Genomic DNA, 128,834 nt, shown 5'->3' on the forward strand with positions numbered 1-128,834 from the left:
CAGCCCTGCGCTCGTGTGCGCCAGGCCGGGGAGGGGCGTGTCCAGCCGTGGCCGGAGGGCGCCCGTTTGACAGACGGGGGCTGACGTCCTGCCCAGCCCATGCGCTGGTGGAGGCAGGCGCGGGCCGGCAGAGCACAGCTCCTCCCACGCCCTGCGGGGGGGGCGCTCCCCCATGAGCCGTGCTGGCTCTCAGCCCAGCCAACACTGCTGGGGAGGTGGGGCCCCGGGTGCAGGGCCCCAGGGTGCAGGCCCCTTCACCAGCCCCGCAGCCATAGACAGGGCTGACCCACAACATTTTGGCACCTGCGGCGGGGAGCTCAAATGACGCCCCCAGGCCCCCTTCCTCCTGCCTGCCTGTGATGTCTCTTGTGCCCCCCTTCCTCCAGCGCCCCCCCATCTCTGTGCATCTGGGGCCGAGAGCACACGTCTGCACCCGCAGCACACGCAGTGTCCCACACTCGGCCCGAGTGGCGCCCCCCGCAGTCGGGCTCCGGAGGCGGCCGCCTCAGTTGGCCTCGTGGGAAGGCCAGCCCTGGCCGTAGACTCGTGACAAAGCCAGGCCCGGGCCCGTTCCCTGGGCGCCCACTACCCCAAACACCGCCTCCCAGCCGGGGTGCCTGCCCCAGCCCTGCCCCTCGGGGGATGGCTGCGTGGGCCAGGCCTGCAGGTCACAGAGCAGCGCTTGGTTCCAGCCCCGCAGGGACCCAGCTGGGGCCTTCCCACAGGCCCCTGCCACCCTCGAATCGGTCAGAGGGAGCCGGGCTGCGGCCGCACCTGCCCGGGGGTCTCCCAGGTGTCTCCGGCAAGCGGGTTTGGCCGTGTCAGGCAGCGCCGAGCGGCCGGGATCATGGAGGAGCCACGAGCGCCGTGGCTGCTCCGCCGCCGAAAGAGGAAGTGACTTACCCCTGCCCTGCCAGCCCCGGCACCATCCCCGCGCCAGCCACAAGCCCCTGCCCCGCTGCACATCCTACACTTGCGTGGGCGGGCCAGGTGCAGAGCTGCAGAAGCGCCCCAGGGCCATGTGACAGGAACCCTGCCCCCCACCCCTCATTTCCTCTGCTGCCTGCAAGGCCAGAGAGCAGGCGATGCCTGGCCCCGGACTGCAGCCCTGCTGAGGCAGAGCCCTGTGCCCTGGGGGCTTGGGCAACCTGCTGCCGGGAGGGGCGAGTGGCCTCGGCTGGGGACAGGAAGCCTCTAGCACCCGGCCCCTGTGTGTGAGAGGCAGGACGTAGCCTGCGCGGGCCCCGGGAACCAGCTGCCTCTGGAGGCCCCAGCTGCTGGGACCGGCTGGGACGGCTACCGAGCTGCTAACGTGAGTTCTCTGGGTGCCTGGGAAGGATGGGGGCAGGCGGGGCACCGGGCCATGCACTGAGCCCTGCCCATGCCCAGGGTGCATGGGACAAGGAGGGTAGAGCTTCCCTTCCCCGCAGGGATGAGCGCGGCGCCCGCCCGTACCCACAGCGCACACGGGAACCCGCTCCGAGCCCGCCCGTACCCACAGCGCACACGGGAACCCGCTCCGAGCCCCCCCGTACCCACAGCGCACACGGGAACCCGCTCCGAGCCCCCCCGTACCCACAGCGCACACGGGAACCCGCTCCGAGCCCCCCCGTACCCACAGCGCACACGGGAACCCGCTCCGAGCCCCCCCGTACCCACAGCGCACACGGGAACCCGCTCCGAGCCCCCCCGTACCCACAGCGCACACGGGAACCCGCTCCGAGCCCGCCTGTACCCACAGCGCACACGGGAACCCGCTCCGAGCCCCCCCGTACCCACAGCGCACACGGGAACCCGCTCCGAGCCCCCCCGTACCCACAGCGCACACGGAAACCCGCTCCGAGCCCCCCCGTACCCACAGCGCACACGGAAACCCGCTCCGAGCCCCCCCGTACCCACAGCGCACACGGGAACCCGCTCCGAGCCCGCCCGTACCCACAGCGCACACGGGAACCCGCTCCGAGCCCCCCCGTACCCACAGCGCACACGGGAACCCGCTCCGAGCCCGCCCGTACCCACAGCGCACACGGGAACCCGCTCCGAGCCCGCCCGTACCCACAGCGCACACGGGAACCCGCTCCGAGCCCCCCCGTACCCACAGCGCACACGGGAACCCGCTCCGAGCCCCCCCGTACCCACAGCGCACACGGGAACCCGCTCCGAGCCCCCCCGTACCCACAGCGCACACGGGAACCCGCTCCGAGCCCCCCCGTACCCACAGCGCACACGGGAACCCGCTCCGAGCCCGCCCGTACCCACAGCGCACACGGGAACCCGCTCCGAGCCCCCCCGTACCCACAGCGCACACGGGAACCCGCTCCGAGCCCCCCCGTACCCACAGCGCACACGGGAACCCGCTCCGAGCCCGCCCGTACCCACAGCGCACACGGGAACCCTCTCCGAGCCCGCCCGTACCCACAGCGCACACGGGAACCCGCTCCGAGCCCGCCCGTAACCACAGCGCACACGGGAACCCGCTCCGAGCCCCCCCGTACCCACAGCGCACACGGGAATCCGCTCCGAGCCCCCCCGTACCCACAGCGCACACGGGAACCCGCTCCGAGCCCGCCCGTACCCACAGCGCACACGGGAACCCGCTCCGAGCACCCCTGTACCCACAGCGCACACGGGAACCCGCTCCGAGCCCGCCCGTACCCACAGCGCACACGGGAACCCGCTCCGAGCCCGCCCGTACCCACAGCGCACACGGGAACCCGCTCCGAGCCCGCCCGTACCCACAGCGCACACGGGAACCCGCTCCGAGCCCCCCCGTACCCACAGCGCACACGGGAACCCGCTCTGAGCCCGCCTGTACCCACAGCGCACACGGAAACCCGCTCCGAGTCCCCCCGTACTCACAGCGCACACGGGAACCTGCTCCGAGCCCCCCCGTACCCACAGCGCACACGGGAACCCGCTCCGAGCCCGCCCGTACCCACAGCGCACACGGGAACCCGCTCTGAGTCCCCCCCGTACCCACAGCGCACACGGGAACCCGCTCCGAGCCCCCCCGTACTCACAGCGCACACGGGAACCCGCTCCGAGTCCCCCCGTACCCACAGCGCACACGGGAACCCGCTCCGAGCCCCCCCGTACCCACAGCGCACACGGGAACCCGCTCCGAGTCCCCCCGTACCCACAGCGCACACGGGAACCTGCTCCGAGCCCCCCCGTACCCACGGCGCACACGGGAACCCGCTCCGAGCCCGCCTGTACCCACAGCGCACACGGGAACCCGCTCCAAGCCCGCCTGTACCCACAGCGCACACGGAAACCCGCTCCGAGGCCGCCTGTACCCACAGCGCACACGGGAACCCGCTCCGAGCCCGCCCGTACCCACAGCGCACACGGGAACCCGCTCTGAGCCCCCCCCCCCGTACCCACAGCGCACACGGGAACCCGCTCCGAGCCCGCCCGTACCCACAGCGCACACGGGAACCCGCTCCGAGCCCCCCCGTACCCACAGCGCACACGGGAACCCGCTCCGAGCCCGCCCGTGCCCACGGCGCACACGGGAACCCGCTCCGCGCCCCCCCCGTGCCCACGGCGCACACGGGAACCCGCTCCGAGCCCGCCCGTGCCCACGGCGCACACGGGAACCCGCTCCGTGCCCCCCCCGTGCCCACGGCGCACACGGGAACCCGCTCCGAGCCCGCCCGTGCCCACGGCGCACACGGGAACCCGCTCCGAGCCCGCCCGTGCCCACAGCGCACACGGGAACCCGCTCCGAGCCCGCCCGTGCCCACGGCGCACACGGGAACCCGCTCCGAGCTCCCCCGTGCCCACGGCGCACACGGGAACCCGCTCCGAGCCCGCCCGTGCCCACGGCGCACACGGGAACCCGCTCCGAGCTCCCCCGTGCCCACGGCGCACACGGGAACCCGCTCCGAGCCCGCCCGTGCCCACAGCGCACACGGGAACCCGCTCCGAGCCCGCCCGTGCCCACGGCGCACACGGGAACCCGCTCCGAGCTCCCCCGTGCCCACGGCGCACACGGGAACCCGCTCCGAGCCCGCCCGTGCCCACGGCGCACACGGGAACCCGCTCCGAGCTCCCCCGTGCCCACGGCGCACACGGGAACCCGCTCCGAGCCCGCCCGTGCCCACGGCGCACACGGGAACCCGCTCCGAGCCCCCCCGTACCCACAGCGCACACGGGAACCCGCTCCGAGCCCCCCCGTACCCACAGCGCACACGGGAACCCGCTCCGAGCCCCCCCGTACCCACAGCGCACACGGGAACCCGCTCCGAGCCCCCCCGTACCCACAGCGCACACGGGAATCCGCTCCGAGCCCGCCTGTACTCACAGCGCACACGGGAACCCGCTCCGAGCCCCCCCGTACCCACAGCGCACACGGGAACCCGCTCCGAGCCCCCCCGTGCCCACGGCGCACACGGGAACCCGCTCCGAGCCCGCCCGTGCCCACGGCGCACACGGGAACCCGCTCCGAGCCCGCCCGTGCCCACGGCGCGCACGGGAACCTGCCCATGCCCACGGCGCACACGGGCACACGAATAGCGCAGAGCTCCCCCAGGCTCCTGGGCAGGGTTGGGTGCTTAGTTCCCTGTGTCTGTGGGGCAGGGGAGGGGGCTGAGCTCGCCGTGTCCGTGGCATGCCATGGACAGGCGCTGGCGCTGGCTGGGGGGAGGCAGGAGAGACGTCCTAGCCAACCCCCCCCAGAGGCCAGGCCAGCTGATGGCGGGTGCCGCCCAGGGGCAGGGTGGGGGGTGTCCAGGCCTGGGGCTGCCCTGCAGGGAGGGCCGTCGAGGGGAGCCCCAGAGGCCCCCAAACAGCCAGGACCTCGGCTGCTTCCATTTGGAGCCTTCATCCTGATCCCCATTTTGGAGGCTACCCTGGAGCGGGCCTGCCCGGCTCTCCGGAGCCCTGGGCCTGGCCCCACTGAGGCAGGCCTGGCCCGGGACCCACCCAGGGAGCTGCCGAGCCCTTTGCTGTGCCTGGAGCTGAGACCGAGCCCCCCTGTGCCCGCCAGGTGACCCCCCGGCAGAAGACTACGACTCCCAGCAGCCTTTGCGGTGCAGGTGCGGGAGGCATGTGAGCTGGCTGCCTGTTCTCCTGGGCTTGGCGCTTCCCCCGTGCAGGATCCCCAGGGCCCCAGCACCGGCCCAGGTAGGTGAGAGGCGCCGGAACAGCCTGTCTGAGCCCAGCCCGGCCTCAGGGGCTGGCCACGGGCTTTGGAGCAGCCAGGGGAGCTGGCCTGAGCCCAGAGCCTGGGGGGGCAGGGCTGCCCCCCAACTGGCACATTTCCCCCGGCAGGCTCAGCTCCTCCGCCCAGCTGTGCCCCCCCGGCCAGAGGGGAGCCCTGAGCTTCGGAGGGGGGATTGACTCAGGGAAGGGGGCACTTGCAAGGAGAGCTCCTGGGGCCGGAGCCCCCAGCCAGCTCTGCCTGGAGCAGTTCCCAGCACCGTGGGGCAGGGCTGTGGGGCATTTTGCCCTGGCGGGGAGCCGGGGGGCAGGGCTGCGGCGCCGGGGGGCCTGCTCTCCTGGGCGGGCCCACACAGCCTGGCGGGGAGCCGGGGGCAGGGCTGCGGCGCCGGGGGGCCTGCTCTCCTGGGCGGGCCCACACAGCCTGGCGGGGAGCCGGGGGGCAGGGCTGCGGCGCCGGGGAGCCTGCTCTCCTGGGCGGGCCCACACAGCCTGGCGGGGAGCCGGGGGGCAGGGCTGCGGCGCCGGGGGGCCTGCTGTCCTGGGCGGGCCCACACAGCCTGGCGGGGAGCCGGGGGGCAGGGCTGCGGCGCCGGGGGGCCTGCTCTCCTGGGCGGGCCCACACAGCCTGGCGGGGAGCCGGGGGCGCTAGGAATGGCCCCGGATCGGGCTGGAGCCGCCCAGCGGGCGCACAGAGGGGGTTCCCTGGCTAGGAATGGCCCCGGATCGGGCTGGAGCCGCCCAGCGGGCGCACAGAGGGGGTTCCCTGGCTAGGAATGGCCCCGGAACGGGCTGGAGCCGCCCAGCGGGCGCACAGAGGGGGTTCCCTGGCTAGGAATGGCCCCGGATCGGGCTGGAGCCGCCCAGCGGGCGCACAGAGGGGGTTCCCTGGCTAGGAATGGCCCCGGATCGGGCTGGAGCCGCCCAGCGGGCGCACAGAGGGGGTTCCCTGGCTAGGAATGGCCCCGGATCGGGCTGGAGCCGCCGAGCGGGCGCACAGAGGGGGTTCCCTGGCTAGGAATGGCCCCGGATCGGGCTGGAGCCGCCCAGCGGGCGCACAGAGGGGGTTCCCTGGCTAGGAATGGCCCCGGATCGGGCTGGAGCCGCCCAGCGGGCGCACAGAGGGGGTTCCCTGGCTAGGAATGGCCCCGGATCGGGCTGGAGCCGCCCAGCGGGCGCACAGAGGGGGTTCCCTGGCTAGGAATGGCCCCGGAACGGGCTGGAGCCGCCGAGCGGGCGCACAGAGGGGGTTCCCTGGCTAGGAATGGCCCCGGATCGGGCTGGAGCCGCCCAGCGGGCGCACAGAGGGGGTTCCCTGGCTAGGAATGGCCCCGGATCGGGCTGGAGCCGCCGAGCGGGCGCACAGAGGGGGTTCCCTGGCTAGGAATGGCCCCGGATCGGGCTGGAGCCGCCCAGCGGGCTCACAGAGGGGGTTCCCTGGCTAGGAATGGCCCCGGAACGGGCTGGAGCCGCCGAGCGGGCGCACAGAGGGGGTTCCCTGGCTAGGAATGGCCCCGGATCGGGCTGGAGCCGCCCAGCGGGCGCACAGAGGGGGTTCCCTGGCTAGGAATGGCCCCGGATCGGGCTGGAGCCGCCCAGCGGGCGCACAGAGGGGGTTCCCTGGCTAGGAATGGCCCCGGATCGGGCTGGAGCCGCCCAGCGGGCTCACAGAGGGGGTTCCCTGGCTAGGAATGGCCCCGGATCGGGCTGGAGCCGCCCAGCGGGCGCACAGAGGGGGTTCCCTGGCTAGGAATGGCCCCGGATCGGGCTGGAGCCGCCCAGCGGGCGCACAGAGGGGGTTCCCTGGCTAGGAATGGCCCCGGATCGGGCTGGAGCCGCCCAGCGGGCGCACAGAGGGGGTTCCCTGGCTAGGAATGGCCCCGGAACGGGCTGGAGCCGCCCAGCGGGCGCACAGAGGGGGTTCCCTGGCTAGGAATGGCCCCAGAACGGGCTGGAGCCGCCCAGCGGGCGCACAGAGGGGGTTCCCTGGCTAGGAATGGCCCCGGATCGGGCTGGAGCCGCCCAGCGGGCGCACAGAGGGGGTTCCCTGGCTAGGAATGGCCCCGGATCGGGCTGGAGCCGCCCAGCGGGCGCACAGAGGGGGTTCCCTGGCTAGGAATGGCCCCGGATCGGGCTGGAGCCGCCGAGCGGGCGCACAGAGGGGGTTCCCTGGCTAGGAATGGCCCCGGATCGGGCTGGAGCCGCCCAGCGGGCGCACAGAGGGGGTTCCCTGGCTAGGAATGGCCCCGGATCGGGCTGGAGCCGCCCAGCGGGCGCACAGAGGGGGTTCCCTGGCTAGGAATGGCCCCGGAACGGGCTGGAGCCGCCGAGCGGGCGCACAGAGGGGGTTCCCTGGCTAGGAATGGCCCCGGATCGGGCTGGAGCCGCCCAGCGGGCGCACAGAGGGGGTTCCCTGGCTAGGAATGGCCCCGGATCGGGCTGGAGCCGCCGAGCGGGCGCACAGAGGGGGTTCCCTGGCTAGGAATGGCCCCGGATCGGGCTGGAGCCGCCCAGCGGGCGCACAGAGGGGGTTCCCTGGCTAGGAATGGCCCCGGATCGGGCTGGAGCCGCCCAGCGGGCGCACAGAGGGGGTTCCCTGGCTAGGAATGGCCCCGGAACGGGCTGGAGCCGCCCAGCGGGCGCACAGAGGGGGTTCCCTGGCTAGGAATGGCCCCAGAACGGGCTGGAGCCGCCCAGCGGGCGCACAGAGGGGGTTCCCTGGCTAGGAATGGCCCCGGATCGGGCTGGAGCCGCCCAGCGGGCGCACAGAGGGGGTTCCCTGGCTAGGAATGGCCCCGGATCGGGCTGGAGCCGCCCAGCGGGCGCACAGAGGGGGTTCCCTGGCTAGGAATGGCCCCGGATCGGGCTGGAGCCGCCGAGCGGGCGCACAGAGGGGGTTCCCTGGCTAGGAATGGCCCCGGATCGGGCTGGAGCCGCCCAGCGGGCGCACAGAGGGGGTTCCCTGGCTAGGAATGGCCCCGGATCGGGCTGGAGCCGCCCAGCGGGCGCACAGAGGGGGTTCCCTGGCTAGGAATGGCCCCGGAACGGGCTGGAGCCGCCGAGCGGGCGCACAGAGGGGGTTCCCTGGCTAGGAATGGCCCCGGATCGGGCTGGAGCCGCCCAGCGGGCGCACAGAGGGGGTTCCCTGGCTAGGAATGGCCCCGGATCGGGCTGGAGCCGCCGAGCGGGCGCACAGAGGGGGTTCCCTGGCTAGGAATGGCCCCGGATCGGGCTGGAGCCGCCCAGCGGGCTCACAGAGGGGGTTCCCTGGCTAGGAATGGCCCCGGAACGGGCTGGAGCCGCCCAGCAGGCGCACAGAGGGGGTTCCCTGGCTAGGAATGGCCCCGGATCGGGCTGGAGCCGCCCAGCGGGCGCACAGAGGGGGTTCCCTGGCTAGGAATGGCCCCGGATCGGGCTGGAGCCGCCCAGCGGGCGCACAGAGGGGGTTCCCTGGCTAGGAATGGCCCCGGAACGGGCTGGAGCCGCCCAGCGGGCGCACAGAGGGGGTTCCCTGGCTAGGAATGGCCCCGGATCGGGCTGGAGCCGCCCAGCGGGCGCACAGAGGGGGTTCCCTGGCTAGGAATGGCCCCGGATCGGGCTGGAGCCGCCCAGCGGGCGCACAGAGGGGGTTCCCTGGCTAGGAATGGCCCCGGATCGGGCTGGAGCCGCCCAGCGGGCGCACAGAGGGGGTTCCCTGGCTAGGAATGGCCCCGGATCGGGCTGGAGCCGCCCAGCGGGCGCACAGAGGGGGTTCCCTGGCTAGGAATGGCCCCAGAACGGGCTGGAGCCGCCCAGCGGGCGCACAGAGGGGGTTCCCTGGCTAGGAATGGCCCCGGAACGGGCTGGAGCCGCCCAGCGGGCGCACAGAGGGGGTTCCCTGGCTAGGAGCGCCCCAGCTTCCCACGCTGGCAGGGGGCTCCTGGAGCCAGAGCGGCGCAGCCGGTCTGTGGGGACCATCGTGTCCCTCGCTCTCCAGCCAGAGCCCGGGGGCCCCGCCAGCCCTGCTCCTGCTCCTGCCCCAGGCCCACGGTGAGCGGGGTCCTAGCCGGGAGGGGCTGTCTCTGCTGGGGACGCAAGCGGCCCTGGGGGGGAGGGAGCAGGCGAGACCCAGCCCTGCCCCCCACGGCTCGTGGTGCCAGCCCCAGCCTCGGCCAGCCGGGGAGAGCCTCCTTGTGCAAGGCGGAACACGCCGGTGCTGCTTGCACAACTCTCGTGTCTGGGTTGCGCCAGCGCAGGGGGCGGCCGGGCACCTCGCAGACCAGGCCCCCGCTCTGCTTGCTGGGGTAGGGGCGCGTCAGGGCTCTGTGGGGCCAACGGCAGCCCCCGCTCCTGCCGGGGAGCCAGGGGTGGGGTGCCCTGCCCGCCCAGCCCAGGGCAACCCACATGCCCTGCCCCCGTTCCCCGGCAGGAGCACCGGTCGGGGGTGCAGGGTGCCCATTTTTTTAGGCCCCTGCCCGCGGACCCCATTGGCCCCGGCTAATCCCCCAGTAGCTGGGCGCTGGGGCGATGGCTGTGGGAATCACGGAGCACGGGCTGCCCCTACGCCCCGCGTGCAGCGCGAGGCCCCCTGGGCTTGGTCCAATCACTCTGAACGCGCCGGAAACCCAGCCCCAGCCAGCGGCGGCCCACGCTCCCGCCAGGCAGAGCGCCCTGAAGCCTTTGTGACAACGGGGCCCCAGGAGCAGGCGCCGGCGGGCTCCTTGGCCAGAGAGATTGACGGCGCCCCCCGGAGACAGGCCCCCGCTGCAGTCTCAGTCCTGCCCCTGGGGTGTTTCCCCCCCTCCTGGGGGCCCAGCAGCGTGTCCAGGGCGTTAGCCCCACACAAGGGCCACCTGGCTCCTTTTCAGACCTGTAGCATCTGCCGTCTCCCGGGGGCCAGAGGCCTCGCCAGCAGCTTGCCCCAGCACGTCTGTGATTCCTGGCCCCCTGGCTCCATTCCTTCTGCTTTCAAGGCCTCCTCCCGCCGGCCCGCCAGGGCCTCTTCGCACTGCAGAGATCTGGTAACCCCAGCTCCCGGTTTCCGATTTACCCTGCGCCGGGAGCTGCCACAGACACGCCCACCGCCCCACACTACTGACCCGGAGCCAGCGGCCGCGGGCCCAGCCCGTCCCATCCGCTGGGGAGCATCCGAGCGGCCAGGCTGGGTCAGACCAGCGATCCATCCAGCCAGGGTCCTGTCTGCACTGGGGCCAGAGCCGGGTGCCCCAGAGGGAGTGACCAGAACCAGGAATCCTCACGTGATCCCTCCCCGTCGCCCATCCCCAGACACACAGAGGCCAGGGACACGGCCCTGCCAACCGTGGCTAACAGCCATTGATGGAATGTATCTAGTTATTGTTTTAACCCTGTTTTAGTCTTGGCCTTCACAACCTCCACTGGCAAGGAGTTCCACAGGTTAACTGTGCACCCTGTGAAGAAAAACTTCCTTTGGTTGGTTTTAAACCTGCTGCCTGTTAATTTCATTTGGTGACCCCTAGATCTTATGTCATGGGAACAAGTAAATAACTTTTCCTTAGTCACTTTCTCCCCAGCAGCCATGTTCTATAGACCTCTGTCCTCTCCTCCTTAGTTTCCTCTTTCCAAGCTGAAAAGTTCCAGTCTCTTTCATCTCTCCTCAGAGCAACCTGCTTTGGCCCCTGGGATTCTGGGACTCAGCAGAGACCAGAGGTGTCCCAGCCAGACGGGGGCTGTTCAGTGCAGAAACCCGCCCAGGCTCCGGCTCGTCTGGCTCATGCCAGTGTGACGTTGGGGCGGGTGCTGGAGTGTGTAGGGAGGGTGTGACGTAGTGGGGGTACTTGCTGGGCTGTGGTGACCCCTGCTGTCTGGAGCAAGACCCAGCAGGGAAAACCTCGCTAGGCAGAGGTAATGCCAAACTTGTTGAACCAGTGGCCAGACACCCCCCATGGAGAGGAACAAAGGAAGGTGGAATGCGGCCTGACTGGGGGGTCAGGGCTGCAAGGGAATTTAGTTAGTTACTGTGGGAGAGCATGGAGGAGAGCCTAGGAGAAGGGGCTGGAGTTTAGGGGCCCAGTCTCCCCCATCTCAAGGGGGCCTGAGGCATCCTAGCCCAGCTCTGTGACCAGACTACATCTGTGCTGTGCTGTATCCTGGAGAGGCAATAAACTTCCTCTATTCCACCGGCTGGTGCAGTCTGTTTGTGCCATTTCGGGGTGCAGGAGACGGGGAACCCCCAACGCGCCGTCACACTGGTGTCAGAAGTGGGATGCACTGCACCCCGTGGATGGAGCTTCCAGCGGCAAGCGACAAGGCGCAGTAGAATCATAGAATCATAGAATCATAGGACTGGAAGGGACCTCGAGAGGTCATCGAGTCCAGCCCCCCGCCCTCAAGGCAGGATCAAGCTCCATCTACACCATCCCTGACAGATGTCTATCTAACCTGTTCTTAAATATCTCCAGAGAGGGAGATTCCACCACCTCCCTTGGCAATTTATTCCAATATTTGACCACCCTGACAGTTAGGAATTTTTTCCTAATGTCCAATCTAAACCTCCCCTGCTGCACTTTCAGCCCATTACTCCTTGTCCTGTCCTCAGAAACCAAGAGGAACAAATTTTCTCCTTCCTCCTTGTGACACCCTTTTAGATATTTGAAAACCGCTATCATGTCCCCCCTTAATCTTCTTTTTTCCAAACTAAACAAGCCCAGTTCATGAAGCCTGGCTTCATAGGTCATGTTCTCTAGACCTTTAATCATTCTTGTCGCTCTTCTCTGGACCCTTTCCAATTTCTCCACATCTTTCTTGAAATGTGGCGCCCAGAACTGGACACAGTACTCCAGCTGAGGCCTAACTAGTGCAGAGTAGAGCGGCAGAATGACTTCACGAGTTTTGCTTACAACACACCTGTTGATACAACCTAGAATCATATTTGCTTTTTTTGCAACAGCATCACACTGTTGGCTCATATTCAACTTGTGGTCCACTATGACCCCTAGATCCCTTTCCGCCATGCTCCTTCCTAGACAGTCGCTTCCCATCTTGTATGTATGGAACTGATTGTTCCTTCCTAAGTGGAGCACTTTGCATTTCTCTTTATTAAACCTCATCCTGTTTACCTCTGACCATTTCTCTAACTTGCTAAGGTCATTTTGAATTATGTCCCTATCCTCCAAAGAAGTTGCAACCCCACCCAGTTTGGTATCATCTGCAAACTTAAGAAGCAAGAGCCCTGGAGCCAGGCGTGCTGGAGACAGAGCGAAGCGGTTCCTGGGAATCGTGGGGCGCTGCAGCACTAGACTGGTGAGTCTGCACCGAGGGGCCCAGCGGGCAGATGGCCTACGCCCGACTCTTGAAGGCAGAGCTGGTGGGGCTGTGCAGAGAGAGGGGCTTGCCTGTGCAGAAAGCAACCAAGGCCCAGCTGATTGCCCAGCTGGAAGATAATGACCAGCCACAGGGCCAGGATCTTGTCCCCAGGGGAAGCAGCCAGACCCCCCCTGAGAGTGTGTCAGGCTCAGAGAGGGGGAGGAGCGCTGGAACCCAATGGAGAGATGAGACAGCATCTCCCGGGAGGCCTGCAAGCCGTAGCCCATCTAGGGCAGGGGCCAGCCCAGCAGAGCTGCGGCGGCTGGAGATCCAGCTGCGGATCAGGGAATTGGAAGTAGAGGACCGAGAGAAGGACCGCCAGGACCGAGAGAGGGAGCGCCAAGATCGAGAGAAGGAGCGCCAAGATCGAGAGAGGCAGCGGCAGCATGAGCTGGCCATGGCAGAGCGGAGAACCGGCGGGGCACCGGCTGCGCCAAGTGCGGAGGGGCCCCAGGGTCCCAGGACTGCCAGGTGCTTGGAGAGGCTCGTGGTGGCCCAACTGAAGGACATGGGTGACATAGACGGGTTCCTCAGCTCCTTTGAGAGGGCCTGTGGACTGCAACGGGTCCCCCCAGCTGACTGGCTGCAGGAGCTCATCCCCGCACTGAACCAGGAGGCGGCCGGAGTGCTCAGTCAGCTGGAGGACCTACAGCCAGGGGATTACAACCGAGTCAAGGAGGCCCTGCTGCACAAGTTCGGGCTGACCCCCGAGATGTACAGGAAGAAGTTCCGGGGGGTACAGAAAGGGCCACGGGAGACCTATGTGGACCTGGCCTCCCGCCTGGCGCAATACTGCTGCAAGTGGGTGTCTGGAGTCGGAGCCCAGACCGCAGAGGAGCTGCTCAAGCTGGTCATGATGGAGCCAGGGACTGACACTGCACCGCCGCACGTGGGCGAATCAGTGGGGTCCCCGCCGCCCAGCACCGTGACCAGCCAGGCACTGACACTGCACCGCCGCACGTGGGCGAATCAGTGGGGTCCCTGCCGCCCAGCACCGCGACCAGCCAGGCACTGACACTGCACCGCCGCACGTGGGCGAGTCAGTGGGGTCCCCGCCGCCCAGCACCGTGACCAGCCAGGCACTGACACTGCACCGCCGCACGTGGGCGAGTCAGTGGGGTCCCCGCCGCCCAGCACCGCGACCAGCCAGGGACTGACACTGCACCGCCGCACGTGGGCGAGTCAGTGGGGTCCCCGCCGCCCAGCACCATGACCAGCCAGGCACTGACACTGCACCGCCGCACGTGGGCGAGTCAGTGGGGTCCCCACCGCCCAGCACCATGACCAGCCAGGGACTGACACTGCACCGCCGCACGTGGGCGAGTCAGTGGGGTCCCCACCGCCCAGCACCGCGACCAGCCAGGCACTGACACTGCACCGCCGCACGTGGGCGAGTCAGTGGGGTCCCCACCGCCCAGCACCATGACCAGCCAGGGACTGACACTGCACCGCCGCACGTGGGCGAGTCAGTGGGGTCCCTGCCGCCCAGCACCGCGACCAGCCAGGCACTGACACTGCACCGCTGCACGTGGGCGAATCAGTGGGATCCCCACCGCCCAGCACCGCGACCAGCCAGGCACTGACACTGCACCGCCGCACGTGGGCGAGTCAGTGGGGTCCCCACCGCCCAGCACCATGACCAGCCAGGGACTGACACTGCACCGCCGCACGTGGGCGAGTCAGTGGGGTCCCTGCCGCCCAGCACCGCGACCAGCCAGGCACTGACACTGCACCGCCGCACGTGGGCGAGTCAGTGGGGTCCCCACCGCCCAGCACCATGACCAGCCAGGCACTGACACTGCACCGCCGCACGAGGGCGAATCAGTGGGGTCCCCACCGCCCAGCACCGCGACCAGCCAGGCACTGACACTGCACCGCCGCATGTGGGCGAATCAGTGGGGTCCCTGCCGCCCAGCCCCGCGACCAGCCAGGGACTGACACTGCACCGCCGCACGTGGGCGAATCAGTGGGGTCCCTGCCGCCCAGCACCGCGACCAGCCAGGCACTGACACTGCACCGCCACACGTGGGCGAATCAGTGGGGTCCCTGCCGCCCAGCACCGCGACCAGCCAGGGACTGACACTGCACCGCCACACGTGGGCGAATCAGTGGGGTCCCTGCCGCCCAGCACCATGACCAGCCAGGCACTGACACTGCACCGCCACACGTGGGCGAGTCAGTGGGGTCCCCGCCGCCCAGCACCGTGACCAGCCAGGCACTGACACTGCACCGCCGCACGTGGGCGAATCAGTGGGGTCCCTGCCGCCCAGCACCGCGACCAGCCAGGCACTGACACTGCACCGCCGCACGTGGGCGAGTCAGTGGGGTCCCCGCCCCCCAGCACCGTGACCAGCCAGGGACTGACACTGCACCGCCACACGTGGGCGAATCAGTGGGTTCCCCGCCACCCAGCACCACAACCAGCCAGGGACTGACACTGCACCGCTGCACGTGGGCGAGTCAGTGGGGTCCCCGCCACCCAACACCGCGACCAGCCAGGGACTGACACTGCACCGCCGCACGTGGGCGAGTCAGTGGGGTCCCTGCCGCCCAGCACCGCGAACAGCCAGGGACTGACACTGCACCGCCGCACGAGGGCGAATCAGTGGGGTCCCCGCCACCCAACACCGCGACCAGCCAGGGACTGACACTGCACCACCGCACGTGGGCGAGTCAGTGGGGTCCCCACCGCCCAACACCGTGACCAGCCAGGCACTGACACTGCACCGTCGCACGTGGGCGAGTCAGTGGGGTCCCCACCGCCCAGCACCGTGACCAGCCAGGCACTGACACTGCACCGCCGCACGTGGGCGAGTCAGTGGGGTCCCTGCCGCCCAGCACCGCGACCAGCCAGGCACTGACACTGCACCGCCGCACGTGGGCGAGTCAGTGGGGTCCCCTCCGCCCAGCACCGCGACCAGCCAGGCACTGACACTGCACCGCCGCACGTGGGCGAGTCAGTGGGGTCCCCACCGCCCAGCACCGTGACCAGCCAGGCACTGACACTGCACCGCCGCACGTGGGCGAGTCAGTGGGGTCCCTGCCGCCCAGCACCGCGACCAGCCAGAGACTGACACTGCACCGCCGCACGTGGGCGAGTCAGTGGGGTCCCTGCCGCCCAGCACCGCGACCAGCCAGGCACTGACACTGCACCGCCGCACGTGGGCGAGTCAGTGGGGTCCCCGCCACCCAGCACCGCGACCAGCCAGGCACTGACACTGCACCGCCGCACGTGGGCGAGTCAGTGGGGTCCCCTCCGCCCAGCACCGCGACCAGCCAGGCACTGACACTGCACCGCCGCACGAGGGCGAGTCAGTGGGGTCCCCACCGCCCAGCACCATGACCAGCCAGGGACTGACACTGCACCGCCGCACGTGGGCGAGTCAGTGGGGTCCCCTCCGTCCAGCACCGCGACCAGCCAGGCACTGACACTGCACCGCCACACGTGGGCGAATCAGTGGGGTCCCCTCCGCCCAGCCCCGTGACCAGCCAGGCACTGACACTGCACCGCCACACGTGGGCGAATCAGTGGGGTCCCTGCCGCCCAGCACCGTGACCAGCCAGGCACTGACACTGCACCGCCGCACGTGGGCGAATCAGTGGGGTCCCCTCCGCCCAGCACCGTGACCAGCCAGGCACTGACACTGCACCGCCGCACGTGGGCGAGTCAGTGGGGTCCCCGCCGCCCAGCACCGCGACCAGCCAGGCACTGACACTGCACCGCCGCACGTGGGCGAGTCAGTGGGGTCCCCTCCGCCCAGCACCCTGACCAGCCAGGCACTGACACTGCACCGCCGCATGTGGGCGAGTCAGTGGGGTCCCCTCCGCCCAGCACCGTGACCAGCCAGGCACTGACACTGCACCGCCACACGTGGGCGAGTCAGTGGGGTCCCCTCCGCCCAGCCCCGCGACCAGCCAGGCACTGACACTGCACCGCCGCACGTGGGCGAGTCAGTGGGGTCCCCGCCGCCCAGCACCGTGACCAGCCAGGCACTGACACTGCACCGCCGCACGTGGGCGAGTCAGTGGGGTCCCCGCCGCCCAGCACCGTGACCAGCCAGGGACTGACACTGCACCACCGCACGTGGGCGAGTCAGTGGTGTCCCCACCGCGCAGCACCGCGACCAGCCAGGCACTGACACTGCACCGCCACACGTGGGCGAGTCAGTGGGGTCCCCACCGCCCAGCACCGTGACCAGCCAGGCACTGACACTGCACCGCCGCACGTGGGCGAGTCAGTGGGGTCCCCGCCACCCAGCACCGCGACCAGCCAGGCACTGACACTGCACCGCCGCACGTGGGCGAGTCAGTGGGGTCCCTGCCGCCCAGCACCGCGACCAGCCAGGGACTGACACTGCACCGCCGCACGTGGGCGAGTCAGTGGGGTCCCCACCGCCCAGCCCCGCGACCAGCCAGGCACTGACACTGCACCGCCGCACGTGGGCGAGTCAGTGGGGTCCCCGCCGCCCAGCACCGCGACCAGCCAGGCACTGACACTGCACCGCCGCACGTGGGCGAGTCAGTGGGGTCCCCACCGCCCAGCCCCGCGACCAGCCAGGCACTGACACTGCACCGTCGCACGTGGGCGAGTCAGTGGGGTCCCCACCGCCCAGCCCCGCGACCAGCCAGGCACTGACACTGCACCGCCGCACGTGGGCGAGTCAGTGGGGGTCACACCTCACAGCGCAGGACCGCGGGGTACAGAGCACTCACTGCAGCGCCATACCTGGCCCAGTGCCAACGCGGAGCCTGAGCCGTGTCCCTGAGACCGGCCGGAGAGCCCTGTCTGGCTGCGGACGGGTTAGGGTCAGGGCTCCCCGCCGTGCCCCACAGCCAGGCACAGACTTTCCAGCTCCCCCAGGGTGCAGACTGTGGGGTGGGGCCTTCGGGGTACTGGGCTGGGGAGAGGGAGGCCCCACCCCGGGCATTGTGCTGGCAGGACAAAGGGGCTGCATTGGCCTGCTGCCTGGGCAGGACACAGGCTGCTTGTTCGGCTGCCAGATCAGAACTGGGGGTGGGAGAGGCGAGCAGCTCCCTCCCCTGGCCCTTCGGCTGGGGAGCAGCGCCTGCTACAGGCGAGGCCCCGTCCTGCGTCACCGCCCGGCGTGCCCCTCGCGCTGGCCCCAACGTGGGGCTCATCGCTTGTCGCTTGCCGTGGCCCGTGGGTGCTGCTGGCTCCGGCCGGGGGCTCTGGGCGGGGGGATTGCTGCTGGGTGAGGCCGGCACTGGATCCGCCGCGGTGCCTGGGTGGGTCTGGGTGCAGGGAGCCGGGGCGGCGAGGTCTCTGGCAGGCGGCTGAGGCTGCCGTCGCGCAGGGGGTGTGGGCGAGATCTCGTCTCCTCGCTGCTCTCGGCAGTTTCTCTCCAGCCGCCGGGTTTCCGCTGCCCTGGCTGCCGGGGGAAGGAAGCGGGTGTCCCAGGTGAGGGGCTCCGAGCCAGGGCCTGGCCGCTGAGCGGCCGTTGCGGGTGGGTGCTGCGGAGGGGGCAGGGGCTCAGCCCTGTGGTTAGTGACTCTGGGGCCCTCCTGACACGGGCCTGTCCCGAGAACCGGGCTGGAGCCGTGTGCCGGAGGGGGCAGGGAAGGGGAGCCGGGCAGGGGGCCTCAATGACCAGACAGGCGCGGCTGCACCGAGCCCCCAGCGGCCCCCGCCAAGCCTGCCTCAGCACCACGCGCTGCCTGGCACCCGAGGGAGCATCGTGTGGGCAGAGCAGCCGGCTCTCGGCTCTCCTCGCCCGGGGGCGCAGGCTGTCCCTGGGCCTGGCGCACCCAGCCTGCCCGCCACTGAGCCCCCCAGCCCGGGCAGCCCCCGCTGGCTCTGCGCTCCGAGCCGGCTGCTGCGTCATCCCACCTGCCCCTCGTCCCCTCCTCCCTCCCTCTTATCGGGGCCGTGCAGCCTGGGACTCGCCCGGGCAGGCTCTCCGCCGGCAGCAGGCCACGGCAGGCAGGGCAGCGCCAGGCTCTGGGCAGGGAGAACGGGGGGCCCGGCGCCACTAGGTGCCCATCACTGCCAGGGCGTCTCTGTCTCAGCAGCTCCGGGGCCGGGCCGATTGGGACATGCCAGGCGGGCGCTGCTGAGAGCCTGTGTCTGGAGAGCTGCCCTGCCGGGCCGAGAGCCGCCATGGCCCAGCCGTCCTTCACCCTGCAGGTCCCGGAGAACCAGGCAGCTGCCAGGTGAGCTGTGCCCCCGTTTGCCTGTCTGCTGCCTGTCCCGACCTGCGCCGCCCGTGCGCCCATCCCCCTGGCGTCTGGGCTCCGCTCTCGTCCCTCAGGCTCACAGCGCTAGCGCCTGCCGCGCCCCCAGGAACCTGCCCAACCCACCTTTGGCCTTCTGGTCTGTGGCGGGAGGGAGCCCCCAGCCTGAGGCACCCGCTGGCCCTTCCTGGGGAGCATCCTGGGGGAGAGGGGGCCGCAGCAGCCTCCGGGGGGCACGTTTCCCCTGACACACGAGGGGTTGCGGCAGGCCCCGAGCAGACACAGTCCTGAGGCTCTGTCGCCCGCCGCTGCTCGGGGCCCATGTGTCCCAGCTCCAGCCTCCGCCCACTGGCCACCAGGTGCTGCTGGAGCCTGGCATCTTCCGGAGCCTGGGAGCTGCCCGGGCAGTGGGTCGCAGGCCCGTGGGCCCGGTTACCCGCCCCCATCTCAGCACCCGTGTTCTCTGCAGCTTGTGCGATGAGGGTGCCGTGCACGAGGCCTTCCAGCAGCTGCTCCAGGAGCAGAGCATGGCGGAGCCGGCGATGGAGCTGGTGGACCTGACCCTCGGGGGCAGAGGTACCTGTCGGCTGAGTCGGGGGGGTCTAGCTCAGATATGGAGCCTCGTGTGTGCTCCTGAGACGTGTCTGGATTGGTGTTTGTCCGACGCTCCATCTCCCCAGGGGCACCGGGAGCTCACGGTCACAGTGGCAGGGGTGCTGGCGTCCCCCCGACCCTATCCTGACCCCCCAGGTCCGGAGCCGGCAGCGGAGCCCCCAGCTCACAGGGCCAGCGGCCGGGACCCCAGGCCCGGAGCCGGCAGCAGAGCCCCCAGCTCACAGGGCCAGCGGCCGGGACCCCAGGCCCGGAGCCGGCAGCCGAGGCCCCAGCTCACAGGGCCAGCAGCCGGGACCCCAGATCCGGAGGCAGCTGGGACCTGGATTTCTCCACAGCTACCTTGCAGGCTCGGCGCCCTCGCACCAGGCACAGCTGCTAGGGAGACCCCGTTCCTGGGGTGCCTCTGGCCAGTGCCACGGCAGGTGCTCCACAGGGGCCAGCCGCTCATTTGGGCCAGGTCCCAGGGTGCCGGCCTGAGCGGGGTGTCCGGGGAGCTGAGCGGAGGGCTTGGCTGGGGGCGCCCTGGGGCCCTGACAGACGTCGGTGCGTTTCCTTGTCTCCCAGGGAACCAGGCCTGGGAGGAGCTGGAGCCGAGAGGGCGGCACCCGGAGTTCTCTGAAGCCACGTTACGGATCCTGGCCAGCATGCCCAGCCGCACCATCGGTGAGTGGGAGGCCCTGGAAGCCAGCGCCCTGCCCCCAACCTGGGCTCCAGCCCTGCCCCCTCCTGTCCTGAGCCCCCCGCCCCCGGCCTGGGCTCCAGCCCCGCCCCCTCCTGTCCTGAGCCCCCCACCCCCAGCCTGGGCTCCAGCCCTGCCCCCTCCTGTCCTGAGCCCCCCACCCCCAGCCTGGGCTCCAGCCCTGCCCCCTCCTGTCCTGAGCCCCCCGCCCCCAACCTGGGCTCCAGCCCTGCCCCCTCCTGTCCTGAGCCCCCCGCCCCCAGCCTGGGCTCCAGCCCTGCCCCCTCCTGTCCTGAGCCCCCCACCCCCAGCCTGGGCTCCAGCCCCGCCCCCTCCTGTCCTGAGCCCCCCGCCCCCAGCCTGGGCTCCAGCCCCGCCCCCTCCTGTCCTGAGCCCCCCGCCCCCAGCCTGGGCTCCAGCCCTGCCCCCCTCCTGTCCTGAGCCCCCCACCCCCAGCCTGGGCTCCAGCCCTGCCCCCTCCTGTCCTGAGCCCCCCGCCCCCAGCCTGGGCTCCAGCCCTGCCCCCTCCTGTCCTGAGCCCCCCGCCCCCAGCCTGGGCTCCAGCCCTGCCCCCTCCTGTCCTGAGCCCCCCGCCCCCAGCCTGGGCTCCAGCCCTGCCCCCTCCTGTCCTGAGCCCCCCACTCCCAGCCTGGGCTCCAGCCCTGCCCCCTCCTGTCCTGAGCCCCCCACCCCCAGCCTGGGCTCCAGCCCTGCCCCCTCCTGTCCTGAGCCCCCCACCCCCAGCCTGGGCTCCAGCCCTGCCCCCCTCCTGTCCTGAGCCCCCCGCCCCCAGCCTGGGCTCCAGCCCTGCCCCCCTCCTGTCCTGAGCCCCCCGCCCCGAGCCTGGGCTCCAGCCCCGCCCCCTCCTGTCCTGAGCCCCCCGCCCCCAGCCTGGGCTCCAGCCCCGCCCCCTCCTGTCCTGAGCCCCCCGCCCCCAGCCTGGGCTCCAGCCCCACCCCCTCCTGTCCTGAGCCCCCGACCCCCAACCTGGGCTCCAGCCCTGCCCCCTCCTGTCCTGAGCCCCCCGCCCCCAGCCTGGGCTCCAGCCCTGCCCCCTCCTGTCCTGAGCCCCCCGCCCCCAACCTGGGCTCCAGCCCTGCCCCCTCCTGTCCTGAGCCCCCCACCCCCAGCCTGGGCTCCAGCCCTGCCCCCCTCCTGTCCTGAGCCCCCCACCCCCAGCCTGGGCTCCAGCCCTGCCCCCTCCTGTCCTGAGCCCCCCGCCCCCAGCCTGGGCTCCAGCCCCGCCCCCTCCTGTCCTGAGCCCCCCGCCCCCAGCCTGGGCTCCAGCCCTGCCCCCTCCTGTCCTGAGCCCCCCGCCCCCAGCCTGGGCTCCAGCCCTGCCCCCTCCTGTCCTGAGCCCCCCGCCCCCAGCCTGGGCTCCAGCCCCGCCCCCTCCTGTCCTGAGCCCCCCACCCCCAGCCTGGGCTCCAGCCCTGCCCCCCTCCTGTCCTGAGCCCCCCACCCCCAGCCTGGGCTCCAGCCCTGCCCCCCTCCTGTCCTGAGCCCCCGACCCCCAACCTGGGCTCCAGCCCTGCCCCCTCCTGTCCTGAGCCCCCCACCCCCAGCCTGGGCTCCAGCCCTGCCCCCTCCTGTCCTGAGCCCCCCGCCCCCAGCCTGGGCTCCAGCCCTGCCCCCTCCTGTCCTGAGCCCCCCACCCCCAGCCTGGGCTCCAGCCCTGCCCCCCTCCTGGCCTGAGCCCCCCACCCCCAGCCTGGGCTCCAGCCCTGCCCCCTCCTGTCCTGAGCCCCCCGCCCCCAGCCTGGGCTCCAGCCCTGCCCCCTCCTGTCCTGAGCCCCCCGCCCCCAGCCTGGGCTCTAGCCCTGCCCCCTCCTGTCCTGAGCCCCCCGCCCCCAGCCTGGGCTCCAGCCCTGCCCCCTCCTGGCCTGAGCCCCCCACCCCTGGCCTGGGCTCCAGCCCTGCCCCCCTCCTGGCCTGAGCCCCCCACTCCCAACCTGGGCTCCAGCCCTGCCCCCCTCCTGGCCTGAGCCCCCCACTCCCAACCTGGGCTCCAGCCCTGCCCCCCTCCTGGCCTGAGCCCCCCACTCCCAACCTGGGCTCCAGCCCTGCCCCCCTCCTGGCCTGAGCCCCCCACCCCTGGCCTGGGCTCCAGCCCTGCCCCCCTCCTGTCCTGAGCCCCCCACCCCCAACCTGGGCTCCAGCCCTGCCCCCTCCTGTCCTGAGCCCCCCACCCCCAGCCTGGGCTCCAGCCCTGCCCCCTCCTGGCCTGAGCCCCCCACCCCTGGCCTGGGCTCCAGCCCTGCCCCCCTCCTGGCCTGAGCCCCCCACCCCCAACCTGGGCTCCAGCCCTGCCCCCCTCCTGGCCTGAGCCCCCCACCCCCAACCTGGGCTCCAGCCCTGCCCCCCTCCTGGCCTGAGCCCCCCACCCCCAACCTGGGCTCCAGCCCTGCCCCCTCCTGTCCTGAGTCCCCCACCCCCAACCTGGGCTCCAGCCCTGCCCCCCTCCTGGCCTGAGCCCCCCACCCCCAGCCTGGGCTCCAGCCCTGCCCCCTCCTGTCCTGAGCCCCCCACCCCCAGCCTGGGCTCCAGCCCTGCCCCCTCCTGGCCTGAGCCCCCCCAGCCTTGCCTGAGCCCTGCCCCCGCCCCGAGCATGGCCTGGGAAGACCCTTCATGTCTGCATGGCCCAGGTGGAGGCTGGTTGGACCCTTCCCCTACTGGAGCAGCCTAAGGGCAGATCAGTGGTTCTGCCCCCCTGCCCCCGCCCCCATCAACAGTAGCCAACCCCATCTCAACCCCTCCTGTTTGCTGGGGGGCAGGAGAGGGGAGGGGCGGGGCCCAGGGGCGGTCACGGGGGAGGGGCGGGGCCCAGGGGCGCCCCCACTAGCCCCGGTGACGCGCCGGGCGGGCGTGTGTTGCAGGGTACAGCCAAGGCGCCGTTATCTCCCAGTGCTACAACCGCACGACCAAGCTGCGGCGCCGGAGCACCCGGCCCGCCCTGCACCAGGCCGCCCGCTCCGCCCGGCCCAGCCTGCGGCACTTCGACCTGGAGCTGGACGCCGGCGCCGTCGACCAGGACGGTGAGTCGCTGGTGCTGGCGTGCGAGCCCCTCGGGGGGGCAGGGCAGCCACGCCGAGCTGGGCCGTGGCCTGACGAGTCCTACCCCGTGGCATTCCCACCTCCCCCGGAGGGGCAGCCCAGGCACGTGTGGGGCTGCGTGTCCCCCCCCGCCCTCTCAGGGGCTCGGCGCTTGAGGTGCCCACGACGCTCTCCTGGGACGGGGCACCTGCGAGGGGTGTGCACTGACTGGAGCTGTTTGGGGGGCGCCCGGCTCTCGCGGGCAGTGTTGTGCCATCCGCACGCCCCTCCCGCCCCGGGCCCGGCTTTCCACGCGTCACGTCTGGGAGAACCTGACACGGCCGGGACCCAGCGCAATCTGGCCCCTGTGCGCGGGCACTGGCACCAAAACGTCGCTTGGGCCGCTGGCCTGGGGCTCCCCGGAGAGCTGCACGGCCTGTCTCCGGCCAGGGACCGTACTGCCCTGCCCTGCCCTGCCCTGCCCTGCCCTGCCCGGCCCGGCCCTGCCCTGCACCGTACTGCCCTGCCCTGCCCTGCCCGGCCCGGCCTGGCCCTGCCCTGCACCGTACTGCCCTGCCCTGCCCTGCACCATACTGCCCTGCCCTGCCCTGCCCTGCCTTGCCCTGCCCTGCCCGGCCCTGCACCGTACTGCCCTGCCCTTCCCTGCCCTGCCCTGCCCGGCCCTGCACCGTACTGCCCTGCCCTGCCCTGCCCTGCCCTGCCCTGCACCGTACTGCCCTGCCCTGCTGTGACGGCGCGTTGGGGGTTCCCCGTCTCCTGCACCCCGAAATGGCACAAACAGACTGCACCAGCCGGTGGAATAGAGGAAGTTTATTGCCTCTCCAGGATACAGCACAGCACAGATGTAGTCTGGCCACAGAGCTGGGCTAGGATGCCTCAGGCCCCCTTGAGATGGGGGAGACTGGGCCCCTAAACTCCAGCCCCTTCTCCTAGGCTCTCCTCCATGCTCTCCCACAGTAACTAACTAAATTCCCTTGCAGCCCTGCCCCCCAGTCAGGGCAGCATCCACCTTCCTTTGTTCCTCTCCATGGGGGGTGTCTGGCCACTGGTTCAACAAGTTTGGCCTTACCTCTGCCTAGCGAGGTTTTCCCTGCTGGGTCTTGCTCCAGACAGCAGGGGTCACCACAGCCCAGCCAGGTACCCCCACTACGTCACAGTTCTCCCCCCTCCGAGAGCGAACTGAGCAGGGTCACTCCGCTCGTGACCTAGGGAAGTTCGGGTCCTCTGCGTGGGAACCCGCCCTGGGGACATGGGTGCTCCCCTTGACTCGGGCCGGCCGCGGCGAGGCCCCACATGAGCTGGCTTCCCTCTGTCCACTCGCCGCCCCGCTCCAGGGCGACTGACGCAGGCCTGTCCTCGGGGGTCACACCCACCCTTCCGCTGGCCTTGATCTCTGGCCGGGGTCTCTTGGGCCGGGGCCATGAGCCCAGCGAGCCTTCTCTGGACAGCCAGGGCGGCTTCCACCCCCGATGCTCCATCCAGGGAGGTCTTCCCCTCCCATAGCTCTCTCAGCAAGCCCAGAGGGTCTATCTGGGGTTGAGACCCCCAAGCCGCTTTCCTCCTGTCCTGGGCCTTCCCGCCCCTCTGGCAGGAGTCACAGGACCGGCAGTACCGCTGCACGGCTGTAAAGATTCCCGGCCAATAGAAGTGCTGGAGCAGCCTCAGCCGGGTGCTCCGGATCCCCCGGTGGCCCCCAACGGGGGAATCGTGGGCCAAATACAGCAGCTTGAGGCGATACTTTCGGGGGACGACCAGCTGCCGCTGGACCCCCCATGCCCTCGCCTTCCTGGGGGGGAGCCACTCACGGAACAGGAGCCCACGCTCCCGCAGGAATCTCTCCTGGCCACCTCTCCCCCGGGGCTGAGCTGCACGGAGGCCAGCCTGGTCCCTCAGCCTCTGCAAGGAGGGGTCTGCCTGCACCTCAGCCTGGAATTCAGCTGCTGAGGCAGGGATCGGGACCTGTCCCCCACCTCTGCCTAGGTCCGGAGTCCCAGCCTGGCTGGACCCCGTGTCCACTGGGATGGGACCCTGAGGACGCTGCCAGGAGTCCTTCCCTGGACCCACGTTGTCAGCCCCCCGCTGGCTCTGGCTCCGGGTAGTGACTAGAGCCCGCTGGGATTCATGGGGCCACTCCTCTAGGTCATTCCCCATCAGCACCTCGGTGGGCAAGTGCGGGTGCACCCCCACTTCCTTGAGGCCCTCCTTGGCCCCCCATTTCAGATGCACCCTGGCTACAGGCACCTTAAACGGGGACCCGTCTATGCCCTTCAGGGTCAGCTGCGCGTGGGGTAGTATCCGCTCCTGGGCCACTATGTCGGATCGGGCCAGAGTCACCTCCGCCCCCGTGTCCCAGAAGCCCGTCACCTTCCTACCATCCACCTCCAGGGGTATGAGGCACTCGCTCCGCAGGGGCCGTCCTGCCCCCACCCGGTACACGGAGAAATCCGCCTCCTGAGAATCAGACCTCCCAGGGGAGGTGCACTGAGCATCCTTCCCCTCTCTCTGAGCTGAGGTTTGCCTGCCAGCCCCTGCCTCTGGGGCAGCCTGCCCTTCCCCCCGCCCCAGCCAGTTAACCCTGGAAAGTCCCCGGTCCTGGGACCTGGTGCACTGAGCCCTCTTGTGGCCTTTTTGCCCACAGCGCTGGCAAGTTAGGCTTTGGGCTGTCTCTGTCCAGGCCCTGGCTGGTTCTCTGGGGCGCAGACGACCTGTTCCTTGGTCTCGCCCCGTAGTTGACTCCCTCCGTCGCTCAGCCGAGATCCGGTCTCTGCGCGGTTCCCTTTCTCTCCGGGACTCCCGTTCACACCCGGACCGGCTCTCCGTGAACTCATCCGCCAGTCTCCCGGCCTCCTGGGGTTTCTCTGGTCTCCGGTCCTTGAGCCACAGCCTCAGTTTGGGTGGGCACACTTCATAGAACAGCTCCATCATGACCAGCTTGAGCAGCTCCTCTGCGGTCTGGGCTCCGACTCCAGACACCCACTTGCGGCAGTATTGCGCCAGGCGGGAGGCCAGATCCACATAGGTCTCCTGTGGCCCTTTCTGTACCCCCCGGAACTTCTTCCTGTACATCTCGGGGGTCAGCCCGAACTTGTGCAGCAGGGCCTCCTTGACTCGGTTGTAATCCCCTGGCTGTAGGTCCTCCAGCTGACTGAGCACTCCGGCCGCCTCCTGGTTCAGTGCGGGGACGAGCTCCTGCAGCCAGTCAGCCGGGGGGACCCGTTGCAGTCCACAGGCCCTCTCAAAGGCACTGAGGAACCCGTCTATGTCGCCCACGTACTTCAATTGGGCCACCACGGGCCTCTCCAAGCATCTGGCAGTCCTGGGACCCTGGGGCCCATCCGCACTTGGCGCAGCCGGTGCCCTGCCGGTTCTCCGCTCTGCCATGGCCAGCTCATGCTGCTGCTGCCTCTCTCGATCTTGGCGCTCTTTCTCTCGGTCTTGGCGCTCTCTCTCTCGGTCCTGGCGGTCCCTCTCTCGGTCCTCTACTTCCAATTCCCTGATCCGCAGCTGGATCTCCAGCCGCTGCAGCTCCGCTGGGCTGGCCCCTGCCCTAGATGGGCTACGGCTTGCAGGCCTCCCGGGAGACGCTGTCTCATCTCTCCGTTGGGTTCCAGCGCTCTTCCCCCTCTCTGAGCCTGACACACTCTCAGGGGGGGTCTGGCTGCTTCCCTTGGGGACAAGATCCTGGCCCTGTGGCTAGTCATTATCTTCCAGCTGGGCAATCAGCTGGGCCTTGGCTGCTTTCCGCACAGGCAAGCCCCTCTCTCTGCACAGCCCCACCAGCTCTGCCTTCAAGAGTCGGGCGTAGGCCATCTGCCCGCTGGGCCCCTCGGTGCAGACTCACCAGTCTAGTGCTGCAGCGCCCCACGATTCCCAGGAACCTCTTCGCTCTGTCTCCAGCACGCCTGGCTCCAGGGCTCTTGCTTCTACTGCGCCTTGTCGCTTGCCGCTGGAAGCTCCATCCACGGGGTGCAGTGCATCCCACTTCTGACACCACTGTGACGGCGCGTTGGGGTCCCCCGTCTCCTGCACCCCGAAATGGCACAAACAGACTGCACCAGCCGGTGGAATAGAGGAAGTTTATTGCCTCTCCAGGATACAGCACAGCACAGATGTAATCTGGTCACAGAGCTGGGCTAGGATGCCTCAGGCCCCTTGAGATGGGGGAGACTGGGCCCCTAAACTCCAGCCCCTTCCCCTAGGCTCTCCTCCATGCTCTCCCACAGTAACTAACTAAATTCCCTTGCAGCCCTGCCCCCCAGTCAGGGCAGCATCCACCTTCCTTTGTTCCTCTCCATGGGGGGTGTCTGGCCACTGGTTCAACAAGTTTGGCATTACCTCTGCCTAGCGAGGTTTTCCCTGCTGGGTCTTGCTCCAGACAGCAGGGGTCACCACAGCCCAGCAAGTACCCCCACTACGTCACACCTGCCCTGCCCTGCCCTGCCCTGCACCGTACTGCCCTGCCCTGCCCTGCCCGGCCCTGCACCGTACTGCCCTGCCCTGCCCTGCACCGTACTGCCCTGCCCTGCCCTGCCCGGCCCTGCCCGGCCCTGCCCCGCCCCGCCCCGGCCCCGGCCCAGCTTTGCCGTGGTTCTCTCCCCAGAGAAACGGAGCCTGCTGGTGAAGGAGCTGCAGGGCCTGACGAGCAGCCAGCAGAGCCACGTGCTGCAGGCCACGCCCGCCAGCCTGGCAGAGAAGCGCAGCCTCAGGTCCGTGCCCGTGGCCGGTCAGCTCGGCCCTCGCAGCGCCTGCGGCCTGGGGCGGCTCCGGGGGCGGGGGGTGACCCCGGTGGGCTGGGGCGGCAGAACGGGCCCCTCCCCAGGGCTCCCCCGGCAGCGCCTGGGCCGGCGTGACGGACCCTGTGTTGCAGGCAGGAGCTGGGGGGCAGGAGCACCCTGAGGAAACTTGGCGGGGGCAGGAGCAGGAGGCCTTTGTCCTGCTGTGGCCGGCTCAGACCCAGCTTCCTCACAGTAAGTCTGGGCTGCTCCCCCCGGCCCCTTTGTGTCTGGAGACCGGGCTCCCCTCAGGGCCAGAGGCCGGGGCTGCAGGAGCCCCTGAACCCCGCCCCCCCCAAGCGCCCGGCCCCTGAACCCCGCCCTGCCCCCAGGCCCCTGAACCCCCCCCAAGCGCCCGGCCCCTGAACCCCCCCCAAGCGCCCGGCCCCTGAACCCCGCCCTGCCCCCAGGCACCTGAACCCCCCCCAAGCGCCCGGCCCCTGAACCCCCCCAAGCGCCTGGCCCCTGAACCCCGCCCTGCCCCCAGGCACCTGAACCCCCCCCAAGCGCCCGGCCCCTGAACCCCCCCCAAGCGCCCGGCCCCTGAACCCCGCCCTGCCCCCAGGCACCTGAACCCCCCCCCAAGCGCCCGGCCCCTGAACCCCGCCCTGCCCCCAGGCACCTGAACCCCACCCCCCAAGCGCCCGGCCCCTGAACCCCACCCTGCCCCCAGGCACCTGAACCCCCCCCCAAGCGCCCGGCCCCTGAACCTCGCCCTGCCCCCAGGCACCTGAACCCCTCCCCAAGCGCCCGGCCCCTGAACCCCGCCCTGCCCCCAGGCACCTGAACCCCACCCCCCAAGCGCCCGGCCCCTGAACCCCACCCTGCCCCCAGGCACCTGAACCCCCCCCCAAGCGCCCGGCCCCTGAACCCCCACCCAAGTGCCCGGCCCCTGAACCCCACCCCCCCAAGCGCCCGGCCCCTGAACCCCACCCACCCCGCCCCCTGAACCCCGCCCCCCCAAGCGCCCAGCCCCTGAACCCTGCCCCGACAAGTGCCCGGCCCCTGAACCCCGCCCCCCCCAAGCGCCCGGCCCCTGAACCCCGCCCCCCCAAGCGCCCGGCCCCTGAGCCCCGCCCCGACAAGTCCCCCGGCCCCTGAACCCTGCCCGCCCCGGCCCCTGAACCCCGCCCCCCAAGCACCCGGCCCCTGAACCCCGCCCCGACAAGCGCCCGACCCCTGAACCCTGCAAGCCCCGCCCCCCGGCCCCTAAACCCCGCCCCCCCAAGCGCCTGGCCCCTGAACCCCGCCCTGCCACACCCCCCGGCCCCTGAACCCTGCCTCCCCAAGTGCCCAGCCCCTGAACCCCACCACGTGTCCCAGCCCCTAACCCCACCCCGCCTCCCGGCTCCATGACCCCTCCCCTGCCCTGTACCCCTGCCCCTGGGGCCCCTCCCCCGCCTTGCACCCCGGCAGCAGCCGCTGGGTTTTCCCCAGTTGCTTGTGGAGCAGCTCGGATCAGCCCAGCGCTGGACGGGCCCAGGGCAGAGCCGCCAGGTGTCCGGTCCGGTGTCGGAGCTCTGGGTTCTGATCGGGGGTGGCGGTGTCCGGGATTTGTGTTGAAGCCCTCTGGCCCCCACCCAGCGGCCCCGGCCCCGCGGCAGGCAGGCGACGGAGCTGGGGCAGCCGAGTGAGCGAGGCCAGGCCTGGGGGATGGGGCCGTGGGCTCAGGGGAGGTTGGTGGCTCAGGGGGGTGGGCCTGGCCCGTGCCCTGTGCTGCCCGGCTCTGTCCCTGCAGGGGCTCCGGAGTCTCTGGGAGGGGCCCCTCTCCCTCCAGCCCTGGCACCAGTCCCTGAAGCAGATCGGCGGCCGCTTCGGCACCAGCGTCCTGTCCTACTTCCTCTTCCTCAAGACGCTTCTGGCCTTCAACCTCTTCCTGTCCCTGGCCCTCCTGCTCCTCGTGGTGACCCCGCAGGCCGTGTTCCCCCCGAGCGGGCCGGGCAGCCGACGCTTCTCGGGCCTCGAGCTCCTCACTGGGGCGGTGAGTCTGGGCCGAAAGCCTCCCTCCGCGCGACCCCCGCCCCGCCAGCAGCCTCGTGCCCGGCGCCGGAGCCCAGCCCTTGCCCTGGGCGCCGGGCCAGGCTGGAGCCGAGTTTCTCCCGGCCGCCGGAGCCGCCTGGCCCGGAGCCTGGAGAGGCAGGGCCAAGAATCCAACCGTGGGGTTTGTCCGGCCTGTCCGGTGACGGGGCCTGCCCCTCTGGGCGCCCGGGCCCAACGCTGCCTCTCCCTGCAGGGCTACTTCACTCAGACGCTGATGTACTACGGCTACTACAGCAACGCCACCCTGAACGAGCCCTGCCAGGCCAGCGCCAGCAGCCGTGCGTGCCAGCCTGGCCACGGGCATCTGCCCTACAACCTGCCGCTGGCCTACGTGTTCACCATCGGGGTCTCCTTCTTCGTGACGTGCATCATGCTGGTGTACAGGTACCGGGCTCGCCTCGTCTTCCCCCGGGCCTCCTGCCTGGCTCCTGGGTACCCGCCCCCGCCCGACCTATGGGCGCTGTTGTGTGGCCCCTGCCCATGACTTTCCCTCCCTCTGCAATCGGCTCCTTCCAGCATGTCCCGCTCCTTCGGCGAGAGCTACCGCGTGGACTGCGCCTCCCAGCGCTTCGCCACCAACGTCTTCTGCGCCTGGGACCACCAGGTGAGCCAGGACCACGCCACCCGGCTGCAGAAGGAAAACATCCGGACCCAGCTGAAGGCGAGTGCTGCCCAGGGCCTGGGGCTGGCCCAGGGTGCAGGCAATGGCCTGAGACGGGGCGGATGTGGGTGTGCTCCTGCCTCTGCCACTTTCATCCCATGGGTCCTTGGGCAAGTCCCTTAAGCTCTGCGCCTTAGTCCCCATCGGTTAAACCCCGGGGCCTGGTCTGGCTTGTCCAGGGAGCCAGGAAGCGCCTGGAATTAGGAACGAGGGACTCCTGTTCCTTGGGTACGGGCAGCCCTGGCCCCACGGCCCCCTGGGCGCCTTGGGATCTGTGAGCACCCCCAGTAGTAACCAGCTCAGCTCGGCGCCAGGCTGCAGCCATGTGCCTTGCAGCATTGCCAAAGCCCCCCCGGAGCCGCCCGTGCCCTGCCCCCCCCCGGCGCTGCCCGTGCCCTGCCCCCCCCGGCGCTGCCCATGCCCTGCCCCCCCGGCGCTGCCGGTGCCCTGCCCCCCCCGGCGCTGCCGGTGCCCTGCCCCCCCCGGCGCTGCCCGTGCCCTGCCCCCCCGGCGCTGCCGGTGCCCTGCCCCCCCCGGCGCTGCCCGTGCCCTGCCCCCCCCCGGCGCTGCCCGTGCCCTGCCCCCTCCGGCGCTGCCCGTGCCCTGCCCCCCCCGTGCTGCCCGTGCCCTGCCCCCCCCGGCACTGCCGTGCCCTGCCGGTGCCCTCCCCCCCCGGCGTTGCCCGTGCCCTGCTCCCCCCAGCGCTGCCCGTGCCCTGCCTCCCCCCAGCGCTGCCCGTGCCCTGCCCCCCTGGCGCTGCCCGTGCCCTGCCCCCCCCAGCACTGCCGGTGCCCTGCGGCTCAGACTCACAGCCCCCCCGCACCTCCCAGCACTGCCCGTGCCCCTCACTCCTGCTCCGCGGTTTGGCGGGTCCTGTCGCTCCAGCCTGCGGCCGGTTCCCAGCGCCAGCGGCACCCGCCTGGCAACAGCAGAACCGCCGCCGGGCGCCCGCGGTGCCGCTCTGTTCAACGGGCATCGCTGGTGTTTTCCAGGAGCTGCTGGCCGAGTGGCAGGCCAAGTCCGGCCCCCGGAGCCTGGGCAGGATGGTGGTTCTCGGCCTGGCCTGGGCGCTGTGCCTGGGCACCGTGCTGGGCTGGGCCATGGCGGTGTACTGGTTCTCCGAATACATGCACCAGGTGAGTGCCGGGCCGGGCCGGGCCAGATGCCCTGGGGCGCAGCCAGACGCTGTCACAGTCTCTCTGGGCCTCGTTCCAGGTGCACCGGAAGAGCCGAGCCAGCGACAGCCCCGGGGCCCAGCAGGAAGCCGCCCTGCTGGCTCTGCCCGTGGCGGTGTCGCTGGTGAACCTGGTGCTGCCCTACCTGTACAGCCTGCTGGCGGCCTGGGAGAAGCAGGAGTCGCCCGCGTTGGAGGTGTACGTGGCCATCTGCAGGTAGGCGGGGCTCCCGCCCAGGGACTTTGCCGTTGTCCGGTGGCACCGGGGGACGCGGCAGCTGGCACCTTACCCTGCCGGGGCACCGCGGAGCAGACAAGCTCCCTGCGCCCCCAGCCCTCCAGCTCCCGCCCAGGGACTTTGCCGTTGTCCGGTGGCACCGGGGGACGCGGCAGCTGGCACCTTACCCTGCCGGGGCACCGCGGACCAGGCGAGCTCCCTGCGCCCCCGGCCCTCCAGCTCCCGCCCAGGGACTTTGCTGTTGTCTGGTGGCACCGGGGGACGCGGCAGCTGGCACCTTACCCTGCCGGGGCACCGCGGAGCAGGCGAGCTCCCTGCGCCCCCGGCCCTCCAGCTCCCGCCCAGGGACTTTGCCGTTGTCCGGTGGCACCGGGGGACACGGCAGCTGGCACCTTACCCTGCCGGGGCACCGCGGACCAGGCGAGCTCCCTGCGCCCCCAGCCCTCCAGCTCCCGCCCAGGGACTTTGCCGTTGTCCGGTGGCACCGGGGGACGCGGCAGCTGGCACCTTACCCTGCCGGGGCACCGCGGAGCAGACGAGCTCCCTGCGCCCCTGGCCCTCCAGCTCCCGCCCAGGGACTTTGCCGTTGTCCGGTGGCACCGGGGGACACAGCAGCTGGCACCTTACCCTGCCGGGGCACCGCGGAGCAGGCGAGCTCCCTGCGCCCTCAGCCCTCCAGCTCCCGCCCCTCTCCCTCGCCTCCAGGAACCTGATTCTGAAGATGGTCGCCCTAGGCCTGCTGTGCTACCACTGGCTGAGCCGGACGAAGGAGGCGGAGCAGGTCAGTCGGCTTGTGGAGAGCTGGGCCCTGCGGCTCCGGGCCCCTGCGCCCAGCCCACCCGTTCGGCCCATTGCAGAGACGCGGCGACTGCTTGTGTCACCTGCCCCTGGCCGGGGCTGTTGGGACAATCCCCCAGGGCCGGGCGAGCGGGACTCTGAGCGAGACACGAGGCGTCCGCGGCCCCGATTCGGCCCCACCTGGAGTGTCCCGTTCTGGGCACCACGTCTCAGGAAGGGGGTGGGGAACCTGGAGAGGGTCCAGAGAAGAGCAACGAGAATGACGAAGGGTCCAGAGAACACGAGCCAGGAGCAACGTCCCTCTAACTTGTTCCCACCCACGTGGGGAATGCATTTTGCTCTGTGCACCAGGGCGTGTGTGGAAGTGCACCCGGGTCGATACACAAGCTGCCAGCTGGGGCGGCCCTGAATCTCTCCTGGACGGCCGCCCAGGCTCTCAGCTTCCAGGCTCGCTGGCTGAGGGAAGAGTGGAAACCGGGTTTGCTTAGTGTGGGATGGAGGGGACGAGTCCGCAGCTTTCCAGCCCTGGAGGGTGATTACAAGGAGGAGGCAGGAACATTGTTCAGCTCCGAGTCTGTGAGCTTAGAACGGGCTCCAGCTGCAGCGAGGGCGGTTGAGGTGGGACATTAGGAAAAGCTCAGCCCTGGAATAAACGGCCGGGGGCTGTGGAGTCTCTGTCCCTGGAGACCTGTAAGAGCCGCGTGGACGGACCCTGTCCGGGATGCTCGAATGACGTAGCCCTGCCCTGAGGGCGGTCGCCCAGGCCTGTGACTCTGAGGGGGGCTCCAGGGAAGGGCCCAGCTCCCCTCTCCAAGGGTACGTCTAGACTACATGCTCTGGCGCCAGAGGCATGGAGATTAGGCTACCAGGCATAGGAAAATGAAGCGGTGATTTAAATAATCGCCGCTTCATTTAAATTTACATGGCTGCCGCGCTGAGCCGACACAGCTGATCAGCTGTTTGTCGGCTCAGTGCGATAGTCTGGACGCGCAGGTGTCGACATCAAAGGCATTTGTCGACCACCCGGGTATGCCTCCTGGAATGAGGTTTACCTGGGTGGTCGACAAATACCTTTGATGTCGGCAGGGGAGCATCCAGACTATCGCACTGAGCGTCCTGAGGGGGGCGCTGGGCGCGGGCGGCGCCGAGGGGGGCAGTGTGGGCGGCGCCGAGGGGGGTGCTGGGTGCGGGCGGCGCTGAGGGGGGCAGTGTGGGTGGCGCCGAGGGGGGCGCTGGGTGCGGGCGGTGCCGAGGGGGGCGCTGGGCGCTGGCGGTGCCGAGGGGGGCGCTGGGTGCGGGCGGTGCCGAGGGGGGCAGTGTGGGCGGTGCCGAGGGGGGCGCTGGGCGCTGGCGGTGCCGAGGGGGGTGCTGGGTGCGGGCGGTGCCGAGGGGGGCAGTGTGGGCGGTGCCGAGGGGGGCGCTGGGTGCGGGCGGTGCCGAGGGGGGCAGTGTGGGTGGTGCCGAGGGGGGCGCTGGGCGCTGGCGGTGCCGAGGGGGGCGCTGGGGGCGGGCGGTGCCGAGGGGGGGTGCTGGGGGCGGGCGGTGCCGAGGGGGGCAGTGTGGGCGGTGCCGAGGGGGGCGCTGGGCGCTGGCGGTGCCAAGGGGGGCGCTGGGCGCTGGCGGTGCCAAGGGGGGCGCTGGGTGCGGGCGGTGCCGAGGGGGGCGCTGGGTGCGGGCGGTGCCGAGGGGGGCAGTGTGGGCGGTGCCGAGGGGGGCGCTGGGCACGGGCGGTGCCGAGGGGGGTGCTGGGCGTGGCGGGAGGGGGGCGCTGGGCGCGGGCGGTGCCGAGGGGGGCTCTGGGCACGGGCGGTGCCGAGGGGGGCGCTGGACGTGGCGGGAGGGGGGCGCTGGGCGCGGGCGGTGCCGAGGGGGGCAGTGTGGGCGGTGCCGAGGGGGGTGCTGGGCGCGGCGGGAGGGGGGCGCTGGGCGCGGGCGGTGCCGAGGGGGGCGCTGGGCGCGGCGGGAGGGGGGCGCTGGGCGTGGGCGGTGCCGAGGGGGGAGCTGGGCGCGGCGGGAGGGGGGCGCTGGGCGCGGCGGGAGGGGGGCGCTGGGCGCGGGCGGTGCCGAGGGGGGTGCTGGGCGCGGCGGGAGGGGGGCGCTGGGTGCGGGCGGTGCCGAGGGGGGCGCTGGGGGCGGGCGGTGCCGAGGGGGGCGCTGGGCGTGGCGGGAGGGGGGCGCTGGGTGCGGGCGGTGCCAAGGGGGGCGCTGGGGGCGGGCGGTGCCGAGGGGGGCGCTGGGCGCGGCGGGAGGGGGGCGCTGGGTGCGGGCGGTGCCGAGGGGGGTGCTGGGCGCGGCGGGAGGGGGGCGCTGGGCGCGGGCGGTGCCGAGGGGGGCGCTGGGCGCGGGCGGTGCCAAGGGGGGCGCTGGGCGTGGCGGGAGGGGGGCGCTGGGTGCGGGCGGTGCCGAGGGGGGCGCTGGGCACGGGCGGTGCCGAGGGGGGCGCTGGGCGCGGGCAGTGCCGAGGGGGGCAGTGTGAGCGGTGCCGAGGGGGGTGCTGGGTGCGGGCGGTGCCGAGGGGGGTGCTGGGCGCGGCGGGAGGGGGGCGCTGCTGTTCAGGTGCTGCGGGCTGGGTGCTGTCGGTGCCGCAGAGCCAGCCCATCCCCACCTGGCCCAGGGCCGGCCGGGTCCCAGGCAGGGGCTCTCAGCTTGCGGGGGCAGCGGGGCGAGGAGCCGTCTGTGCCCCGCCTGAGTGCGCCCTGTCCCCAGTGCTGGGAGACGTCGGTCGGGCAGGAGCTGTACCGCCTGGTGGTGATGGATTTCCTGTTCACGCTGCTGGACTCCTTGCTGGGGGAGCTGCTCTGGAGGTAAGGGGGCGGCTGTGCAGACGGGAGGGGCCGGGGCCGGGGCGAGCGACCTGCCTCAGCCCCTCGCTCTCTCTCTGGCCCCAGGCTCATCCTGGAGAAGCGGCTGGGCGGGCGGCGGCCGGAGTTCGACATTGCCCGCAACGTGCTGGAGCTGATCTACGGGCAGACCCTGACCTGGTGAGGCAGCTCCCGCGGCTGGTGGCGGGTCTGGTGCTGCGACGTCCTGTCCCCGGGGGCACCGCCCCCAGCCGCCACGCTGCTGCCGGGTGACAAGGCGCTTCTGCCCACGGAAACAGGCCCGCACCTGCCCTGAGAGCCAGAGCTCAGTGGGCATGACAGGTGCCCGGCTGCCCAGGCAGCCTGGGAATGGAGCCCCGAGCCGCGCCGGCGCCACCGCCACCGCCCCCTGGCAGGGCACAAAGCCAGACACAGTGAGACACAGTGCACAGAGAGAGGGGAGGGATCAGGCCCAGGGTGCAGGATCGGGCCCAGGGTGCAGGATCGGGCCCAGGGTGTGGGATCGGGCCCAGGGCTGTGCGGTCTGGGTGGGTTGCGCTGGCAGGCGGGATCAGGCCCAGGGTGCGGGATCGGGCCCAGGCTGTGCGGTCTGGGTGGGTTGCGCTGGCAGGCGGGATCAGGCCCAGGGTGCGGGATCGGGCCCAGGCTGTGCGGTCTGGGTGGGTTGCGCTGGCAGGCGGGATCGGGCCCAGGGTGCAGGATCGGGCCCAGGCTGTGCGGTCTGGGTGGGTTGCGCTGGCAGGCGGGATCAGGCCCAGGGTGCGGGATCGGGCCCAGGGCTGTGCGGTCTGGGTGGGTTGCGCTGGCAGGCGGGATCAGGCCCAGGGTGCAGGATTGGGCCCAGGGTGCAGGATCGGGCCCAGGCTGTGCGGTCTGGGTGGGTTGCGCTGGCAGGCGGGATCAGGCCCAGGGTGCAGGATCGGGCCCAGGGTGCAGGATCGGGCCCAGGGCTGTGCGGTCTGGGTGGGTTGCGCTGGCAGGCGGGATCAGGCCCAGGGTGCAGGATTGGGCCCAGGGTGCAGGATCGGGCCCAGGCTGTGCGGTCTGGGTGGGTTGCGCTGGCAGGCGGGATCGGGCCCAGGGTGCAGGATCGGGCCCAGGGCTGTGCGGTCTGGGTGGGTTGCGCTGGCAGGCGGGATCGGGCCCAGGGTGCGGGATCGGGCCCAGGGTGCAGGATCGGGCCCAGGGTGCGGGATCGGGCCCAGGGTGCAGGATTGGGCCCAGGGTGCAGGATCGGGCCCAGGCTGTGCGGTCTGGGTGGGTTGCGCTGGCAGGCGGGATCGGGCCCAGGGTGCAGGATCGGGCCCAGGCTGTGCGGTCTGGGTGGGTTGCGCTGGCAGGCGGGATCGGGCCCAGGGTGCAGGATCGGGCCCAGGCTGTGCGGTCTGGGTGGGTTGCGCTGGCAGGCGGGATCAGGCCCAGGGTGCGGGATCGGGCCCAGGGCTGTGCGGTCTGGGTGGGTTGCGCTGGCAGGCGGGATCAGGCCCAGGGTGCAGGATTGGGCCCAGGGTGCAGGATCGGGCCCAGGCTGTGCGGTCTGGGTGGGTTGCGCTGGCAGGCGGGATCAGGCCCAGGGTGCAGGATCGGGCCCAGGGTGCAGGATCGGGCCCAGGGCTGTGCGGTCTGGGTGGGTTGCGCTGGCAGGCGGGATCAGGCCCAGGGTGCAGGATTGGGCCCAGGGTGCAGGATCGGGCCCAGGCTGTGCGGTCTGGTTGGGTTGCGCTGGCAGGCGGGATCGGGCCCAGGGTGCAGGATCGGGCCCAGGCTGTGCGGTCTGGGTGGGTTGCGCTGGCAGGCGGGATCGGGCCCAGGGTGCAGGATCGGGCCCAGGCTGTGCGGTCTGGGTGGGTTGCGCTGGCAGGCGGGATCAGGCCCAGGGTGCAGGATCGGGCCCAGGCTGTGCGGTCTGGGTGGGTTGCGCTGGCAGGCGGGATCGGGCCCAGGGTGCAGGATCGGGCCCAGGGTGCAGGATCGGGCCCAGGGCTGTGCGGTCTGGGTGGGTTGCGCTGGCAGGCGGGATCGGGCCCAGGGTGCAGGATCGGGCCCAGGCTGTGCGGTCTGGGTGGGTTGCGCTGGCAGGCGGGATCGGGCCCAGGGTGCAGGATCGGGCCCAGGCTGTGCGGTCTGGGTGGGTTGCGCTGGCAGGCGGGATCAGGCCCAGGGTGCAGGATCGGGCCCAGGCTGTGCGGTCTGGGTGGGTTGCGCTGGCAGGCGGGATCGGGCCCAGGGTGCAGGATCGGGCCCAGGGTGCAGGATCGGGCCCAGGGCTGTGCGGTCTGGGTGGGTTGCGCTGGCAGGCGGGATCGGGCCCAGGGTGCAGGATCGGGCCCAGGCTGTGCGGTCTGGGTGGGTTGCGCTGGCAGGCGGGATCGGGCCCAGGGTGCAGGATCGGGCCCAGGCTGTGCGGTCTGGGTGGGTTGCGCTGGCAGGCGGGATCGGGCCCAGGGTGCAGGATTGGGCCCAGGGTGCAGGATCGGGCCCAGGCTGTGCGGTCTGGGTGGGTTGCGCTGGCAGGCGGGATCGGGCCCAGGGTGCAGGATCGGGCCCAGGCTGTGCGGTCTGGGTGGGTTGCGCTGGCAGGCGGGATCGGGCCCAGGGTGCAGGATCGGGCCCAGGCTGTGCGGTCTGGGTGGGTTGCGCTGGCAGGCGGGATCGGGCCCAGGGTGCAGGATCGGGCCCAGGCTGTGCGGTCTGGGTGGGTTGCGCTGGCAGGCGGGATCAGGCCCAGGGTGCGGGATCGGGCCCAGGGCTGTGCGGTCTGGGTGGGTTGCGCTGGCAGGCGGGATCAGGCCCAGGGTGCAGGATTGGGCCCAGGGTGCAGGATCGGGCCCAGGCTGTGCGGTCTGGGTGGGTTGCGCTGGCAGGCGGGATCAGGCCCAGGGTGCAGGATTGGGCCCAGGGTGCAGGATCGGGCCCAGGCTGTGCGGTCTGGGTGGGTTGCGCTGGCAGGCGGGATCGGGCCCAGGGTGCAGGATCGGGCCCAGGCTGTGCGGTCTGGGTGGGTTGCGCTGGCAGGCGGGATCAGGCCCAGGGTGCAGGATCGGGCCCAGGCTGTGCGGTCTGGGTGGGTTGCGCTGGCAGGCGGGATCGGGCCCAGGGTGCGGGATCGGGCCCAGGGTGCAGGATCGGGCCCAGGGTGCAGGATTGGGCCCAGGGTGCAGGATCGGGCCCAGGGCTGTGCGGTCTGGGTGGGTTGCGCTGGCAGGCGGGATCGGGCCCAGGGTGCAGGATCGGGCCCAGGCTGTGCGGTCTGGGTGGGTTGCGCTGGCAGGCGGGATCAGGCCCAGGGTGCAGGATCGGGCCCAGGCTGTGCGGTCTGGGTGGGTTGCGCTGGCAGGCGGGATCGGGCCCAGGGTGCAGGATCGGGCCCAGGGCTGTGCGGTCTGGGTGGGTTGCGCTGGCAGGCGGGATCGGGCCCAGGGTGCGGGATCGGGCCCAGGGTGCAGGATCGGGCCCAGGGTGCGGGATCGGGCCCAGGGTGCGGGATTGGGCCCAGGGTGCAGGATCGGGCCCAGGCTGTGCGGTCTGGGTGGGTTGCGCTGGCAGGCGGGATCGGGCCCAGGGTGCAGGATCGGGCCCAGGCTGTGCGGTCTGGGTGGGTTGCGCTGGCAGGCGGGATCGGGCCCAGGGTGCAGGATCGGGCCCAGGCTGTGCGGTCTGGGTGGGTTGCGCTGGCAGGCGGGATCAGGCCCAGGGTGCGGGATCGGGCCCAGGGCTGTGCGGTCTGGGTGGGTTGCGCTGGCAGGCGGGATCAGGCCCAGGGTGCAGGATTGGGCCCAGGGTGCAGGATCGGGCCCAGGCTGTGCGGTCTGGGTGGGTTGCGCTGGCAGGCGGGATCAGGCCCAGGGTGCAGGATTGGGCCCAGGGTGCAGGATCGGGCCCAGGCTGTGCGGTCTGGGTGGGTTGCGCTGGCAGGCGGGATCGGGCCCAGGGTGCAGGATCGGGCCCAGGCTGTGCGGTCTGGGTGGGTTGCGCTGGCAGGCGGGATCAGGCCCAGGGTGCAGGATCGGGCCCAGGCTGTGCGGTCTGGGTGGGTTGCGCTGGCAGGCGGGATCGGGCCCAGGGTGCGGGATCGGGCCCAGGGTGCAGGATCGGGCCCAGGGTGCAGGATCGGGCCCAGGGCTGTGCGGTCTGGGTGGGTTGCGCTGGCAGGCGGGATCGGGCCCAGGGTGCAGGATCGGGCCCAGGCTGTGCGGTCTGGGTGGGTTGCGCTGGCAGGCGGGATCGGGCCCAGGGTGCAGGATCGGGCCCAGGCTGTGCGGTCTGGGTGGGTTGCGCTGGCAGGTGGGATCGGGCCCAGGGTGCAGGATTGGGCCCAGGGTGCAGGATCGGGCCCAGGCAAGATGCTGCCCCATGGCTGGGGCCAAGACTCTGGGGGAGGGGGGCGTGGCCAGGCTCTCCCAAAGTGACTGACTCTTTCCTGCTCCCTTCCAGGCTGGGGGTTCTCTTCTGCCCCCTCCTCCCAGCCGTCCAGCTCCTCAAGCTGCTGCTCCTGTTCTACATCAAGAAGGTAACAGCGGCCTCGCTGCCCAGCCTCCCCGAGGGCCACACCCCTGGGGGTCACTGCCCAGCTCTGCTCAGCTCTTCTACAAAGGGGGCAGAGCTCCCTGGGAAGGCCGGGGACGGGAGGGGAGGGGAGGGGTCCCTGGGGAGGGAGGGAGGGGAGGGGAGGGGTCCCTGGGGAGGGAGGGAGGGGTCTCTGGGGAGGAAAGGAGGGGAGGGGAGGGGTCCCTGGGGAGGGAGGGAGGGGTCTCTGGGGAGGCCAGGCAGTGGGGGGGCCCCAGCGGACCGTGGGGGGTCATGGGGCTGGGCAGACATTAGCAGCCGGTTTCATTCTGTCTCCAGAGCAGCCTGATGAGGAACTGCCAGGCCCCCAGCAAGCCCTGGCGCGCCTCTCACATGAGCACCGTCTTCATCACGCTCCTCTGCTTCCCGTCCTTCCTGGGGGCCGCCATATTCCTCTCCTACACCATCTGGGCGTGAGTCGCGTGTGTCCCGAGAACCCCCCCGCATGGAGCCACCAACCACGGCTCTGACTGCTCCCCCCCAGCATGGAGCCACCAACCACGGCTCTGACTGCTCCCCCCCAGCACGGAGCCACCAGCCACGGCTCTGACTGCTCCCCCCGAGCACGGAGCCACCAGCCACGGCTCTGACTGCTCCCCCCGAGCACGGAGCCACCAGCCACGGCTCTGACAGCTCCCCCCCCGCACAGAGCCACCAGCCACGGCTCTGACTGCCCCCCCCCGCACGGAGCCACCAGCCACGGCTCTGACAGCTCCCTCCCCCCACGGAGCCACCAGCCACGGCTCTGACTGCTCTTCCCTTGCTTTTCCCCAACGAGCCTCCCGTGCTTCAGTCTTTGTGTCCCAGCTGCTGGGCCTGCCTCCACCATGCCAGTCTGGGCTCCGTACAGAGCAAGGCGGCCGGGGCTGGTTCCACTGAGGAGTCACCTGCTTCTGACTCCGGCCTGCAATTTCCAAACACCTGTGCACGGCCGGGGCGGGCAGGGGGGCCGTGGATCCAATCCCTGCCAGAGGAAGCTCTTCCCGGCAGGTGGCTGCAGTTGGAGCCAGCAGGCCCGTGGTTCCCCCCAGCGCCCAGAGGCAGGGGGCCGGGCCGGGCGTGGGTCTCGTGGCCAGTGACTTGCAGCCCGAAATAGCCTCTGCCGCAGGGGCCGTTTGACTTTCACCCGCTCTCCGCCCAGGGAGCAGCCATCCCCCACGTGTGGCCCGTTCCGGATGAACGAGACCGTCTATAAGTCGGGGACGCGTTGGATCCGAAACCTGGAGAAATCCAGCCCCAATATCGCCTGGTTGCACCTGGTGCAAAACAACTTCTTCCTCTTCTTTGTGTCCGGAGCCCTGCTGTGAGTATGAAGCCCAGCGGCCGCAGGCAGACACAGCCGGCCCGGCGGCCGCAGGCAGACACAGCCGGCCCGGCGGCCGCAGGCAGACACGGCCGGCCCGGCGGCCACAGGCAGACACAGCTGGCCCGGCGGCCGCAGGCAGACACAGCTGGCCCGGCGGCCGCAGGCAGACACACCCGGCCCGGCGGCCACAGGCAGACACAGCCGGCTGGACTCCACATAGCTAAGAACAGCACCTAGGAGGGTGGCCTTGTTCATGGCCATCACATCCCACCCCCCAGGGCTCCCGCTAAGCCAGGGCAGCGCCCCCAGGAGCAAACCTGCCTCCGCCCGGAGGCCATGACTGGTCCTGCACAGGGTTCCGGGCTGTCCCGAGGGGGTGCGGGACCTGGGCCAGCCCCCCGCCCCTTAGCCTCCTCTCTCAACCCGGGGACTCACGGGGCTGAGAAGCCGAGCCGCAGGCCCAGAGGGGGCATGGGGTGGAGCAGAGACGGCTGCCGGGCCACTCGGGATCCTGTTGCCGCAGTGGGGGGCTGACTCCTGCTGCCGCCGCGCCAGGATCCCCTGGGTCCCATCCTTAGGATGTTGGGGTGGCCGCCGCGGGGCCCCCACAGCGCAGGGCCTGGGGCCCTGCCCCCACCTGTCCTGTGGAGGGGTTTGTAGGGCCCGGTGCACCCAGCCGCTACTGCCCCTCAGCCCTGGGGCCGTTGCTGCATGGCGGGGCCAGCTGAAGCCGCGTCTCCGTGCCGAGGGGGGAAGCACAATCAGACGTCGCCCCGAGCACCTGGCATCCCGCTGGGGGGCCGGAGGGCTGCCCAGGGTGGGGGCGTGTCCTGCCCGTGTGCCTGGGGCAGTGAGCACAGAGCCCTCGCCGGGCTCTCTGAGCGCTGCCCTTGCCCTGCAGAGCGGTGATCTACCTGCACATCCAGGTGGTGAAGGGCCAGCGGCGAATCGTCCGCATGCTGAAGGAGCAGATCGCCAACGTGAGTGCGGGGCCGGGCGGGGGGGGATCGGGACCTCCCGCAGGCAGGGATGCAACGGCTGCGTGAGGAGAGGGCCAGGACAGGAGCTGGGCACATCCACGAGGGACGGGTCCCGGGCCCCAGGGCGGCATCGCTCGGTGCTTCCGTTCTCTGGGGCGCCGGGACACAGGCTGAGGGGCCTTGCTCTGAGCCTGCCGGGCTGCATGGGGGATGAGGGGATGTCGGCGCGCCCTGCGGTGGAGCCAGGGGAACGGGGCCACACGTGGCTCTGAGCCGGCCGGGCCGCGCGGGGGATGAGGGGACGTCGGCGCGCCCTGCGGTGGAGCCAGGGGAACGGGGCCACACGTGGCTCTGAGCCGGCCGGGCCGCGCGGGGGATGAGGGGACGTCGGCGCGCCCTGCGGTGGAGCCAGGGGAACGGGGCCACACGTGGCTCTGAGCCGGCCGGGCCGCGCGGGGGATGAGGGGACGTCGGCGCGCCCTGCGGTGGAGCCAGGGGAACGGGGCCACACGTGGCTCTGAGCCGGCCGGGCCGCGCGGGGGATGAGGGGACGTCGGCGCGCCCTGCGGTGGAGCCAGGGGAACGGGGCCACACGTGGCTCTGAGCCGGCCGGGCCGCGCGGGGGATGAGGGGACGTCGGCGCGCCCTGCGGTGGAGCCAGGGGAACGGGGCCACACGTGGCTCTGAGCCGGCCGGGCCGCGCGGGGGACGAGGGGGACGTCGGCGCGCCCTGCGGTGGAGCCAGGGGAACGGGGCCACACGTGGCTCTGAGCCGGCCGGGCCGCGCGGGGGACGAGGGGGACGTCGGCGCGCCCTGCGGTGGAGCCAGGGGAACGGGGCCACACGTGGCTCTGAGCCGGCCGGGCCGCGCGGGGGACGAGGGGGACGTCGGCGCGCCCTGCGGTGGAGCCAGGGGAACGGGGCCACACGTGGCTCTGAGCCGGCCGGGCCGCGCGGGGGACGAGGGGACGTCGGCGCGCCCTGCGGGGGAGCCAGGGGAACGGGGCCACACGTGGCTCTGAGCCGGCCGGGCCGCGCGGGGGACGAGGGGATGTCGGCACGCCCTGCGGCGGAGCCAGGGGAACGGGGGCCACACGTGGCTCTGAGCCGGCCGGGCCGTGCGGGGGACGAGGGGATGTCGGCGCGCCCTGCGGCGGAGCCAGGGGAACGGCGCCGCACGTAGCTCTGAGCCGGCCGGGCCGTGCAGGGGACGAGGGGATGTCGGCGCGCCCTGCAGCGGAGCGAGGGGAACGGGGCCGCACGTGGCTCTGAGCCGGCCGGGCCGCATGGGGGACGAGGGGATGTCGGCGCGCCCTGCGGCGGAGCCAGGGGAACGGGGCCGCACGTGGCTCTGAGCCGGCCGGGCCGTGTGGGGGGACGAGGGGATGTCGGCGCGCCCTGCGGTGGAGCCAGGGGAACGGGGCCACACGTGGCTCTGAGCCGGCCGGGCCGTGCGGGGGATGAGGGGATGTCGGCGCGCCCTGCTGCGGAGCCAGGGGAACGGCGCCGCACGTAGCTCTGAGCCGGCCGGGCCGTGCAGGGGACGAGGGGATGTCGGCGCGCCCTGCGGTGGAGCCAGGGGAACGGGGCCACACGTGGCTCTGAGCCGGCCGGGCCGTGCAGGGGACGAGGGGACGTCGGCGCGCCCTGCGGCGGAGCCAGGGGAACGGGGCCACACGTGGCTCTGAGCCGGCCGGGCCGTGCAGGGGACGAGGGGATGTCGGCGCGCCCTGCGGTGGAGCCAGGGGAACGGGGCCACACGTGGCTCTGAGCCGGTCGGGCCGTGCAGGGGACGAGGGGACGTCGGCGCGCCCTGCGGCGGAGCCAGGGGAACGGGGCCACACGTGGCTCTGAGCCGGCCGGGCCGTGCAGGGGACGAGGGGATGTCGGCGCGCCCTGCGGGGGAGCCAGGGGAACGGGGCCACACGTGGCTCTGAGCCGGCCGGGCTGCATGGGGGATGAGGGGATGTCGGCGCGCCCTGCGGTGGAGCCAGGGGAACGGGGGGCCGCACGTGGCTCTGAGCCGGCCGGGGCTCCTGGGCACCTCGCTTACCCCGCTGACGGGAGGGGCTGGGCGGAGTCCAGCCGACAGCAGGGGCCTGAGGCCCAGGCCTCCCTGCGTTCCTACAGGTGCCTGAAGCTGGCCCCCGACACCCACAGGTGGGCCCCCGACATTCATGTTGGGGCCCAGTTGCAGGGGGGCCGAGCCCCTGCAGCCGCCCCTCCCCCGCTGGATTTTGGCCGGAACCCCGAGTGCAGGTTTCCTGCCTCCTGCTGCTCCTGGCGGGCGGCTTGCGCCAGGCCGGGCCCTGCTCGCGGCGCTCACCTGTCCCTTCGTTGCAGGAGAGGGACGATAAGGCCTTTCTCATCCAGAAGCTTCAGGGCATCTACGGGAGGCGAGAGGCCGGCCCCTGAGCGCCAGGTGAGCGCGGGCTGGGGGGCGGGGGAGGCGTCGGGCTGCGCTCCCAGGAGACAGAGGAAATCCCCGGGGCCGCCTTTCTGTGCCCCAGCCCAGCTGAACGCCATACAGCTCCGGGCCGGCGGTAGTGAGAGCTGCAAAGCAAAGGGGGCCTGTGGGGCAGGGCCACCCGGGGGGATCTGTGGGGCAGGGCCACCGAGGCAGGGGTCCCCCCCACCCCTCAGCCCCTTGGGTCAGGGTCCAGCGCCCCCCCCTCCTCAGCGCCTTGGGGCAGGGTCCAGCGCCCCCCCCCCCTCAGCGCCTTGGGGCAGGGTCCCCCCCACCCTCAGCGCCTTGGGGCAGGGTCCAGCGCCCCCCCCCCTCCTCAGCGCCTTGGGGCAGGGTCCAGCGCCCCCCCCCCTCAGCGCCTTGGGGCAGGGTCCAGCGCCCCCCCCCCACCCTCAGTCCCTTGGGGCAGGGTCCAGCGCCCCCCCCACCCTCAGCGCCTTGGGGCAGGGTCCAGCGCCCCCCCACCCTCAGCGCCTTGGGGCAGGGTCCAGCGCCCCCCCCCCCCTCAGCGCCTTGGGGCAGGGTCCAGCGCCCCCCCCCCTCAGCGCCTTGAGTCAGGGTCCAGCGCCCCCCCCATCCTCAGTGCCTTGGGGCAGGGTCCAGCGCCCCCCCCCACCCTCAGCGCCTTGGGGCAGGGTCCAGCGCCCCCCCCCTCAGCGCCTTGGGGCAGGGTCCAGCGCCCCCCCATCCTCAGCGCCTTGGGGCAGGGTCCAGCGCCCCCCCCCACCCTCAGCGCCTTGGGGCAGGGTCCAGCGCCCCCCCCCCTCAGCGCCTTGGGGCAGGGTCCAGCGCCCCCCACCCTCAGCGCCTTGGGGCAGGGTCCAGCGCCCCCCCCACCCTCAGCGCCTTGGGGCAGGGTCCAGCGCCCCCCCCCCTCAGCGCCTTGGGGCAGGGTCCAGCGCCCCCCCACCCTCAGTCCCTTGGGGCAGGGTCCAGCGCCCCCCCACCCTCAGCCCCTTGGGGCAGGGTCCAGCGCCCCCCCCACCCTCAGCGCCATGGGGCAGGGTCCAACGCCCCCCCCACCCTCAGCCCCTTGGGGCAGGGTCCAGCGCCCCCCCACCCTCAGCCCCTTGGGGCAGGGTCCAGCGCCCCCCCCACCCTCAGCGCCTTGGGGCAGGGTCCAACGCCCCCCCCACCCTCAGCCCCTTGGGGCAGGGTCCAGCGCCCCCCCCCCCAGCGCCATGGGCAGGGTCCAGCGCCCCCCCCCCAGCGCCATGGGGCAGGGTCCAGCGCCCCCCCACCCTCAGCGCCTTGGGGCAGGGTCCAGCGCCCCCCCACCCTCAGCCCCTTGGGGCAGGGTCCAACGCCCCCCCCACCCTCAGCCCCTTGGGGCAGGGTCCAGCGCCCCCCCACCCTCAGCCCCTTGGGGCAGGGTCCAGCGCCCCCCCACCCTCAGCGCCTTGGGGCAGGGTCCAACGCCCCCCCCACCCTCAGCCCCTTGGGGCAGGGTCCAGCGCCCCCCCCACCCTCAGCCCCTTGGGGCAGGGTCCAGCGCCCCCCCCCACCCTCAGCGCCTTGGGGCAGGGTCCAACGCCCCCCCCACCCTCAGCGCCTTGGGGCAGGGTCCAACGCCCCCCCCACCCTCAGCCCCTTGGGGCAGGGTCCAGCGCCCCCCCCACCCTCAGCGCCTTGGGGCAGGGTCCAGCGCCCCCCCCCCCTCAGCGTCCAGCTTCGTCTGTTCCCTTCAGGATTTCTAGCCAGACACTGCCCAGCTCCCAGCCCTGCCCCCCGCCAGGTGGCGTCTCACCCCCCCCCCTCCCGTGTCTCCCCAGGAAGAGCCTTGTTACCGGCCAGGCTGGGCCTGGGTGTCCGGGCCCCACACACGTGGGGGAGTCGGTGGGAATCACAGCGCAGCGGGGGGGGGCCCGGGTCACAGAGCAGACACCTCCCCCCCCCCAGCTCCTCCTCAGCCATGTGTGCTTGTCTGCGTAAGGGCAGCCCTGCCCCCCCTGTGCCTCGCCCGGGGCCCAGCAGCCAGGCACTGAGGGTTCCCTCCTGCCAGGCTGGGGATACGCCGCTGGCCCCAGGGAAGCCCCAGAGCCCTGGCAGAAGCCCCGTGGGGGGGGGGCCCGGAGCCCTGGCAGAAGCCCCGTGGGGGAGGGGCCCGGAGCCCTGGCAGAAGCCCCGTGGGGGAGGGGCCCGGAGCCCAGGCAGAAGCCCCGAGGGGGAGGGGCCCGGAGCCCTGGCAGAAGCCCCGTGGGGAGGGGCCCGGAGCCCTGGGAGAAGCCCCGTGGGGGGGGGGCCCGGAGCCCAGGCAGAAGCCCCGTGGGGGAGGGGCCCGGAGCCCAGGCAGAAGCCCCGTGGGGGAGGGGCCCGGAGCCCTGGCAGAAGCCCCGTGGGGGGGGGGCCCGGAGCCCTGGCAGAAGCCCCGTGGGGGGGGGGCCCGGAGCCCAGGCAGAAGCCCCGTGGGGGAGGGGCCCGGAGCCCTGGCAGAAGCCCCGAGGGGGAGGGGCCCGGAGCCCAGGCAGAAGCCCCGTGGGGGAGGGGCCCGGAGCCCTGGCAGAAGCCCCGAGGGGGAGGGGCCCGGAGCCCTGGCAGAAGCCCCATGGGGGAGGGGCCCGGAGCCCTGGCAGAAGCCCCGTGGGGGAGGGGCCCGGAGCCCTGGCAGAAGCCCCGTGGGGGAGGGGCCCGGAGCCCAGGCAGAAGCCCCGTGGGGGAGGGGCCCGGAGCCCTGGCAGAAGCCCCGTGGGGGAGGGGCCCGGAGCCCTGGCAGAAGCCCCGTGGGGGAGGGGCCCGGAGCCCTGGCAGAAGCCCCGAGGGGGAGGGGCCCGGAGCCCTGGCAGAAGCCCCGTGGGGGAGGGGCCCGGAGCCCAGGCAGAAGCCCCGAGGGGGAGGGGCCCGGAGCCCTGGCAGAAGCCCCGTGGGGGAGGGGCCCGGAGCCCTGGGAGAAGCCCCGTGGGGGGGGGGGCCCGGAGCCCAGGCAGAAGCCCCGTGGGGGAGGGGCCCGGAGCCCAGGCAGAAGCCCCGTGGGGGAGGGGCCCGGAGCCCTGGCAGAAGCCCCGTGGGGGGGGGGCCCGGAGCCCTGGCAGAAGCCCCGTGGGGGAGGGGCCCGGAGCCCTGGCAGAAGCCCCGTGGGGGAGGGGCCCGGAGCCCTGGGAGAAGCCCCGTGGGGGAGGGGCCCGGAGCCCTGGCAGAAGCCCCGAGGGGGAGGGGCCCGGAGCCTTGGCAGAAGCCCCGTGGGGAGGGGCCCGGAGCCCTGGGAGAAGCCCCGTGGGGGAGGGGCCCGGAGCCCTGGCAGAAGCCCCGAGGGGGAGGGGCCCGGAGCCCTGGCAGAAGCCCCGTGGGGGAGGGGCCCGGAGCCCTGGCAGAAGCCCGTGGGGGAGGGGCCCGGAGCCCTGGCAGAAGCCCCGTGGGGGGTGGGCCCAGAGCCCTGGCAGAAGCCCCGTGGGGAGGGGCCCGGAGCCCTGGCAGAAGCCCCGAGGGGGAGGGGCCCGGAGCCCTGGCAGAAGCCCCGTGGGGGAGGGGCCCGGAGCCCTGGCAGAAGCCCCGTGGGGGGTGGGCCCAGAGCCCTGGCAGAAGCCCCGTGGGGAGGGGCCCGGAGCCCTGGCAGAAGCCCCGAGGGGGAGGGGCCCGGAGCCCTGGCAGAAGCCACAAGGTGATGGGGGGAAGCTCCAGGCAGAAGCCAGGCAGTGGGGCAGGGAGGCCCCATGAATGGTCAGGCCGGCCCTGCCGTGGGGCCCAGAGCAACAGCCGCTCGGCGTTTCCTCAGCGCCTCCTCCCCTGAGGCAGCGGCTGGGCCACAGCAGCCTTGGGGGGCGTCTGACTCCGGTCACCTCAGTGCCTGTCTCGAATACCTGCCGTGGGGACGCGCCGCCCCCCAGCCCTGCCAGGCAATCGGCGGTGGTGTCTGGGGGGCAGCGTGCACCAGCCTCCCCGGCTTCGTGCGGCAGGGCAAAGGGTCCCGCTGCCTTCGCCCCGAGGCAGCCCCTCGACTCGCGCCCGCTGCCCGCACTGCCCCGGCTGGGAGAAGCCACGTCCCCTGGGCCTTGTGCCCACCGGGCGGTTCAGGCCCTGCTGTTCCCAGCTGGGACGCCAGAGGGGGCCCGTTGCCCGTGCGATCCGGGCCAGGCAGGTGGCAGGAGCCAGAGGAGGCTGGATTGAGCCTTGGGGTGTCCCTGCGTGTCGGGCAGCCCCCCGCCCGGGAGTCGGGCCCTGGCGTGGACCGGCTGCCGTGTTCTCTGGTGCCGTAGGAATCCCGCACAGGGAGCAGAGTGTGTGACCAGGACTCTCTCGCCGCAGCCTCCGGGGATGGATCCTGGCCTTGCCCAGCCCTTCTGAGCTGCCAGGGATCGGCTGGGCTGCCCAGGGCTGCGCCGGGCGATGCAGACGTGGTGTTCGACAGGCCCTGCCCAGCAGCTGCCTGGGGCGTTCTCCGTGGGCGCGACCCTCCTCTCCTGCCACGTGCGGGCGCTCGCCATCCGCCTCGCCTAGGAAAGCTCTGGGACGTGGCCTGCTGTCGGGGCGTAGACCAGAACTCGGCTGGCTGTGGGGCCCAGCTGCACCGACACCCCCTGGGCCTCTCTCCTGCCACGGACGGTTCCTGCTGCTGAGCCTCCAGCTGGTGTCAGCCAGCCCTGCCCGCGGGGCGTTACCTCGGCCACTATTAAACCCGCCTTCCCCGTGGAGCGGGAGGGTGACCCGCACGGCCATGTCTCCGGTTCTCAAGTTCTTCCCGGCCCGGCCCGGCCCGGCTGGGGACTGGGGAGCGTTTTCTGGTGGGGGCTGTGAAAAGGGACTGGCACAGGGCAGCTCATTCTGACGCCTGTTGCTACAGGCGTGGGGGGGTTCTGCCCTCGGGGCCTGAGCCAGGGTCTGAGCTGACCAGGCCATGCCCAGAAAGGCTGCCGCAGGCGCTGGGTGCTCTCAGGCCATGTTTCCACTTCCCAGCTGCAGGCAGCAACCCCACCCTGGCATCCGGCAGTCGCTAGCTCCCTCCGGCCTGCGCTCCTCGCTGGGGCAGCCTGGCTCCTTGGCTACGGGAGGGGGGCCAGCTGCAGGAGTGGCAGACAGGGCAGACTCCGCGAGCTCCACAGCTCTAACTGAGCACCCGCCTCGGGGCACGCTGCTGGGAACCAGGGTGTTTAGGGTTCTCCAGCCTAACCATGGAGTCACACGGTCCCTGGGGCCCTAGGCCAGCCGGGCTTAGGGATCAGCGCTCCCTTACTCCAAACGTCGCCAGGCCCCAAGGACGGTCCCTCACCCCGGCAAGGGCATTTTCTATCTTGGACCAGTGCTGCCATGAGCTCTCCACGGCTGAGGTACTAGGGCAGGGAGGGGCGGGCTTGCTTACAAGGCTGCAGCAGGGAAAGGCTCCCTCCCAAATGAGTTACGGGATTCGCTTTCAAAAGGAACTCAGGCTGAAACTCTCTGAACTGGGGCTCTCTGGTCCGGCAACATGCATGGTCCAGCACAGCTGCTGCAGGACCAGATGGTGGGGCCACCCAGTTGTGGCAGCAGGGATGGAAGCTGCAGTTGCGGTGGCCTGGTGGTGAAGGGCCTGGAGCCCCGGCACGTGTCTGCCGGTGGGGCCCAGAGCCCCGGCATGTGGCTGCCTGCGTGGCCCGGAGCCACGGCACATGTCTGCCCACAGGGCCTGGAGCCACGGCACGTGTCTGCCTGCGTGACCCAGAGCCATGGCACATGTCTGCCTGGTGGAGCCCGGAGTCTGAGTGTGCAGCTGCCAGGGGGGTCCTGGAGACCCAGAACATGGCTGCCCAGCGGGGTTGGCAAGGCAGTGGGGCCAGCAGGAGGTGGGGGGCTGGGCTGAGGGGAGGGATGACCAGAAATGACTTCCCCTTGTTGTACCAAATAAAAGCAAGCAGGATCTTATGAGGGGGATAAGGCAAAAAGCCACATTTATTGTAAAGATAATAAAAAATAAAGAAAAGATAGAAGCAAACAACGTTGTTTAACTACTTAACCCTTATACATATAAACATTCATTCATCCATTCATCCAGGTTCTGCGTATTTGTTACAGTTACCAGTCTGGAAGTTGCTTGTGACCGAATACGGGCCAGGTATTCTGTAGACAAGTGATGGGAGTGGGGAGCGAAGTCCTGATCAGATGTGCATCTGAAGCTCCTGGTGGGCTGGCAGCAGAACCTTGGACTCTGACTCCATAGTCTTTTAGTCCAGTTCTTATAGGAATTTCTTCCTATGCCCGTCTATGGGAATTGCTGCATCATGCTGATGTCCAGGGTGGCTGCCAGGTGCTGGTCAGTGATCTCATCGGGTGGATCTCCAATACTTGGTTTTCTCCACTTGACACCTTTTGGTTGCACTGGCACCTGACGCCTTCTTCAGCCCTTTGTTGCTGCATTCTCAGGCTGGCACCTCTCAGAACCATTCATTCATCGTCCAAGCACTCTCTCTCTTACGTACATTCCCTAATTAATGTTTCCCAGACAGTATTTGTATAATAATAAAGTTGTAGTTACAAAAGTTTCTGGGTGGTATTGCTTAAAACATTCTCTGAGTGCTGAGTAAAGTTACAATGTTTTAAAGAGAACAGGCTCAATTGAGTAACAATGCCCTTAGTCAATTACAGGGGCTTGGCTCCCAGAGCAGAGTTAGTGGCTTGACAATGCATTGTTACAATGTATCCTGCAATGTCAATTTCAAGCAGCCCCTCTGTACAAGCTTGAGCATGCCCTGGGACCGGGGGGGGGGGGGGGGGGGGGGGGGGGGGGGAGGGACTGTTTCTGGCTACATAGGATTATATTCTTAACAGTTCTAAGTTACATGACCTAATACATTATATTCTAAAGGGGCAATAATAATAAATCTAAACATTTAACAATCTTAACATCATAATAATAAGAAGAAGAATTAATAATAAATCTAAACACTTTAAGTTGTGGGGAACAAATTCTGGGGAGTCACTTCCATTTGGGGGAATCATTTTCAATCCATTCATATGTTATCCCTACATACTGGTCTGGAAAAATCCCTCATCCAGGACCAACCTGGTCCCGAGGGTACTGGACCAGGTAGGTCCAGCCCGTGGATGCTTCTGTACTAAGCATGTGCCGGAAGCCAGCCAAGCACTGGGAATCTTTTGCTTGCGCTTACTAAGTCCTGCCCCGCGAGGCCCAGGCAGTGCAAAGATCCAGCTTCTTCTTAGGACTGTTTATCCCGCCCTGCTGCTTTACAAGTCCAGGCTTGGGCACAGCAGCTGCACGTCTCCGGGGAGCACGCAACAGCCGTGTCCTCTGATGTCCCCAGTGGTCCCTCTGGTGCGGATGGACCTTCCCTGGGGAGGCAGGTGACACCCTGGGGCAGCCTGGCACCTCACGCTGGTAAATGCTTCTCTGGCAGGGGCTGTACAGCGAGAGATCACACCCGTCTCTGCCCCTTTCAGAGTCTGAGCTCTTAGCCCCTGCCTATGGTGCTAAAGCTGCCTTACCAGTCCGAACCCACCGGGGCCAGCCTGCTTCACGCTCACTTGGGGCCCCAGGGCCAGCATAACAGGACGCCCTGCCTGTGGGCTTCAGCCTCCAGCACCTCCGGGCAGGGCTCCAGGCCTCCCCTTTCCAGTGACCAGCGGAAGGAAGGTCACATTATGCTCTCACCTGGCTGGCCTTCCGGCTCCTCCCCAGTGACATCGCCCTGTGGGCCCTACGCCAGGCCAGAGCCCACACGAATCAAGTCCCACTCGTGGGATGGGGGCCAGGAGGCTACCCAAGAAGAAGGGGGTAAGTCAGGGCCATGCCCAGGCGACTGGGAGAAGTTTTACCCCACCCTCGGGAATTTCCTGCTGCTGTTTACTTGTCCCCCTGCCTTTGGAAGGGTCAGCCTGATGTGTGAGTAACTCCCGCATGACTTGGCCCAGCCCAGCTCTTTCCCACAGCCGCGGGGTGTTTTCTTGGAAGTTGTTAGGTCTGTGGCATGGGGGAAGGGGCTCTGTGTGCCTCATCAACACAGCAAACATCCGTTTGGCAAACCCCACGAGCGCTGCCTGCCGTCGGGGGGCCTGGGGCCAAGGGGCTGTTCGAATCAGCGGCGTGAAATGAGTTCACCAGCCGGTGGAGAAAACGCGCCTCGGGGGTGTGAACTTCCCCCCTTCCCAAGCCCACGTGAACAGGCAGCAGGTGTGAAACAAACCAAGACCAGGACCCAGGGCCCCGTAGTACCTGAGACCTACACCATGTCGATAGTGGCATGCGGCCCAGCCGGCCCGCGGGGAACGCCACGGCTGCCCCGGCCTCACACACAACGCCCCTCGCCCCGGAGAACAGGCCTGGCACTGGCCACGAGCCAGGATGGGCGGGGGGCTGGCCTGAGAACTGCCCTGTTATGGTCACTCTAGGCCAGGCATCTGGCGGTTGCCACTGACAGGGCCCTGGGGCCGGGCCACGGTCTCCCCGGTGGGGCCCGGCTTGTCTTGGCTTCGTGCGCCGGCCGGGCTGACTCCGGGCATGGGGCAGGCAGAACGTGACTTGGGACTCGCTGGCGCAGCGCCCCCAGCTCCCAGGGTGGTTGGGCCCCAAGTTGAAAGGGGCCAGCGCTGTGGGGGACAGTGCTGGGGGGGCAGTGCTGGGGGGCTGGTGCATTGGGGGGGCAGTGCCAGGAGTACTGGGGGGGGCAGTGTCGGGGGGGCCAGTGCATTGGGGAGGCAGTGCCAGGGGTGGTGGTTTTGGGGGGCTGGTGCATTGGGGGGGCAGTGCCGGGGGGGGTGGTACATTGGGGGCAGTGCCAGGGGGGGTGGTATTGGGGGGCTGGTGCATTGGGGGGGCAGTGCCGGGGGGGGTGGTATTGGGGGGCTGGTGCATTGGGGGGCAGTGCCGGGGGGTGGTATTGGGGGGCTGGTGCATTAGGGGGCAGTGCCAGGGGGGGTGGTATTGGGGGGCTGGTGCATTAGGGGGCAGTGCCGGGGGGGGTGGTACTGGGGGGGCTGGTGCATTGGGGGGGCAGTGCCGGGGGGGTGGTATTGGGGGGCTGGTGCATTAGGGGGCAGTGCCGGGGGGGTGGTATTGGGGGGCTGGTGCATTGGGGGGCAGTGCCGGGGGGGTGGTACAGGGGGGGCTGGTGCATTGGGGGGGCAGTGCCGGGGGGGTGGTATTGGGGGGCTGGTGCATTGGGGGGGCAGTGCCGGGGGGGTGGTACTGGGGGGCTGGTGCATTGGGGGGGCAGTGCCGGGGGGGTGGTATTGGGGGGCTGGTGCATTGGGGGGCAGTGCCGGGGGGTGGTATTGGGGGGCTGGTGCATTAGGGGGCAGTGCCGGGGGGGTGGTATTGGGGGGCTGGTGCATTAGGGGGCAGTGCCAGGGGGGGTGGTATTGGGGGGCTGGTGCATTGGGGGGCAGTGCCGGGGGGGTGGTACAGGGGGGGCTGGTGCATTGGGGGGGCAGTGCCGGGGGGGTGGTATTGGGGGGCTGGTGCATTGGGGGGACAGTGCCGGGGGGGTGGTATTGGGGGGCTGGTGCATTGGGGGGCAGTGCCGGGGGGTGGTATTGGGGGGCTGGTGCATTAGGGGGCAGTGCCGGGGGGGTGGTATTGGGGGGCTGGTGCATTAGGGGGCAGTGCCAGGGGGGGTGGTATTGGGGGGCTGGTGCATTGGGGGGCAGTGCCGGGGGGGTGATACAGGGGGGGCTGGTGCATTGGGGGGGCAGTGCCGGGGGGGTGGTATTGGGGGGCTGGTGCATTGGGGGGCAGTGCCGGGGGGGTGGTATTGGGGGGCTGGTGCATTGGGGGGGCAGTGCCGGGGGGGTGGTATTGGGGGGCTGGTGCATTAGGGGGCAGTGCCGGGGGGGTGGTATTGGGGGGCTGGTGCATTAGGGGGCAGTGCCGGGGGGGTGGTATTGGGGGGCTGGTGCATTAGGGGGCAGTGCCAGGGGGGGTGGTATTGGGGGGCTGGTGCATTGGGGGGCAGTGCCGGGGGGGTGATACAGGGGGGGCTGGTGCATTGGGGGGGCAGTGCCGGGGGGGTGGTATTGGGGGGCTGGTGCATTGGGGGGCAGTGCCGGGGGGGTGGTATTGGGGGGCTGGTGCATTGGGGGGCAGTGCCGGGGGGGTGGTATTGGGGGGCTGGTGCATTGGGGGGCAGTGCCGGGGGGGTGGTATTGGGGGGCTGGTGCATTGGGGGGCAGTGCCGGGGGGGTGGTATTGGGGGGCTGGTGCATTGGGGGGCAGTGCCGGGGGGGTGGTATTGGGGGGCTGGTGCATTGGGGGGGCAGTGCCGGGGGGGTGGTATTGGGGGGCTGGTGCATTGGGGGGCAGTGCCGGGGGGGTGGTATTGGGGGGCTGGTGCATTGGGGGGGCAGTGCCGGGGGGGTGGTATTGGGGGGCTGGTGCATTGGGGGGGCAGTGCCGGGGGGTGGTATTGGGGGGGCCGGGGCATGGGGGGCGGTGCTAGGGGGGTGGTTCTGGGGGAGGTTCTGGGGGGGCGTTGCCGGGGGGGGGCTGGTGCCGGGGGGCGGGCTGGGTCCTAGCCGGAGGCGGGGACGTGGCTCAGGCCGGGGTGGGGGGTGGGGTCGGTGCTGCCATGGAAACCCAGCCCCCCCCGTGGGGAAGAGGGCGGGGCCCCATGTCCCGAGCGGGGGGCGGGGCCTCGGGGGCGGGAGGTGCCGCAGGCCGGAAGCGGAAGGAGGGGGCGGGGCTCGTGTCGTCCCTTTTAGCAGAGCCCCGCCCCCGCCCCGCCCCCGACCAGACCAGAGTGTCCGCCCCCGGCGGCTGGAGTCGGGTCGCTGCGGAGCGCGGTGAGCGGGGGGGCTGGAATGGGGCGGGGCGGGCGGGATCCGGGGGGGTTGGAATGGGGCGGGGCGGGCGGGGTCCGGGGGGGTTGGAATGGGGCGGGGCGGGCGGGATCCGGGGGGGTTGGAATGGGGCGGGGCGGGCGGGATCCGGGGGGGCTGGAATGGGGCGGGGCGGGGCGGGCGGGATCCGGGGGGGCTGGAATGGGGCGGGGCGGGCGGGGTCCGGGGGGGCTGGAATGGGGCGGGGCGGGCGGGGTCCGGGGGGGTTGGAATGGGGCGGGGCGGGCGGGATCCGGGGGGGCTGGAATGGGGCGGGGCGGGGCGGGCGGGATCCGGGGGGGCTGGAATGGGGCGGGGCGGGCGGGATCCGGGGGGGCTGGAATGGGGCGGGGCGGGCGGGATCCGGGGGGGTTGGAATGGGGCGGGGCGGGCGGGATCCGGGGGGGCTGGAATGGGGCGGGGCGGGCGGGATCCGGGGGGGTTGGAATGGGGCGGGGCGGGCGGGATCCGGGGGGGCTGGAATGGGGCGGGGCGGGCGGGATCCGGGGGGGCTGGAATGGGGCGGGGCGGGCGGGATCCGGGGGGGTTGGAATGGGGCGGGGCGGGCGGGATCCGGGGGGGCTGGAATGGGGCGGGGCGGGCGGCATCCGGGGGGGCTGGAATGGGGCGGGGCGGGCGGGATCCGGGGGGGCTGGAATGGGGCGGGGCGGGCGGGATCCGGGGGGGCTGGAATGGGGCGGGGCGGGCGGGATCCGGGGGGGCTGGAATGGGGCGGGGCGGGCGGGATCCGGGGGGGCTGGAATGAGGCGGGGCGGGCGGGATCCGGGGGGGTTGGAATGAGGCGGGGCGGGCGGGATCCGGGGGGGTTGGAATGGGGCGGGGCGGGCGGGGTCCGGGGGGGCTGGAATGGGGCGGGGCGGGCGGGGTCCGGGGGGGCTGGAATGAGGCGGGGCGGGCGGGATCCGGGGGGGTTGGAATGAGGCGGGGCGGGCGGGATCCGGGGGGGTTGGAATGGGGCGGGGCGGGCGGGATCCGGGGGGCTGGAATGGGGCGGGGCGGGCGGGATCCGGGGGGGCTGGAATGGGGCGGGGCGGGCGGGATCCGGGGGGGTTGGAATGGGGCGGGGCGGGCGGGATCCGGGGGGGCTGGAATGGGGCGGGGCGGGCGGGATCCGGGGGGGTTGGAATGGGGCGGGCTTGGCAGGGATTGTGGGAAGTCTGGGTGAGTTTGGGGGAGGGTTGGAAGGGAGCTGGGATGAGAAACCCGAAGAGCTGGTGGGGGTCCCAGAGCGTCACCCCAGCCCTGCTGAGGCCTCGTGTGGCTGGGGATGGGCCGTGGGGCGAGCCCTGTGCGGCCCCCTGACGGGCGGTGGGACTAGTGGGGTGCGCTGGGGCCTTAGCGCTGCCATGGTCCTGGGCTGGCTCCCAGCAGGCCCCTCACACGTCTCCTTCGGCCCCGCCAGGTGCCCTGCCAGGAGCTGCTCTTCGGGCGCCCTCTGCTCCAGGCCGTTGGCACCCGCAGGGCTCGGGCGCTGGGAAATCTGAAAAGAGCTGGACCGGCACGAAGGCTTGGCCCCGGGCAGACAAACCATTTTAACCAAGGGTTCACGTGGGTCAGTGCAGTTTTACTAGGGGTGCGCCTTGCTCCAGAGTCAGTCGCTCGCTGGCCGTGCGGCTCCGCTGGGAGACCAGGCCACCGGCGCTTTCGGAGACTCGTGCGATGGAAGCTGTGTGCGAGCCGCCGCTTTTGGAAAGCTAAAGCACAGGGCGTCGGGTGCCGGGTGGCTTCGGCCAATGTGTGATCTCCCGGAGGGCGTTTAGGCTAAGCCAGGCTCATCCGTCACTTACCATCGAGAGCTTGAGCAAGGCGCTAATCCTGATTCGCTAGGCCACTGGAGGACCCTCCCCTCCCTACCGCCATCTTTATCGGAAACGTGCGGGCTGAGCTGTTGCAGTGATCCCCGCGTGCCCAGGAGGGAGGCAGGCAGGCAGACCTGCCAATGAATGAATGCTGGCAAAGGGCTTGCGTGACTTAGGAGATGAGATCCCAGCGAGGCGAGTGAGCCGAACATGGGAATATCCATTTTGAACGTGGGACGTAGGCTCCTAAGTCACTTCAGCCTGGTTGAAAATTCCCCCCTGTACTTTTGTGCTAAATGAGGTTTGCTGACGAGATCACGGTGGCAGGCCCCTCAGAGCCCGATTTCCACACCTCGAAGTCGCTCCCTCGGCTAGGGAGGAGCGTGCCGGGGCCACGTGAGGAAAGGGAAAGAAATGGGTTACCGTCGAGGACCACGGGGAAGCTTCACTTGAGATTTGGCCCCTCCGGGCTGCTCCACGAAGAGACAGGATGCAGGCAGGGTGCTGGAATGGGAGAGAGTCCGCTGTCCCCGTTGCCTCACGCAGCCCCGGTGTAACCGGCTGCCCAGCTACATGGGCTCTGCCCAGTGGGCAAATAGAAACCTAGGCAGCAAGTTGATGGGACTTGCAGAGCTGGGCACAGCCTTAGAGCTTCTTGACCAGACTCTGGTTACTCCTCCCTCTTGTATTCAGAGCCCCTAGGGTACGTCTAGCGACATCCGTCGACGGAGCCACGTAAAAGAGTTTACTCGGCATAGTCAATGAAGCAGGGATTTCAATAATCCCCGCTTCGTTAAAATAAACATGGCCACTGTGCTGTGCCGACGAACAGCTGATCCGGCCCAGCGCGGCAGTCTATAGACACGGCGCAGTCGACAAGGGAAGCCTTTGTCGACCTCTCTGCTATGCCTGGTGAAACGAGGTTTACCGGAGCAGTCGACAAAGGCTTCCGTTGTCACCACGCTGCGTCTAGACTGCCCTGCTGGGCTGGAGCAGTTGATTGTCGGCACGGCGCGGCGGCCATGTTTATTTTAACGAAGCGGGGATTATTGAAATCCCTGCTTCATTGACTATGCCGAGTAAACTCTTTTACATGGCTCTGTCGACGGAGCCAGAAGTCTAGGTCTACCCCTCGAGCCTCCGCTCTGGCCTGAGCCAAAGCCCAGTGGAGCTGGCAGGGGCTTTTGCTGGGGTGGGTGGATAGAAACAGGCTCTGGGCTCCAAAGGCCAATATGAACTCCCCCTCTCATGCACCCTGGGCTCCCCCATGCGGAGAGGGCTCTCGATGGCAAGAAGCAGTCTGGTGACCCGACTCGGCCCTAGGGTCTCGCTCGGCTTGCAGAGAAGCTGAGCGCTTGTGCTGGAATGTTTCTGGATTGGGACCACTAATAGAGACCCCTCTCTTCCCTTAGGCAAAGGGACTTGGCCCGCAGCCTCGCGGTGGGGTCTCCTCAGGCAGTGCGGCAGGCGTGAGTACCTTTTCCAGCCTGACGCGACAGACCATGCCCACGCTGGGGTCGGTATCCCACACGGCCGTGCTCAGCCCTGCACGCCTTGGGGCACCCTCCAAGTTCTCCCCCAGCCTCCTGGCTGCCAGGGGCGGCACCCCAAGTAGCCGTGGGAGCTCCCTGTGCTGAGGCAAAGCAACACAGCAGTCTCCAGGGTAACGGGGTGTCTTCCGACAGGTCGGGCAGCCGCAGCCTGAGTGGGCTGGCCCCAGGTCGGTGCCTCCAGGAAGCTTTGCCCAGAGCCAGCAGCAGGCTCCGAAGTGGCTTGAAAACAGGATGCAGGTTCTCCGAGTCCCTCGGGTGGTCAAAGTGCTGCTGCCAGTGCGCAGGGAGCTCCTTCCCCGTCCCTGGCCGCATTCCCCCCTAAACACAAGAACTGTGGAGGGCCAGGGACCTGGGCGGGGTAGAGCCAGCTCAGAAAGGAAAGATGAGTCTAGGTGACCAGGGCACCCTGTGGGCAGAGAGCTGCTCCAGCCCCGCCCGTCCCCCCTTTATATGACTGGTTGGCTGGTTTAGCTTAGTGTTAAACACTGAATTTTAACCAGTTACCCAATTAAACAGGATTTTACACCCCAGCTGAAATCACCCGTTTTAATTGGCAAGCAGGAGCCTTGATTTCAATCGTCAGTTTGCACTGGGTTGCATTGGAACTTATTTTTTAAAAAGAAAACTGAATTCTTCAGGTTGGTCACAATAAAACATGTTACTTTGCAACTAACCGTAGTGTTCCCATTCGGCTTGGGGTTTCTTTTTGAAAACCTGGACGATGCCTCCTGGCCATACAAACAAGTTAATTGTAGCTGGGCATGTTCTATTTGTATTTACTAAGTTATTTTAATTACACATTTAGGCCTTAATATAGGTTATTTCAGTTTACAGATTAAATTAAATAGGGTTATTTAAAACAAAGAAAATCCCTGGTTTTTTTATCCATCCTAGAGGGGGCTGGAGGCATGGGGCTGGGCGGGGCTGCATTTGTGGGTGGGTGTAGTTGGGGGGAGGCTGCAGGAGGCAGGGTGTGGGCAGGAGTAGCCAGGAGGAGCAGGGTGCTGGGGAGAGCCATAGGGACCCAGAGGGAGGCAGCCCTCTTCTCCTCCTCACCGCCCCCGCCCATCTGCTCCCCCATGTCCACCCAGGTCTGAGAACACACATGTTTCCTGTGGGCTTGCAAATATCTGCAGGACAGGAGTCCTGGGCTGGGTGAGCTCCATAGGGTGTCTCAGCAGGACTCCTCTGGGCCTTGGGCCAGCCCACTCTTACCTCTGGGGCTCACGGAGAACAAGGGAACTGCGACAGGCGTGTTTATGAAGGCGGGAGGGAATTATGGCTCCCCGGCCAGAACTCTCCCTCGTCCGTATTGCTTTGCCCTGCTCAGGCCACCCACTCGGCCTTAGCGTCTTCTCCAGCGTTTTCAGAAACACGCGCCGGGTAACACGTGTCACGCAGGAGACACATTCTGTGTCGTGCCCAAGAGATCCAGGGGGCTGGGCACCTTGCAGGGCTAACGGCTGCTTTGCTTACAGCTGGATGCCTGCCCCTGGTCTCCGGGTATGTGAAGAGAAACAAGGCCACAATAATTACATTTAAGGAGGATCAAACATTTGCGCTTCGCCTTGGTGGCCTGGAGGAGACGTTCTATGACGGGCAGCCGGCCATGCTGGGATACTGGGAGAAGCTTTACCTGCCCCGTCCTGTGAAGATGGAGGTTCTTGGCAGCGTGGATGACGTGCCGTGTCTGGCCACTGGGCAGCAGCTGCTGATCCTTGTTGCAGGCGATGGCAGAGTCTACGCGTACGAAGAGGAGCGGCTGCACGTAGTTGGCGGGGACTTGGAGGAGTTCCTGACTGTAGGGCTGCAGCGCTTTGGGAAGGAGGTCTATGAGTGTGCAGAGGGCCTGGCGGTAAGTGGTCAGCACAGGCATAGGAGCGGGAAACGTTCCACGCTGGCTCCTGCTCTGGTCTTGCATGAGTCACCCAGCCTTCCTGCCAGGGGCTTACCTGCCCTGGGGGTAGCAGGCCTGCCTCCCCTGCTCCCCCAGGGCTGGGACAGTCACTTGGTTACTGTGTGCAACCAGAAAGGGCTCTGGAGGGCCGAGGGGGCAGGCGTCCGAGATGCTGAAACCTCTCAGCTCTCTAGCAGCTGTTGTTCTTGCAGAGTGAAGAGGAGAAGGCGAAGGACCCCGAGATCCGGGAAATCAGGCAGAGCACCAGAGACTTTGTCAATAGCAAAGCCGATGCATTTCAGAAGCACCTGGATTTCCTCAAGAGTCTGTGACCTCTTCCTGGGGTGAGGTTTGGAGTCTACCTGGGAGATGGCCCAGGAGCAGGGAGGGCAAAATGCTTCCTGTGGGCTGGTTCAGGCTGGCGGGCGCCTCGGCCGGACTCCCTGACTGCCCCACCCCTGCACACTGCTCAGAGCAGCTGAGTGCCAGGGGAGGGGGAGAAGAGGCTTCATGCGCTGTCCCAGCCCCCCTGGAAAACAGGACGGGCAGCGCACAAAGTACCCTCCCCCTCCCCTCCCCGCCTCGCCTCGCCAAGCTTGCGGTGTCCAGAGCCGCACACGGCCCCCGCTGCCAGCGCAGAGGTGGAAGGCAGGAGCCCTGGCTGAGAAACCTGCTGGCCAGGAGCTGCCCAGGTAAGCGCCTCCCATCCGGAGCCTGCCTCTTGCACCCCAGCTTCTTCCTCCTGACCCTCTGCCCCGTGTAACCTGAGCCCCTCCAGACCTTGCACCCCTTCCTGCATCCACCCTCCTAGACACTGTGCCCCAATCCCCTACCCCGTCTCAGCCCTGCACCCATCCTCCCAGACACTGTACCCCAACCCTTACCCCGTCTCAGCCCTGCACCCATCCTCCCAGACACTGTACCCCAACCCCTACCCCGTCTCAGCCCTGCACCCATCCTCCCAGACACTGTGCCCCAATCCCCTACCCCGTCTCAGCCCTGCACCCATCCTCCCAGACACTGTACCCCAACCCCTACCCCGTCTCAGCCCTGCACCCATCCTCCCAGACACTGTGCCCCAATCCCCAACCCCGTCTCAGCCCTGCACCCATCCTCCCAGACACTGTACCCCAACCCCAACCCCGTCTCAGCCCTGCACCCATCCTCCCAGACACTGTACCCCAACCCCGTCTCAGCCCTGCACCCATCCTCCCAGACACTGTACCCCAACCCCTACCCCGTCTCAGCCCTGCACCCATCCTCCCAGACACTGTACCCCAACCCCTACCCCGTCTCAGCCCTGCACCCATCCTCCCAGACACTGTACCCCAACCCCTACCCCGTCTCAGCCCTGCACCCATCCTCCCAGACACTGTGCCCCAATCCCCTACCCTGTCTCAGCCCTGCACCCACCCTCCCAGACACTGTACCCCAACCCCAACCCCGTCTCAGCCCTGCACCCATCCTCCCAGACACTGTACCCCAACCCCGTCTCAGCCCTGCACCCATCCTCCCAGACACTGTACCCCAACCCCGTCTCAGCCCTGCACCCATCCTCCCAGACACTGTACCCCAACCCCGTCTCAGCCCTGCACCCATCCTCCCAGACACTGTACCCCAACCCCTACCCCGTCTCAGCCCTGCACCCATCCTCCCAGACACTGTACCCCAACCCCGTCTCAGCCCTGCACCCATCCTCCCAGACACTGTGCTCCAATCCCCTACCCCGTCTCAGCCCTGCACCTACTCCTCCCGCGTGGACAAATCTCAACATTTCCATAGAACCGTGTATCATTCTCGGATAACTTTGTATCAAGAGACACTTTGTAAGTCCTTTTCTATAGATCCATCTTGTCTTTTAGATGTATCTTTGTGAAGCCTTCTTATAGAATCCTTGTCCGAAGAGAAACCTTGTGTCCCGTCTTTTCCATAGAAACTTTGTCTCAAGCTCTTTGTTATAGGTCTTAGGAATAGTTAAGGCAAAGAAAAATGTCTTTTGTTAGGAGTAGAACAGATCTCTCCCCTTTCATTGATTGCCCTGTTGAAATGAACGAGATGTGAATAAAGTATTCAGTAAGTGGCATGTTGCCTTATCCCTCGGAGAAAGCTCCCGGGCGCTGCTTTTAAGCACGACATTTTGGTGGAGAATGCAAAAGGAGGAAGGTGTCACGAGCATTTACAGGGTAATGAAAGAAAATTATTGAAGTATTGGAATTGATCAATCGTTAAGGTGTGCACCTTAGAATCCCTGGGTTAGGAAGAAGGTTTAGAGTCCTTGCTTCCCCCTCACTGGGTGAGGGTGTTAAGAGAAACTGGTAAAGAGAGTTTTTAGGTATCTCTACCCTCAGCCGTAGAGTCCTGAGAATTGGGGAGGTTTAGGATCCCTGCCCCCCAGCCCGGGAATGGGTATAGTAATTGATGTTCGATACCCTCGGCCGTAGAGTCCCGAGACAAGGACGGAGCTTAGTGCCTCCAGTCATAGGTTGGAGGTATTTGCTCATAGCACAGTGTGTTGGGAATATTTAATTAGTAACATTGTGGGAGGCTTTGGATGCTTGGGGATACTTTGTAACATTGTGGCTGGGACTGTTCTTAACCATGTTTAGAAAAAGGGAGTCTGGGGTCTGGCAAGGCGCTGTAGCCCTTAAGAGGGGAAAAATGAATGTTCTAAAAGATTCCTTTTAAACAAAACCTGCATGAATTTGGGCATAGCCCATGGATGGAACACGCTCTTGCTGACATCCACACCATTTAAAACCTGGGGGGGGGGGAATTGGCTAAATACTGAAAAAGAAAAGAAAAAGCAGACGGAGTTTGGCTCCTATGAAACCTGCAGCGAGGTGTTCCTCAAATTAACTGAATATAAGATTGCAAATATGAAACTGCAAAACTTAAGAGCCTCTGCTGCAGAATGGAGAGGTGGAAATGCATGTCCCTCGGTCCCCAGACACAGCTAGAGCCCCCTAAGGATGGGTACTGAGAGTTAAAGCATTTTCAGGAATATGCTTAAGAAAAAGGCCCAGGAGGTGTGGAGCTAGTGAACAAGGCCACACTCCTTGCTAAACTGGTGATGGGACAAAGCCTGTGTCCATGGAAAAGGGCCATTCAGCAAGAAAAACAGGATCAGGCCCAGACAAGCAGGCCGGCAACAGATAGATTGGAGGCCTTGTGGCAGAACTGAGAAAAGGCAGGAAGTACAGGTCCTGGAAATCTAAATGCTTAAAACAATCCGGACAAGAGTAATATCTAAACAAGGCCAGTTTTCCTTTTGAGAGAGAGAGTTTTAAGAAAACTTCTCTGTGGTTTTCTTTAACTCTACAGAGTATGGAGGGAATTGAGCAGTTGTGCAAATGCTAAAATGATGTAGGAAGAAAAATGGTGGTTTCTTTGCAGCCATTCTGAAGGAGAAGTGGGCCCTCTTCCAAAAGAATGTCTAAATAATCCAGGCAAATTTGACTCAAATCCTTAAATTTAATTGTGGATACTTCAGTCCGATGTCCTAAGAACTTTAAGGGGGTTTCTATTGGAAGTTAACTACCCAATGAATAAAAGGGAATGTAATCTGTGTGTGTGTGTGCGCGCGTGTGCGTGCGCTCAGTAAGGCTGAAACAGCTGCTGCCCAGCCTGGGCCTGCTTTTCTCACTGCTGTGTGCAGCCCAACCCCCCGCCTGGCACGGCCATCTGCGCCAGGCAACCTCCCTGTGCCAAGGGCTTGCGTCAGCCCCCAAAATGCTGCTGCTGCTGCCATGCTGTCGCCCTGTTCCCTCACCCAGCCACTGGCTGGCTCGCCAGCCTGTAACCCTACCCTGCGAGCCCTGGCCGCCTCGTTCTGAGCCCGGCTGGGCAGGCTTTTTGTCTCTGCCAGGGGCACAGGGCATGGCCAGCATGGGAGGGCCTGTTACCCGCACAAATGTCTCTCTCCCTCCCACACTGTAGGGGACACACCTTTACCCCGTTCCTAGGGCTCACGGTGCAACCCTGTGAATTTACACACCCACCCTCAGCCCGTTCCTAGGGCCCAGGGTGCATTTTCCTGCCGGTTTTGCAGGATCTGTAGCCACTGAAAGCCTCTCACAGTAATGTCCTTATCCTGTTTGACGATTCCCAAGCAAGCAGAATACACGTGCTAAGTACACAGTGTCATGCTCCCCAACCCTGGTACAGGCGACTTCCCCTGGTGGCCAGGCAAGGTCAGTCTCTCTGGTCTTATGCTGTATCTCGGAGGTGAGTTCTTCTTCCAGGTCTTCCCCCTTCTTCTTGATGTTCCTGGTCTTCTTCCAGCCCTTTCTTCCTTCCTTCTGATCTTTTTTTGTGTGTACACACACACACACACCCTTGCTTAGCTAGACTGAAACCAATTATTTTAGTATAATTTTACTAACCAATCATAACAAATTACCTAACCAATCATACCCCACCACCTTCATTGATTTACACCTGGCAAAATTAATTATACAGCAGCCAGAAACAGTTACAAACCAGACAGCGATCATGGAGTCAAACAATGGGTAAGGGTAACGACTGCTCATAGGATGTGGATCCCACAACATTCTCTAGTGATAAGCGGTTTCTTGCCAGACAGAACGCTGCGACTTACGTTTTCTTTACCCATCTGAGATCTGTTCCTTTATCTGGTGACAGTGGGGAGCTATCAGGGCAAAGTCCCCTCCTCACAGCCTGGCGTGACACTTGGTAATGCAATTTAGCTGCAATGTGAGTGTGACTCCAGGCCTTACAGTACTGGCTGCTGCTCTTCAGTCTGGCTGCAGAAGGCGGCTCTGGTTCAGGCCTAGCACAGGCCTTCCACCATGGCTACAGAAAAGCCAGATTGGTACAGGCCGGGCGGGCGCTGACTGGTCTCGGGCTGGGGCGTGACACGGGGGTTTCTGGCAATGGCTGATTTCCTACGATGGAAGCGAAAGAGACTCTGCTGAGCTGCTCTCCCGATCTCTGGCCCTTTGCCACGGAGATGCAGATGTGGAATGAACCCCTCCCCCCACGCCCCAGAACAGGAAGTGTGGAAAGTGCCGTATTCACCCCAGTGCAATGACTCCCAGTGCCCCCGCGTGCCCTCTGCAGCTCAGAGGGACAAACTCAGCAGAGCAATCTATGGGGTGTCTGGGGGGTTCCTGTGAGCAGCTGTGGGGCGGTGGGGGTGCCTAGAGGGCACGTCTCAGCAGGTGCCTGGGGGGTATCTGAGCGGTGGGGACAGTGGGATGTGTTGTCTCTAGAAGAGGGCTGTGGAGCTTGGTCCCAGTCTGAGGAGACGGTGGCTTAGATTGCATGGTGACCTTGGTTACCTGAGACAGGGATGACTCTGGGTTTGGTGGGGTGCAGGAAGCTGCTGGCCCTAGGTCACGAAGAAAGAGCAGCTCTGGTCTGAGGACTTGAAGAACTAGGGAGAGAAATGGAGGTTTAGAACCACTTCTCTGAGTGGCTCAGGCGCAGCTGGCAGGTTTGGTTTAGTAACTGACTTTGATCTGTCTGCTGTTCCGTGCAACCCCCCCGTGACCTCATGACCCCCCAGCCTGATGAGACCCCCCCCCCCCCCTGCTCTAGGGGAGAGATCCCATGGGGACTTGCCAAGGCGTTAATGAAGCGCCAGGCTCCTGCTGACACCCTGCCACAATGGCCCCTTTGCAAATGCAGGTGCTTGCCTGGCTGCAGGAGCTGTTCTCAGCTGCGCAAGCTTTCAAAGCGGAAGTGAACGAGGGAGCCCCAACCTGTCCCTTCCCAGGCCTGCCACCAAGCCGAGTCCGGCTGAGATCTCTGGGCTGGCTCTTTCTGCCTAGTGGGCGCCTAAAAGCTTCACGTGGGCCTTGTGCATTACACCTGCTGATGGTCCTGCCCGGGCGTTCTCTTGCGCAGAGCTTGACGTCTGCCTGTCACTTTTTGATACAGCAGGTGCAACAGCGAGCAAGTTCTCTCCCCCCCCCCCCTCCAGCTGGTTGGCTAGCACAGGTCTGAAGGGGGAAATGTATTGGGATGACACGGTCCATGAGCAAATGCAACCAGCCTGCACACACAGGGCACACGGCCATGCGCGGAGACCCCTGCTGCAGGAGATGCACAGGGCACGCGGGAGGGGGGCGGAGACGGGAGGGGCACGAAGAGGGGGCACGGGGAGAGGGCACCTCAGGACACGGGCCATCTTGAGGCTTGTGGGCAGCGCACAGAGCTGCTGCCGTGCCTGGTCGAGTCCTAGCAGAGGCATATGGAACACAGAGCCCCCTGCCCCTAGCCCACCTGCCCTCCTCACCCGGTCCCACAGCTCCTCCCCTGGGAATGCAGGCATGGGAGAGGCAGGGACAGCTGGGCTGTGTCCTGGAACAGCAGGCTCCTGCCCACACCTGGGACTGCTGAACGGGGGGACTGTAAGATGCTGCTTTCCCCCCCCCCCCCCCCCGCATTCCCCTTCTGTCTCCGCTGCCTTGTGTTCCCGGAGTAAAAACACGAGTTCTCAACAACTGTGTGAGTGTGAGTGAGTGTGAGAGAGAGAGAAGGGGTGCACCAGCCCCGCACTGGGGAAGCAATTCCTAACCAGGTTCACCTGGCCGAAGTCCTGCAGCCCAGGTAGAAAGGCCTGGAGAGAGGGCGGCTGGGGCCGGCTGCCGAGCAGGAGGGCGGTTTGGCTGGCGGTCCTGGGGGTGACCCACCAGTGGGCCCAGGCCTGGAGACCAGCCAGCGAGGACCTAGAGGACAGGCCCTGGCAGGAGTCCCGTGGAGGCAGGTGGGAAGTAGCCCAGGGTGGGAGCCTACGGAGCTTGGTGCTTTGTGGAAGAATTCCCAGCCAGGCTAGTGGTGGCACCTGCCCTTGCTGTTAGGGCCCTGGGCTGGGACCCAGTGGAGTAGGGCGGACCTGGGTCCCTCTACCCCCCACTCAGTCCCTAACCGGTGGGGCCTGCACCCGTTTCTATTGAACTGCCCCGGCGAGAGAGGTGCTTCTTGACTCCAGCTGCTAGGCCGTACTGCCCTGGCCGTACGGGCGGTTGTTACAGACTTTGGCTAGTGAGGGGCACTGGGTGTGGGACGTGCAACTGCTGACGCCCCCCGGATACGGGCTGCTTGTGTCAAGGGCGCATGTTGCACTGTCACCGTCCTTGCGCTGCGATGGCGCCCGCGTGGCTAAGCAGGGAAGGGGCAGGCTGCTCGCTGGTGCTTTCGGGCATGGGGGAGGGGCGTGCACTACGGGATGCTGCCGACACGGACCCAGAGCCGCCCGCCGCGCTGGCCTCGTTCTCTCAGGCACCGGCGCCTAGCCCAGAATGCACGGGGGTGACAGACTGTGGGCTAGCGCCCCCCGCACGGCTGGGTCCTGTGCAGTGCGGACACGTGCAGTGTGTGCGATGTGCAGTGCGCAATGTGCAGTGTGTGCGATGTGCGATGTGCAGTGTGTGCGATGTGCGGTGTGCGAGTGCGCGATGTGCAGTATGCAGTGTGCGAGGTGCGCGGTGTGCGATGTGCAGTATGCAGTGTGCGAGTGTGCGATGTGCAGTGTGCGCGATGTGCAGTGTGCGCGATGTGCAGTATGCAGTGTGTGAGTGCGCGATGTGCAGTGTGCGCGATGTGCAGTATGCAGTGTGCGATGTGCAGTGTGCGCGATGTGCAGTATGCAGTGTGCGATGTGCAGTGTGTGCAGTGTGCGATGTGCGATGTGCAGTGTGTGCAATGTGCAGTGTGCGGTGTGCGAGTGTGCGGTGTGCAGTGTGCAATGTCTGGTATTTTCTGATTTTTCCGGCTGCGCACCGGACGGAAGCCTGGCATGGGCGAGGGAGCGGCTGGGAGTCCGGGCTGGGAGGGGGGGCTGTGACTGCTGCCGGGAGCCCTAAGTAGTGATCCAAGTTCTTTGGAGTTTTTTTTTTCTCAACAATTTTGTGCCCCCCCCCCCTTTTTTTTCCCTGCAACAAAATTTTTTCCCAGTTTTTTTTTTTAGGGGGGGGGAGGGGGAGGGTGTTCGGTATTTTTCTCTCAGCCATCTGGCAACCCTACTCATGAAATGCAGCCTGCACCCCTGTGGTCTGTCTGAGATTAAGCCACATGCCTTGGCCTTGGCTCAGGGTTTGGGGCTGGCTGACTGGTTTCGGGGGGACTCCCCCGGCTTTGGGTCAGTGGGCTTGTGACTGGGTGTCTGCCCCACATTGGCCCTTTAAGGGCTGAAGCCAGCCCTGGGAGAAGGTGGCGAGTGGAGCTGGCGGCTGAGGCTGGATAAATAGGGGCTCCTGGAGGGAGCACACACTGGCTGTTGCGCCGCTGGGGAGCGGGGCGGGTAGCTGGCTGCCTGGGAAGCTGGAGGCTACCTGAGACCGAGCAGGGCTGGGGAGCTCTGGCCTGGCCTCCCTCCCAGGCTCAGGGCCTGCAGGTACTAGGCTGTTTCCCTGCAGCCCAGGCCCACGCCCCCTCGCCAATGCTGAGAGGCCATGTCAGGCTGCAGTTTGCCCCAGGGCAGGGACTGGCAGTGGGTCACTGAGGCGAGGTGGGCCATGGGGAATCGGGGGCTTCCAGGGAGGGCAGGGGCACTGCCCTAGGACAGCCTGAGGTGGACTGAGCATTGGGCCAGGAAGGGACGTGGAGCTGAACCAAGAGGCCCCTATCCCAAAGGCTGGGGCAGCGGCCAGCGAAGGGTGCTCCGAGGCAGTGAGAGGCGCCGTGGGGTAAGTGCACACCCGGGAAAGCCCGAATGCACTGTTTGGGGCACTAGACCCATTTTGTGTCCGGCTGGGCCCCTGCATATCCCAGGAAAGACAGGATGTGCCCCCAGGGACTCCCCCAGACGTGCACAACTCCAAGATGCTTTGAACAAACTGCCTCGTAACCTGTCAATCATAACATTGTATCCGCAGGGTGTCTCCCTTCTGTCGGCCTGCGCCATGCTTGTGGGTACAGTCGCACCGATGGAGCAGGGATGCCGGATGGGTTCAACGTGCAGGCGAAGGCCATCAAGGGCGGTTCCCAGGCTGGGACACCTCAGTGCTGGGCTCTCCTATGCACTGTCCTTAAGACGTAGCGGTGGCTGGCCTTAGGAAGACACGGGACCGAACTGGCAGGGCCTGGCAGTAACTTCCCATGCAGAAGGTTCAGAGAAGGGCAACTAAAATGCTGAGGGGTTTGGAACGGGTCCTGTCGTTGCCAGATGTTGGGCAGATTGCTCAGCGCTCTCCTGCTCCTGGACCCTCGCCCCTGCTGGAGGGGGAGCCTCCTGGAGTCAGTCGGCCCCCGTCTCCTGGCAGGACACCCCAAGCTGGACACGCAGCCACGTCAGCTGGGATCCTGGAGGGTGGAGCGAAGCCACCGGAGCACGTCGGGCAGCCCCGTGCCCTCCCGGGCACTGGTCTCCACCACAGTGATGGGCTGTTTAGCACAGGAAATGATCTCTGGAATCCGGAACAGCGACTTCATCTCCACCAGGGACATGTAGCAGGGCAGGTCGCTGGAGCCACGTTTGGGGAGGAGAGAGAGAGATTGTGGGAAGCCACCGATGGCCCAACTTAGGGCAACTGGCATTTGCCCTCCCTGCAAGGGGCTGTCACAGGGAGACCCGCCTCTTTGAGAGCATTAGGGCCAGTCTGCCCCCAAGGAAGGCCAGTCTGCCCCCAAGGAAGGCCGGTCAGCCAAGCTGGGACTTAGCTCGTTGCCCAGGGTGCTGACTAGCCCTCAGTTAGGGGCAGCAGTCGTCTCTACTACTGACTCGAGTAGCCTCCAGCCCTCAGTCAGGAAGGGACTCAGCACGGTGATCATTTGGGGGAGGATGGCGCCTGGCGGGAGGAGACCTCAGGCAGGAAATAAGGGGCATGTCCCCAAATGGATGAGAGCCAGATCCCAGCTGTGCAGAGGACTGGCCGATATCTGCATGCTGCTAGCCAAGGGCCTGGGGAGTTCTGCCCAGCTCTCGCCGGGGAGCGGGCTGAGGTGGCACCCCCGATCTGAGGGGGAAAGCTGGGGAGCTGTGAACAAGGAAGAGCCCATGGAACAGGGATCCCCGGTTCTGGAGCAAGGAGTTGGACCCAGGACCGGAGCAGATGATTCGGTGGATTAAAGGGATAGCTTTCAAGGCAAGCCTGTGTGGCCCTAGTTCCAAAGGCCGGCTGGGAAACTGAGGCAGGGCTCTAGTGCTGCAGCTGGTCCCTAGGGGATGACAGAGGGCCCTCAGTGGAGAGCCCAGAGCCTCCCCCGGCCTCCCCGCCTCACAAGGACTGAGCACCAGCAGTTCCAGAGCCTCCCTGCCCTCCCCCCATGGACACTGGTCACTCGGCCTGGGGAGCCCTGGCCTTACATCTTATTGAACAGGATGAGGACGGCGGCCGAGGCGAGCTGCTCTGCAGAGAGGACTGACAGGAGCTGGACGCAGGAGGCGGCGATCTGGGTGGGGTTGGCAGCATCGATCATGAACTGGGAAGCAGGAGAAGGAAGGATCCAGGTGAGCACTCGATTAACACGCAAGACAGACAGGTGGGAGATGTGGGTCAGCCCAGTGCTGCAGCGGGGCACGGGAGGCCAAGTCGCAGCAGGGAAATGAACCCTAGCAGCTCAACAAACTCAAGGACTCAAAAGCTCAAGGACTCAACAAACACTTGAACTATCTCACCCATTACCAAGATAGTTTCCCCAATTATCACCTCTAATACCATTAACTCACAAACATCCCACTCTCCCTACCTCTAATATCATCAATTCACAGACACTTACCTTCCTTCCCCCCCCCCCCCAGCATCTCCCTCCTGTTCTGCAATGTGATTTGTCCTTTTCATATTTGTTCATTTTTTTTAATTGTATCCTTTGATCTATATGGTTGTGACAATTTTCTTCCACTATTTGATCTGAGGAAGTGGGTCTGGCCCATGAAAGCTCATCACCTAATAAACCATCTTGTTAGTCTTCAAAGTGCTACATTGTCCTGCATTTTGCTCTAGCAGCTGTGGTGAGGTCTGGAATGTGGGGGCCTCACTCCATGGCCACGGGAGGGTGAGGAGGCCCCTCGCCATGCCTATACCCACAGGGCCCGTTGCTCAGGAGCAGCACAGCTAGAGATGTGGGAGTCACCCTGCAGTGTAACGGGTGTGAGAGGAGAATCAAGCCCCAAGGTGATGGGAGATATCTCCCACACCGAGGGATGCGATGCAGGAAGAAGCTGGGGCAGGTACAGTGAAAGGCCAGGCCGGAGTCTGGCTCCCAGTGAGGGGTTCCCTCGCCCCACGGCCATGACCACACCTGCGAGGGCTTTGGGGAAGAAGGGCAGCACTTCCGCTCTGGTGGCGGGATTCGACTTCCCAGGAAGGGTCAGTAAATGTCCATTTCACTGGCCACACAAGTGAGTGAAATTATCTCCACTGCTAAGTCACAATGACAGAGGCAAAGTAAGAAAAACGCAGCTCGAACATGAGCCTCATGAAAGAATTTCCTGGCCTGTCCATCTTCTGCACTCGTGAAAAATTAAATCAATAAACAGGGAAAATGCCTGAAAATAAACATTGATGTTACGTGCTGAGATGATTAAATCTAGCTCTGCCAAGCCCAGGCCCTCCCCACCACTGATTTCTCCGCGTGGCCTGAACTAGCGGTGTGAGCAACAGGTCGCTTCCCCCCCTTTGCTGCCTCTGATAGGTGGGGGGGAGGATGCTTCCAAGTGGCAGCGCCACATGGAGCCTGAGATCAACTGGGGATTCCCCTGCTGACCCTGGGCTCCATGCTGCACTTCCGCTTTGAAACACCGTGGGGAACATGGGCCCAGAGGGGGACTGCTCGTGTCCCCCGCTGGCCCTGTGCTCCCGCAGCGCTTTCGCTTTTGAAGTGTAGCAACAGCCCTGGGCAAAGGCGCCCATCGACTAACTGAACAGTGGATGCAAACTGCATCGACTATCCGATTAGCCCACTAATCTAACCGTAACATCCCTCGTCAGAACGTGGGGTCTGCTGACTTGCTGGATCGTCTTGGAAAGTGTCTTCCTTTTCCTCTGTGTCTCTGCCCAGCTGCACCATGGGCTGGACTGCCTCTCCCAAAGGGAGCTGTTGCCTCTACTCCTCCCGGGCAGGCCAACCAGCACCCCACCTGGGATCCCTCCACAGGCAGGGCAGCTCCAGTGCAGCCCGAGCCAACAGACCGGTTGGGTAGATGTTGGTGATGGGCTAGGAAAGGGGGTGCCGAATCCAGATCCAAGGGATGTGCACTCACCAGGACCGAGCTGCAGTCTCCATAGAAACTGGACCAGATCGGGCCCATGCAGCCTCCCAGCTCCCGAATCGTGATCTTCTTCTGGATTGAAAGGTCTGTGAGATTTGTGCCCACCTGCGAGATTAGATGATAACAGCAGCCAGAGTCAGGTGCTAGGGAGGCGTTAGGCTCCATTGTGAGGAGCGCAATCGCCTGTTAGCGCATCACCAAGGTGGAGGTTACAAAAGCAGCCTGTGGGGCCTGTTCACACTGCAGCATGGCAGTGCCAGCTTTCGGCCTGGCTACAGCACTGTCCGCACGGGGAAAGCACCGCTGGGGGGTGGCCATCCCGCCAGTGGCACAGCTCTGGCCAATCCTCCACCGCAAGAGGCTGGCACAGATTAGAGGCTGCAATAAAGCAGAGAACAGGGGCAGGTAGGGGGAGACATTTCCAGCAGGCATCAGTCAGCAGTGCTCTGCAGGGCGCCCCCCACACCATTCAGTCAGCAGTGCTCTGCAGGGCGCCCCCCACACCATTCAGTCAGCAGTGCTCTGCAGGGCGCCCCCCACACCATTCAGTCAGCAGTGCTCTGCAGGGCGCCCCCCACACCATTCAGTCAGCAGTGCTCTGCAGGGCGCCCCCCACACCATTCAGTCAGCAGTGCTCTGCAGGGCGCCCCCCACACCATTCAGTCAGCAGTGCTCTGCAGGGCGCCCCCCACACCATTCAGTCAGCAGTGCTCTGCAGGGCGCCCCCCCCCACACCATTCAGTCAGCAGTGCTCTGCAGGGCGCCCCCCCCCCACACCATTCAGTCAGCAGTGCTCTGCAGGGCGCCCCCCACACCATTCAGTCAGCAGTGCTCTGCAGGGCGCCCCCCCCCACACCATTCAGTCAGCAGTGCTCTGCAGGGCGCCCCCCCCCCACACCATTCAGTCAGCAGTGCTCTGCAGGGCGCCCCCCACACCATTCAGTCAGCAGTGCTCTGCAGGGCGCCCCCACACCATTCAGTCAGCAGTGCTCTGCAGGGCGCCCCCCACACCATTCAGTCAGCAGTGCTCTGCAGGGCGCCCCCACACCATTCAGTCAGCAGTGCTCTGCAGGGCGCCCCCCACACCATTCAGTCAGCAGTGCTCTGCAGGGCGCCCCCACACCATTCAGTCAGCAGTGCTCTGCAGGGCGCCCCCCACACCATTCAGTCAGCAGTGCTCTGCAGGGCGCCCCCCACACCATTCAGTCAGCAGTGCTCTGCAGGGCGCCCCCACACCATTCAGTCAGCAGTGCTCTGCAGGGCGCCCCCCACACCATTCAGTCAGCAGTGCTCTGCAGGGCGCCCCCACACCATTCAGTCAGCAGTGCTCTGCAGGGCGCCCCCCACACCATTCAGTCAGCAGTGCTCTGCAGGGCGCCCCCCACACCATTCAGTCAGCAGTGCTCTGCAGGGCGCCCCCCACACCATTCAGTCAGCAGTGCTCTGCAGGGCGCCCCCCACACCATTCAGTCAGCAGTGCTCTGCAGGGCGCCCCCCACACCATTCAGTCAGCAGTCCTCTGCAGGGCGCCCCCACACCATTCAGTCAGCAGTGCTCTGCAGGGCGCCCCCACACCATTCAGTCAGCAGTCCTCTGCAGGGCGCCCCCCACACCATTCAGTCAGCAGTGCTCTGCAGGGCGCCCCCACACCATTCAGTCAGCAGTGCTCTGCAGGGCGCCCCCACACCATTCAGTCAGCAGTGCTCTGCAGGGCGCCCCCCACACCATTCAGTCAGCAGTGCTCTGCAGGGCGCCCCCACACCATTCAGTCAGCAGTGCTCTGCAGGGCGCCCCCACACCATTCAGTCAGCAGTCCTCTGCAGGGCGCCCCCACACCATTCAGTCAGCAGTGCTCTGCAGGGCGCCCCCACATCATTCAGTCAGCAGTGCTCTGCAGGGCGCCCCCACACCATTCAGTCAGCAGTCCTCTGCAGGGCGCCCCCCACACCATTCAGTCAGCAGTGCTCTGCAGGGCGCCCCCACACCATTCAGTCAGCAGTGCTCTGCAGGGCGCCCCCACACCATTCAGTCAGCAGTGCTCTGCAGGGCGCCCCCACACCATTCAGTCAGCAGTGCTCTGCAGGGCGCCCCCCACACCATTCAGTCAGCAGTGCTCTGCAGGGCGCCCCCCACACCATTCAGTCAGCAGTGCTCTGCAGGGCGCCCCCCACACCATTCAGTCAGCAGTGCTCTGCAGGGCGCCCCCACACCATTCAGTCAGCAGTGCTCTGCAGGGCGCCCCCACACCATTCAGTCAGCAGTGCTCTGCAGGGCGCCCCCACACCATTCAGTCAGCAGTCCTCTGCAGGGCGCCCCCCACACCATTCAGGGCTCAAGCTGGCGCCAGAGGGGGGGATTGGGGAAACTTTTGGGTCAGGGACCACTGGTCCACAGGAAAATCAGTCGGGAATCGCACACAAGTGAGAAGCAAAAAGCTCAGGAGAAAACCCTCATTGACCTGGCCCCCAACAGAAAAAAGACATTCACCTTACTACCCTCGAGCTCTACCTGAGCCTGGGGGGACTGGGGCTAGTACATTTTGTGGGGCCCCCAGGCTCTGGGATGGGGCCAAAGTGAGAGGTTCAGTGAATGGGAAGGAGCAGCTGGGGAGTGGGCTGGGCAGAAGGTGGGATACAGGAGTGAGTTTGGAATCTGGGCAGGAGGGGGGTTCAAGAGGAGGGCGAGGGTGTGGGGTTTGGGTAGGAGGGAAGTGCAGGAACAGGCGGGATCTGGGCCAGAAGGGCAGGGGAGAGGGGCACTTACCTGGCACGGTTCCCGAAGCAGGGGGATGGCTCTACAGGCTTCAGGGAAGTGCCCTCTGCAGACACTATCCCCCACCAGCCATGGGAGAGCATTTCTCTATAGCCCGTAGAGCGGTTTCCACCCGTGCCAGGCACAGCCTGCAGTCCGGATCCGGCCCCGGCTTGTCTTAATTGGGCCTGCAGGGCTCAGGACTATCCCAGCAGCTTGCTCTGCTGCAGGGGGTAGGGGGCAAGGCCTGAGCCCTTGGGGAGGAGGTTCCCCATCCCACCTTGATGCTGATGTTTTCTGACTCATGAAGCTCCTGTGCAGGGACCCAGCAGCCTTTTGTGCAGTGCATGACCAGTCGGGGTCGAGCTGGGCCTGCTGGGCCTGGAAACACCTTCCTAACGCAAATGCAAGAGGTTCTCAGCCCCACTGCCTCAGGGACTGACCCCCCAGAGAGCAGCAGCCTGGCCCCACACTGGGTTGAGCTGCCCCCAGCTGAGTGAGGCTGTACAGGACAGCCCTGGTCTGGCCTGCGCAGACAGCCATGGGCACCAGGGGCAGCTGCTGGCACTGACACCTGCCAGGCCCAGGGAGCCCGCCCCAGCCCGGCCATACCGTGGGCAGCGTGGGGGGCGGCTCCCCAAGGTCTCTGGGCCCATCCTTGGAGCAGAGCTGTGCGGGCAGCTGTTAAGGAGCAGGGGGGGGATAACAAGAACAGCCCCAGACACTGCCCGCCCGGGGGTGTGGGAACTAGCCCCCCCTCTTGTGGCAGTTGCCATGGATACAGCATTGGCCGTTTGGTTCAATGGCTTTCAGCTCTCTCCCCCTGCCCCCAGTAAAATAGGCCAGAACCGACCCGCAGCTCCCCCCCCGCACATGCCAGAGAGTGGGGGCCCCCGATCCCTCTACTGCCTGCTCCCCCCGCTCCAACAACCCCCTCCCCCCTTACTGCCCGCTCCGACCCCCCCACAACCCCTCCCTCCTTACTGCCTGCTCCGACCCCCCCACAACCTCCTCCCCCCCGCTCCAACAACCCCCTCCCCCCTTACTGCCCGCTCCGACCCCCCCACAACCCCCTCCCCCCTTACTGCCCGCTCCGACCCCCCCACAACCCCCTCCCCCCTTACTGCCCGCTCCGACCCCCCCACAACCCCCTCCCCCCTTACTGCCCGCTCTGACCCCCCCACAACCCCCTCCCTCCTTACTGCCTGCTCCGACCCCCCCACAACCTCCTCCCCCCCGCTCCAACAACCCCCTCCCCCCTTACTGCCCGCTCCGACCCCCCCACAACCCCCTCCCCCCTTACTGCCTGCTCCGACCCCCCCACAACCCCCTCCCCCCCGCTCCAACAACCCCCTCCCCCCTTACTGCCCGCTCCGACCCCCCCACAACCCCCTCCCCCCTTACTGCCCGCTCCGACCCCCCCACAACCCTCTCCCCCCTTACTGCCCGCTCCGACCCCCCCACAACCCTCTCCCCCCTTACTGCCCGCTCCGACCCCCCCACAACCCCCTCCCCCCTTACTGCCCGCTCTGACCCCCCCACAACCCCCTCCCTCCTTACTGCCTGCTCCGACCCCCCCACAACCTCCTCCCCCCCGCTCCAACAACCCCCTCCCCCCTTACTGCCCGCTCCGACCCCCCCACAACCCCCTCCCCCCTTACTGCCTGCTCCGACCCCCCCACAACCCCCTCCCCCCCGCTCCAACAACCCCCTCCCCCCTTACTGCCCGCTCCGACCCCCCCACAACCCCCTCCCCCCTTACTGCCCGCTCCGACCCCCCCACAACCCTCTCCCCCCTTACTGCCCGCTCCGACCCCCCCACAACCCTCTCCCCCCTTACTGCCCGCTCCGACCCCCCCACAACCCTCTCCCCCCTTACTGCCCGCTCTGACCCCCCCACAACCCTCTCCCTCCTTACTGCCCGCTCTGACCCCCCCACAACCTCCTCCCCCCCGCTCCAACAACCCCCTCCCCCCTTACTGCCCGCTCCGACCCCCCCACAACCCCCTCCCCCCTTACTGCCTGCTCCGACCCCCCCACAACCCCCTCCCCCCCGCTCCAACAACCCCCTCCCCCCTTACTGCCCGCTCCGACCCCCCCACAACCCCCTCCCCCCTTACTGCCCGCTCCGACCCCCCCACAACCCTCTCCCCCCTTACTGCCCGCTCCGACCCCCCCACAACCCCCTCCCCCCTTACTGCCCGCTCTGACCCCCCCACAACCCCCTCCCTCCTTACTGCCTGCTCCGACCCCCCCACAACCTCCTCCCCCCCGCTCCAACAACCCCCTCCCCCCTTACTGCCCGCTCCGACCCCCCCACAACCCCCTCCCCCCTTACTGCCTGCTCCGACCCCCCCACAACCCCCTCCGCCCCGCTCCAACAACCCCCTCCCCCCTTACTGCCCGCTCCGACCCCCCCACAACCCCCTCCCCCCTTACTGCCCGCTCCGACCCCCCCACAACCCTCTCCCCCCTTACTGCCCGCTCCGACCCCCCCACAACCCTCTCCCCCCTTACTGCCCGCTCTGACCCCCCCACAACCTCCTCCCCCCCGCTCCAACAACCCCCTCCCCCCTTACTGCCCGCTCCGACCCCCCCACAACCCCCTCCCCCCTTACTGCCCGCTCTGACCCCCCCACAACCCTCTCCCCCCTTACTGCCCGCTCCGACCCCCCCACAACCCCCTCCCCCCTTACTGCCCGCTCCGACCCCCCCACAACCCCCTCCCCCCTTACTGCCTGCTCCGACCCCCCCACAACCCCCTCCGCCCCGCTCCAACAACCCCCTCCCCCCTTACTGCCCGCTCCGACCCCCCCACAACCCCCTCCCCCCTTACTGCCCGCTCTGACCCCCCCACAACCCTCTCCCCCCTTACTGCCCGCTCCGACCCCCCCACAACCCCCTCCCCCCTTACTGCCCGCTCTGACCCCCCCACAACCCCCTCCCTCCTTACTGCCTGCTCCGACCCCCCCACAACCCTCTCCCCCCTTACTGCCCGCTCTAACCCCCCCACAACCCCCTCCCCCCTTACTGCCCGCTCCGACCCCCCCACAACCCTCTCCCCCCTTACTGCCCGCTCCGACCCCCCCACAACCCTCCCGCCCCTCCCCCCGCTCCGACCCCCCCACAACCCCCTCCCCCCTTACTGCCCGCTCCGACCCCCCCACAACCCCCTCCCCCCTTACTGCCCGCTCCGACCCCCCCACAACCCCCTCCCCCCTTACTGCCCGCTCCGACCCCCCCACAACCCCCTCCCCCCTTACTGCCCGCTCCGACCCCCCCACAACCCTCCCGCCCCTCCCCCCGCTCCGACCCCCCCCACTGCCCCTCCCCCGCAGGATATTCTGCAGCCGCTTCACCAGCAGGGTCTTGCCCACGCCCGAGGCGCCCAGCAGCAGGTACATGGGGCAACTAGGCCCCGGCCCTCGCGCCCGCCCGTTGCCATGGAGACGCGCTGCCTCGCTTCCATTGGTGGGCGCGGCAGAGGCGCTGAGCGCTCACTGGCTCGCTGGCCTGTCGCTCCGCTCTCCCGCTGGCCAACCGTGCCCCGTTCGGAGGAAGCCCGCCCCCGCCGGAAGCCGGAAGCGGAAGCGCAGCCTGTGACGATCCGAGGCCGAGCGGAGACGGGCCGGGAGTTCCGGGGGCGCCATGGGACGAGGCGGCGGCACCTTCGAGCGGCTGCTGGGTACGGGGGGGAGGGGTGACCTTCGACCCCGGGACCTTCCCCCCCATCCCGGCGTCTGCCCCCGCGAGCGCCGCGGCCTGAGGCGGAGCCCCCCCCGCCCCCCCCGCGGCGACCCGCTCTCCAGCCGGGCGGGCCCCGCCCCTTCGCGCCGCCCCGCCCGGCCTGGCTGGACTGCCCCGGGCCCTCGGCCCTGCCTCTGACGGGCGGGGCGGGGCTGAAGCGCTGCGGCTCGTTAGCGGGTTGCGGAGACCCCGCGGGCAGCCAGCGGCGGGACTGACCCGAGACACGTGGCTAGAAGCAGCCACGAGCGGCCGTGCGGGGTCAGACCAAGGGTCCGTCCAGCCCGGTGTCCTGCCTGCCACAGGGCCAGCGCCGGGTGCCCCAGAGAGGGTGGACCGAAGACAGTGACCAAGCGATTTGTCTCCTGCCATCCCTCTCCAGCCTCTGACAAACAGAGGCCAGCGACACCATTTTATCCCCTTGCCAATAGCCTTTTATGGGCCTAACCTCCATGAAATTATCTAGCTTCTCTTTAAACTCTGTTATAGTCCTAGCCTTCACAGCCTCCTCTGGCAAGGAGTTCCACAGGTTGACTACACGCTGTGTGATGAAGAACTTTCTTTTATTCGTTTTAAACCTGCTCCCCATTAATTTCATTTGGTGTCCTCATGCGTTATGACAGCCGTATCTAGGAACGGCTCCTTCTGCAGCGTCAGAGACCCCGCTGCAGGGTGGAAGGGTCATAACTTGGTCCTAAACATTTAGGCTGTGTCTACCCTGGCGCGATCTTGCGCCAAAGCGGCTGCTCTTGCGCAAAAACTTGCTCCCTGTCTACACTGGCTGTGTGTTCTTGTGCAAGTAGACTGACGTTCTACTGTATGAAATCAGTGCTTCTTGCACAAGAACTCTGATGCTTCCGCTCAGGAATAAGCCCTTTTGTGCAGCTGTTCTTGCGCAAGAGGCCAGTGTAGACAGGCAACATGAATTTCTTGTGCAAGAAAGCGTCTATAATGGTTAAAATGGCCATCGGCGCTTTCTTGCGCAAGAGAGCATCTATAATGGCAAGGATGCTCTTGCGCAAAAGCACATGCCAGTGTAGACGCTCTCTTGCACAACTACTTTAACGCAAGAACTCTTGCGCTAACGAGTTTTTGCACAAGATCATACCAGTGTAGGCGTAGCCATACTGCAGACTGACGTGTAACAGGTGTGGGAACTGAGTCCTTTTCTTTTCAGAGAAGCACATTAATGATGGTTGGAGAGCACTGTAAAAACCTTGCGCAGCCACACTGAGTGTTGTGTAAGGACTGCCTTTGTTTTGCAGTATGGGTTTTGAAATCTGAGCCCCCTTGAAAGTGGACTTGGAAGGAACCAAGCAGTTCTTATTAGACGCACAAAAATACCAGGGACTGTAAAGAAGCTGGGCAGTTAGTGGGTGTCTCTGGCCAAATGACTGCTGGGGAGTCACTTCTCATCTGAGTGAGATCTGCTACATGAGATGGTGGAACTGAGGCAGCCGGTTCCAAAGAGACTAATGAATATTTCAATTCCTTGCAGATAAAGCCACCAGTCAGCTTCTGCTGGAGACAGACTGGGAATCCATCATGCAGATCTGTGACATGATTCGTCAGGGAGACACTCAGTAGGTGCCATCCCGCTTCCTGCCCTGCTCACTGCACGTAGGCTAAGAACGTATGCCCAGCAGCCTGGGTCAGCCCCCTGGTCCACCTGGACTCTTACCCTGTGACGTGGCACAGGAGATGGTACAACCCAGCATCTGGAGATCAAGTTTCTGACCTGGGAAACTGCAGCTCATGTCCCACCTTGGACCCTGAGAATAAATGGGCCTTAAACATCCCTGTTCTTTTGCCCATATCAAACCCTTTGCCTTTTCTCATTATTCGAGTGAGGTCAGTGGGCCGCGATGCTGTAGCTAGACTCCTCAGCCCGAAATGCATGTGCTCTCTGTTTTCCAGAGCTAAATATGCAGTCGGTGCGATCAAGAAGAAAGTCAATGACAAGAACCCCCATGTGGCGCTCTATGCACTAGAGGTAAGCTGAAGCCAACCCAGCAAAGTGCAGTCTCCCCAGGGGGATGCTCACACTATTGCTCAGACTGCTCTCTGGGAATGGTGGCTCTGCAGAGCTGTCCCCGAGGACTGCAGCTGACAGATGTGCGGATTCTGTAGCTCGGAGCCCCTCACGCCCCAGCGTGCGAGCTGTTGACCCTGGTTCCTTTTGCCAGCAGCCAAACTGAATTAACCCTCTTAAAAGGACTTAACATCCGGCCCTGCCATTGCTGTGCCAAGCAGGCGGACGCTTTGATTGCAAGTGGGACATTGTGGAATCGTGAATGGCAGGGGGCGAGGGGCGGGGCACATCCCTGCACTACTGCGTACTCTGGGCATGTTCGAGCCCCACGCTAGCGTGACCCCCCTGTTACCAGAGTCCAGCGCCCCAGTTCAAGGGCTGGCTGGGCACTTGGAAGTCGCAGATGTTTCTCTGCCTGTAGTTGGTACCAGTGCGGTGGGTTAGGTGGTGCCCCCGGTGTGTGTGCAGGTTACAGTACCCTGTGGCTCACCTCTCCAACAGCTGGGCCTGAGCTCTGTAGGGGCCATGTGTGTTCATCTGTCTAGGTCTTTTTCCCTGCAGGTCATGGAGTCTGTGGTCAAGAACTGTGGCCAGACAGTCCACGATGAGGTGGCCAATAAACAGACTATGGAGGAGCTGAAGGAGCTATTCAAGGTAGCTCCTGTTTCCCTCTGGCTGGGGTTGGGGGAGGAAGGGGGAGGCGCTAAAATGGTAAATGCAGCATCTTTCTAGGTCCCTGCTAATGCAGAGGGGCCCTTGGGGGTCTGGAAATGGGGCAGCCGGAAGACATGGGAGAAGCAGGATGCGGAGCCCCCCTGTAAAAATCATGTCAGAAGAGACACGCCTGAAGCTCGTGTCTGAGCAACTGGGGCACAGTGCAGGGTCTGTTACTTGGGATTTCTCAAGGGCAGCTCCAGGGAACAGCCCCTGGGGGGGGGAGGGAGGGAGGGAAACACCCCAGCAGATACGATGCTGTCTGGGGGCCATTCGATGGGAGACCTCTTGGGCATTGTTTGAGTTAGCCATAGCCAGTGGGGGGAGGGGACCTGGCTCTCTCCCACAAGACAAGCTGAGGTGGAAAGTGCCGAATGCGTTTAGTCCGTGTGGGGCGAGAGGCTGCGGGGCGCCTGTGGCAGGCTGGGCAGGCTGGCGCCCAGGTGCTGGGATGAAGGAGCAGCATGTTCAGGGAGACCAGGCGGGAAGACACTTGCGTCTTGTGCTCCAGGGCGCAGGCTGCCCCCGCTGGAAGCCGTTCTCCTGCCCCGTCTCCAGCGCGCACAGCTGAGTTCAGTGGCGGGGTTTTTCTCCTTCCTCTGTAGCAGCTGCCACTGGCTGCTGTCTGAGGCGGGGGACTGGCCGAGTCTCGTGGGCGCTTTGCTGATCTCTCCTCTCAACGCGGAAGAGGGGGCCCTTCTCTTGCCATCCTCTTCCTAGGCGTGTCTCGTGGGCGCTGGTTCAGCTGGGTCTGGCCTGGCGTAAGCCCGGAGCCTGGCTTCTCTTGATTGCCAGCGGGAGCCACCAAGTTCGGCTGGGGGGGGTGGCTTTCAGACAGCCTTGGTGTCCCAGTGTTCAGTGAGGCTTCCATGCTGGGGGAGGGGCTATACACCTGGGATTACCGAGACCCGTGAACGCGGGGGGCTCTGAGTCAGTCCATTTGACCCCGGGGCAGCCACTCTCCAGGTGCTTTCTGCCTGGCCAGGCACTTAGCGTGTGTGCTGGGTGCTAGTGCAAAGCACTTGTCACGTCACAACCCCACCTCCCTAGCGACTGAGGCCGCGCTAGACACAGGGACTGCTCAGGGGGCCACGGGTAGGCATTGAGCCTCCCAAATGCAGGATCAGCTCGAGTCTCTGCTTCTGCTCGGGGGAGGCGGGGGGAAGGGAGGAACAGAGTCTTCCAGCAGCCTGTGCTTTCCCCTCTGCAGAGACAGGTGGAAGTGAACGTTCGCAATAAGATCCTGTACCTGATCCAGGCCTGGGCTCACGCCTTCCGCAACGAGCCCAAGTACAAGGTGGTGCAGGACACCTACCAGATCATGAAGGTGGAAGGTAAGGCCTGTGTGGGGAAAGGTGGCAGCAGAGGGTGGGCCATGGAGAGCAGGTGGCAGTACCAGCCGGCGTGGAAGTGGAGAAGGCGCAGACGGGTTTACGTTCAGTGCCGTGCCGGCTGGCGTGGGAGCGGAGTGGGCCCAGATGGGTTTACGCACCGTGCTCTCTGGCGTGGCAGTGGAGCGGGCACAGACGGGATTATGTTCAGTGCCGTGCTGTCTGGCGTGGAAGTGGAGCGGGCGCAGACGGGTTTATGTTCAGTGCCGTGCTGTCTGGCGTGGAAGTGGAGCGGGCGCAGACGGGTTTATGTTCAGTGCCGTGCTGTCTGGCGTGGAAGTGGAGCGGGCGCAGATGGGTTTATGTTCAGTGCCGGCCGGCGTGGAAGTGGAGCTGGCGCAGACGGGTTTATTTTCAGTGCCGGCCGGCGTGGAAGTGGAGCGGGCGCCGACGGGTTTATGTTCAGTGCCGTGCCGTCTGGCGTGGAAGTGGAGCGGGCGCCGACGGGTTTATGTTCAGTGCTGTCTGGCGTGGAAGTGGAGCGGGCGCCGACGGGTTTATGTTCAGTGCTGTCTGGCGTGGTAGTGGAGCGGGCGCCGACGAGTTCTTGGTCAGTGCTGTGCCGGGCGGCGTGGAAGTGCAGCGGGCGCAGACGGGTTTATGTTCAGTGCCGTGCCGTCTGGCGTGGAAGTGGAGCGGGCGCAGACGGGTTTATGTTCAGTGCCGTCTGGTGTGGAAGTGGAGCGGGCGCAGACGGGTTTACGCGCAGTACTGTGCTGTCTGGCGTGGAAGTGGAGCGGGTGCAGACGGGTTTATGTTCAGTGCCGTGCTGTCTGGCGTGGAAGTGGAGCGGGTGCAGACGGGTTTATGTTCAGTGCCGTGCTGTCTGGCGTGGAAGTGGAGCGGGTGCAGACGGGTTTATGTTCAGTGCCGTGCCGTCTGGCGTGGAAGTGGAGCGGGTGCAGACGGGTTTATGTTCAGTGCCGTGCCGTCTGGCGTGGAAGTGGAGCGGGTGCAGACGGGTTTATGTTCAGTGCCGTGCCGTCTGGTGTGGAAGTGGAGCGGGCGCAGACGGGTTTATGTTCAGTGCCGTGCCGTCTGGCGTGGAAGTGGAGCGGGCGCAGACGGGTTTATGTTCAGTGCCGTGCCGTCTGGCGTGGAAGTGGAGCGGGCGCAGACGGGTTTATGTTCAGTGCCGTGCCGTCTGGCGTGGAAGTGGAGCGGGCGCAGACGGGTTTATGTTCAGTGCCGTCTGGCGTGGAAGTGGAGCGGGCGCAGACGGGTTTATGTTCAGTGCCGTGCCGTCTGGCGTGGAAGTGGAGCGGGCGCAGACGGGTTTATGTTCAGTGCTGTGCTGTCTGGCGTGGAAGTGGAGCGGGCGCAGACGGGTTTATGTTCAGTGCTGTGCTGTCTGGCGTGGAAGTGGAGCGGGCGCAGACGGGTTTATGTTCAGTGCCGTGCTGTCTGGCGTGGAAGTGGAGCGGGCGCAGACGGGTTTATGTTCAGTGCCGTGCTGTCTGGTGTGGAAGTGGAGCGGGTGCAGACGGGTTTATGTTCAGTGCCGTGCCGTCTGGCGTGGAAGTGGAGCGGGCGCAGACGGGTTTATGTTCAGTGCCGTGCCGTCTGGCGTGGAAGTGGAGCGGGCGCAGACGGGTTTATGTTCAGTGCCGTGCCGTCTGGCGTGGAAGTGGAGCGGGTGCAGACGGGTTTATGTTCAGTGCCGTGCCGTCTGGCGTGGAAGTGGAGTGGGCGCAGACGGGTTTACGCGCAGTACTGTGCTGTCTGGCGTGGAAGTGGAGCGGGCGCAGACGGGTTTACGCGCAGTACTGTGCTGTCTGGCGTGGAAGTGGAGCAGGCGCAGACGGGTTTATGTTCAGTTCCGTGCTGTCTGGTGTGGAAGTGGAGCGGGCGCAGACGGGTTTACGCGCAGTACTGTGCTGTCTGGCGTGGAAGTGGAGCGGGCGCAGACGGGTTTATGTTCAGTGCCGTGCCGTCTGGCGTGGAAGTGGAGCGGGTGCAGACGGGTTTATGTTCAGTGCCGTGCTGTCTGGCGTGGAAGTGGAGCGGGCGCAGACGGGTTTATGTTCAGTGCCGTGCTGTCTGGTGTGGAAGTGGAGCGGGCGCAGACGGGTTTACGCGCAGTACTGTGCTGTCTGGCGTGGAAGTGGAGCGGGTGCAGACGGGTTTATGTTCAGTGCCGTGCTGTCTGGCGTGGAAGTGGAGCGGGCGCAGACGGGTTTACGCGCAGTACTGTGCTGTCTGGCGTGGAAGTGGAGCGGGCGCAGACGGGTTTATGTTCAGTGCTGTGCTGTCTGGCGTGGAAGTGGAGCGGGTGCAGACGGGTTTATGTTCAGTGCTGTGCTGTCTGGCGTGGAAGTGGAGCGGGCGCAGACGGGTTTACGCGCAGTACTGTGCTGTCTGGCGTGGAAGTGGAGCGGGCGCAGACGGGTTTATGTTCAGTGCTGTGCTGTCTGGCGTGGAAGTGGAGCGGGCGCAGACGGGTTTACGCGCAGTACTGTGCTGTCTGGCGTGGAAGTGGAGCGGGCGCAGACGGGTTTATGTTCAGTGCCGTGCTGTCTGGCGTGGAAGTGGAGCGGGCACAGACGGGTTTACGCGCAGTACTGTGCTGTCTGGCGTGGAAGTGGAGCGGGCGCAGACGGGTTTACGCGCAGTACTGTGCTGTCTGGCGTGGAAGTGGAGCGGGCGCAGACGGGTTTATGTTCAGTGCCGTGCTGTCTGGCGTGGAAGTGGAGCGGGCACAGACGGGTTTACGCGCAGTGCTGTCCGGCGTGGGAGCCGAGGGGGCACAGACGGGTTTACGCGCAGTGCTGTCCGGCGTGGGAGCCGAGGGGGCACAGACGGGTTTACGCGCAGTGCTGTCCGGCATGGGAGCCGAGGGGGCACAGACGGGTTTACGCGCAGTGCTGTCCGGCGTGGGAGCCGAGGGGGCACAGACGGGTTTACGCGCAGTACTGTGCTGTCTGGCGTGGAAGTGGAGCGGGTGCAGACGGGTTTATGTTCAGTGCCGTGCTGTCTGGCGTGGAAGTGGAGCGGGCGCAGACGGGTTTACGCGCAGTACTGTGCTGTCTGGCGTGGAAGTGGAGCGGGCGCAGACGGGTTTATGTTCAGTGCTGTGCTGTCTGGCGTGGAAGTGGAGCGGGTGCAGACGGGTTTATGTTCAGTGCTGTGCTGTCTGGCGTGGAAGTGGAGCGGGCGCAGACGGGTTTACGCGCAGTACTGTGCTGTCTGGCGTGGAAGTGGAGCGGGCGCAGACGGGTTTATGTTCAGTGCTGTGCTGTCTGGCGTGGAAGTGGAGCGGGCGCAGACGGGTTTACGCGCAGTACTGTGCTGTCTGGCGTGGAAGTGGAGCGGGCGCAGACGGGTTTATGTTCAGTGCCGTGCTGTCTGGCGTGGAAGTGGAGCGGGCACAGACGGGTTTACGCGCAGTACTGTGCTGTCTGGCGTGGAAGTGGAGCGGGCGCAGACGGGTTTACGCGCAGTACTGTGCTGTCTGGCGTGGAAGTGGAGCGGGCGCAGACGGGTTTATGTTCAGTGCCGTGCTGTCTGGCGTGGAAGTGGAGCGGGCACAGACGGGTTTACGCGCAGTGCTGTCCGGCGTGGGAGCCGAGGGGGCACAGACGGGTTTACGCGCAGTGCTGTCCGGCGTGGGAGCCGAGGGGGCACAGACGGGTTTACGCGCAGTGCTGTCCGGCGTGGGAGCCGAGGGGGCACAGACGGGTTTACACCCATATTTATACCTGCTGGGTGCTGGAGCTGTTGTGGGAATGGCTTGTTCCGGGATGGGCGGCTGAGGCTTGGGTGTGCCTGGGTTTCCCTGAAGCGCTGGGTGCACAGGAGGGCAGCGCCTGTTGTTTGGGCACTTGTGCTCCTTGCTATGCCGGGGTGAGGGGCTGCCAAGCCGCGTGAGACCCAGCCGGGCAGGACGCTGGCTTATCTCACTTGGAGTTCAGGCTCCTGACGCATTTTACCGGAGGGCCCTGCGTGGGCCCACGTTGCCTGGCTGGGCCAAGTGGTCAGTCGGCGTGAGCCCGACCTGGGCGCAGTGGGCTGCCCTGGACTCCCGTCGCCAGGAAAGGGACGTGTGCCCTCCCAGCCCTGGGAGGTCGGTGACGTGATGATGTGGAACGGCTGAGCAGGAGCCCAGCTCTGAGCACTAGGCACCGCTGCCCCCAGTGCGCTGGGCCCACGCTTCACTCGCACGTGTTCTGTGCTTCCTGCAGGTCACGTGTTCCCGGAATTCAAGGAGAGCGACGCCATGTTTGCTGCCGAAAGGGTGAGCTGCCCGGTGGGGAGGGGCTCTGGTGTTATCCAGCCACCTGCCACTGCTGTCTCTGGCCACCCTTCAGTGGGAGGCCAAACCTCAGTCCCAGCTGGCAAAGCGCCCACAGCCTGGGCTCCAGGCATTCCCGCAGGTTCAGCCAGCCCTGGTGGGACGCGGCTCTGGAGCGGAAGGGCAGAATCCCTTCTCCTCACGGGCCTGCTAGTGCGTAGGGCCCAGGGATCTGCAGGAGGGCAGCCTCTCCAGCCGGTTCTTGTCTTGGCACCCCGCTAGGGTGCTGCCTGGGCACAGGGGTTCCCGCCAGGCAGACTGGCAGCGGTGTGGTGGCATGGGCGCCCCTCCTGGGAGCGGCCGAGAGGCCCCGCGGAGCCAGCCCACGGCTGGGCCCGTCCTAACGCAGGCCTCTGCTCCGCCGCAGGCGCCTGACTGGGTGGATGCCGAGGAGTGTCACCGCTGTCGAGTGCAGTTCGGGGTTGTGACCCGCAAGGTGGGTGCTGCTCTCTGCTTCCTGTCCCTGTGGGGCCCCGCCGGCGACGAGCTGCAGGAGCCTGGGCTGGGTGGGGGAAGGGCTCTGCCAGCACCTTACGCGATGGGCGGGGGCACCGCCCTGGCCTGGGGACGGTGCCCAGGTGCCAGCTGCCAAGGCTGAGCCTGTCCCCTCGGTTTGCAGCATCACTGCCGGGCCTGTGGGCAGATCTTCTGCGGCAAGTGCTCCTCCAAGTGCTCCACCATCCCCAAGTTCGGCATCGAGAAGGAGGTGCGGGTGTGCGAGCCCTGCTACGAGCTGCTCAACAAGTCAGTACCTGGCCGCAGGGTGCCCTGTGGAGACGGGCAGGTTCCAGGGCTAAGGGGCAGGGCTGGGGGCGCGCACCAGACGCCGAGCCGCCGGCTGGCTGGGGGGCGGGGTTGGGGGGCGCGCACCAGACGCCAAGCCGCAGGCTGGCTGGGGGGCGGGGTTGGGGGGTGCACCAGACGCCGAGCCGCCGGCTGGCTGGGGGGCGGGGCTCGGGGCGCGCACCAGATGCCGAGCCGCCGGCTGGCTGGGGGGCGGGGTTGGGGGCGCGCACCAGATGCCGAGCCGCAGGCTGGCTGGGGGGCGGGGCTCGGGGCGCGCACCAGACGCCGAGCTGCAGGCTGGCTGGGGGGCGGGGCTGGGGGCACGCACCAGACGCCGAGCCGCCGGCTGGCTGGGGGGTGGGGCTGGAGGGCAGGGCTGGGGGCGCGCACCAGACGCCGAGCCGCCAGCTGGCTGGGGGGCGGGGCTGCCTGGGGGGCGCGGCAGGGCTGCTGCCTGGGCCCCACTCTCTGCTTTCGCCTCTGCTTCAGGAAAGCGGAGGGCAAAGTGGCTGCCCCCACCGAGCTGCCCCCCGAGTACCTGACCAGCCCCCTGTCTCAGCAGTCCCAGGTAAGCGGCTGGCTGCAGCTTGGTTGCTCCCGCCGGGCCGTTCCCTTCCCTGCTCACTGTGCCACTGAGCCCCTCTGTCTGCAGCTGCCCCCCAAGCGGGACGAGACGGCCCTGCAGGAGGAGGAGGAGCTCCAGCTGGCCATCGCCCTCTCGCAGTCGGAGGCGGAGGAGAAGGAGAGGATGGTTCGTAGCCCGTGGGAGGGAGGGCGCTGCCCGGGGCCTTTCCCAGCCTCCGGCAGGCTCCCCGGAGGCCTGGCAGCAGCCGGTCCCCAGCCTGGGGCCGAACACGGCCCTCCCCTGGTGGGGGCGCTGCAGGCCGAGCAGTCTCACCTGTAGGGCAAGCTCCAGGGCCTGGCACAGCAGGGAACAGAGACGGGCAGGGGCTAGCAGGGGCCTGGCACCGGCTGCAGGGATCAGGCCCACCCCTGCAGTCGCCGGAGCAGAGGGAAGCGGCGCGACCAGCCCTGCCTGCTCCGTGGGCTCCCAGTGTGGCTGGGGGGGGGGCAGGCTGGGGGGTGCCAGGACAGTACTCAGGGCAGCTCTGATTCCTCCCTGTGCAGAGACAGAAGACGAGCTACTCTGGGTACCCGAAGGCCGAGCCTGCGCCCGTCACCTCGTCCGCACCCCCGGCCAGCAGCCTCTACTCCTCGCCCGTGGTGAGCGCCTGGCTGCCCCGGCGGAGGGGTTGGGGGGGGGACACGCTGACTACCTGCTGCGGCCTGGCGCTGGGTGCGGGGCGTGAGCTGGTCGGGCAGGGGCTCTGGCATAGGGGGAGGAGTGTAGGTGTCTCGGCCTGACGTCTCCCCCCATCTCCCCCCAGAACTCCTCTGCACCGCTGGCCGAGGACATCGATCCTGAGGTAAGGCCCCTGTGCCCGGGGGGGCTGGCTCCAGGCAGGCTCTGGTGCTTACCCCTGCCCCTCCCCCCTGCTTTCCTGGCAGCTGGCTCGGTACCTGAACCGCAACTACTGGGAGAAGAAGCAGGAGGAGGTTCGCAAGAGCCCCACCCCCTCCGCCCCACTGTCCCTCTCCGAGCCAGCGGCCCAGCCAGGGGACGGGCATCCCCCCCCGCTCGGCGTGGTGGAGGTAAGGGGGGGGCCCTCTACTGTCCAGTGTGGGCTCTTGATCCCTGCGTCCGGGGGGGCTCGGGCTGACGGGGCAGCGCGGCCCCCTCATTCTGGGGGGTCGGGGGCTGACGGCGTGGCCTGTTGCTTCGGGGGTGGGGGTGTTCCAGCTGACGACGTGGCCTATCACTGGAGAGGGGGGCGGCCTGTCGCTCCGGGGGAGGCGGGTTGGCTGATAGCGTGGCCTATTGCTCTGGGAGGCAGTTCTGGCCTGTCACTCGGGGCAGGAGGGTGTGGGGCTGACGGCGCGGCCTGTCGCTCGGGGGGGGCGGGAGGGTGGCGGGCTGATGGCGCGGCCTGTCGCTCGGGGACAGGCTGACTGCGTGGGGGGGGCTGACGGCGCGGCCTGTCGCTCGGGGGCAAGCTGACTGCGCGGGGGGGGCTGACGGCGTGGCCTGTCGCTCGGGGGCAGGCTGACTGCGTGGGGGGGGCTGACGGCGTGGGGCTGACGGCGCGGCCTGTCGCTTGGGGGCAGGCTGACTGCGTGGGGGGGGGCTGACGGCGCGGCCTGTCGCTCGGGGGCAAGCTGACTGCGCGGGGGGGGCTGACGGCGTGGGGCTGACGGCGCGGCCTGTCGCTCGGGGGCAGGCTGACTGCGTGGGGGGGGCTGACGGCGCGGCCTGTCGCTCGGGGGCAAGCTGACTGCGCGGGGGGGGCTGACGGCGTGGGGCTGACGGCGCGGCCTGTCGCTTGGGGGCAGGCTGACTGCGTGGGGGGGGCTGACGGCGCGGCCTGTCGCTCGGGGGCAAGCTGACTGCGTGGGGGGGGGCTGACGGCGCGGCCTGTCGCTCGGGGGCAAGCTGACTGCGCGGGGGGGGCTGACGGCGTGGGGCTGACGGCGCGGCCTGTCGCTTGGGGGCAGGCTGACTGCGTGGGGGGGGCTGACGGCGCGGCCTGTCGCTCGGGGGCAAGCTGACTGCGCGGGGGGGGCTGACGGCGTGGGGCTGACGGCGCGGCCTGTCGCTCGGGGGCAGGCTGACTGCGTGGGGGGGGCTGACGGCGCGGCCTGTCGCTCGGGGGCAAGCTGACTGCGCGGGGGGGGCTGACGGCGCGGCCTGTCGCTCGGGGGCAAGCTGACTGCGCGGGGGGGGCTGACGGCGTGGGGCTGACGGCGCGGCCTGTCGCTCGGGGGCAGGCTGACTGCGTGGGGGGGGCTGACGGCGCGGCCTGTCGCTCGGGGGCAAGCTGACTGCGCGGGGGGGGCTGACGGCGTGGGGCTGACGGCGCGGCCTGTCGCTTGGGGGCAGGCTGACTGCGTGGGGGGGGGCTGACGGCGCGGCCTGTCGCTCGGGGGCAAGCTGACTGCGCGGGGGGGGCTGACGGCGTGGGGCTGACGGCGCGGCCTGTCGCTCGAGGGCGGGCTGACGGCGCGGCCTGTCGCTCGAGGGCGGGCTGACGGCGCGGCCTGTCGCTCGGGGGCAGGCTGACTCCGTGGGGGGGGGCTGACGGCGCGGCCTGTCGCTCGGGGGCAAGCTGACTGCGCGGGGGGGGCTGACGGCGTGGGGCTGACGGCGCGGCCTGTCGCTCGAGGGCGGGCTGACGGCGCGGCCTGTCGCTCGGGGGCGGGCTGACTGTGCGGGGGGGGCTGACGGCATGGGGCTGACGGCACGGCCTGTCGCTCGCGGGGGGGCTGACGGCGTGGGGGGGGGGCTGACGGCGGGGCTGACGGCGCGGCCTGTCGCGCGGGGGGGGCTGACGGCGCGGCCTGTCGCGCGGGGGGGGCTGACGGCGCGGCCTGTCGCGCGGGGGGGGCTGACGGCGCGGCCTGTCGCGCGGGGGGGGCTGACGGCGCGGCCTGACGGCGCAGGGGGGGCTGACGGTGCGGCCTGTCGCTCGGGGGCGGGCTGGCGGCGCGGGGGGGGGGCTGACGGCGGGGCTGGCGGCGCGGGGTGGGCTGGCGGCGCGGCTGATGGCGCGGGGGGGGCTGGCGGCGCGGCCTGTCGCGCGGGGGGGGGCTGGCGGCGGGGCTGACGGCGCGGCCTGACGGCGCGGGGGGGGGGCTGGCGGCGGGGCTGACGGCGCGGGGGGGGGGCTGGCGGCGGGGCTGACGGCGCGGCCTGACGGCGCGGGGGGGGCTGACGGCGCGGGGGGGGCTGGCGGCGCGGCCCGTCGCTCGGGGGGGGCTGACGGGGCTGACGGCGCGGCCTGACGGCGCGGGGGGGGCTGACGGCGCGGGGGGGGCTGGCGGGGCTGACGGCGCGGCCCGTCTCCAGCAGTACCAGAACGGGGAGGCGGAGGAGAGCCACGAGCAGTTCCTCAGGGCTCTGCAAAACGCCGTCAGCACCTTTGTCAACCGGATGAAGAGCAACCACATGCGCGGCCGCAGCATCACCAACGACTCGGCCGTGCTCTCCCTCTTCCAGTCCATCAACAACCTGCATCCCCGGCTGCTGGACCTGCTCAACCAGCTGGACGAGCGCAGGCGTAGGTGGCCCCCGCCCAGGCTACGCTGGGGGGCAGCTCGGCGGGACCGAGGGGCGGGCACAGAGGAGCAGCCTGGGGGCGCAGCTCGCTGGTGCAGGGGGAGAGTTCTCTGGGGGGGTGGGCACAGAGGAGCGGCTCCCGGTTGGGGGCAGCCCGCTGGGGCGGGGGCCTCTCTGGGGGGGGGCACAGAGGAGCGGCTCCCGGTTGGGGGCAGCCCACTGGGGCGGGGGCCTCTCTGGGGGGGGGCACAGAGGAGCGGCTCCCGGTTGGGGGCAGCCCGCTGGGGTCGGGGGCCTCTCTGGGGGGGGGCACAGAGGAGCGGCTCCCGGTTGGGGGCAGCCCACTGGGGCGGGGGTCTCTCTGGGGGGGGGCACAGAGGAGCGGCTCCCGGTTGGGGGCAGCCCACTGGGGCGGGGGTCTCTCTGGGGGGGCGGGCTCCTGGCTGGGGCCCCGCTCTGCCAGGTGAGCTTAGCCTGGAGCCGCCTGCGGGCTGCCTGCAACGGGCCCCTTGCCCTGCAGCAGCCCCACGCGGTGCCCTCCCCCAGTGCACTACGAGGGCCTGCAGGACAAGCTGGCACAGATCCGGGACGCCCGCGGGGCCCTGAGCGCCCTGCGGGAGGAGCACCGGGAGAAGCTGCGCCGGGCGGCCGAGGAGGCGGAGCGCCAGCGCCAGATCCAGCTGGCCCAGAAGCTGGAGATCATGAGGCAGAAGAAGCAGGTGAGGCAGGGCACCCTCCAGGGCCTGGGGCCGGTGGGCTTGGGGGGCCGCGGCAGGGCCAGCCCGTGACCCTGCGGGTGCCCGGCAGGAGTACCTGGAGATGCAGCGGCAGTTGGCCATCCAGCGGCTGCAGGAGCAGGAGAAGGAGCGGCAGATGCGCCTGGAGCAGCAGAAGCAGACGATCCAGATGAGAGCCCAGATGCCAGCTTTCTCCCTGCCCTATGCCCAGGTAGTGCAGCTGTGCCCAGAGCCCTGCCCTGCGCGCTCTCCCCAGGGCCCCCCTCACCCTCTCCTCTCCGCAGCTCCAGGCCATGCCAGCAGCCGGAGGAGTGATCTACCCGCCGGCCGGGCCCACCAGCTTCCCGGGCACCTTCAGCCCGGCGGGCTCCGTGGAGGGCTCTCCCATGCACGGCGTGTACATGAACCAGCCCGCGCCAGGCAGCGCCGGCCCCTACGCACCCATGCCCGTCGCCGGGGCAGGTAAGAGCCGGGGCCAGGCAGCGCCGGCCCCTACGCACCCATGCCCGTTGCCGGGGCAGGTAAGAGCCGGGGCCAGGCAGCGCCGGCCCCTACACACCCATGCCCGTCGCCGGGGCAGGTAAGAGCCGGGGCCAGGCAGCACCGGCCCCTACACACCCATGCCCGTCGCCGGGGCAGGTAAGAGCCGGGGCCAGGCAGCACCGGCCCCTACACACCCATGCCCGTTGCCGGGGCAGGTAAGAGCCGGGGCCAGGCAGCACCGGCCCCTACACACCCATGCCCGTCACCGGGGCAGGTAAGAGCCGGGGCCAGGCTGTGCTGGCGGGGCTGGCTGCTGCACCAGGCACCTCACTGTCCCTCTCTGCTGCAGACCCTGGCATGGTGGGTGCCTACATGTACCCGGCAGGAGGCGGGCAGGCAGCGCCCCAAGGACAGGCGGCTCCCACCACTACCCCAGCCTACTCCTCCTACCAGCCCACCCCGACCCAGGGCTACCAGGCAAGTCCCCCACGCCCTGCTGGGGCCGCCCCAGTGAACCCTGCGAGACGGGGCGCCAGTGGGGAGACCCCCCCCCTTACCTGTGCTCTTCCCGCAGGGCACCCCCTCACAGGCCCCCCAGCCCGGCACCATGGGCTACATGGGCTACCAGCCCTACAACATGCAGGTGAGTGTCCCCTGGCTGCTGGGGGGCTGCTCGCCGGCCAGGGGGTGGGAGGCGGTGGGGGGAGGGCCATGGGGCTGGCTCCTCCATATCCCCTGGACCCTTGGCCCTTCACGGCTGCAGTTCTGAGCCCAGAGCCCTGGCGGCCAGTCTGATCGCTCTCCCCTATGGTCCCCAGGGCCTGCTGTCGACCCTCCCTGGGCAGGAGCCAGCCCTGAGCAGCCTGCCCCCGCAGCAGCCCTACCTCTCGGGACAGCAGCCCATGTACCAGCAGGTGAGCGCAGGGCCCTGAGGGCCCCCATCGCCGGGAGCCTGGCTCTGGCCCTGCCTCCAGCACACGGGGCGCTGAGCCCTCCACCCCCAACTGTGCACTCAGGGCCAGGCCAGGCAGGACCACACGAGGCCCGTCTCCTGACGCGGGGTTTCTGTTCCAGATGCCGCCCCCAGCAGGGCCCCCCCAGCAGCAGCCGCCGCAGCAGGTCCCAGCGCCGCAGAGCCAGGGCAGCAGCGAGGCCCAGCTCATCTCCTTCGACTGAGCGCAGCCGGGGAGCCCCACATAACACTACTGCCCGCAGGAATCACTCCCCTTGTCGCCCCTACCCTCCGGACCGCCCGCCCGCAGGGAGGGACCTTGGCATGCGCCCTCCTGGCCTGCCATGGGCGCCCTCGGCTCCTGGGCTTCCCCAAGCCCCTCCCCCGGGGAGCCAGAGCACTAATGAGGCAGGCCAGGCTGCCCTACCCTGCTCGGCAGCAGGCAAGAGACGCACCAGCTGCCGCCGCTCTGCCCACAGGGGGGTAGACCTGCCCCTCTGCACAGCCCAGCCTCTGCCCTCTCTGCACAGGGCCGGCCTCTCCTCTGCTCTAGTAGGAGCCTGGTCCCTTACGCCCCCAGCTGGCACCCCCATCCTCTGCCCCTCCAGAGCAGCCTGGCCTGTGCGTACCCCTGAGAGCCCAGCCCCCCCCCTTTGGGGAGCCGGGACCTGCGCTGCTTTTGGACACTCATCTCATCCCGCGTGGTGGAGTAGGCAGAACGGAACCGGTGACAATAAAACGTATTTAACGAGCTGGCGCTCTGGCCTGGTGTGGGCTCGGCCCCGGGCGGGCTACTTGCAAGCACAGGGCCCACGGTGAGGGGCTGCTGCACCGGGCACCAGGGAGCCTGGCTGGCTTGGCTTTGGGGGGGAGGCAGGGCCCTTTCTCCTACACCACACAGGCTGCAGAGCTGACAGGCGCCTCAGCCTCTCCCCGCCTCTGGGCTCAGCTGCCCACCGCTGGAGACTGCTAATGTAGAAGTGGTTTATGGGGTGTCCCCATCCCAGGGGCTCCAGGCTGCTATGCCTCAGTTGCCTGCAGCTAGCTGGGCCTATGCTGGCCTTGGGTGTTGGGCCTGGCCAGCCGGCAGGAGGGGCAGGTCAGGCTCCTAAATGGCTGCAGAGCATTGAGCTTGGGCTCAAGCAGCTGGCCCATGCTGCAGCCCCTTGCTGTGAGGCACGAGCACTCAGCACATGCCCACGCCCGCTGTAGGGTTCCTGAGGCTTAGCCCCATGCCAGGCTGAGCTTCACCGTGCGCTCGAGGCACAGGCCGGGGGCAGGGTGGCAGCTGCTGTGGCTCTCGGCAGCCCCAGGCACCATTCCTGGCAGCTAAACTCACCCGGAGGCTGGCAAGGCAAGAGCAGCAGTGCAGGGTGGCTGCCCTGGGCGTGCTAAGGGCTGGGCTGGGCTCCAGCCAGTGCGGGCCTTCTTGTCAAAACATCCCAGCTGGTGCCTGGCCATGGGAGCCCCTCCTGCCCCAGGAGCCCTCTGCCCTCCCAGCTGCAGGAGACCTTGCACCTGGGCCCAAGCTGTGGGGCACCCAGCCCAGAGCTCAGTGCCCCTGGGTTGCAGGCAGACTTGGCCCCTTTCATGGCAGTGCTAGCTCCAGCAGGCTTGGACAAAGGGCTGGCTGGGGCCTCACTCCACCAGCTGGCATCAGTCAGTCCTCTGGGGGCAGGGGAGAACCCTGAGCTGCCAGAGACCCTGCTGGGTCCTGCCCCCCCTCCCCAGTGGGTCCCAGAGGAGCCTGGGGGTTCAGAATCCTGGACAGTCTCCTGCTGCTGGGGGGATGCAGGGAGGTCGCTGGTTGAGTCTTCTGCATCCTCACCCCATAACTCAGGCAAACTCCTCTCAGCTTCTGCAGCTGCCCCACACTCGGCCTAGTCAGGTCAGCCAGGCAGGCACTGGAGGGAGCCCGGTATCCCAGCAGGGCCGGAGCACCACTCCGGGGGAGGTAGGCCGGCCAGGGCGGGGAGGCCTTGGGCAAGGAAGTGCAGCCCTGGCCCTGGCCCTGGCCCTGGCCCAAGCCTGCCTGGGGTCCAGGGGCCTCCTGTTCTGCGGCCTGGGGGCTCGGCTGCAGGGGGAGCTGCTGGTGCTCTGGGGGGGGGGAGGCTGGGATCCCTGGAGCTGCTGCCAGGGGGGCCCTGTGCTGGGGGGGGCACGAGGCGCGGCCCCTCCCCCTCCTGCCAAAGCCCCTTGTGGGGCAGTGAGCTGCGAGAGGCGGGGGGGGCCCTGCAGCCCCCCCCCCGGCCGGGCCCGCGGGCCTTTCCCACCCGCGTGCGGAACCCGGGGAGGTAGGAACGTGCCCCGAGGCGCGTGCTAGCGAGGCCCCGCCCCCTCCGCAGGCCCCGCCCCGCGAAGCAGCCCTTGTTCCGGGAGTGGGGCATGCTGGGTAGCGGCCGTCGCTGGTCGGGGGCCTCCAGCGCCTAGAGCGTCGCTGCTCCCGCGCGGACCCGCCGGGCCATAGAGACGCGCGGCGGAGGCCAGAGCGCCCCGCCCACCATAGAGAGCGGGGCCAGCGCGCCGCCGCCGCGTCCTCTGCCCGCCCCCGAGCCGGGCGCGTGCATCCCCTTCCCGCCGCCATCGCCGCCGCCGCCGCCGCCGCCGCCATGCTGCCCGCCCGCCCCCTGGCCCGGCCCTGCCTGCGGGCGCTGCGCCTGCTGCCCCGGTACCGCCCGGCGGGGGGGCGCGGGCCGGGGGCGGGGGCGGGGCTGAGCCGGGGGGGCTGAGCCCGGGGGCGGGGCTGAGCCTGGGGGGGGGAGCCCGGGGGGCGGGGCTGAGCCGGGGGCGGGGGGGGAAGCCCGGGGGGGATCCCGGGGGCGGGGCTGAGCCGGGGGGCGGGGCTGAGCCTGGGGGGGGATCCCGGGGGCGGGGCTGAGCCGGGGGGGCTGAGCCCGGGGGCGGGGCTGAGCCTGGGGGGGGGGAGCCCGGGGGCGGGGCTGAGCTTGGGGGGGGAGCCCGGGGGGCGGGGCTGAGCCGGGGGCGGGGGGGGAAGCCCGGGGGGGATCCCGGGGGCGGGGCTGAGCCGGGGGGCGGGGCTGAGCCTGGGGGGGGATCCCGGGGGCGGGGCTGAGCTGGGGGGCGGGGCTGAGCCTGGGGGGGATCCCGGGGGCGGGGCTGAGCTGGGGGGCGGGGCTGAGCCTGGGGTGGGGAGCCCGGGGGCGGGGCTGAGCCTGGGGTGGGGAGCCCGGGGGCGGGGCTGAGCCTGGGGTGGGGAGCCCGGGGGCGGGGCTGAGCCTGGGGGGGGGGGAAATCCCGGCGTGTGTCGGAGGGAGCCGAGGCCTGACGGGGTGTCTCCCTGCGGCAGGCAGCAGCTGCCCGGAGCCAGCGCCGTGCGGAGGCTGAGGACCGGCAGCCCCCACGGGGCGGAGGCGCTGGCCAGCGCCCCCCTGGATGGCGCCCCCAAGGAATATTCCCCTAAGGTCCAGCAGCTGGTGCAGGACATCGCCAGCCTGACGCTCCTGGAAATCTCAGACCTCAACGAGCTGCTGAAGGTGGGCGAGGCTTGGCCGGGGGCGCGGCCGGGGGGCACCATTTAAAGATTTGGTCTCCAGCTTGTTATGTTGCCTGTTCCCTCCCTCCCCTGCCAGGCTCCCATTTTGCCCCCACCAGCTGCTCCCTGGAGCTCCCAGCTGTTTGCTGCTGCTTCTCGGAGGGACTGTCGCTTGCATCAGGCCAGCTCCAGGAGCTGCTGCACAAGGAAGAGGCCTGGCCCATAAACCTTGGCAGAAATGGGGGGGCATGACCCTCTGTGACCCCCCCCCACTTATCACCTCTCCCACTCTGCATAGCTGGGCAGGGTTGTACTAAGTTGGGGTATGCTCCCCCCCCCAGCAGGGAGGAAGGCAGGATCCTGGGGTGGGTAATTCCCAGGGCACAGATTGGGGCTGTTCCTCCATCCCTTTTCTCCCTGGGAGCACCGGGCAGGCTTGAAGTGCTGTTGGTTACACTGCACCGTGTCCTCCTCTGCAGAAGACACTGAAGATCCAGGACATGGGGCTGATGCCGATGGGTGGAATGATGCCCCCAACTGCAATGCAGTCAGCTGCTCAGGTAACTCCCAGGTGCTCCGCACTGTCCCTGACAACGGCGGGGAAGGAAGCTGCTAGCTAGGCAAGGCGGGCTTTGCTTGCAGCTCGTGTCTTGGCAATAGTAGTTCTAGTGTGTCTGAGAGCATGGGCTGGTTCCTAGCTGACCAGAAGCTCTGCTAGGCGTCTCCCTACCGCCGTGGTGCTGGACCAGGCCCTGGCGTGCTGGTAGAAGTGTCGGTCGTGGCGCACCTCTGCGCGCTGCGGGGCCCCTCTGCAGGCTCGCAGGGAGGCGAGTGACTAGCTCCCCAGCTGGTCAGAAGGGACTGCCCGTCAGGCCCTGGGCATGGCAGGGCGGAGGGACCCTGGCCTCCTAGGTTTGTGTTGGTTCCAGGTAGAAGAGGAGGAGGAGGTCGTCAAGAAGCCGGAGAAGATTCATTTCACGGTCAAGCTGACTGAGGCGAAGGCGGTGGAGAAAGTCAAGCTGATCAAGGAAGTGAAGAACTGCATGCAGGGGCTGAACCTCGTGCAGGTGAGGGACGGTGGGTGCTTCTGGTCACTCGTGGAGCAGCCCCTCCCGGCAGCCGTGCTGCGAGCACCGAGCCTCTTCCCCGGGGGCTTTGGACACCGGCACGTGAGCCGCCCCCAGAAGAGCAGCGTGGGCTCCTGGGGGCTGAGCCACACTGCGTCCCTGGGCTCCACATGCCGGGGGAAGTGCCTGCTCCCACTCGCCTCACCTGTCCCTTCTTGCCCAGGCTGGGCCGGGTGCGTGATGCACATTCTCACCACCGGGTGGCAGCAAACCCACCGTGTGAGAGGCTGAATCCCACACGGACCCCCCTGCATTAGGATCACCCCTCGCTGTACCCACGGCGCAGGGCGGACACGCGGGGCCCGGTGCATTGGGATCACCCCTCGCTGTACCCTCGGCCCCGGTGCATTGGGATCACCCCTCGCTGTACCCATGGCGCAGGGCGGACACGCGGGGCCCGGTGCATTGGGATCACCCCTCGCTGTACCCACGGCGCAGGGCGGACACGCGGGGCCCGGTGCATTGGGATCACCCCTCGCTGTACCCATGGCGCAGGGCGGACACGCGGGGCCCGGTGCATTGGGATCACCCCTCGCTGTACCCACGGCGCAGGGCGGACACGCGGGGCCCGGTGCATTGGGATCACCCCTCGCTGTACCCACGGCGCAGGGCGGACACGCGGGGCCCGGTGCATTGGGATCACCCCTCGCTGTACCCACGGCGCAGGGCGGACACGCGGGGCCCGGTGCATTGGGATCACCCCTCGCTGTACCCACGGCGCAGGGCGGACACGCGGGGCCCGGTGCATTGGGATCTCCCCTCGCTGTACCCACGGCGCAGGGCGGACACGCGGGGCCCGGTGCATTGGGATCTCCCCTCGCTGTACCCACGGCGCAGGGTGGACACGCGGGGCCCGGTGCATTGGGATCTCCCCTCGCTGTACCCACGGCGCAGGGCGGACACGCGGGGCCCGGTGCATTGGGATCACCCCTCGCTGTACCCACGGCGCAGGGTGGACACGCGGGGCCCGGTGCATTGGGATCTCCCCTCGCTGTACCCACGGCGCAGGGCGGACACGCGGGGCCCGGTGCATTGGGATCACCCCTCGCTGTACCCACGGCGCAGGGCGGACACGCGGGGCCCGGTGCATTGGGATCTCCCCTCGCTGTACCCACGGCGCAGGGTGGACACGCGGGGCCCGGTGCATTGGGATCTCCCCTCGCTGTACCCACGGCGCAGGGCGGACACGCGGGGCCCGGTGCATTGGGATCTCCCCTCGCTGTACCCACGGCGCAGGGCGGACACGCGGGGCCCGGTGCATTGGGATCTCCCCACGCTGTACCCACGGCGCAGGGCGGACACGCGGGGCCCGGTGCATTGGGATCTCCCCACGCTGTACCCATGGCGCAGGGCGGCTGTGCAGGGCCCTCTCCACTCGCTGTGGGGTTTTGCTCCCTTAGGAGCAGAGCTGGTTTCTGTGCTGCATGCCACGTGGGTAGCCCTGGTCTAGTTTCAGACAGACCCAGGTGGCAACGTAGAAAGAGCAGAAATCCATCCCCAATATCCTGTTGTGATGGGGGAGCGCTGGGTGCAGAACTGTCCCAGCTATTCCAACATTGCCCCTTCTAATCCAGGCCTGGTAAGAAGCAGGCAACTCGCTACTCGTGTGGTGGAGAGAATTTGAAGGGGAGTCAGAGTGGCCAGTCCTGGAGCTACCCCCGCTGCAGGCAGCCCGGCTCTTACCGCGTTTAAACTGCCCCCCACTGCAGCGCTGCGGGTCCTGGACCCGGTGTGAGCCAGGCTGCCTGCCCGCCCGGCTCTTGCTACATTTAAACTGACGGGGTAGGTCCCCCGCGGCCGCGCCGCACGCGACCCGTCGCCAGCAGTAGCCAATCAGCATTTGCTCATCGGTTAATCGACTAAGGGACTGCTCTGTGGCATCCCGAGGCCTGTGTCTGTCTGACTGCGCGGGGACGTCTCCGCGGCCGCGTCTGTCCCGGGCTGTCCCCGACTGAGGCAAGATTCACCCACACGTGCCAGTGAGGACGGTGCTGTGCTGGGAGATGCCCTCCGGCCAGTGTAGTGGGGCTGGGTTGCCGGAGCCAGGCGGAGCGGCTACGTGGCCTTACAGCTGTAGCACAGGCCTGGCCTGAGCCTGCTGTCTTCCAGCCTTTTCCCTTTCCTCTTCCCCTGCCTGCTGGCTGCTATCCAGCTGGGCCGGGGCAGTTTGGCCTTGTGGGTGGACTTTGGCCCTTCTGGCTACGCCTGTTCCGTAGGCTCAGCGGGGAACAAGCCAGATTCATTGAACCAGTGTGTCCATTGACCCGTCTAGTGTGGGCTCCCAGGTGACCGGGCCACGGCTCTTTCCTGCCTGTAGAAATACCCCAGCCCCCTGCTCCCTGCCTCCCCCAACCAAGAGCCCCAAGGTGCTTCCCACAACGGAAGTTGGTCCAGTGGAGATGGAGCCTCGTGGAGGGCTGGGCTGCAGTGTCCAGGCAGGAGGGTTTGGGGCAGAGCTCCACGTGCAACTGGTGCCTGCCAAGCTGCCTTGGTGCGAGGCTCCGCGGCGTGGTGTGTCTGTTGGCCAGGAGGAATCGGCAGTGGCTCGGGCGGTCTGGGACTGGAGCGGAAGAGCTGTCTGGTCGCACGCTGCGCTCGGTCCAGCCGGCCGAGATCCAAGGGCTGGTGCAGTCGGAGGGGATGTCTGTAGCAGACGGACCATCGGGGGTCATGCCGGGTGCAGGACACAGGTGCTGATACGGGGCCCTGGCCTGTGGGTTACTGAACGCTGGTTTCTCTTGCTCTCTGGCAGGCGAAGAAACTGGTCGAGTCGCTTCCACAAGAAATCAAGGCCAACGTGTCCAAAGAGGAGGCGGAGAAGATCAAGGCCGCGCTGGAAGCCGCAGGCGGGACAGTGGTTCTGGAGTGATGGCCCAGTGTCAGTGCTCAGGGACTAGTGTGCCTCCCGCCCGGGCCCACAGGGGCATCTGCCAGTGACTCGCAGGCGCCAGGGGCTGCGCTCGGCCCTGCTTTGCTGCAGTGGGCGCTGCTCTGCGAGGCTGGCCCCGCCGGAGGGGGGCTGCCGTGTGTACCAACACCACAGTGGACTCAATCTATTAAAGTGGGGGGTTTGTAAACCAGTGCTGTGTAAAAGCCCTGTCCTTCCTGAAACGGCTCCGCCAGGCCTGCGTGCCAGCCAGCAGCCCTCTGGTCTGCCCAGCTGCAGGGGGCTGTTGGGTGGGGGTGAGCAGGGTGCCCGGCTTTGACCCCTCTGCCGCTGGCAGGGGGCCTGGCTAATTGACAGGTGAGTGGCTGTGGCCGAGGGGCGGGTGCTTCTCTTGTAGCCTGACCTGATTGGGGCGTTGCTCTTCCCTGGGGGGAGGGGTGGGGGTGGGGCAGGTAGGACCTGCCAGCCCAGACAGGCCCTGCTTACGCTTGGCACAGGGCCACGCCGCTCGGGTGCCACCACAGCAAAACCAGCTGGGGGGGGAGCAGCTGCTGCCAAGTTGCTGTGTGCATGGGGGGGCGGCTCCTGCTGCTGAGGCTCTGGGGGAGGGGGCGGCTCCTGCTGCTGAGGCTCTGGGGGGAGGGGGCGGTTCCTGCGGCTGAGGCTCTGGGGGGAGGGGGCGGCTCCTGCGGCTGAGGCTCTGGGGGGGGGGGGAGCAGCTGCTGCCAAGTTGCTGTGTGCATGGGGGGGCGGCTCCTGCTGCTGAGGCTCGGGGGGGGCTCCTGCTGCCGTGGCTCTGGGGGGGGGGGCGGTTCCTGCTGCCGAGGCTCTGTGGGGGGGGGGGCTCCTGCTGCTGAGGCTCTGTGCATGGGGGGGGCGGTTCCTGCTGCTGACGCTCTGGGGGGGGGCTCCTGCTGCCGAGGCTCTGTGGGGGGGGTCCTGCTGCCGAGGCTCTGTGTGGGGGGGGGCTCCTGCTGCCGAGGCTCTGTGGGGGGGGCGGTTCCTGCTGCCGAGGCTCTGGGGGCGGCTCCTGCTGCCGAGGCTCTGGGGGGGGGGGCGGTTCCTGCTGCCGAGGCTCTGGGGGGGGGGGCGGTTCCTGCTGCCGAGGCTCTGGGGGGGGGGCGGTTCCTGCTGCCGAGGCTCTGGGGGGGGGGGGCGGTTCCTGCTGCCGAGGCTCTGGGGGGGGGGGGCGGTTCCTGCTGCTGAGGCTCTGGGGGGGGGGGGGCTCCTGCTGCCGAGGCCCTGGGGGGGGGGCGGTTCCTGCTGCTGAGGCTCTGGGGGGGGGGCGGTTCCTGCTGCCGAGGCTCTGGGGGGGGGGGGGCTCCTGCTGCCGAGGCCCTGGGGGGGGGGCTCCTGCTGCTGAGGCTCTGTGGGGGGGGGGGGGCGGCTCCTGCTGCCGAGGCTCTGGGGGGGGCGGTTCCTGCTGCCGAGGCTCTGGGGGGGGGCTCCTGCTGCCGAGGTTCTGGGGGGGGCGGTTCCTGCTGCCGAGGCTCTGGGGGGGGGGCGGCTCCTGCTGCCGAGGCTCTGGGGGGGGGGGGCGGCTCCTGCTGCCGAGGCTCTGGGGGGGGGGCTCCTCCTGCCGAGGCTCTGTGGGGGGGGGGGCTCCTGCTGCCGAGGCTCTGTGGGGGGGGGGGCTCCTGCTGCCGAGGTTCTGGGGGGGGCGGTTCCTGCTGCCGAGGCTCTGGGGGGGGGGGCGGCTCCTGCTGCCGAGGTTCTGGGGGGGGCGGTTCCTGCTGCCGAGGCTCTGTGGGGGGGGGGGCTCCTGCTGCCGAGGTTCTGGGGGGGGCGGTTCCTGCTGCCGAGGCTCTGGGGGGGGGGGCGGCTCCTGCTGCCGAGGCTCTGGGGGGGGGGGGGGCGGTTCCTGCTGCCGAGGCTCTGGGGGGGGGCGGCTCCTGCTGCCGAGGCTCTGGGGGGGGGGGGCTCCTGCTGCCGAGGCTCTGGGGGGGGGCTCCTCCTGCCGTGGTGCTGCAGGCTCAGGCCGGGCACGGGGTAGCTGTGGCCAAGCTGCTGTTCTCCGCAGGGGCCCTGCTGCCCGGGGCCCCTGGCCGCTTGTGCAATGGAGCGGCGGGGGCTGGGCCGCCGGCTGGGGAAGGGGGGACCCGGAGCCTCGCGGACAGGCCCCTGGCCCCAGCGCTGCCCCCTCTGCCCCGCTACCTTCCCGGGCTGGGCAGCGGGGCGAGGCTGCTCCCCCTTTGCGGGCTCGGAGCGGAGCTTTCCCCGGCTGCTGCCCCGCCCCTGCCAGAGCGTGGGGGGCGGGACCCGGGGGGGGCCGGGCCGAGCCCCCGGAGACGAGCCGCTGACCCGGCGCTGCTGGGGGCGGGGCCGCCCTGGAACCTCGGCCCCCCCCTCCGGCGGGCGGGTCGCAAACGGGAAAGTCCTTTAAGGATCTTGTGGGCGGGGCCTGGCTCTGGACCCCGGGAGGGGGCGGGGCCTGGGGCAAAGGGGGGACCCGCCCCTAGCGCTGTGACCTGGCTGCACAGCGCCGGCCTGAGCTGCCCCCGCCCAACTCGGCCCCAGCCGTCGCCCTTCGAAGCTTGCTCCGGCATTTGCCCTTTTAAGGCCGAGGGGGCGGGGCGAGCGGCGCTGGGGGAGAGGAGCCGAGCGGAGCGCGCGGAGCCGAGCGGAGCTGCCCGATGGCGGAGAAGCGCGTGTCCCGCTGGTACTTCGGGGGTCTGGCTTCGTGCGGCGCCGCCTGCTGCACCCACCCGCTGGACCTGCTCAAGGTGCGGCCCGGCCCGGGCCCCCTGCTGCCCCCTGGCCTCGCCCCGCTGCCCCCCGGCCCCCCACCTGCCCCCGGGGCCCCCACCTGCCCCCGGCCTCGCCCCGCTGCCCCCCGGCCCCCCACCTGCCCCCGGCCTCGCCCCGCTGACCCCCGGCCCCCCACCTGCCCTCGGGGCCCCCCACCTGCCCCTGCCCTCGCCCCGCTGCCCCCGGGGTCCCCCACCTGCCCCTGCCTCGCCCCGCTGCCCCCCGGCCCCCCACCTGCCCTCGGGGCCCCCCACCTGCCCCTGCCCTCGCCCCGCTGCCCCCGGGGTCCCCCCACCTGCCCCTGCCCTCGCCCCGCTGCCCCCCGGCCCCCCACCTGCCCTCGGGGCCCCCCACCTGCCCCTGCCCTCGCCCCGCTGCCCCCGGGGCCCCCCACCTGCCCCTGCCCTCGCCCCGCTGCCCCCGGGGTCCCCCACCTGCCCCTGCCCTCGCCCCGCTGCCCCCCGGCCCCCCACCTGCTCCTGTTCTCGCCCCCCGGGCCCCGCTGTCCCCGCCCCTTCGCACCCCCTCTGTCCCCTGGGCCGTGCTAACCCTGGGCTGCCCCCTGCAGTCCTCAGATCCCCGCTGTCCCCCTTTTCCTGGGCTGGCCCCCGCAGACCCTGAACCCCCAGTGCAACAACCCTCGGTCCCCCGGACCACCCCCAGTGCTCTGCTCCCCGCGCACTGCCAGGCCCCGACCCCCCGCTGTGTGTCCCTGAGCACCGCCTCCGGCCACTCCAGCCCCTGGCCCCAGGGGGGCTGAGCCATGGAGCCAAGCGAAGTCTGCACATGCAAAGCACTGAGCCAAGGGTGCGACACCCCCTCGTGCCAGCCTGTGATCCCCCCGGGTCTGTGCCCCCGAGCCCGCCGGTCTGTGTGGTGCGTTTCAGGGAAGGGCCCCCCTTGTTGGGAGTCGGCCCCAGGGCACCCCTCTTCCCACCTGCCCTGGATCTGCCCCCCACAATCCTGCTGCCTTGTCGCTTCTCTCCCTTCTCCTCCCCCCGCAGCCAGGCCCAGGCCTTGGGGCTGCTTGGAGAGCGGCTCCCTGGCACGTTCCTTTGGGGCACCCCCGGGCCCTGGCGGGTTTGCGGGAGCACGTGCCCCGTCCTGGCCGGGAGAAGCAATGACCTGTGAGCCCAGGGCCCTGTTCCCAGCAGCCCTGGCACCGGCACCGTAGGGCGGGGGTGGAGGCAGCCTGGCATCAGATGGGTGGCCCCCAGTCGTGCTTCCCGCTGCCCGCCCAGGCTCCGAGCTGATGCCCCCTGGAGGCCGGGGCGCTGTGGTGCCTGGAGTGAATTCCAGGCAGGCGGGCCGAGCTCCGCTCCTGGGCTGGGTGCAGGGGGGCTCGGCCGGAGGCCGCCCAGGCGAGCTGGGCACTGGCCTGGGGCTCAGGAATCCTTTGCCTGCCTGTGCCCTGGGGCCATCCCTAGGAGCTGCAGGCCGGGAGGCCCAGATACACAGTGATGGGGGCTGGGCGGGCCGGGGTAGAGCCCCCCGGGCAGCAGCGGAGCTCGTCTGAATTCCAGGGCCTCCGTGGGCTCTAGCCCCCCCCCCCCTCACGGGGCTGCGGCCCGCCTGCCACGGCTGGGTGACACGGGCCATTACGGCTGCTGGGTGTGCCCGAGTGCAGAGCCCCCCGCTGCTGCAGCCCCGCGCGCCTTGGGCTCCCCGGCCCCAGGTCTCTGCTGCTCCAGCACAGAGGTGGGAACGTTCCGACCCCCTGCACCGCCGGGCCGAGCCTCCGCGGGGACGCAGCCTGGAGCAGGGAAGGGAGCCCGGGGAGGCCTGAGGGTGCCCCAGCTCCCAGGTTGAACTTGGGCCGGGCCGTGCTCAGTGCTGCCCCCTGCATTGGCCGGAGCCTTCGCACCCAGCAGGCAGCAGCATGTGGAGGCTGCCCAGTAAGCAAACCCCACAGCCACGGCCACCACCCCGGCTACGACCGGCCTCCCCCAGCCACGGCCACCACCCCAAGCCAGGGCCGATCCTCCAGCCACGGCCACCACCCCGGCTACGACCGGCCCCCCCAGCCACGGCCACCACCCCAAGCCAGGGCCGATCCTCCAGCCACGGCCACCACCCCGGCTACGACCGGCCTCCCCAGCCACGGCCACGCCCCCCAGCCAGGGCCGATCCTCCAGCCACAGCCACCACCCCGGCTACGACCGGCCCCCCCAGCCACGGCCACGCCCCCCAGCCAGGGCCGATCCTCCAGCCACAGCCACCACCCCGGCTACGACCGGCCCCCCCCAGCCACGGCCACCACCCCAAGCCAGGGCCGATCCTCCAGCCACAGCCACCACCCCTAGCTACGACCGGCCCCCCCCCCCCAGCCACGGCGACGCCCCCCAGCCAGGGCCGATCCTCCAACCACAGCTACCACCCCGGCTACGACCGGCCCCCCCAGCCACGGCCCAGCCACGGCCACCACTCCCTAGCCACGGTCGGCCCCTCAGCCACAGCTACCACCCCAGCTACGACCGGCCCCCCCCCCAGCCACGGCCACGCCCCCCAGCCAGAGCCGATCCTCCAGCCACAGCTACCACCCCAGCTACGACCAGCCCCCCCAGCCACGGCCACGCCCCCCAGCCAGGGTCGGCCCCTCAGCCACAGCCACCACCCCGGCTACGACTGGCCCCCCCAGCCACGGCCACGCCCCCCAGCCAGGGCCGATCCTCCAGCCACAGCTACCACCCCTAGCTACAACGGGCCCCCCCCAGCCATGGCCCAGCCACGGCCACGCCTCCCAGTCAGGGTCGGCCCCTCAGCCACAGCTACCACCCCGGCTACGACCGGCCCCCCCCCAGCCACGGCCCAGCCACGGCCACGCCCCCCAATCAGGGTCGGCCCCTCAGGCACAGCCACCGCCCCAGCTACGACCGGCCCCCTAGCCATGGCCCAGCCACGGCCACCACTCCCTAGCCACGGTCGGCCCCCCCAGCCATGGCCAGCCACTGCTGACCCCCCCAGCCACAGATGGCCACACTGGCCCCCCGCAGCCATGCCAGCAGAGGCTAAGCCAGCCAGCCCCTCCCTGCTGCCGCCGTTTGCCCTGGGCCTGGCTGCCACTCCCCAGGACCTTGGACCCGCCTGCGCGTCCTGCTGCTGGCTCGGCCCCGGCTGGGCGCTGGGGGGCGCGTGGGCCGGGACAGAGGGCAGGGCGAGGCGAGCAGGGTGCGGCTCGGGGGCCGGATTGGGCCCGCCAAGCCTTTCAGTCTGGCTCCCCCGCAGGGACCCTCGGGCACGGAGCAGCCCCGTGCCCCCCCCGCGCCCGGGCAGGGCCTGCGCTTGGCAGCCCCCCCCCCCACGCCCCGGGCATCACCCAAAGCATCTGCACCTCCCCTCCCTCAGGCCAGACCCCTCCAGCTCCCGCGCCCCCTCCCCTCGCCGACGGGCAAGGGGGCCTGGCCCTTCCCGGCGGGGTCCCCCCAGCCCTGGCGCTGCAGGGCGCCCGTCCCCCTGGGGAGCCGGGCCTGACCCTGCCCTCCCCCCCAGGTGCACCTGCAGACGCAGCAGGAGGTGAAGCTGCGCATGGTGGGGATGGGGCTGCGCGTGATCCGCACCGACGGCGTCCTGGCTCTTTACAACGGCCTCAGCGCCTCGCTCTGCCGCCAGGTCAGCGCGGGGCCCCTGCCGGGCCCTGCCCCCCGAAACCCTCCCCGCCCCCTTACCCGGCCCTGCCCCCCGAAACCCTCCCCGCCCCCTTACCCGGCCCTGCTCCCCGAAACCCTCCCCGCCCCCTTACCCGGCCCTGCCCCCCGAAACCCTCCCCGCCCCCTTGCCCTGCCCCCCAAAACCCTCCCCGCCCCCTTACCCGGCCCTGCCCCCCGAAACCCTCCCCGCCCCCTTACCCGGCCCTGCTCCCCGAAACCCTCCCCGCCCCCTTACCCGGCCCCCCAAAACCCTCCCCGCCCCCTTACCCGGCCCTGCCCCCCGAAACCCTCCCCGCCCCCTTACCCGGCCCTGCCCCCCCAATGCCCTCCCCGCCCCCTTACCTGGCCCTGCCCCCCAAAACCCTCCCTGCCCCCCGAAACCCTCCCCGCCCCTTACCCGGTCCTGCCCCCCGAAACCCTCCCCGCCCCCTTACCCGGCCCTGCCCCCCCGAGCACCCTCCCCGCCCCCTTACCTGGCCCTGCCTCCCCCAGCGCACTCCCCGCCCCCTTACTCTGGCCAAAGCCCCCCCCCCAGAGCACCCTCCCCACCCCCTTTCATTGGCCGTGCACTCCCCATGGAGTACGCTCCCCGTCTCCTTACCCCAACCATGCCCCCCCATAGAGCGTGCTCCCCACCCCCTTTTCCCAGCCATGCCCCTCCTGGCGTGGGAGTCGCCCCCGCTGCACCCCCGTATCCAGCCCCTAAACTTCCTGCTTCCTCCCTCCCATTACCCAGGCTCCCGGTCTCGCCCCATTTCCCCGCCCCACACCTTCCCGGGCTGCCCCAGCTGCTGGGCAGGGCCTTGGGGGCCGGGGAGCAGCCCTGGGCCTGTCTGACTCTCTCCCCAGATGACCTACTCGCTGACCCGCTTCGCCATCTACGAGAGCGTGCGGGACCGCCTGAGCCGGGGCGCCCAGGGCCCCCCCCCCTTCTACCAGAAGGTGCTGCTGGGAGCTGTGGGAGGTGAGCAGGGGCCGGGGGGCCGGGCCGGGGGCGCTGGCCAGGCCGAGCCCCGTGACCCCGGATCTTCTCCGTTGCAGGGTTCACTGGCGGGTTTGTGGGGACCCCGGCGGACCTGGTGAACGTCAGGTCAGTGCCGCCTCGGGCGCGGGGCTGGGGGACCCTTGCCAGGGACTCCGTGGGCTGCGCTGTGCCTGGCCTGCCGGTCAGGGCTGTGTCCTCGGCGGGGGCTCGGCGCAGGGCCCGGGGGGTGGGGGCTCGGCGTGGGGGGGGCTCAGCACGAGGCCCGGGGGGGCGGGGGCTCAGCGGGGGGGGACTCGGCGTGGGAGGGGGGCTCGGCGCAGGGCCTGGGGGGTGGGGGCTCGGCGTGGGAGGGGGGCTCGGCGCAGGGCCTGGGGGGCGGGGGCTCGGCGTGGGGGGGGCTCAGCGCGAGGCCCAGGGGAGCGGGGGCTCAGCGCGGGGTGGGGCGGGGACTCGGCGCGGGGGGGCGGGGGTTCGGCGCAGTGCCCGGGGAGGGCGGGGGTTCGGCGCGGCGCCCGGGGAGGGCGGGGGTTCGGCGCGGGGGGGCAGGGGTTCAGCGCGGCGCCCGGGGAGGGCGGGGGTTCGGCGCGGGGGGGCGGGGGTTCGGCGCGGCGCCCGGGGAGGGCAGGGGTTTGGCCCGGTGAGGGCGGGGGGTTCGGCGCGGCGCCCGGCGAGGGCGGGGGGTTCGGCGCGGGGGGGACAGGGGTTCGGCGCGGGGGGGCGGGGGTTCGGCGCGGGGGGGCGGGGGTTCGGCCGGGGCCCCCCTCACCCACCCTGCTCTGTTCCTAGGATGCAGAACGACATGAAGCAGCCGGTGCATTTGAGGCGGAAGTGAGTGGCCCTGCAGTGAGCGGGGGGCCTGCTGGCTTGGGCCCCTCCCCTCCCCCGTGTGCGGCAGGGGGAGGGGGCGCGGGATCCTGTCCATAGCCCTTCCCCCGCCCATCTGTGGCTTGCAGCTGCAGTGCGGCAGAATGGCCACAGGGGGGCAGCATTGCTCCAAGCCCCACCCTTGCTGGGGGGGGCACTCAGTGGGGGTCAATGAGGTAGGGGGGTTGGGGTGGGGGGCTAAAGGAGGGGGGTCAAGGCAGTGGGCAGGGGAGGTCAATGAGGTAGGCAGGGGGGCCAGTGCAGTGGGGGGGGTCAATACAGTGGCCGGGGGGGGTCAGCGCGGTAGGCGGGGGGGCCAGTGCAGTGGGGGGGGTCAGTACAGTGGGCGGGGGGGTTCAGTAAGGTAGGCGGGGGGGGTCAGTGCAGTGGGGGGGGTCAGTACAGTGGCCGGGGGGGTCAGTGAGGTAGGCAGGGGGGGTCAGTACAGTGGGCGGGGGGGGTCAGTGAGGTAGGCAGGGGGGGTCAGTACAGTGGCCGGGGGGGTCAGTGAGGTAGGCAGGGGGGGTCAGTACAGTGGGCGGGGGGGGTCAGTGAGGTAGGCAGGGGGACCAGTGCAGTGGGGGGGTCAGTACAGTGGCCCGGGGGGTCAGTGAGGTAGGCAGGGGGGCCAGTGCAGTGGGGGGGTCAGTACAGTGGGCGGGGGGGTCAGTGAGGTAGGCAGGGGGGCCAGTGCAGTGGGGGGGTCAGTACAGTGGCCGGGGGGGTCAGTGAGGTAGGCAGGGGGGTCAGTACAGTGGGCGGGGGGGTCAGTGAGGTAGGCGGGGGGGTCAGTACAGTGGGCGGGGGGGTCAGTGAGGTAGGCGGGGGGTCAGTGCAGTGGGGGGGTCAGTACAGCGGGCGGGGGGGGTCAGTGCAGTGGGGGGGTCAGTGAGGTAGGCGGGGGGGTCAGTGCAGTGGGGGGTCAGTGAGGTAGGCAGGGGGTCAGTGCAGTGGGGGGGTCAGTACAGTGGGCGGGGGGGTCAGTGCGATAGGCGGGGGGGTCAGTGAGGTGGGCGGGGGGGGTCAGTGAGGTAGGCAGGGGGGTCAGTACAGTGGGCGGGGGGGGTCAGTGAGGTAGGCAGGGGGGTCAGTACAGTGGGCGGGGGGGTCAGTGCGATAGGCGGGGGGGTCAGTACAGTGGGCGGGGGGGGTCAGTACAGTGGGCGGGGGGGGTCAGTGAGGTAGGCAGGGGGGTCAGTACAGTGGGCGGGGGGGGTCAGTGAGGTAGGCAGGGGGGTCAGTACAGTGGGCGGGGGGGTCAGTGAGGTAGGCAGGGGGGTCAGTACAGTGGCCGGGGGGGTCAGTGAGGTAGGCGGGGGGGTCAGTGCAGTGGGCGGGGGGGGTCAGTGAGGTAGGCGGGGGGGTCAGTACAGTGGGCGGGGGGGTCAGTGCGATAGGCGGGGGGGTCAGTACAGTGGGCGGGGGGGGTCAGTGAGGTAGGCAGGGGGGTCAGTACAGTGGGCGGGGGGGTCAGTGCGATAGGCGGGGGGGTCAGTACAGTGGGCGGGGGGGGTCAGTGAGGTAGGCAGGGGGGTCAGTACAGTGGGCGGGGGGGTCAGTGCGATAGGCGGGGGGGTCAGTACAGTGGGCGGGGGGGGTCAGTGAGGTAGGCAGGGGGGTCAGTACAGTGGGCGGGGGGGTCAGTGCGATAGGCGGGGGGGTCAGTACAGTGGGCGGGGGGGTCAGTGAGGTAGGCGGGGGGGTCAGTACAGTGGGCGGGGGGGTCAGTGAGGTAGGCGGGGGGTCAGTGCAGTGGGGGGGTCAGTACAGTGGGCGGGGGGGTCAGTGCGATAGGCGGGGGGGGTCAGTGAGGTAGGCAGGGGGGGTCAGTACAGTGGGCGGGGGGGTCAGTGAGGTAGGCAGGGGGGTCAGTGCAGTGGGCGGGGGGGTCAGTGAGGTAGGCAGGGGGGTCAGTACAGTGGGCAGGGGGGTCAGTGAGGTAGGCAGGGGGGTCAGTACAGTGGGCGGGGGGGGTCAGTGAGGTAGGCAGGGGGGTCAGTACAGTGGGCGGGGGGGTCAGTGCGATAGGCGGGGGGGTCAGTACAGTGGCCGGGGGGGTCAGTGAGGTAGGCAGGGGGGGTCAGTACAGTGGGCGGGGGGGTCAGTGAGGTAGGCAGGGGGGTCAGTACAGTGGGCGGGGGGGTCAGTGAGGTAGGCGGGGGGTCAGTGCAGTGGGGGGGTCAGTACAGTGGGCGGGGGGGTCAGTGCGATAGGCGGGGGGGTCAGTGAGGTAGGCAGGGGGGGTCAGTACAGTGGGCGGGGGGGTCAGTGAGGTAGGCAGGGGGGGTCAGTACAGTGGGCGGGGGGGTCAGTGAGGTAGGCAGGGGGGGTCAGTACAGTGGGCGGGGGGGTCAGTGAGGTAGGCAGGGGGGGTCAGTACAGTGGGCGGGGGGGTCAGTGAGGTAGGCAGGGGGGTCAGTGCAGTGGGGGGGGTCAGTGAGGTAGGCAGGGGGGTCAGTACAGTGGGCGGGGGGGTCAGTGAGGTAGGCAGGGGGGGTCAGTACAGTGGGCGGGGGGTCAGTGAGGTAGGCAGGGGGGGTCAGTACAGTGGGCGGGGGGGTCAGTGAGGTAGGCAGGGGGGTCAGTGCAGTGGGGGGGGTCAGTGAGGTAGGCAGGGGGGTCAGTACAGTGGGCGGGGGGGTCAGTGAGGTAGGCGGGGGGGTCAGTGAGGTAGGCAGGGGGGTCAGTGCAGTGGGGGCGGTCAGTGAGGTAGGCAGGGGGGGTCAGTACAGTGGGCGGGGGGGTCAGTGAGGTAGGCAGGGGGGGTCAGTACAGTGGGCGGGGGGGTCAGTGAGGTAGGCAGGGGGGTCAGTGCAGTGGGGGGGGTCAGTGAGGTAGGCAGGGGGGTCAGTACAGTGGGCGGGGGGTCAGTGAGGTAGGCAGGGGGGTCAGTACAGTGGGCGGGGGGGTCAGTGAGGTAGGCAGGGGGGTCAGTACAGTGGGCGGGGGGGTCAGTGAGGTAGGCGGGGGGTCAGTGCAGTGGGGGGGTCAGTACAGTGGGCGGGGGGGTCAGTGCGATAGGCGGGGGGGTCAGTGAGGTAGGCAGGGGGGGTCAGTACAGTGGGCGGGGGGGTCAGTGAGGTAGGCAGGGGGGGTCAGTACAGTGGGCGGGGGGGTCAGTGAGGTAGGCAGGGGGGTCAGTGCAGTGGGGGGGGTCAGTGAGGTAGGCAGGGGGGTCAGTGCAGTGGGGGGGGTCAGTGAGGTAGGCGGGGGGGTCAGTACAGTGGGCGGGGGGGTCAGTGCGATAGGCGGGGGGGTCAGTGAGGTAGGCAGGGGGGTCAGTACAGTGGGCGGGGGGGTCAGTGAGGTAGGCAGGGGGGTCAGTGCAGTGGGGGCGGTCAGTGAGGTAGGCAGGGGGGTCAGTGCAGTGGGGGCGGTCAGTGAGGTAGGCAGGGGGGTCAGTGCAGTGGGGGCGGTCAGTGAGGTAGGCAGGGGGGGTCAGTACAGTGGGGGCGGTCAGTGAGGTAGGCAGGGGGGTCAGTGCAGTGGGGGGGGTCAGTGAGGTAGGCAGGGGGGTCAGTACAGTGGGGGGGGTCAGTGAGGTAGGCAGGGGGGTCAGTACAGTGGGCGGGGGGGTCAGTGAGGTAGGCAGGGGGGTCAGTGCAGTGGGCGGGGGGGTCAGTGAGGTAGGCGGGGGGGTCAGTGAGGTAGGCAGGGGGGTCAGTGCAGTGGGGGCGGTCAGTGAGGTAGGCAGGGGGGGTCAGTACAGTGGGCGGGGGGGTCAGTGAGGTAGGCAGGGGGGTCAGTGCAGTGGGGGGGGTCAGTGAGGTAGGCAGGGGGGTCAGTGAGGTAGGCAGGGGGGTCAGTGCAGTGGGGGGGGTCAGTGAGGTAGGCAGGGGGGTCAGTGAGGTAGGCGGGGGGTCAGTGAGGTAGGCGGGGGGGTCAGTGCAGTGGGGGGGGTCAGTGCAGCGTTAACTTCCAGCAGTGCAGGGCACACGGGCTGATTGGGGGGCTCCGGCTTTACCTCTTTCCCTTGTCTCTCCAGCTACTCCCACGCCCTGGACGGCCTGTACCGCGTGCTCCGCGAGGGTAGGGCATCCGCTGTCGCCTGAGCGGGGCAGGACGCGCCCCCGGGGTGGCTCAGAGCTCCCTTTGCCCAGGGGCCAGGGGCGGGGCCGTTCCAGGGGGGTGGCTACAGGCCACGGGCCGGGCGGGGCAGAGTCCAAGGGGCAGGCTGGGGCTTGGGGAGTCGTTCGTCCAGATGCTGCCACTGAAGGGCCTCAGGGTCCGAGTGCGGGTTAGGCCCGTGGGGCAGTGCAGCCAGGGTCAGACCAGACGCCACGGTGAGAGGCCCCAAGAGGGAAACGCCCGCAGGTGGCCTGAAAGCAAGGAGGAAGAGGCAGCCAGACAGCCAGACGAGCAGCCAGACAGCCAGACGAGCAGGCAGCCAGACAGACGAGCAGGCAGCCAGACAGACGAGCAGGCAGCCAGACAGACGAGCAGGCAGCCAGACAGACGAGCAGGCAGCCAGACAGACGAGCAGGCAGCCAGACAGACGAGCAGGCAGCCAGACAGACGAGCAGGCAGCCAGACAGACGAGCAGTGCCAGGCCAGGCCAGGCCGAAAGGAGCCAGTGCTAGGGTGAGTGAGTCGTCTTTCCTCGGAGTGAGAGGCAGGGCGGGGAGTTACCCGGGGGGGGAGGGGGGACTGGAGTCGCAGGCAGCTGCTGCGGGGGCGGGGCAAGGGGGGCTGCTGGAAAGGGTGGGGCCCGGCTGGCCGGGTGCAGTCCCAGGCCCGCACTAACCCCCCCCCCCCCCCCGGCGCGCAGAGGGCCCGAGGAAGCTGTTCTCAGGGGCTACGATGGCGTCCAGCCGAGGCGCCCTGGTCACCGTCGGACAGGTAGGGACCGTCCCCCGCCACGTGCCCCCGTGCACTGGGGCAGCTGCGACCGGCTCCCCCAGGCCCGGCAGCCCCACTAACTGCCCCCTTCCTGCAGCTCTCCTGCTACGACCAGGCCAAGCAGCTGGTCCTCACCACCGGGCTCCTCTCCGACAACATCGTCACCCACTTCCTGGCCAGCTTCATCGCAGTGAGTGGGGCAGGGGCTGGCCGTGGCCTCCCCACAGCTCAGCCCCAGAGATGTGGGGCAGTGCCCCCTAAGCCAGGCGCTCGGGCAGCTGCTCAGCAGAGCGCCCACAGCTGGGCTGGGGTTTCGAGCGGTGGTGCACATCCACACACAGCTCTGTGCGCAGGAAGATTTATTCTGCACGTGGATGGAAAAGTGTTGGGGGTGGGGAGGCCCCTGGTCAGCAGAGGCCCCAGCATGTCAGGCCGCGCCCCTCGGCACATCGGGGACCCCAGGCCGCGCAGGGCCCCGTATTCCGGGAGCAAAGGAGCTGCTCCGCGGCTGGCAGCAGTAGTCGTCTCTCGTCCTCAGGCGGAGCAAGGGGGCCTGCTCTTCCAGTGGGGGGTGCGGAGGCAGCCCCTGGGCCTGCTCACCTGCCCCCTGCTGGCCCGAACGGGGAGGGGCAGGGCTGGGGCACCAGGGCTGGACCCATCTTCGTCCCGTCCCCCAGGGTGGATGCGCCACGTTCCTCTGCCAGCCCATGGACGTGCTCAAGACCCGCCTCATGAACTCCCAGGGAGAGTACCGGGTGAGTAGCCCTGGGCCCAGCCCGGCCCCCCACCCCACTGCCCCCCGACTGGGTCCCTGGCTCCTCGCACCCCACACGCCTGTCTGCAGGGCAGCTGCGAGCCGGAGCCTCCGAGGCGGGTCCCCTGGCTGACTGGCCCCTTCTTCCAGGGCGTTGTCCACTGCGCCGTGGAGACCGCCAAGCTCGGCCCACTGGCCTTCTACAAGGTACGGGCTGAGGCTGGGGTGAAGCCGTGGGGGGACGGGGGGGGGAGCCGTGTGGGGGTGGGGGAGGAGCCATGTGGAGACAGGAGGGGCGGGGGGAGGAGCCGGGAGGGGGCGGGGGAGGAGCCATGTGGGGACAGGAGGGGCGGGGGGAGGAGCCGGGAGGGGGCGGGAGAGGAGCCATGTGGAGACAGGAGGGGCGGGGGGAGGAGCTGGGAGGGGGCGAGGGAGGAGCCATGTGGGGACAGGAGGGGCGGGGGGAGGAGCCGGGCGGGGGAGGAGCCATGTGGAGACAGGAGGGGTGGGGGGAGGAGCCGGGAGGGGGCGGGGGAGGAGCCATGTGGGGGCAGGAGGGGCAGGGGGAGGAGCCGGGAGGGGCAGGGGAGGAGCCATGTGGGGGCAGAGGGAGGAGCCGGGAGGGGCGGGGGAGGAGCCATGTGGGGGCAGGGGAGGATCACGGGGAGGGGTGGGGGGAGGAGCCGTGTGGGGGCGGGAGGGGCGGGGGAGGATCACGGGGGGGGGGGGAGGGAATGAGCTGAGGGGCGTGCTACTTGCTCTAACCCGTGTCCCCGTGGCCAGGGCCGTCCCAGGGCCCGGTTACCAGCCCCGCAGCGGGGCCCTGGGACCGGGCGGGCAGGCGAGGGGCTGTGGGGGCTGGGCCTGGGGGCAGAGCCTGACCCTCCCCTCTGCCCTTCCAGGGCTTCGTTCCTGCCGCCATCCGCCTGGTGCCTCACACCGTCCTCACCTTCCTCTTCCTGGAGCAGCTGCGCAAATACTTTGGGATCAAAGTGCTGGCCTGAGGGGCCGCCCCGCCCCCCACGCCCGGCTCCTCGGGGCCCCTCCGCCCCCCAGAGCCCCTCCCGCCCTGCCCCGGCGCCGGGGGCCTCGCTCCCTGCCCCTTCCATTGCCGGGGGCCCAGGGCTCCCTGCTTGTTTACAGCAGAGTCTGGCAGCCGGGGGCCTTGGGGAGGGGCCAGGCCCCCACGTATCTCTGCCCCTGCCGGGCCGATGAGCCCCCCCATCCCTGGGCCCACGGATGCTCTGCCCGGAGCCCCCCGGCCTCGTGCTTTAAAGAGCCGTTTGCTCAGCCAAATCCTCCCCGGACCCAGGCGCTGTCGGGCTCCTCAGGGATCTGTGCTTGTACCAATGATGGGAAAGGCCCCTCTCCTGCCCCCCTCCGGGCCTGGGCCGCCCGCCAGGAACCCCTGGGAAAGGCTCGTTCGTGGATGGAAAGCAGCTGTGGGGCCAGACCCACGGCCGGCGGGCTGGACCCACGGCTGGCTGGCTGGCTCTGCGTGGCGCCCAGGGAGGGCTCTAGCTGTGTCCACGCCCCGTGGCCGCACGTTCCGGTGGAGCCGCCCCCAGGCCAGGCCAAAGGCAGCTCCGCGGGGGTGTCCGAACCGGGCCCCATCCCCCCCCCGAGAAGGGGGCTGTTTCTCTCAGGCTTGCGCCCCGCGAACCGCCTCTTCTCCTTGCTGCTGCTGCTGCTGAGGCAGGGCCCAGGCAACGAGCCATGGCCGGGGTCCTGCCCGGCGGGTGACCCGTGGGATCAAAGAACCTCGCCAATAAACCACTGGAACCACGGCCGGCCGTGCGGCTGCTTTCCTGGGGCGGGGGACGTGTCCCCTGTGGGGTGCGAGGAGGGAGAGCCACACTGGGCTCTTAGGCGCTCCCCCACCTCCTGTCCCAGCCAGCAGTGTCCCTGGAGAGCGGGACCCAAGGACTCTGCGTGTCCAGCCCGTGGCACGTCGACCTTCCGTGGCAGCTGGTTCCCGTTGTAGGGGCCCCACTAGCTCCTGGGTCCCTGCAGTTACCTGGCTTGTCCCAAGCAAGCCGGGCTCAGCTGGGGGTGCTGTGGGGCAAGGGGGGGCTGCTGGCAGGGGGAGCTGCTGGCAGAGGGGGGACGCTGTGGGGCAAGGGGGAGCTGTGGGGAGAGGGGGGATGCTGTGGGGCAGAGGGAGCTGTGGGGAGAGGGGGTGGTGCTGGCAGAGGGAGCTGTGGGTCAGAGAGCTGTGGGGAGAGGGGGTGCTGCTGGTAGGGGGGCTGTGGGGCAGGGGGAGAGGGGGGGCTGCTGGCAGGGGGGCTGTGGAGCAGAGGGAGTGGGGAGAGGGGGGGCTGCTGGCAGGGGGGCTGTGGGGCAGAGGGGCTGTGGGGAGAGGGGGCTGCTGGCAGGGGGGCTGTGGGGCAGAGGGGCTGTGGGGAGGGGGGGCTGCTGGCAGGGGGGCTGTGGGGCAGAGGGAGTGGGGAGAGGGGGGGCTGTGGGGAGGGGGGCTGCTGGCACCCGAGCGGCGAGGAAACGCAGGGCCGAGGCTGGGCCACGGGCACCCGCTGGCTTCACACGTTTCACTTCACGGCCGCCGCAGCCCAGACGTGACACTAATTGGGCTCCAGCAGGTGGAAGGCAGCCAGCCCAGCATGGGGAAGCTCGTCACTCTAACGAGGCCTAATGACTGTCTGGCTCTCGCTGTACTTGGCCCTGCCCCCAGAGGGGGCTCAGGTAGGGCAGGGGAGCCGCACCAGAGATCCTGCCCGATTGCAGCCAGCTCGGGGTGCAGGGGGGCTGGGACTGGCCTCTGCTTCCTCCTGTGGGCTCCGTGGCAGAGGCCAGAGCCCCAGAGCTTCTCCCCTCCCCAGAGCCAGCTGTGTCTGTCCCACATGGGGGTGCAGATTCCCCAGGCCTGGGGGCTGGCCCCACTGTCGATCTGCCCCCAGCTTTGCCAGCCCTGGCCTCTCCGCCAGCCTCATGGGCTCCACTGGCCCCGCCCGCGTGGATTCGCTGCCCCAGGGGGCGCTGGCAGCCGTCGGAGGGGCACAAAGCAGGCGGAAGGGGGGCGGCAGCAGCCCCCACATGGCTGTGCTGCCCGAGCTGTACGGGAACAGCAGGGCTCCAGCAGGGGGAGCCGAGGCTGCACCCAAAGGGCAGGGCACTGCTGTGAGGCTGTTCGCAGCACGTGGGCGGGCCAGGGCCGGGCCTGGCTCCATGCCAGCAGCATGGCGATTCAGAGCCCCCGGGCGTCTACTGATCCTGTGGTGGCCCTGAGGGTCACGCATGAGAAGCGTGTTTGTGCCCAGCAGCCCGGCAGCAGGGCCCTGTCACCTGCCAGGTCCCGCTCAGCCTGGGGCCAGGGTTCTGGGCTGCGCCTGTTGGCCAGCGCAGCATAAACACGGGCCGCAGGGTCAGTGCGGCTCTGTGCTGCATGGGGCAGGGCACGCAGGAGCCAGGCCAGACACCGGGCAGGGGGAGCCCGGCTGGCAGCGTTGGGCGTGTAAACCAGCATGCGCAGGTCCAGTCTCTCCCAGCAGGGGGTGCTGTTGGGAGCAGGCTGTGGGGGAGCGTTGGACGTGTAAACCAGCACGCGCAGGTCCAGTCTCTCCCAGCAGGGGGTGCTGTTGGGAGCAGGCTGTGGGGCAGCGTTGGGCGTGTAAACCAGCACGCGCAGGTCCAGTCTCTCCCAGCAGGGGGTGCTGTTGGGAGCAGGCTGTGGGGGAGCGTTGGGCGTGTAAACCAGCACGCGCAGGTCCAGTCTCTCCCAGCAGGGGGTGCTGTTGGGAGCAGGCTGTGGGGGAGCGTTGGGCGTGTAAACCAGCACGCGCAGGTCCAGTCTCTCCCAGCAGGGGGTGCTGTTGGGAGCAGGCTGTGGGGCAGCGTTGGGCGTGTAAACCAGCACGCGCAGGTCCAGTCTCTCCCAGCAGGGGGTGCTGTTGGGAGCAGGCTGTGGGGGAGCGTTGGGCGTGTAAACCAGCACGCGCAGGTCCAGTCTCTCCCAGCAGGGGGTGCTGTTGGGAGCAGGCTGTGGGGGAGCGTTGGGCGTGTAAACCAGCACGCGCAGGTCCAGTCTCTCCCAGCAGGGGGTGCTGTTGGGTGCAGGCTGTGGGGGAGCGCTGGGCGTGTAAACCAGCACGCGCGGGTCCAGTCTCTCCCAGCAGGGGGTGCTGTTGGGAGCAGGCTGTGGGGGAGCGTTGGGCGTGTAAACCAGCACGCGCAGGTCCAGTCTCTCCCAGCAGGGGGTGCTGTTGGGAGCAGGCTGTGGGGGAGCGTTGGGCGTGTAAACCAGCACGCGCAGGTCCAGTCTCTCCCAGCAGGGGGTGCTGTTGGGAGCAGGCTGTGGGGGAGCGTTGGACGTGTAAACCAGCACGCGCAGGTCCAGTCTCTCCCAGCAGGGGGTGCTGTTGGGAGCAGGCTGTGGGGGAGCGCTGGGCGTGTAAACCAGCACGCGCAGGTCCAGTCTCTCCCAGCAGGGGGTGCTGTTGGGAGCAGGCTGCGGGGGAGCGCTGGGCGTGTAAACCAGCACGCGCAGGTCCAGTCTCTCCCAGCAGGGGGTGCTGTTGGGAGCAGGCTGCGGGGGAGCGTTGAGCGTATAAACCAGCACGCGCAGGTCCAGTCTCTCCCAGCAGGGGGTGCTGTTGGGAGCAGGCTGCGGGGGAGCGTTGGGCGTGTAAACCAGCACGCGCAGGTCCAGTCTCTCCCAGCAGGGGGTGCTGTTGGGAGCAGGCTGCGGGGGAGCGTTGGGCGTGTAAACCAGCACGCGCGGGTCCAGTCTCTCCCAGCAGGGGGTGCTGTTGGGAGCAGGCTGCGGGGGAGCGTTGGGCGTGTAAACCAGCACGCGCGGGTCCAGTCTCTCCCAGCAGGGGGTGCTGTTGGGAGCAGGCTGCGGGGGAGCGTTGGGCGTGTAAACCAGCACGCGCGGGTCCAGTCTCTCCCAGCAGGGGGTGCTGTTGGGAGCAGGCTGCGGGGGAGCGTTGGGCGTGTAAACCAGCACGCGCGGGTCCAGTCTCTCCCAGCAGGGGGTGCTGTTGGGAGCAGGCTGCGGGGGAGCGTTGGGCGTGTAAACCAGCACGCGCGGGTCCAGTCTCTCCCAGCAGGGGGTGCTTTTGGGAGCAGGCTGCGGGGGAGCGTTGGGCGTGTAAACCAGCACGCGCGGGTCCAGTCTCTCCCAGCAGGGGGTGCTGTTGGGAGCAGGCTGCGGGGGAGCGTTGGGCGTGTAAACCAGCACGCGCAGGTCCAGTCTCTCCCAGCAGGGGGTGCTGTTGGGAGCAGGCTGCGGGGGAGCGCTGGGCGTGTAAACCAGCACGCGCAGGTCCAGTCTCTCCCAGCAGGGGGTGCTGTTGGGAGCAGGCTGCGGGGGAGCGTTGGGCGTGTAAACCAGCACGCGCAGGTCCAGTCTCTCCCAGCAGGGGGTGCTGTTGGGAGCAGGCTGCGGGGGAGCGTTGGGCGTGTAAACCAGCACGCGCAGGTCCAGTCTCTCCCAGCAGGGGGTGCTGTTGGGAGCAGGCTGTGGGGGAGCGTTGGGCGTGTAAACCAGCACGCGCGGGTCCAGTCTCTCCCAGCAGGGGGTGCTGTTGGGAGCAGGCTGTGGGGGAGCGTTGGGCGTGTAAACCAGCACGCGCGGGTCCAGTCTCTCCCAGCAGGGGGTGCTGTTGGGAGCAGGCTGCGGGGGAGCGTTGGGCGTGTAAACCAGCACGCGCGGGTCCAGTCTCTCCCAGCAGGGGGTGCTGTTGGGAGCAGGCTGTGGGGGAGCGTTGGGCGTGTAAACCAGCACGCGCAGGTCCAGTCTCTCCCAGCAGGGGGTGCTGTTGGGAGCAGGCTGCGGGGGAGCGTTGGGCGTGTAAACCAGCACGCGCAGGTCCAGTCTCTCCCAGCAGGGGGTGCTGTTGGGAGCAGGCTGTGGGGGAGCGTTGGGCGTGTAAACCAGCACGCGCGGGTCCAGTCTCTCCCAGCAGGGGGTGCTGTTGGGAGCAGGCTGTGGGGGAGCGTTGGGCGTGTAAACCAGCACGCGCGGGTCCAGTCTCTCCCAGCAGGGGGTGCTGTTGGGAGCAGGCTGTGGGGGAGCGTTGGACGTGTAAACCAGCACGCGCAGGTCCAGTCTCTCCCAGCAGGGGGTGCTGTTGGGAGCAGGCTGCGGGGGAGCGTTGGGCGTGTAAACCAGCACGCGCGGGTCCAGTCTCTCCCAGCAGGGGGTGCTGTTGGGAGCAGGCTGTGGGGGAGCGTTGGGCGTGTAAACCAGCACGCGCGGGTCCAGTCTCTCCCAGCAGGGGGTGCTGTTGGGAGCAGGCTGCGGGGGAGCGTTGGGCGTGTAAACCAGCACGCGCGGGTCCAGTCTCTCCCAGCAGAGGGTGCTGTTGGGAGCAGGCTGCGGGGGAGCGTTGGGCGTGTAAACCAGCACGCGCGGGTCCAGTCTCTCCCAGCAGGGGGTGCTGTTGGGAGCAGGCTGCGGGGGAGCGTTGGGCGTGTAAACCAGCACGCGCAGGTCCAGTCTCTCCCAGCAGGGGGTGCTGTTGGGAGCAGGCTGCGGGGGAGCGTTGGGCGTGTAAACCAGCACGCGCAGGTCCAGTCTCTCCCAGCAGGGGGTGCTGTTGGGAGCAGGCTGCGGGGGAGCGTTGGGCGTGTAAACCAGCACGCGCGGGTCCAGTCTCTCCCAGCAGGGGGTGCTGTTGGGAGCAGGCTGCGGGGGAGCGCTGGGCGTGTAAACCAGCACGCGCAGGTCCAGTCTCTCCCAGCAGGGGGTGCTGTTGGGAGCAGGCTGCGGGGGAGCGTTGGGCGTGTAAACCAGCACGCGCAGGTCCAGTCTCTCCCAGCAGGGGGTGCTGTTGGGAGCAGGCTGCGGGGGAGCGTTGAGCGTGTAAACCAGCACGCGCAGGTCCAGTCTCTCCCAGCAGGGGGTGCTGTTGGGAGCAGGCTGCGGGGGAGCGTTGGGCGTGTAAACCAGCACGCGCAGGTCCAGTCTCTCCCAGCAGGGGGTGCTGTTGGGAGCAGGCTGTGGGGGAGCGTTGGGCGTGTAAACCAGCACGCGCGGGTCCAGTCTCTCCCAGCAGGGGGTGCTGTTGGGAGCAGGCTGTGGGGGAGCGTTGGGCGTGTAAACCAGCACGCGCGGGTCCAGTCTCTCCCAGCAGGGGGTGCTGTTGGGAGCAGGCTGTGGGGGAGCGTTGGGCGTGTAAACCAGCACGCGCGGGTCCAGTCTCTCCCAGCAGGGGGTGCTGTTGGGAGCAGGCTGTGGGGGAGCGTTGGGCGTGTAAACCAGCACGCGCAGGTCCAGTCTCTCCCAGCAGGGGGTGCTGTTGGGAGCAGGCTGTGGGGGAGCGCTGGGCGTGTAAACCAGCACGCGCAGGTCCAGTCTCTCCCAGCAGGGGGTGCTGTTGGGAGCAGGCTGTGGGGGAGCGTTGGGCGTGTAAACCAGCACGCGCGGGTCCAGTCTCTCCCAGCAGGGGGTGCTGTTGGGAGCAGGCTGTGGGGGAGCGTTGGGCGTGTAAGCCAGCACGCGCAGGTCCAGTCTCTCCCAGCAGGGGGTGCTGTTGGGAGCAGGCTGTGGGGGAGCGTTGGGCGTGTAAACCAGCACGCGCGGGTCCAGTCTCTCCCAGCAGGGGGTGCTGTTGGGAGCAGGCTGTGGGGGAGCGCTGGGCGTGTAAACCAGCACGCGCAGGTCCAGTCTCTCCCAGCAGGGGGTGCTGTTGGGAGCAGGCTGTGGGGGAGCGTTGGGCGTGTAAACCAGCACGCGCGGGTCCAGTCTCTCCCAGCAGGGGGTGCTGTTGGGAGCAGGCTGTGGGGGAGCTCCCAGCAGTCGGGACCCAGGGCAGGAAAGTAAAATCCCACGAAGCCCAGGGCGGCTGGCTGGGCCAGAGCAAAGGCCCATCAGCCCCGTGTCCTGGCTGCCGGGCCGGTGACAACAGGGAACCACTGAGCCACCCCAACCCTGGGCCCAGCCCCGGCAGACAGGCCCAGGACCCTTCCCCGCTGACAGCCTGGGCAGCAGAGCCGGGAAAGCAGCCGGAGCCAGCAAAGGGACGCTGAGGCCAACACAGAGCCGTGTTCCCGCAGGGCTTCTGCCCCCGTGGGCCACGCCGCTGCCAGCCCTGCCCGGCCTCCGCACCCGCCGCGTGGGGATCCGGCCTCCAGCAAGTGGACTGGGCAGGGGAGCCGGAGCACCCACAGCTGTTGCCAGCAGCCCCCTTCAGCGGGATTTTATCACAGGACCAGACACCTCAGCCAAGACCCATTCTGTCCCTCCCGGCAGGGGGAGCACCACAGCTGCCTCTGCTCCACCAGAGTCTTTGGGAGACGCGTTAGCGCCCGCTGCCTGGCCGGGCCGCAGGTCATAAGAACGGCCGTACTGGGTCAGACCAAAGGTCCATCTAGCCCAGTGTCCTGTCTGCCGACAGTGGCCAGCACCAGGTGCCCCAGAGAGGGTGGACCAAAGACAATGATCAAGCGATTTGTCTCCTGCCATCCCTCTCCAGCCTCTGACAGACAGAGGCCAAGGACACCATTTTATCCCCTGGCTAATAGCCTTTTATGGACCTAACCTCCATGAATTTATCTAGCTTCTCTTTAAACTCTTTAAACTTCACAGCCTCCTCTGGCAAGGAGTTCCACAGATTGACAACACGCTGTGTGAAGAAGAACTTTCTTTTATTCGTTTTAAATCTGCTCCCCATTAATTTCATTTGGTGTCCTCTAGTACTTCTATTTAGGGAACTAATGAAGAACTTTTCTTTATCGGCCCTCCCCACACCACTCATGATTTTATATACCTCTATCATATCCCCCCTCAGTCTCCTCTTTTCTAAACTGAAAAGTCCCAGTCTCTTTAACCTTTCCTCATATGGGATCTGTTCCAAACCCCTAATCATTTTAGTTGCCCTTTTCTGAACCCTTTCCAAGGCCAAAATATCTTTTTTGAGGTGAGGAGACCACACCTGTACACAGTATTCAAGATGTGGGCGTACCATAGTTTTATACAGGGGCAGTAAGATATTCTGGGTCTTATTTTCTATCCCTTTCCTAATAATTCCTAGCATCCTATTTGCCTTTTTGACCGCCGCTGCACACTGTGTGGAAGTTTTCAGAGAACTGTCCACGATAACTCCAAGATCTCTTTCCTGATTTGTCGTAGCCAATTTGCCCCATCATACTGTACGTATAGTTGGGGTTATTTTTCCCGATGTGCATTACTTTACACTTATCCACATTAAATTTCATTTGCCATTTTGTTGCCCAATCACTCAGTTTGGTGAGATCTTCTTGGAGTCCCTCACAGTCTGCTTCTGTCTTGACTATCCTAAACAGTTTGGTATCATCTGCAAACTTTACTACCTCACTGCTTACCCCTTTCTCCAGATCATTTATGAATAAGTTGAACAGGGTTGGTCCCAGGACTGACCCTTGGGGTACACACTAGTTACCCCTCTCCAATCTGAAAATGTACCATTTATTCCTACCCTTTGTTTCCTGTCTTTTAACCAGTTCTCAATCCAAGAAAGTACCTTCCCTCTTATCCCATGGCCATGTAATTTACACAAGAGCCTTTGGTGAGGGACCTTGTCAAAGGCTTTCTGAAAATCCAAGTATACTATATCTACTGGATCCCCCTTGTCCGCATGTTTGTTAACCCCTTCAAAGAACTCTAACAGATTAGTAAGACAGGATTTCCCTTTACAGAAACCATGTTGACTTTTGTCCAACAAATTATGTTCTTCTACATGATTCACAATTTTATTCTTTACTATTGTTTCGACTAATTTGCCCGGTACTGAAGTTAGACTTACCGGTCTGTAATTGCCAGGATCGCCTCTAGAACCCTTTTTAAATATTGGTGTCACGTTGGCTACCTTCCAGTCATTAGGTACGGAAGCCGATTTAAAGGATAGGTTACAAACCACAGATAATAGCTCAGCAATTTCCCGTTTGAGTTCTTTTAGAACCCTTGGATGAATGCCATCCGGTCCCGGAGACTTGTTAACATTAAGTTTTTCTATTTGTTCCAAAACCTCCTCTAATGACACTTCAATCTGGGACTGTTCCTCAGATTCATCACCCACAAAGGACGGTGCAGATTCAGGAATCTCCCCAACGTCCTCAGCCGTGAAGACTGAAGCAAAGAAATCATTTAGTTTCTCCGCAATGGCTTTATCGTCCTTGATTGCTCCTTTTATAGCTCGATCATCTAGGGGACCCACAGGCTTTTTAGCAGGCTTCCTGCTTCTAATGTACTTAAAAAACATTTTGTTATTTCTTTTTGAGTTTTTGGCTAGCTGTTCCTCAAAATCTTTTTTTGCTTTTCTTATTACATTTTTACACTTGATTTGACAGTGTTTATGTTCCTTTCTATTTATCTCACTAGGATTGGACTTCCACTTCTTAAAAGATGCCTTTTTGTCCCTCACTGCTTCTTTTACATGGTGGTTAAGCCACTGTCACTCTTTTTTAGGTCTCTTGCTATGTTTTTTAATTTGGGGTATACATTTAAGTTGGGCCTTTATTATGGTGTCTTTAAAAAGTTTCCATGCAGCTTTCAGGGATTTGGAAAGGTCGGCCATGCGGTTCCTGCCGCCTTTGCCTCTCATTTCCCGCCACCTTCACCACGTGGGCCCTGCTGCCTTCGTGCCTGGGCCTTGCGGTTCCCGCCGCCTTCGTGCCTGGGCCTCGCGGTTCCCACCGCCTTCACCGCCTGGGCCCTGCTGCCTTCGTGCCTGGGCCTCGCGGTTCCCGCCTTTTTCACCTCTGGGCCTCGCGGTTCCTGCTGGGCCCGGGCCCAGGGCTCTGGGCTGGTTCTGCTGCCTGTGCAGGGCTGGGTTACCCAATAGGCAGACCAAGCGCGTGCTCAGGGCACCAGAAGAGGGTTTTCGGTGTCGTGTTGTTTTTATGATGAATGACGTATGGGGGGCACCAGAATCTTTTCCGTGCTTAGGGCTTCTCAGAGTCTGAATCCGGCCCCCTGCTCGGGCACTGGCAGAGCCGGGGCTGCAGCAGCCGAAAGGGGCCAGCACCAGGCCCTAGCAAGGGTTGCAAAGTCCCTCCCGGAGCCCAGCTCCTGCCCCCTGGGCACAGAGAGCCTGGAGCCAGCGTGGGGACTGGGCGCGTCGCTTTCATGAGCTGGAGCCCTGGGCCGGGAAGGGCCTGAGGGTCCATTTAGACCTGGAGCGACTGCTCATGGGTGCGACTGACCCCAGTGCGAACACAGCTCTCCGGCCAGGCAGGGTGGAGTCCGGCTCAGCCCTTCCCTTGGCACCGCCACTGTGACCCTGGGGTGGCCACACAGCCTGGCTCAGTGTCAGGGTCCCGGCAGGGCCATGGAGATATCAGGTGCTGGGACTAACCCAGCCCTGAGCCTCGCAGGGCCTACTCTCCGGGCCCTGCCGCCTCCTTCCCGCCCCGCTGCTTGGCCTGGCCATTCGAGGCTGGGCTGTGGGGCAGCCTCTTCCCTGTCCAGGCAGGTTCCCAGCTGACCCCCCACACGGTCCCTGCTCACCTTCAGGGGACGGCCCCACTTTCGGAAGAGATTTTTCACCCACACCCCGTCTCCACCCTCAGCCCCTCCTGTGCTGAAGGGCCATGGGCCAGGCATGCTGGGGTGGGGGGCTGCCCCATGCCAGGGGTCCTCCCAGCTCGCAGGGAAGGGGGCAGGCACAGGAGTGCTCGGCTGTGGGTGGGGGCTGGAGACCGTGTCAGATGCCAGGCCAGGCTCGGCCCTGGCAGACTGGAGAGGTCCTGGGGAGACACTCGCCTGCCTCTCTGAGGCTGCTGCTCGGACGGCAGCGGGTTCCAGCAGCTCCCTCTGAGCAGCACCAGAAACTGCCAAGCTGCGCAGGTGGCCGGCTGCAGCCCCTGCCAGTTGTGAGCCCGGGCTGGCGAGCGGGGGCCGGAGAACGGGGGGAGTGGAGGGAGCGGGGACTGGAGAGTGGGGGGAGTGGAGGGAGCGGGGACTGGAGAGCGGGGGGAGTGGAGGGAGTGGAGGGAGCGGGGGCCGGAGAACGGGGGGAGTGGAGGCCGGGGGGTGCGGGGCTGTGACGGCGCATTGGGGGTTCCCCGTCTCCTGCACCCCGAAATGGCACAAACAGACTCCACCAGCCAGTAGAATTGAGGGTGGTTCATTGCTCCTCCAGGATACAGCACAGCACAGATGTAATCTGGTTACAGGAACTGGGGCTAAGAGGCCTCAGTGCCCCCCTGAGATAGGGGAGTCCCAGCCCCCTCCCCAGCTCCTTCTCCCCTGCTTTCCAGACAGGAACTAACTAACCCTCTTCCAGCCCTGCCCCCCAGCCAGGGCAGCATCCGCCTCCCTTTGTTCCTCTCCATGGGGGGTGGCTGGCCACTGGTTTGCATAGTGACTCGTCCTGTTTTGCTGGGTCGTGGTACCCACGGCAGCCAGTGGGGGTTACCCCAGAGCCAGCAGCATAGAAACCAGCCAGGTACCCCCACTACGTCACAGGGGCCAAGGTGCGGCCACTGAGCCGGGGAGGGAGGATGCTGCCATCGGCTCAGGCTCTCT

The 128,834-nt window shown here is 68.3% G+C and overlaps 6 protein-coding genes across 20 annotated transcripts; 5 read left to right on the forward strand and 1 right to left on the reverse strand.

Annotated features, from left to right (window-relative positions):
• The first annotated feature begins 1,048 nt into the window (after window positions 1-1,048).
• On the forward strand, window positions 1,049-49,496 carry TMC6 (transmembrane channel like 6). Of its 4 annotated transcripts, none has more exons than XM_075904173.1 (22): window positions 1,049-1,312; window positions 4,991-5,127; window positions 18,514-18,657; window positions 19,148-19,254; window positions 19,858-19,956; window positions 22,849-23,007; window positions 27,627-27,732; window positions 27,894-27,993; window positions 29,537-29,779; window positions 30,032-30,222; window positions 30,355-30,499; window positions 31,492-31,635; window positions 31,715-31,890; window positions 32,617-32,692; window positions 35,416-35,513; window positions 35,598-35,690; window positions 39,966-40,041; window positions 40,377-40,510; window positions 41,239-41,400; window positions 42,305-42,383; window positions 44,727-44,805; window positions 49,090-49,496. In XM_075904173.1, exons 3-21 carry the CDS (start codon window positions 18,605-18,607, stop codon window positions 44,796-44,798), a joined length of 2,313 nt encoding a protein of 770 aa, XP_075760288.1. In that variant the 5' UTR covers window positions 1,049-1,312; window positions 4,991-5,127; window positions 18,514-18,604; the 3' UTR covers window positions 44,799-44,805; window positions 49,090-49,496. The 4 variants fall into 4 exon arrangements, with proteins under 4 accessions (XP_075760288.1, XP_075760287.1, XP_075760290.1 ...); XM_075904172.1 differs by having other exon boundaries at window positions 18,517-18,657; XM_075904175.1 differs by lacking the exon at window positions 18,514-18,657.
• Window positions 49,497-55,376: 5,880 nt separating this feature from the next.
• Window positions 55,377-62,094, forward strand: LOC142819181 (uncharacterized). The gene is made up of 4 exons (XM_075904270.1): window positions 55,377-55,548; window positions 58,817-58,873; window positions 60,436-60,812; window positions 61,067-62,094. The coding sequence occupies exons 1-4, from the start codon at window positions 55,377-55,379 to the stop codon at window positions 61,184-61,186; spliced, it is 726 nt and encodes a 241-aa protein (XP_075760385.1). The 3' UTR covers window positions 61,187-62,094.
• Window positions 62,095-63,085: 991 nt separating this feature from the next.
• On the reverse strand, window positions 63,086-79,281 carry ARL16 (ARF like GTPase 16). 8 transcript variants are annotated; one of them, XM_075904182.1, is made up of 9 exons: window positions 79,123-79,259; window positions 76,393-76,450; window positions 76,061-76,175; window positions 73,252-73,407; window positions 73,021-73,134; window positions 71,125-71,240; window positions 69,668-70,281; window positions 66,155-66,249; window positions 63,086-65,202 (listed from the first exon to the last, which is right to left on the reverse strand). In XM_075904182.1, exons 2-7 carry the CDS (start codon window positions 76,434-76,436, stop codon window positions 70,110-70,112), a joined length of 717 nt encoding a protein of 238 aa, XP_075760297.1. In that variant the 5' UTR covers window positions 76,437-76,450; window positions 79,123-79,259; the 3' UTR covers window positions 63,086-65,202; window positions 66,155-66,249; window positions 69,668-70,109. The 8 variants fall into 8 exon arrangements, with proteins under 8 accessions (XP_075760297.1, XP_075760296.1, XP_075760295.1 ...); XM_075904181.1 differs by lacking the exon at window positions 63,086-65,202 and adding an exon at window positions 65,213-65,758; XM_075904180.1 differs by lacking the exon at window positions 63,086-65,202 and having other exon boundaries at window positions 65,213-66,249.
• Window positions 79,282-79,315: 34 nt separating this feature from the next.
• Window positions 79,316-95,775, forward strand: HGS (hepatocyte growth factor-regulated tyrosine kinase substrate). Of its 4 annotated transcripts, none has more exons than XM_075904177.1 (21): window positions 79,316-79,465; window positions 81,023-81,107; window positions 81,442-81,517; window positions 82,118-82,210; window positions 83,481-83,604; window positions 87,843-87,895; window positions 88,320-88,388; window positions 88,572-88,696; window positions 89,228-89,306; window positions 89,391-89,489; window positions 89,867-89,962; window positions 90,127-90,165; window positions 90,248-90,391; window positions 92,643-92,853; window positions 93,399-93,571; window positions 93,660-93,800; window positions 93,874-94,051; window positions 94,422-94,549; window positions 94,647-94,715; window positions 94,891-94,986; window positions 95,147-95,775. In XM_075904177.1, the coding sequence occupies exons 1-21, from the start codon at window positions 79,429-79,431 to the stop codon at window positions 95,246-95,248; spliced, it is 2,217 nt and encodes a 738-aa protein (XP_075760292.1). In that variant the 5' UTR covers window positions 79,316-79,428; the 3' UTR covers window positions 95,249-95,775. The 4 variants fall into 4 exon arrangements, with proteins under 4 accessions (XP_075760292.1, XP_075760293.1, XP_075760291.1 ...); XM_075904178.1 differs by having other exon boundaries at window positions 92,646-92,853; XM_075904176.1 differs by having other exon boundaries at window positions 89,228-89,489.
• A 1,636-nt stretch (window positions 95,776-97,411) lies between these two features.
• MRPL12 (mitochondrial ribosomal protein L12) lies at window positions 97,412-102,724 on the forward strand. The gene is made up of 5 exons (XM_075904188.1): window positions 97,412-97,692; window positions 98,332-98,518; window positions 98,997-99,077; window positions 99,447-99,584; window positions 102,397-102,724. The coding sequence occupies exons 1-5, from the start codon at window positions 97,634-97,636 to the stop codon at window positions 102,511-102,513; spliced, it is 582 nt and encodes a 193-aa protein (XP_075760303.1). The 5' UTR covers window positions 97,412-97,633; the 3' UTR covers window positions 102,514-102,724.
• Window positions 102,725-105,016: 2,292 nt separating this feature from the next.
• On the forward strand, window positions 105,017-118,367 carry SLC25A10 (solute carrier family 25 member 10). Of its 2 annotated transcripts, XM_075904190.1 has the most exons (11): window positions 105,017-105,254; window positions 108,769-108,888; window positions 109,776-109,890; window positions 109,968-110,016; window positions 110,698-110,739; window positions 114,761-114,804; window positions 115,544-115,614; window positions 115,712-115,804; window positions 116,292-116,369; window positions 116,519-116,575; window positions 117,271-117,494. In XM_075904190.1, exons 1-11 carry the CDS (start codon window positions 105,165-105,167, stop codon window positions 117,370-117,372), a joined length of 861 nt encoding a protein of 286 aa, XP_075760305.1. In that variant the 5' UTR covers window positions 105,017-105,164; the 3' UTR covers window positions 117,373-117,494. The 2 variants fall into 2 exon arrangements, with proteins under 2 accessions (XP_075760305.1, XP_075760304.1); XM_075904189.1 differs by lacking the exons at window positions 105,017-105,254; window positions 108,769-108,888; window positions 109,776-109,890; ... (1 more) ...; window positions 110,698-110,739; window positions 114,761-114,804 and adding exons at window positions 114,815-115,158; window positions 115,279-115,356 and having other exon boundaries at window positions 117,271-118,367.
• Window positions 118,368-128,834: the final 10,467 nt, after the last annotated feature.

This window comes from Pelodiscus sinensis, chromosome 20 (assembly GCF_049634645.1).
Source record: "Pelodiscus sinensis isolate JC-2024 chromosome 20, ASM4963464v1, whole genome shotgun sequence".
Taxonomy (NCBI): domain Eukaryota; kingdom Metazoa; phylum Chordata; order Testudines; family Trionychidae; genus Pelodiscus; species Pelodiscus sinensis.

Excerpts from the sequence above, each read along its gene's own strand:
- TMC6 (XM_075904173.1), top strand. The coding sequence starts at position 18,605 with ATGGCCCAGCCGTCCTTCACCCTGCAGGTCCCGGAGAACCAGGCAGCT. Across the intron at positions 19,255-19,857 it reads CCTGACCCTCGGGGGCAGAG|GGAACCAGGCCTGGGAGGAG; the intron begins GTACCTGTCGGC and ends CTTGTCTCCCAG. Across the intron at positions 27,994-29,536 it reads TCAGACCCAGCTTCCTCACA|GGGCTCCGGAGTCTCTGGGA; the intron begins GTAAGTCTGGGC and ends CTGTCCCTGCAG.
- LOC142819181 (XM_075904270.1), top strand. The coding sequence starts at position 55,377 with ATGTCCCGAGCGGGGGGCGGGGCCTCGGGGGCGGGAGGTGCCGCAGGC. Across the intron at positions 55,549-58,816 it reads TCGGGTCGCTGCGGAGCGCG|GCAAAGGGACTTGGCCCGCA; the intron begins GTGAGCGGGGGG and ends CTCTTCCCTTAG. Across the intron at positions 58,874-60,435 it reads CCTCAGGCAGTGCGGCAGGC|CTGGATGCCTGCCCCTGGTC; the intron begins GTGAGTACCTTT and ends CTTTGCTTACAG.
- ARL16 (XM_075904182.1), bottom strand. The coding sequence starts at position 76,436 with ATGGGCCCAGAGACCTTGGGGAGCCGCCCCCCACGCTGCCCACG. Across the intron at positions 73,408-76,060 it reads CAGAAAACATCAGCATCAAG|CCTCTAATCTGTGCCAGCCT; the intron begins GTGGGATGGGGA and ends GCTTTATTGCAG. Across the intron at positions 70,282-71,124 it reads CTCATCCTGTTCAATAAGAT|CGACCTGCCCTGCTACATGT; the intron begins GTAAGGCCAGGG and ends ACGTGGCTCCAG.
- HGS (XM_075904176.1), top strand. The coding sequence starts at position 79,429 with ATGGGACGAGGCGGCGGCACCTTCGAGCGGCTGCTGG. Across the intron at positions 88,389-88,571 it reads TCGGGGTTGTGACCCGCAAG|CATCACTGCCGGGCCTGTGG; the intron begins GTGGGTGCTGCT and ends CTCGGTTTGCAG. Across the intron at positions 88,697-89,227 it reads TGCTACGAGCTGCTCAACAA|GAAAGCGGAGGGCAAAGTGG; the intron begins GTCAGTACCTGG and ends CCTCTGCTTCAG.
- MRPL12 (XM_075904188.1), top strand. The coding sequence starts at position 97,634 with ATGCTGCCCGCCCGCCCCCTGGCCCGGCCCTGCCTGCGGGCGCTGCGC. Across the intron at positions 97,693-98,331 it reads GCGCTGCGCCTGCTGCCCCG|GCAGCAGCTGCCCGGAGCCA; the intron begins GTACCGCCCGGC and ends TCCCTGCGGCAG. Across the intron at positions 98,519-98,996 it reads ACCTCAACGAGCTGCTGAAG|AAGACACTGAAGATCCAGGA; the intron begins GTGGGCGAGGCT and ends CCTCCTCTGCAG.
- SLC25A10 (XM_075904189.1), top strand. The coding sequence starts at position 114,977 with ATGCTGCCACTGAAGGGCCTCAGGGTCCGAGTGCGGGTTAGGCCCGTG. Across the intron at positions 116,370-116,518 it reads ACTCCCAGGGAGAGTACCGG|GGCGTTGTCCACTGCGCCGT; the intron begins GTGAGTAGCCCT and ends CCCTTCTTCCAG. Across the intron at positions 116,576-117,270 it reads GCCCACTGGCCTTCTACAAG|GGCTTCGTTCCTGCCGCCAT; the intron begins GTACGGGCTGAG and ends CTGCCCTTCCAG.